This window comes from Phacochoerus africanus, chromosome 4 (genome assembly GCF_016906955.1).
Source record: "Phacochoerus africanus isolate WHEZ1 chromosome 4, ROS_Pafr_v1, whole genome shotgun sequence".
NCBI classification, from domain to species: domain Eukaryota; kingdom Metazoa; phylum Chordata; class Mammalia; order Artiodactyla; family Suidae; genus Phacochoerus; species Phacochoerus africanus.
Genome location: NC_062547.1, coordinates 90,679,038 through 90,823,216, shown reverse-complemented (window position 1 = coordinate 90,823,216; position 144,179 = coordinate 90,679,038). Strand labels below are relative to the sequence as shown.

Below are 144,179 nucleotides of genomic sequence, written 5' to 3'. Positions count from 1 at the left end.
AGAAACTTCAGCATCCTCAGAGTTTGACATCCACGGAGGGTCCTGGACCAAATTTCCACGCATACAAGGGACGACTATACTATCATAATTCAATACATGTTACTGGGAGTCTATTATATGCCTGTTGGGCAGTGAGGATGCTATGTGAACAAAACAGATGCAGCTGTTCCTAGCTTCTAGTCTGGTGAGGACAACAGGCTTCAAACAGGGACATTCACACCCTCTGGGGCGCATATAGCAACAAAAATGAACAGATAGAGGCTTAAAAATGAGTCCCTGTAGGAATACAAAAGCCATGGTGGGTGATTTTTCCACCAAAAGGAATAATGCCATTCACCTGAGACAGTTAAAGTAGTTTCCAAAAGCATATAGCAATGGGCCACATCAAAGGCAGTATATGAAAAGCCCTGTTCTGACAACAACATGAGCAAATAATTGTAATAAATGTGAACAATACTTTAAATACGAATAACCTTGTCTGAGAAGAGCTGCTGAATTATGGTCCTGATAGGCAAAGCTTTTACCTTCGTAAAAGAGACCACTCATGCAGGCACGGCCAATGCATGTCCTTTTTTATCCTTTTTCATAATCTTTTCCCAAACAGATTATCAGAATATATTGGGTAGAATTCCCTGTGCTATACAGCAGGTCCCCATTATCCAGTCTTTCCATATACCACAGTGTCCAACGCATAATCTTTTAAATAGCATTCTAGCAAGTTTGGCTATCTAGCATTGCTTTTGAATGTTTTTCACAACAGAGACCATAAAGATAATGACCATATTTCTACCACCTCCTGGGGTCAGCTGACAAGGCTGCATATAAAGGCAACTTCCCAAAGCTCTGGCTACCCAGACCCCTCCTGTGTGCCCCGAGGATCAGCTTCCCCGTACCGCACATGTGTGTAATTCACAGCACACCCAGGCTGCCTCTTTCTTTCTGTTTCCTTTACTACCATAGCCAGAGTCTTGCAAAGGTGGATGTTTTCACCATTCAACAAGAAGTTGCTTCATTTGTGTCAAAATCTGTAAACATCCTATTGCATTGGCATCTAGCAAGCAGAAAACAAAGATGCTGCCAAATATCCTGTGGTGCTCAGGACAGCCTCCTGCTTCTTGTTATGGCCTATAGTTTAGGTACCTTCCCCTCACTAGAGGGGTTTTTCCCTGGCTTATTACTATGCTTTTGTTTTAATTATAATTAATTCAAATCATGCTCAGTTTGATAGAGAGGATCTCAAACGAGTTGAAAAGGAGACTGCCACAAAGAAATGTACCTGGATGGGCAGTGTATGAGCCTAGCAGCCTCTACAAAACCTGGGGGGCGTGGGGGTGGGGGGAGCGAGAATACAGGAAAAAGAGAAGGGAAATGAAGGCAGGGACAAAGTATGAGGTATAACTAGTAGGAGATGAAATTTTCTCAAATAGGACAGGGATGCCTAACTTTGCTATGGAGACTATCAACTAGTCTAGCTGTACCATTGTCTCACCAATAATTTTCCAGCATTCTTTCAGTTCTCCAATATGCTTCCCTTACTCCTTCGCATCTTGGGGCTCTCTGCACATACTTCTTCCTCTGCATGGAACATTGCTTTTTTACCTCCACCAGCTGCTCTCACCCAAGGTAATTTTGCCCTGCAGGGGACAATGGAAACCATGGTGGTTGTCACAGCTGAAGCAGGTGCTTCTAGCATCTAGTTGCTAGAGACCAGGGATAATAGTAAATAGCCTATAGTGCAAGGGACAGACCCACAACAAAGAATCATCCTGTGCAAATGTCAGTAGTGTGGAGGCTGAGAAACCCTGCCCCTACCCTAGGACCCTAGGACCCTAGTTCACCTACCACCTAGTGGGAAAGCCTTTCTTCTTCTTTTTTTTTTTTTTTTTTTTGGTCTTTTTGTCTTTTTAGGGCCGAACCCACAGCATATGGAGGTTCCCAGGCTAGGGGTCTAATCGGAGCTGTTGCTGCCAGCCTACACCAGAGCCACGAAATGTCAGATCCGAGCTGCTTCTGAGACCTACACCACAGCTCATGGCAATGCTGGATCCTTAACCCACTGAGCGAGGCTAGGGATCGAACCTGCAACCACATGGTTCCTAGTCAGATTCGTTTCCACTGCGCCATGACGGGAACTCCGGGAAAGGCTTTCTGACTCCTCAGAGACAAGGTGCTCATCCCACCCTGGACTTTTTCTCGTGCATGTGTCACAAAAGTAATGAAAACCCATAGCTCGCTGTTTTATCTGTTCACTGCCAGACTGAGAGCTCCATGAGGAACAAGACTCATCTGTCTTGCATATCCAGTGCTTGGCACAGGTCCTAATATTTGTTGTACAAAAAAAAAAAAAAGAGTTCAGGGATCCCTCCTGGAGAGAAATCTTCAGAACAATTCAAAGGCTATAACCAGACCAGTCTCAACATTTAAGACTCATATATCATTTTTCACTAAAAGCAGTCCTTCCCAAAATAATTGTCCATCTTCACTAGACTGCCTCCCAAATGCCTTTGGCCATTTTAAAGATGAAATATATTCTCAAAGAACAAAGAGTTGCCACATTAAGGGCACTCAAGAGAATGGGACACAGGCACGTAGACAATATGTTGAGAATAGAAAGCACACATGCCATGATGAACACTTCAAAAGAGACACCATTCATGTGGATGTATAAGCTTTAACATACTTATTTAGATGTCAGTTTCATGACTTGATAGTCATAACACCATTCTTTGTATTTACCCTAAGGAAACACAAAAAAGCAGGATGCCAGACAGTTTTGTGAATGAAAAGACTAGAAAACAAAAGGACAGGAAATGAAGGGAATGCTTGAGAGGTTTCCACAGTATGCTGAAAAATACTTAAACTTTGGAAATCAGGTAGAGCTGGGTTCAAATCTTGACTCCGTCTCTTACTAAGTGTGTGACCTCAGGCAATTTTCTTAAATTATCTTAGAGTTGTTCTATAAATCTAAAATGGAAATGAAAAACACCCATCTCGTGAAATGCAGAAGGATCAGCGGAGTGATACATTTAAGTACTAGTACAATGCCCAACTCTATACTCAGAAGAAGCTGTATGTAAAAGGTCTACCTCCCATCAAAGAATTAGAATACTATTCTGATCCTGAGACTGATGTAAACTAAGAGGACAGGCTGAGAATACTCCTCTTTACATTCAGTACATACTTACTGAGCACTGGGTTCTCTACTAGGGGTATAACAGTGAATAAGAGTGAGGGTCTTGGAGTTCCCGTCGTGGCGCAGTGGTTAACGAATCCGACTAGGAACCATGAGGTTGCGGGTTCGGTCCCTGCCCTTGCTCAGTGGGTTGACGATCCGGCGTTGCCGTGAGCTGTGGTGTAGGTTGCAGACGCGGCTCGGATCCGGAGTTGCTGTGGCTCTGGCGTAGGCCGGTGGCTACAGCTCCGATTCAACCCCTAGCCTGGGAACCTCCATATGCCACGGGAGCGGCCCAAGAAATAGCAACAACAACAACAACAAAAGACAAAAAGACAAAAAAAAAAGAGTGAGGGTCTTACCACAATGAAATCCTCAAAATATTTGCAGCCTATGGGTACCAAGAGTTAGGAGAATAATGTAACAGCAGGTCCAAGAAATAATGTAACACAGCCGTTTTCTTGCCTTGAAAATTTGAATTTAATCATATTCATGTAATTAATATCTTTTACATTCTTTAGTTTCAAGAAACAGAACCCAATTCAGTAATTTGAGCAAAAGAGAATTCATTTCATGATGTGGTGTGGCTCAGAAAACCAAAGGCCTGAAGAAGCAGGCTCAGGAAGCGTAGGGACCAGAGCCACTTCAGAGTTTTCCCATATCAAGAGAACTGCCATGAGGATAAATCTTCTCCAGTTATTTTGTGTACTATAGCTTCCATTCTTGCATCTTCCCTCTCAGGCACCAAAGCCCCCAAAGAAAGTGTCTAATAGCCCATTTTAGGACAAATACCCATCAGCTAAAAGTCAAATCACCTTAAATTATAATCGCAGCATGACTGTCCACAACAGCAGAGAGGCCATTTGCCAAAAGGAAATCGCAGAAGTGTTCCCAAGAGAAAAAAAATGAATGATGATGGCTAAAATACAGCATGCAGTAATTGTAATAACAACAATAACAATAATAATAATACTAATAGGTGCTAGCTTTTAATGAGCACTTATGTAGTATTAGGTACCATGTTAAGCATCCCATTGAACTATGACCATAATCCTACAAGATAGAAAGTATTATTACTTTTAGAGAGTAACTAATTGATCTCCAATATGTTAAATAATATACCCTGGGTTACACAGCTAGAAAACTGAAGCATGTTCTGATACCAAAAATGTGCTTAACTGCTATGCTATTCTACTTCTTTTATTAACTCTGGGCAATAAATTAACCAAGTGCTCAAAACTCCAAAATTCAATATTAAAACCAAAAAAACTCCCATACTGTGATAAGTATATTTGGTGTTGGCTGCAGTGAATGATAACCTAGTTATAGAACAGGGAGCAACAACCACAGAGATAATAAATAAAACATGAAAACCCAGAATCATGTTTTGCAAAATGGGGCAAATGGTAATTTATTGACTATGAATACTTTCCTCATTTCTCTATAGTTTAGAAACTGTTAACCTTGGCAGCGAACAAGAGACTTACTGCAAATTGGATGGCAACCACCAGCACAAACAGGTTTTCAATCAAATGTCTCTGGATTAGTCAAATTCAGTGAAAAGTGAGAGTATACAAATATCATCTATCATGTTAGTTTTCCTTTAAGATGAATTCTCTGTTGCTGAATTGATAGAAGAGCTCCTCTACTTACCTGCAAAATCTTGAATAAACTAATAAGTATTTCCAACTATGTTGTACTTCTCAAAAATTTAAATAATCTTTATGCTGGAAAGATGTTACCAGAATACGGGTTCTTGTTCATGCAGTCAAAGAATCAACTCAGTGAACACACAGGCAGCAAGCAAGCAAAGTCTTCATTACAGGAAAGCAAATAGCTCCCAGGGCTGCTGGGAGAGGGGAGAAGAGCCCCCCCTCATTGTTTTTATCCCTTAACGATGGGGGGAGGGCACCAGTGTAGGGTCCAGAAAGATGTGGTTTTCTCCCATTAGCCTTGCCCAATTACCTATTTCAGTCCTTGTCCAATAAGGGTTTTAGGGGTGGAAATGTCCTGTAAGTTTCATGGTTTCTTTGTCCTTCTCTTCTTGTAAACTGAGTCACAGGGGGTTAGGGATTCATGTCCATCTGGGGGTAGGTACACTCCCTATAATAAACAAGGCCTGTGGGGATGTTACTCCCTGGAGCTCTTAAGCCACAAAGGTTAATCAACAGTCATATCAAAGAATGCATTGAAGCCCATGCTCCTACACTGCCTACCTGAGTTATTATTCTGACTCAATCTCATAAGTAACTTTAATAGTCCTAATAAATAACAGTCAATGTGCAGAACTGGGGAACAGGCCACCCTTCCTCAAGTGCCCATCCATCACCAGTGTGCCCACTGGTTCTGTCAGCCAGCCAGAGCCCCAAGCCTGGATGCACTGTGTATGATGGGGCAGAGACTTGGCACAGATCAGACTGCCTCCATGCGAATCTCAGGGAACCACTGTGTGACTTCACTGCTTGATGCCTGTTTCCTCATCAGTAAACTGCTATTCCAAGACTTGCTATCAAGCTGAGAGAAATAGACAATACTGTAAATTGCTTGGAACCAGGTTGTCTTAGGATGGTTTCCTAGAAGCAGAGCATGAGGTGGAGCTTCCTGCTGATTTGTCTTAGAGCCTGTGATGTAAGGCAGTGCAGGCATCACACACAGAGGTTCTGCAGGTGCAGCAACCTCTGCTTTGAGACCATTCTGCCTACCTACCTCCCCCCAACCCCCTTTTCCTGCACTAGGGGCCTGTGATGGGAGCGGTACCTCGGATTATCTCTGAATCACCTTCTGAGTCATTCTTCCATTGCTTTGGACAATAGCTCTGGCATCTATTGAGATGGCTGATCCTTACAAATCTCCTAAGTAGTCATTTGCCACATCTTCAGTGTTCTTATTTTTTGCAATATGGATAGCCTGAGAATTTACCAAATCTTTAAATTCTTTTTTGCTTAACAATTCCATCTTTAGGTCATTTCCCCCTTGAATTTTACTGTAAGCAGTCAGGAGGGGTCAAGACTCACCTACAACACTTTGTTTAGATATTTCTTCGGCATGTCATTGCATTCCAGTCCAAGGTAAGCAAAAGACAAACCCTGTTATCTCTAATTATGAGATCTTAAATTAATCCCTCAGTAAATGCATCAAGAAGAATAATGAAAAATCAAGAGGTGATACTTAATAAAAAGAGACTGCAAAAAGATAACTTCCTCCAGAAAAGTAATCTAGCAGTTAACTTATATAACAGGTCTGACATTTATCTATATCAGTTTGATCAAAGGGCCTACACAATATTATCGTCTTCTGAGAAAATGGATATTTTTCCAGAAGGTGGGGGGACAAATTCTCTGTTCCCCAAGATAACTTTGCCTATGAACCGGTACAAATCAGACAGACCAAAGAAGAAAATGACTGACCATTCCCACAGCCATCTAAAGAGTTACACAAACTTGCAGCTAATTTCTTCCACATTCTGTATAAGGAATTACCATGGACCCCAGAGCCACATAAGAAGAGGAACATTAAATATCCAAGTGGTCATGAGGATGGCTATATAAGTTTCAGACAGATGTTTCTTAAAGAAAAAAAAAAAGGAAAGAAAAAGAAAGAAGCCAGATGGGAGTATTAAAGGCAGGAACAAAATTAAGCCCAAGATTACCCAGAAAGATAAAAAGATGACTAGGAGAGTAACAGCCAGTGCTGACCAGAGTCGGAGTGAAGCCGGCCAGCCCGTGCTGACGGACGCAGCTCAGACTTGGCTCAAACCCAAAACAAGCACAATGTACCCATATCCAGAGCAACCGGGGAATGAACTGTGTGCTGAGCAACTGAATCATCACATGTTACAATAACGTCTACAGTCCATTCTGAGGAAGAATGTTTTAAGAATAGAAAGAAATCTCATATTGTTGGGCAGGATGAACCCTACATACTCTTGCCCAGAGGCAAGAGACAAGCCAGCAAGGAAGAAAATACAACTTTGACATGCATACCCTAGACTGTTTCCAATCAAATTTCAAAGGAAGTAAAATATGTAAAGAAAACACAAATTTAAATTTTCGCCCCCAAAAGAAACCAGATCAAAGGATTCCTATTTTATAGTTTCAAAAATGTTAGTCCCACTTAAATATTTTCTGGCCTGCACAAACCTTTCCCATAATAATCAGTATCCCAGAGGTCAAGCCTCTGATGTTTCAGTATGTGATCTACCAAAAACCCCTCAGCTGTGAATCTGAATTGTGTTTGTTTACAGCTTGTTTTCTCTTGGGGCTGAGACCTAAGAACAAGTGCTTATTTACCTAATTGGCTTGCTTGTTGTGTGCAATGCATAAAGACCCAATGTAGCCTCCATGCAATGCATAAAAGCACCACAGAATACCACAGGTCTTGCTAAACACATGAGGATCTGACTGTAACTGGTAGCTGCTATATTCTTCAGGAGTGAGCAAAGGGAGACCCCACTGGAAAGGATCCTTTGGGTCCCTGCGAGCTGCTCTCACCATGAATGTCTGTCTTTCTTCATCCCAGCTTACCTATCATCCTGCAAGTCTCTGGGAGTCTTGGGGACCTCCTTCCTTTGATTCAAACTCAAGTGAACCCAAAAAAGTTATGGTTAGCATGCCCCTGAATTCAGTGGAAAGATCAAAGCCTCAAAGAAGAACAGACGAGGGAGAAGAGATGGTAGTGGGAAGTGGGCTGCTTTAATTAAGAGCAGCTACCAGAGTTCTCACTGTGTCTCAGTGGGTTAAAGACCTGATGTAATCTCTATAAGGACACAGGTTCGATCCATGGCCTCGCTCAGTAGCTTAAGGATCCGGCATTGCGGCAGGCTGTGGCGTGGGTCAAAGATGTGGCTCAGATCTGGCATTGCTGTGGCTGTGGCATAGGCCAGCAGAGCACCCTAGACTGGCAACTTCCATATGCTGCAGGCGGGGCCTGAAAAGGAAAAGAAAAAAAGAGTAGCTACCTACTGTATAGCACAGGGAAGCCTACTCAATAGTTTGTAATAACATATATGAGAAAATAGAATGGATGTATATATTATCAGTTTTATATATATATATATATATATGATTTACTTTGCTGAACACCTAAACCAATACAACATGTCAACTATACACCAATAAAATAAAAAAAAAAAACATAGAGATGATGTTTATACAAAATGGTCCCCAGAGCAAATATAAGATCGCCTAGCCAAGTGCTTCTCAAATCACCTGGAGATCTTAACAAAATTTTATCTTCTGATTCAGTAGGAATGGGGGGGGGGGAAATCCAAGATTCTTCCTTTCTAATGTGTTCCCAGGTGATATCAATATTTTTGGCCACATTTGAATAGTAAATCCTTAGGGTCCTTGTTTAAAAATTCAGATATCTATAGAAAACAAGTTTACGAAAGAAGAAAGGAGGGAGGAATAAATTAGGAATGTGGGATAAAGAGATATAAATTAAGAGATATAGTAAGATAAATTAAGATATAAGAGATATAGTAAGATAAATTAAGAGATATAAATTAAGAGATATAAATTAAGATATAAATTAAGGTTCTCCTAAGAACCTTGAGGAGCAGTTTGATCCCTGGCCTCGCTCAATGGGTTAAGGATCCAGCTTTGCCGTGAGCTGTGGTGTAGTTTGCAGACGCAGCTGGGATCTGGCATTGTTGTGGCAGTGGGGTAGGCCAGCAGCTGTAGCTCTGAGTCCAGCCCTAGCCTGGGAACCTCCATATGCCACAGGTGTGGCCCATAAAAAGAAAAAAACAACAACAAGGGCCTACTGCATAGCATAAGGAACTATAAACTCAATATTTTGTAATAATCTATAAAAGAATAGAATCTGAAGAATATATATATACATACATACACACACACACACACACATATACATATACATACATATTCCTTTCTACATCAGTTAGTTACTCTGGTGACAGCTGCCTACCACAGCCAGAGCTGCGAGGGCCAGGTGGGAAGAATATTCCCCATCCAGGAATATCATGAGCTCAGGAATATTATGAACAAGTTTAGCTCAGCTACTTTCTTCTCTTAACTACTGATTCTTGCCCTGCCGCTAATCAATGATTTTTACTTGCTACTGGGAATAGAGGAGGGAGTTTATTTGGTACCTCAAGGAAAGAAGTGAAAATACTGGGAGTGGTAAGGTGCCACATACTAATTAGATTTGGAGTTTCTTTATACTTTTCTGTAATTTTCTAGTTTTCTAGAAGAGTGTCTGTTACTTTTATAATCTGAAAAACAAAATATTTTAAAGTCTTTAAACTGGGAGCTAATGCATGCTTAAGAAACTACCACAGCATTCAGTATTTCCTAAAACAGCAAACTGCCTAATAATATCTTTTCCTTGAAGTTTAGCTTTTACACACACACTAACTCAGTTATCTGATTCTCGAACTTTATCTCTGGATTTCACCTACTAGGACCCCTTGTTGGCTGTTTCCTCAGTCCTTGCCTATTAAACAGGCAGATTTCAGTCTTGTAAATGTTCCTGGTTTTTTTTCTTAAGAAAATTTTCAGACCTATCTACCATTGAATATATCTGATATTTTCTTTCCTCTGATTTTCAAGTGTCTGGTTTTACTAAACTCTACCATTTTAGCTAAAACAAATGGCCTGCACTGTCTATTCCCTAGAGTAAGCACCATGTTGATTTTGTTTTCTCTTTTGTTAACCTTTTTTTTAATTTATCAAAGATAAGCGTATAAAAGATGAACAGTTAGTTCACTCAATTCATCCCTCCTCACCTGCCCTGTATGTTGTTGCTGTTATTATTATTATGATTAATTATTCTGTCACATTTGAAATTTCTAAAATTTTTAAATCTCTATTTCTTTTTTTTCTTTTTTTTTTTTTTGTCTTTTTAGAGCCGCACCCACAGCATACGGAGGTTCCCAGGCTAGGGGTCAAATCAGAGCTACAGTTGTCGGCCTACCCCACAGCCACAACAACGCCAGATCCAAGCGATGTCTGTGACCATCGCAGCTCACGGCAACACCGGATCCTTAACCCACTGAGCGAGGTCAGGGATCGAACCTGCAACCTCGTAGTTCCTAGGCAGATCCATTTTCGCTGCACCACAGCAGGAACTCCTAAATCTCTCTTTCTTATTCTGTCAGCTTTTGACCTGATCTAGCAAATTTCCACTGTTTCAGGTGCTAAAGATATTAGTCCCCTGCCCTTTACTTCATTTTTCCTTCTTCCTTATCTAATTCCTGTTATCTAAAATTTTAATTGTATGATTTATATTCTGCACTGTATATTATGTACTGCATGGTTATACCCATAATGGTCTTTAACGGTTTGTGTATAGATTGTAAAAATTAAAAACCAATAAACAGTATCTGTCATTTTAATGAGTTTGGTAGTGAGAGGACTGTGGTCTTTGTCCTCCTTGGGGGAAGAATTGAGCAAGGAGACCAAGAGTGTGAAGCAGGTGCAGAGTTTATTAAAAGCACAGTATGTGTGAAAGAGCACACACGGGTGAGCTTGCAGAATGAACTGCATGCAGCAGAAGTGGCTTCGATTGCTTTCACGCAGATGGAGCAGTCCTCTGGGTTGGCAGGGGTGGGGGTGGGTGTCTCTAGCCAACTATCTTTTTTGTGCCCACATTTGGTCTCACTCAGGGTCCTTTCTGGTTGGCGAGTGCGTCTTTTAGCCAAGACAGATTTCAGTGTGAAGGTTTCTGGGAGATTGGCAGGATATGTTATGGGCAGGCATCCTTCTCTCCACAGGTCCCCTCCTTAGACTGAGGACCTTTACTGCACATTACTGACTGGAAGGTCCCTTTCAACCAAAGTAGGGTGAGAGGAAATTGTGGTCACTTTGTCTTTGACTGACCAGGGCCTAATGCACCTATAGGTGTTTCATCACAAAATCAGGAGACTGGCCACTCAGCCTGGGGCCCAGCTATCTCCTACCTCAGTAACTATCCAAATATTATTTACTACATGAACTCCCATTGTGGCTCAGCAGGTTAAGACCCCAACATAGTATCCATTAGGGCGCGGGTTCAATCCCTGGCTTCGCTCAGGTGTTAAGGATCTGGCATTGCTGCAAGCAGCAGTGTAGATCACAGATGCGGATCAGATCCCATGTTGCCATGGCTGTGGTGTAGGCTGTTGGCTGCAGCTCTGATTCGACCCCTAGCTCCAGGAACTTCCATATGCCACAGGTGCCACTGTTAAAAAATAATAATAATAAATAAAAAATAAATATTATTTCCTGAAGAGATAAGAAATATGCTAGTTTACTTTTACTTCTCAACAAGTCCCATGACCCTGCGCTGGGTGACCTCAAGGACAGCTCTCCTGCATCACAGTCAAATCAGTTCTTTTATGGTGTGGCCTCAATTGTGCCAAATCCTGGCACTTTTCTGTTTGCTCCATGTCTGGACCATGACTTTCTAGTATTTTTTGTATCTAATCTGGTTTGGTGCACAGAGAGGAGGAGATATTTAATTGTCCTCTTCCTGTAAATAGAAGAAATATATGCTTCTACCATATCCTAAAATTTATCTTGGGCTTTCCATCACTGCATATCTGGCTTAAATACCATGTCTTCTTTCTTGGTTCCCTCTCTCATTTGCTATTACCGAGAAATGTCTTCAAAAAGGACACAGAGTGGACAGATTTTCTGAATCCCTGCATGTCTAAAAATATCTTTATTCTACTTTAACTGATTCATAGATTAGTTATGGAACGTTTGCATCAAAATAACTTCTCCGCAGACCTTTGAAAACATAATTCTATTATATTCAAACACCTCATGACTGATGAGATGTCTGATTCTCCATCCTTTTAAGGGAAGGTTTTTTGTTTTTTTTTTTTTCTGAAAACCTCTCAGGATCTTATCTGCATCCCAAATGTTCTGAAATTCATAAAAATTTTATCTGTGTGGGGGTATTTTTAGTCATCTTTTACAGCACATGATGAATTCTCCTAGTCTTATTATGTTCAGCTCTGGGAAATTTCCTTTCATTATTTTGTTCATTTCTTCTTCACTCTTTTCTCTGCTTTCCATTTCTGGGACTGCTGCTCATCTCATTTTGAGCCTTCCAGATGTATCATATCTTGTTCTTCATATGTTGGTGGTTTTGTCTGGTTTTTGATTGATGGTCTTGGAGTTTTACTTTTAGGCAATAATTTGTAATTTATAAAAGTCATTTCTCATTTTGCTTATTCTTTTTTCATGGCATCCTGCTTTTGTTTTATGGATGTGATATCTTCTCAAATCTCAATGCCAATGCTTACAGAATAGAATTTTTAAAGTTATTGTCTGTTCCCTAAATTACCTCCAGTTCCTCCAGAGTCAATATATATATTATATATTTATAATATATTTTAATATATTTTCTTATCTTGATTTTTTTCATACTATTTTTTTTCTCTACTGCCTGGTAAGTTGGATTGCATTCATGATTAAGAATAAAAGTCTGAGTTTATTATTCTAGATAACTGACTGAAGTTTCCTCTGCACTGTGTTTAGTTATAGCCCTTCCCCTGAGTGGGAAGAATGACTAAAATTATGTGTTCATGGACTGTGAGGTTTTGAAGTGTTGAATGGGCAAGAAGGAAACCCAAGAAGTGATCAGAGTGAGGGCAGTGGTTTTTTAGAAGTTTTGGTTTTCTTTAAACAGTTTAATTCAGCAGTGTACTCTTTCACACCAACAAATGTATGGGAAGGGATGTATTTATTGGGGCACTTGGAATGCTTCCAGCCAGAGAAAATCCACCAGGAGTTTTAACTGCTCCATGCCCCTTAGATCTAGCAATTATATCCTTAGAGGTGGGAAGGATGCACCTGTTGTATTGCATTGGCCAATCTTCACACCATAACTTGGGTTTTCTGCACTCAATCTTCCAACTTGAGCCCAACCATGTTCCATTCCATTTTCCATATCCCCACCAGGCAGCTACTTCCTCCATTCTTTGTACCTCCTCACATTTCATTGTGTTCTATCTTCCAAAAATTTGTTAAGCTCTCATTTTATTATCTCTTCTGCCTCCCTTTTCTTGATTGTTATGAAGGCTAGCCTACGTTACTGTGGTATCAATTAGATTAAAGATGGAGCGTAAGTAAATAAACGTACTTGTTCTGCCATCTTGGAATCTTGAACCCAAATGCGCTATATTGCAGGCAACCAAAATAATTCTTCCTCTTCTGCTTTGTCCACGTTTTGTTTAATTTTAAAACAGATGTTATCATTTAGTTAACAGAGACTTAAATTGTGAAATAATCCTTAATTCCACCTTAACTTTGATCCCCACATCTAGTCAGTCATTGAATACTATCTATTAAGCCCTGGCAAAGGTTTCAAAATGTTTTCTGCTTAACATTCCCATTGTCCATGAGGAAAGTGTAGACTTATGAAAGGCTAATTAAGAACTTAATAGTAACTATGTGAAGTGAAATATATGTTAACTAACCTTATTGTAGTAATCATTCAGCAACATGTACATATATCAAATCACCTTAAACCTACACAATGTCATATGTCAATTATATTTATTAAAACTGGGAGGGAAAAAAAAGAGCTTAGTAGTTAGAACCCTCACAGACCCACCTGCACTGTTGTAACAGCTCCTAAAACATCTTCCTGCATGTAACTTCCCTTTCTAATTCATTCCACCCACTGTTCTCCTCCCCTAGCAATTCCCCCAAAGTGTACTTCTTATCATTCACCAGGTGTATAACAATCACCAGGACATGAAGCCCTGGAGGAGCTTATGAGAACTTAAAGACTCACCCTCTCCCCAAACATTTTTGGTTGATAAATAAAAGAGGAAGGAATAAAGTGCAAGGATCTAAGCTGGGCACTAAGGCCCCTCCATGCCCAGGCCCCATTCTGAATTTCTGCCCTTACCTCTTATTCCTCCTCCTTATGTTCTTTGGATTTTAGCCAAGCTAAATTACTTTCTAGGCCTTTAATTTGTTCTGCAATTTCCTAGTCCTGTGCTCTTGGTTTTCCTATTAAATTATGTTCCCCTAATGCAGAAAAAAGTGTTTTCAAAATTTCCTCCATCTTTTAAGGACCAACTGAAATGCCTAGTCTTTCCTCAAGTATTCCTGAATCCTCCCAGCTGGAAATGATTTCTCTTCCCCTGTTTAATCTTAACACCTTGGTTTACACTTCTCTTACTTCTCTTAACTCCTGTCATATTCTGACTTATTCAATAGTCATTGGTGTACATGTATTTTCTTCTATGTAGTAAGACTATCAACTGCTTGAGGGCAGAAGTTGTAATTGTTGATTTTTAAACTTCCTGTAACACTTAAGTGCCTCTTACAAAGGGCCAATGGCCAATAAATGTACTTTGAGTGAAGATAAACCTTCTGGTGAGAAATGACCATAGTAACTCTCAATAAGTTATCATTGTTCGAATTTATTACCCCAGCATTGAAAGTTCTCCATAATATAGTTCAGTTTACCTTCCTACTTTTCTTCTACAGGAATCTTAAATTCATGCCAAAAGATTCTATTCACAGACTCCCAGACTGCTCAGCACGGTGTACGCATCCCCTCTATCTGATCACACTGACGATCTTTATAAACTGGTTCAATGTACTTGTTTATAAAGCCTTTTGACACTATTCAACCTGCAAGGCTCTTTCCATCTGCTGACCTCATTTGGCAATATTTGCATCAACTGCAATTTTTTTTCTTGTTACTCAAAGTTAATTTTTATTAAATACTTTCTCTAGCTAAATTATGTTTCTTTTTATTTGCCATAGTACTTAGGACATATTTGATTTATTAAAGATGTTATCATTCATTCAAATTTAGCATCAGTAATATTATTCTAGTGTATCCAACAATATTAATTATAGGATTTAAAAATATGATTTGCTATTTTCAACTACAATTATTAACATGAACTATATTAATGAAGAACAATGCATAAATATATATGCTAACTAATGTATTTGTGATTTTTTTTTTTTTTGGTCTTTTTCTGCCATTTCTTGGGCCGCTTCCACGGCACATGAAGGTTCCCAGGCTAGGGGTTGAATCAGAGCCAGAGCCGCAGGCCTACACCAAAGCCACAGCAACTGGGGATCCAAGCCGCATCTGCAACCTACACCACAGCTCACGGCAACGCCAGATCCTTAACCCACTGAGCAAGGCCAGGGATCGAACCCACAACTTCATGGTTCCTAGTCTGATTCGTCAACCACTGAGCCACGACAAGAACTCCTATTTAATGTATTTGAAATGTTTTTTAAATAGGTTAAATTGTACATCATCATGTTTATATTATACATGTGCTTTGCACATATGCCGTAATTCATTGAAGATACGTATAAACTATCATCAACTTCAAATTACTAGGCTCTGATACATTAAATCTTGCTTGTAAAATAAGTAAGAGGGAAAAATCCTTTCCCTTTTCAATACATTTCTATAGATTTTTCTGGAGATAATTTTAAAGCTAATCTGAATGCATTCTCACAAAGATTTTATACAGAGAAACAAAACTTCACTAAAAAATTGAGATATGTTGCTGTGTATGTTTAGTATATGCAGGAGTCTTATCAGTGCATTAAAAACAAGCTACTTACTCTTGCTTTTTTATTTCCCAAATTTTACTTCCATCTTACAAATATATTCCTACCTTGTCTTAATTATCTTTGTTTTATATCTTCCTATAATATTTCTTTTTCAGTTTACCTGTAATTTGACAGCCTGATCTGGGTCTATTTTGTATTTTAGTGAACTTTGTTTCTGCCTCTATTGAATCTCAAGCCTATGGACTTGTCCCTCATCCATGTTTTGAATGGGTCACCAAATCCATGGTCATGTCTTTAAGTGGCTTAGGTCTACTAGGAAAATATATTCACACAGTCAGTTAAGGTATAATATTATAAAGCATGATATGGAATACTAATTGAGTGTTATAATTAGAGAATATAATTAAGATATTTGCATTGGAATTATCAGAAAGAGGTAGGTAGATATAATAGAATTGACCTTTAGTTATGTAGAACTTAATAAGGTAAAGAGGCAGCATGAATAGTAGAAATACTCTGAATTTGATGCTGGATAGAATTAAGTTCTGTCACACAGATCTTCTACTAACTAGCTGTGTAGTTTTAAGCTAATCACTTTACCTTTCTAAACTTTAGTTTTTTATAAAAAATCTATCAGTAGGAGTACTAATTCTTATGTCACAGGGTTGTCAGAAAAACAGAGAATGCAGAAAGCACCAAGCACATTACTTGACATAGTGAACATACAATAAATTGCTTTTTAATGGATAAGGCAATTCAGGGAGAAAAGATTCTGTTGGCATGTTTAAGGGACATCATAGTCTACATTCTAACAGAGTAGCTGATTACTGTTAAGTCTATAATGCTCAGTGGGGCAAATATTAAAGGATTTTTAATTATATCAGAATTAACTGTGTTGACCATGGCAAGTCATGGAGCAGTGGTGAGCTTGATTCTACAACATGGAGCCAGGTTTGGCAGAATATTCCTTTTGGCAACAATGTTTAGGATGGGTTAAAATCAAGGAAAAGATGGTCAGAGAGAAAGGCACCACATTTTTAGCAAGAGGACTGCCCTAAAAGGCACAGGGCCTGGCTTTAGCTTCCAATTCTACACGTGATCACACATTTGCAGTAGGGATTTTTGAAGGTATCATCCCAGCTCACAGCTTCCCTTCCCTGAGAACTCCTACCACAAAAGTGGCACCTTGCCGCCATGTTTCTTCAACATGACACTGTAGTAGATTGTCCCACAAGTGGACACCCAACCCTAACTAGCCGAAGACCATAAGAATTTTTTTTCTGCTGAGTTATTCTTTTTTTAATTTTATATTATTTTTATTAAAGTATATTGATTCACAATGTTATGTTAATTTCTGCTTGCAGCACAGTGACCCAGTCATACACATATATACATTCTTTTTCTCATACTATCTTCCATCATGTTCTATCCCAAGAGATTGGATATAGTTCCCTGTGCTGTATAATGGGACCTCATTGCTTATTCATTCTAAATATTGTCCTTTCCATCTATCAACCCCAATCTCCCCATCCAAACCACTTACTCTCCTCTCTCCCTTGGCAACTACAAGTCTGTTCTCTATGTCTGTGAGTCTGCTTCTGTTTTGTAGATAGGTTCATTTGTGCCATATTTTAGATGCCACCTATAACTGATATCATATGGTATTTGTCTTTCTCTTTCTGACTTTATTCAACATCACAAATTATTAGAGAAATGCAAATCAAAACTACACTAAGGTACCAAGTGGTCAGAATGGCCATCATTATCAACTCTACAAATAACAAATGCTGGAGAGGGTGTGTTGAAAAGGGAACCCTCCTACACTGTTGATGAGAATGTAAATTGGTACAATCATTCTGGAAAACACTAAGAAGTTTCCTCAGAAAACTAAATATAGAACTACCGTATGATCCAGCAATCCCATTCCTGGGCATATATCCAGACAAAGCTTTCATTCAAAAAGATACATGCATCCCCTATGTTCATTGCACTGTTCACAACAGCCAAGACAAGGAAGCAACCTAAATGTCCATCAACAGATGAATGGATTAAGATGTGGTACATATAGGTATATATACAACAGAATACTACTCAGCCACAAAAAAGAACAAAATAATGCTATTTGCAGCAACATGGATGCAACTAGAGATTTGCACACTAAGAATTTTGAGTTTGTTTCCTATTAAGTCTATTCAGACTTTGTTAATATTTCATCTGATAAAATAGAGCCTCTTAAAGCTGTCACGTTAAGTTCAATTGTATAGGAAAGCAGAGGGGAAAGAGTCTACAGACAGAGAAGTATAAAAGAGTTCATAGGAAAATAGAGATAGAAGACAGTGTGCAGAGTAACCTTGGTGTCTGATCCCATTCGGGGAAACATGGAGTTGTCACTCAGATCTCCCTGTCAGAACTTGCTGCCCAGCATCAAAGAACGTGATCAGCTGATAGTCTCCAACTATCAGCAACCTTGGAATGGCCCTCATTGTGCCACTGAGACCACATTCCTCTTGGGGTGTGGCCGACGGTCAGTGGATGGTAACCAAGATCACATTCCTTTAGATATAGCTCAACAAATGACCAAACAAAGGGATGGTACAAGGCCCTATCTATTTTCACCCAATGCAGGACTCCTCCAGCAGGCATACTGTGGTCCAGAATCCCGCCACCCCCCCCATGGACTGCAAAATCATCGTTCATATCCACATCATGGTTTGATATATGCCTGTGCAGTTCCATTGCCCAAATGTCAATGGTTCTGAAGTTGATAAACACAGATCTTTGTGTCTCTTCCTTGCCATTAAATGATCTCTAAGTCAGAAATAATCCTTTCAAAATTATTTGCGCTATGTTACAACAAAAGAGAAATATGCAGATGGATTATTAATACAAAGACCAAAAAAAAAGTCACACTGTTGAGACACAGTTTTGTAGAGAATAAACATAACAGAAACCTTAAGCTGAGGATATGTTACCACTAAGCCCTCAAAGTCTCTCTCAATGGCCAGGACAGAAAGGAAAATGCTGTGTGGTCTAAAGTTCTCATCATATGATAGAAGTTTTTCATAAAAGATTAGGTTTCTCAGTGAATCCTAGGAGATGGAGCATATCATGTAAGAAAAATTCTGAGATGGAGCATATCATGTAAGAAAAATTCTGAAATGGAACTTGGTTTTGAAGGTTAATGGCAGGGTCATTTCAGGTAAACCAATGTGAATGAATGCCAAGCAGAAGCACACAGATGGGAAATCTCTGGATATTCTGAGATTAACACTATTTTACTTATACTTCATTTATTTGCTCAGCATGTATATGACTCTCAGACATATCTTCACAGGGAGAATATAAGAGACCAGTTGTAGAACACAAGGTCCCTGTGTTTCTGAAGCTGGATTTAAAACTTTAAAAAACAAAACAAAACAAAATATATGTAGCCCAATTAAGCTACAGAAATGGAGATTTTTCTGGTTTTCTGAACAGAGTAAAAGCCCTTCTATAGTTCACATTCTCTGTGGCATCAAGCAGCAGAAAAAAGACAGAAAGAATGCCCAGGGCCCAGGCATATCAAGTTGGCCACTGTCCCAGAAACAGTGAGAAAGGAACAACTATCTATGGTCCCTCTGGTCAGGAGGGGACACTGCCTCTCAACCAAAGTTCTATCCATCCTCTCCCACTCTCCTCTACGTTCTCAAACAGAAGAGTTTCCTTCAGCCAGTTATAAACCCAGAAGCTAATCCACAGGTTAGATAACTTGGCCACATTTTTCTCTTGGACCAAAAAAAAGGGGGGGGGGGGGAAGATAGAAAGAAAAATAAGATGGCCCTGTTACTGCCCCAGACAACATTCTCAGGCAAAGAAACTGACTCACAGCCAGACAACTTCCCACAAGAAAAATTTCCACAAGACAGAAGTGATACCACAGAATAAAAAAAATGAGAAGGAGTTATGACCTGGGGTTCCATAACTATATCTCTACTGCCTAACGTCTCTGTGAACCTAATGACTCATCGTTTTACTGTCGGATCCATGTTTTAATCACTTCATGAAGGAGCACATGGAGGGCAGAAACTTGCCTGAAATGACGACTTTCCAAAGAGCCTCACTTGAACATAACCAGTGTTCTCAAGGCTTTGCCTGCCTCGGCCCAGCTAATGGGAACAGACGGGCTGGTCCACACCACCCTGGAGTGAGAAGCACAATCTGCAGAGGGATGGTTACCGTGTTGGACCCTCACGTCCAGCGCAAGCAGCGTCTCATAAATGTTACGGTTTAAGTTGCTTAACGTAGGCTGAGAAGAAGCAAGAAGAAACAGCCAAAAGTGACCCCAAAATTTCATGACCGATAAATGGAGGCCATAATAACAAAATACCCAATAGACATGCAAGCACAATTAGACGGCATGAGTTAGGTTGAAAGGATCCAGCTGGAAAAAGTCAAAAGTTAAGAGCCCTCAGTTTAGTGAGCATCGGCCACGTGGTAGCAAAGGGATCTTCCCAGAGAGGGGGGTCAGCACTAAGCTTGGCAGACTACAGGAGCTTTGAGGAAGCCATCAGGGACACCAAGGAAGAGTTCAGGGAAAGGAGGCTGGCCTGGGGGTGACCACACACTCAGAGCCAAGAGAACAAGAATGAGACCTGGTCCAAAACCCTGGATGCAGCCAGGGTGAGGCAGAGTCTGGAGCGTAACATGGATGAGGTGATGAGAGGAGCCGCCATTGAGGAAAAAAGAGTTTGAAAGATAAATGCAGTCAGAGAGGCAGATAACTTTTATAAGAGCATTCCAGAATGAGCAGATGAGAAAGGCAGTTCGAGCAAGGAGGGAAATATCTGTTTATTTTCTTGGGCAATTGTAGGCTTAAAAGGCAATGTTGGAGATTTTTAGCCTTAAATAGACAAATGGTATACTATTTTCTAGTCAACCACCAAATATAACCTGGTATCTGGAATACGATTTAACATGCAATTCCCAGAATAAATTATGTCGACTTAGCTATATATTTTCAGCCTCGTGAAAGGCTGTGTGTGTATTTTCCTCTCCCAGAAGTGCACCAAAAGTTTTACTAACTCACAGGCTCCTGCTCTCTCTTGCTGCCCAGTGTCACGTGACATCTCTGGAGTCCCCAGCATGGATCCCAAGCTCTGGTATGGGGACACCATCACTCTGTCCCATCATAAGTCTGCCTTCCCACAGACAGGGTGGAGTCTGGCTCTCATCCTGGGGGGACCATGGTGCACGACTAGTTTTCCTAGCACCTAAAGGAAACTAAACCATCCCAAAAGACAAACATAAGTGAGTGGGAATCACGTGTGCAGGCTTTACATATTTGCCACTTAGCAAACACAGAGAACATCTCCCACCTTCACAGTCTTCACTGGGTTTCACACTATTGTACACCTCAATTCTAACAGAAGAAAACATTTAATAAAAAAGTTCCTACTTCAAAAACCAACAAATTACTTTGATGCTACTTCAAACTCCGTGTTTGCAGCTCTCCCACATTTTTGCCTTGATCCCCAGATAAGAAACCAATACATCAGAATGAATACCTTGTTTGTGTTTATCATTATCTTTATGAGAAGGCATTAACCTTTGCCCTTTGAGATAGCGAATCAGTCGTCCTCAGATCAAACTAAGCTAAGAAATGTCCGAGACATGAGAAGTTCGCCTTGGCTGTGTGATGTTGATTTTCAGTGCCCTGATCCAGCTTTGGGAAAAGAACCACCCCACCCTCCCCCAAGGCATTCAGAAATAATTTTATTTGCTCTTATTCACCAGCAAAGGAAAAGTAGCAAACTCCAGAGCCAATGACTATTCATCCCACCCTATGATAACCCTGACCTTAGTAAAGCCAACATCTGTCTTGTGTTTGAGGTGGCTGACAGCCAACTGGAGATCAGAAAACAACAATTTCCCTGGTCAGATGTAAACCTTGCCTAGCATGTTGACATTATAAACCACCCTGCAAGCACAGTGAATTTAATTGGTAGATAGTGTTGTCTTTCCTTGGCTCATTTCCCACCAATTAATATTATTGCCGTGAGCACTCGTATGATCAGACATACACTAACAAGGCCCTGTCTAGACAGGCAGAGAAGGTTTTTCACCTTTTTGTTTTTTTCTCCCAGAATTAAGCATTAATACGCTATTTTCAAATGGGACAAATGTTTACATAAATCACACTGGGAAAATAAATACTGCTCTCGAAAACTTCCAGATGCTCTAGATGGGATTAGTTAGATATCGAAGCTACCATGTTAGTTTGTTCCCTGTGCACTTCAAAGATGTGCAAGTCAGCAAGAAGGGGGCGGGGGGCAGCCATGTGTAAGAAATGGAAGCAGCTGAGTTATGCACCAGTGACAGGCTGATCCATCTAGCTTTGCTTCAACCAATATTCCACCTTAATTTATGGTGGTGAGGAGGTATCGGGCATGGTTGATAGTGTTCCAAATAACACTGGCCATTCCTACAATGCGATGTGAAAAATTACAAAAGGCACTTTTCACAGTTGCTTTGAAAATCTAAAGTGGGGTATATCATGTAGGGAAATCTGTTGTCCAAAAGCAAGGATTCTTATTGTTTTCTAAAAGAAATTTTTGTAAACCAACTATAATGGAAAAAATAAAAGGCATTTTTAAAAAGCACCACCTCAAAACAAAAACAAAAACTTTTTAAAAAGGCCTAACATGGGAGTTCCCGTCGTGGCGCAGTGGTTAACGAATCCAACTAGGAACCATGAGGTTGCGGGTTCGGTCCCTGCCCTTGCTCAGTGGGTTAACGATCCAGTGTTGCCGTGAGTTGTGGTGTAGGTTGCAGACGCGGCTCGGATCCAGCGTTGCTGTGGCTCTGGCGTAGGCCGGTGGCTACAGCTCCAATTCAACCCCTAGCCTGGGAACCTCCATATGCCACGGGAGCGGCCCAAGAAATAGCAACAATAACAACAACAACAAAAAAGACAAAAGACCAAAAAAAAAAAAAAAAAGGCCTAACATGTAAATGAAACTGCTAATTCACTTTATCTTAACTACCCAGCCCATTCACAACCTCACCCATCCCTTTTTAATACTTTCTTATGCTGAGGAAGTTATGAAATGAAATTTGCAAAAGAACAAATTCATAAGTTTTCCCATAAGTAACCCCAAGACCATCATTGTTATTAATTTTATGAATCCATTTATTATCACAACTAATCAAACCAAGCCAATATTTAGCAAATTTTTAAAATTCTCCTGAGCAAGGGCAGAGGATACAGAAGTATTATGAAATATGATCCCAAGGAGTTTCTAATAGATTATCCAGTCCAGTTTAATTCCTAAGATTACTATTCTGGAAAACTAAAGACCAACAGCTAACTTTGAGAGTTTTCAGATTGAAATGAAAGATTTTCGTCAACTGACTAGACAGTAGCCACACTCCCCTTTTGAAGAGACAAACTTCTACTGACCCTAACATGATGCCCTAGTTGAAGCGGGGACTGCCAATTCCAGTATTCATTGCCTTCAGACCATAAAGGGGTAGGGGTGGGGGTAGAATGTGACACAAACTGGGTCAATCACAGTCCTGGCCTTAGATGGTTTTTATGTGGAAATAAAGGGGAGCTGCTTCTTCTCAGGTGGGAAAATTTGGGAATCACAGGCTGGAGCTATCAGTGGCTATTGTTGCTGCTCACAGAGAAAGTCAGCCTGAGAGAAGCAGAACAGAGAGACCAGATAGCACTGTGGGCTCCAATTCCAGGGCCTTGAGGTCGGCCATACTCTGCTCTTTCCATAGCTTGCTTGTATTTGCCAATAAATTCCCTTTTGGTAAGCTAGGCAGAGTTGGGCTTCTGTCACTTGCCATCAAAACATGTCTTAATTACTCCTTCTGCATTGTTCTCCATCTCCAGAACACCTAACAAGAAAAAAGGTCTAAGACTTCACCAAGAGTTACACAATGAATGTGACTTTTATTTTATATATAAATTTTGACTCTAAAGGAGTTTGAACACTTAACCTGCTATAAAGTGTAAAAGTGTATAACCTGCTAGATGGAAACTATTCCTCATCTTCAAAGTATCTTGGACAACTGTCTTGAAATTAACTTAACACAGAGAAACAGACTTAGACTGGAAGATTAGCTCCCAAACCATTTTGTTGTACAAATATGGGATCTGTTGCAAAGAGCCAAAGACCACCTACCCCTTTCAGTAGTGCAGCTTTCTGTTCCTGCCTTCTAATTTCAAATGCCCTCCACCTGCTACTATCCTGCTACTTCTGCACCTCCATACATACAAACACGTTCCAGTGTCTGCCTTTTCATAGCAGCCTAGGCGAACCCTCTTTTCCTCCTGGCCATCTGTGCAGCCACATCAGCTGGACCTCTACCACTTGCTTCTTAGGTTCCTCCCAACTAAGAGAATACCTGGCGTTGGCCATAAAAAAAGCACATTTTGAGAGCTGTTAGACAGGAGGACTTCCAATATTCCTATCAACATTGTTATCTCTGCATAATGGCATCATTTTTCTTTCTCTGCATTCTGTGTCTTTTTCGGTAACTAAAGGGGCATATTTTGGAAGTTGTCTCCCCTTCTGATCCTTCAGTTATATAAAACAAAACAGTACATGAACATCAACCAAGAATACTGTTTTTTCAGCTGCTTTTCCTTAACCTTGAGATTCCTGAATTGAAATGGGGAAGGGCGAATAATTAGATCTGATGCTTGAGAAATTGATTTCTAATAGTTTTGAGGTTGAGAGTATTTGTCATTTCACCCTCTAGTCAAGTGTTTCTTTATGCTTTGCTCTACAAAGACAACGGTTCTTGGGAGGCAAATCTGTTTGAAATTATTCAGCTCAGAGACTGACACTGTAAAATTAGAAAGAAAGAGGTCAAATAACCTTATGGCAAAAGTGTCAGTGGATTTCCAGAGTAAAGTGTGCTCCCAGCATCCTGTAGAGGTTTTAAGAGGGCCACACACATCAAAAAGACAAAAAGAACTTTAAAAAATGAACAGTAGGATTTTTCCTTGCAGTAGAAGACATCCAAGTCCCAATCATTTTCCCTCTCTCTCTCTCTCTCTCTCACTCTCTCTTTTGCCTTGACCTTCAGCTGCTAACATTGAAACTACTGCAGACTTGGTAGAGTTTAGAATCTCCATTAATATTTACATAGCTTGCCATCCAGCCTATAACCCACCCTGCTGCTACAGAATGATAAATTCGTTTGTCTCCACTGAGGCCTGAGAAGTATTATTTCACTGGGGAATAAGCTTAATTTTTGCCATACACATGATGTGATGATCATGTCTGGCTTATTAGTCTGCCTATCTCTTGAGGCTATTTTATGGTAAAAATGTATTCAATAAAACCTTGGAACGACCAGATTATATAGCTTTTTCCAAAAGTCTTATTTCCTTAGTAGCTGTTAATATCACTAAAGTGCAAGTAGGCACAGGGCCAACAAAGAACAAGAGGTAACCGTTCTGCAAATGTGCCATGAACACAGGGCCCCCTCTAAATAAAGAATGCACTCAGCAGCAGCTAGATGTAGAAAAGCATTTCCTCTTTGCAGCCATCCATGCCAATAAGTTTGTTTTGTCCTTCACTGGGGAAAAAAAATGAGTTAACACGGGTTGTTTTGATCATTTTGTTTAAAAATAAACAAATTGGAATCCACCTTGGTTTTAAGAACCAAAGTCTACATGGAAGTTAAACCAGATGATTTCTAAGGGCTCTTCCAGATTTAAAATTCAAAAGTAACACACAATGAAATGAAAATCTTCTATGTGCAATAGATGACTGCAACAGGAATCCAGAAAGGACAAGAAAAGTATGGCCAGGTGTCATCAAATTTCCATACTTTTCTTGTCCTTTTGGGATCTTTTTCCTTGTGATGAGAAATTTAATATTTACTCTCTCAGCAATTTGCAAATATACCATATAATATTATTAACTGTAGTCATCATACTGTACATTACATCCCCATGATTTATTTTGTAACTGGACTTTGTTCATCCATTTCACCCACTCCACCTCTAGCAACCACCAAACTGTCCTCTATAAATAGGAGTTTGGGTTTTTTTGGGGTTTTTTTTTTTTTTTGGTTTTTTAATATTCCACATATAAGTGAGACCAAACAGTATCTTCCTTTTTCTGATTTATTTCACTTAGCATAATGCCCTTAAGGTCTATCCATGTTGTCGCAAATGGCAATATTTCATTTTTTATGACTCAATAATATTCCATTGTATATATACACATCTCTATTCATCCATCAATAGACACATCATTTCCATGCCTTAGCTACTGTAAACAGTGATGCAGTGAACATGGAGATGCATATATCTTTTCAAGTTGGTGTTTTCATTTTCTTCAAGTAAATACTCAGAAGAGGAATTGCTAGATCATATGGTAGTCCCATTTTTTAATTTTTCAGTAATTTCCATACTGTTTTCCATAATGGCTGCTCTAATTTTCATTCTCACCAACAGTGAACAGGGGTTCCCTTTTGTTCACATCTCCAATGCTTGCAATTTGTTGTCTTTTTGATAATACCCATTGACAAGTGTGAGGTGATATCTCATTGTGGTTTTGATTTGCATTTTCCCTGAGGATGAGTGATGTTGAATATCTTTTCATGTGCTTGTTGGCCATTTGTCTTCTTTGGGAAAATGTCTACTCAGATCTTCTGTCCATTTGTTAACTGTGAATTGTTTGGTTTTACTGCTATTGAGTTGTATGAGTTCTTTTTATATTTTGGATATTACCCTCTTATCAGATAAATGATTTGTAAATATTTTCTCCCAGGTGATTTTAAAATGCATCCATAGTTGAAAACTACCAGTCTAAATGCTAAGGATGAAAGTAGACTAGGAGTAAATAAACAGAATATGAAGAAGGCATATGGAGCTTTTGCAAGTTTCAAAAATCCCAGATAGAGTTTCCAGATAACTTCAACAATGACAGAAAATATACTAGATAAAATCTTGTGCAACCAAAAGAAAAAAATTACATGATGTTCAGTTAATAGGTACAATGGCTATTTTTCTTTTATCACTTGTTATATGTTACAGAGCAAGTGTGGGGTTTTTTTTGTTTGTTTGTTTGTTTGTTTGTCTTTTTGCCTTTTTCTAGGGCCACTCCCGAGGCATATGGAGGTTCCCAGGCTAGGGGTCTAATCGGAGCTGTAGCCACCGGCCTACACCAGAGCCACAGCAACGCCAGATCCAAGCCTAGTCTGCAACCTACACCACAGCTCACGGCAACGCCAGAACCTTAACCTACTGAGCAAGGCCAGGGATCGAACACGCAACCCCATGGTTCCTAGTCAGATTTGTTAACCACTGAGCCATGATGGGAACTCCTAGTGCAGGATTTTTGAAACAATCTTTTTCTTTCAAAGAAAAAAGAAGAAAGTTCACCTCTAAATGACTCAAATGCCAGTCTTTCAGGTTCACATGTCCATGTATTATCCATAGCACTAATAAAACCATTACTAACAATATTAGTAGCTAATATTTATTGAGCATTTACTATGAGCTAGGCATTGTGCTGAGTAATATGTGATCATAACCTCACTTAGTCCCTACAGTAACTCTGTCAGATAGTTACTAATATTATCAACTTTCCGCAGAGGAGGAAAATGAAGCTCACAGAGATGAGGTCAACTTACCAAGAATATGCAAATATTGATGTATGTGCAAATTTGATATATTTGACAAATATATCAAAGAAATAGATCATCAAGAGGAACTTAGATTTTTTTGAGTCCAAAACCTACTATTTTGACTACTACACAAAAACCAACTCAGCAAAATTTCTTTCCATCTATCATTTTACTGAATAACTATAATAGAATAAAGAACCAGTTTTAATCTGAAGCAGAACTTATTTGATGGAAAAAATAAGTCTACTTATCAAGAAATGCTATTTCTTCATGGAAAATAAATATCATGTCCAAAGCATCACCACTGATATAAAAAGAATTTGCCAAGAGAGAGAGATTTTTCTTTCCCAACCCTCAACAGTGACAATAGAATATGTGTATAAGTTCACAATTAGCCCAACTCAGAGTCAACTATTGTTTACAACTTAGTGCCGCAAAAGTCAATTTATTGGCAATATTAGCCAGCTCTTCTGCACTTCAAGAGTAACTTCCAAAAAGAAAATTTTACATATTTAAATTTTTGGAATATTTGGAATTAAATAAAATTTGGAAATTTTTTATTCAACATAGGTAATCTCTTTGGGGGTAAATTGCCAAGTACCTCTTATATTAAAACAGCACTTGGTAAATTATAACACATATATCCAACATGTCTGTGGAGTGGTACACTTTTTTATTCATAGATAAAACTTGTGAGAAATCAGAATGTTGGAGTTCCCGTCATGGTGCAGCAGAAATGAATCCGACTAGGAACCATGAGGTGGTGGGTTCAATCCCTGGCCTCGCTCAGTGGGTTACAGATCAGGCATTGCCGTGAGCTGTGGTGTAGGCTGCAGACATGGCTCAGATCCTGCATTGCTGTGGCTGGCTGTGGTATAGTCCAGGAGCTATAGCTCTGGCTGGACCCCTAGCCGGGGACCCTCCATATGCCATGGGTGAGGTCCTAAAAAGAAAAAAAAAAATCGTAATGTTGCCAATAATCTTGCTGTGCCAAATTCCATGGAGAAACCTGAATTGTTGTGCCAGTAAAATTCCCATTTCCTTTTCCCAGGAGTGAACAGGCACAGTAGTGAACAGCATGGGCCCAGAAGATGAGTGAGAATATTTATAGATAGGTCAGTGATGGTGCTACTCCAGTTCAGACTCTCCACAGGTCTGTAATCAAATTTTATTCAATAGGCATATAACCTATAAAATCCAGGGGACCCATGTGGTTCAAGCTTAGAGTAACATTACATTCAAGAAAATAAAGTCCAAATACCAAAAGTGATGTTTAAAATAACAAATAATTTACTCTCATTTCTGGAAAACTCCATTCATAACCTGCAACAATAGACTTTAAATTTTATTCCTTCTCTTTCCCATTTCTCTAGGGCCTAGGACTATTCCCAGAGACTAAGAATCACTAAATTTTCCAAAACTCTCTATTGAAACTCAGTCATGAATGGTAGGTTGCATTGTTGATACACTTTTTTTCGTTTCTGATTCTTCCTCTGTGAGAAGTATATATTTCCTTTCCCATCCCATTAATGTTGGCTTTAGCCAAATGACTTGCTTTGACCAATGGAATGAGGGCAAACAATATATCCTACAAGCCCAAACAAAGCAGAGGCTTTAAATGTACTTGCAGGGTTTAACTTGGTTTCTTGGGCTCACCTCTGCCTGCCTTCTGTCAGGAGAAGAAAAAGTGCGAGTCATTCTGACAGGAGAGGTGCATGGAACATTCAGGAACTTGACCCCCAGCCAGAACAAAGCCACCAGAGCTGACCACAAACCTGTGAGTGAGAAATTCATTTTCTGGTTTTGTAAGATGCTGAGGCTTGGTGTTTTTGCAAAAACTAATACACAATGTGACTTTTCTCCTTTCCTTCTGCTATCCCTATAAGTAAATATTCCACCTCTTCAGAAAGGAGTAGGGTAGAGAAATCGGAATAAGCAATATAAGATTAATTTGACTGAGAGTAAGAAATGGTATTGCTCAGATAATGACTGGGACAATGACACCGTATAACATCAAAGAGGGCAGCCTCTAAGACAGACGTAAAATCGATACAGCCATCAGTAAACCTCATGGTCAGCAAAGGGAAAAGAGAGCCAGTATCACACAGTGTTTAACTAGAGGACTGTAATTGTCTCAAAGAAAAAATATAAGCCACCTTAGTTTACTTGCAAGGAAGAAGGCGTATATGGGGTTTGGTACGAGGAATTACGCTCGTAGGAATGTAAACTAGACAAACCTTGGACTACTGTCCCTATCTATTTGATTGTACTCTAGCCTGCACTGGCCAGAGAACCCTGTGTTGCCGTGGTCATGGCATTAAAAAGAAATGCTGATATTATCTCTTGCGTGAAACTAAATGCATAATTCAGAGATTGTTCCGTATTAACTAAGCCAATGTATTTGCACGCCAGCAGCCTTCACACTTCCTTCCAGCTCTGTGACAGACCAAGGACTTGGGTATTAATATAGATTTTGTTCCATGAGTAGTCTAGCCCTTAATACATGTGCTTCTTTTGGTAAATAATATTTTGGATATCATCTTGCTAATAACGTCTTTAACTGAATTACGAACTAGGATATTCTTAGAAATCACCTGGAGCTGAAAATGGGTCTCTACCTCCAGACAGATGGAGCATCATAAACCTTGATGAGTCAAGTAATCACCTGAAAGGCCCAAAGCATCCTCACTGATTGAAGTCAGATGAGTTCCAAGTCTAGACTGACCTTTGATCAGATACAGTGTGAATAAGCCTGAATATCTCTCAGGTTCCTAAAGGTCAGAGTAAATATGGGCCGAGGATAAAGAAGCCCTCGCTGTTGTTTCTTAAATTGATCAGTCTGAGAAAAGTATGAGCCTTCTCTTTGCTAGTGTGTCCCATGCTAATGCCACCAAAGAATTCAAAGCCATAACAAAAACTAAACCAAGCGCCTTTTTGCAAGCACCATATCCCCCCGCTGCTGTCTCGAGAAGTGAGAAGCTCTGTGTAATTGCTTCAGCTTTGTTTTTTTTTGTTTTTTGGGGTTTTTTTTTTTGTTGTTTTTTACTCATTTCTTCTTCAAAATACCCTGTTTTTCTAAAAAATTAATATAACAAGTCGTTTTTCATCCACGTAAAATCACCAATATGAGACAATGCTTTGTACAGAGCTGATGAGGCAATTGTAAGAGATGAGGGATGAATTCTAACATTTATGCCCTGCCCAGAATGACTAAGATTTATAACTGTAAACCTGCAAAGCTCTGGCTTAGGTATGCAAATATGGGGCCAATTAGTGATTCACCTGCAACTGCTAATTAAAAGGTCTGGGGTGATGGATTGCCACTAACTGGGTAGACTGGGGCCGGCTGTCCAGCATCATCTATTCTCGCACAAAGGACACCCCAAGGAGAGAATATCTGAAGATTAGCTCCCTAAAGAGCCATCCGAATTTTATATCTACTAATTTGGAAGAAAAAAAATAAGCTGTGTGGGAAAATGTAATTATAATGTAGCTAGAAAATAAAAACAGGCAAAGCAAACCAAGTATTGTTGCATCATTAAAAGAGAAAATAACCCTTCTGGGTAATTTTCCCATGGAATTCAGAACAACAGAAAAAAAAAATTGGAAAAAGGTTTGGAAGAAACCACATGTGATTCTTTCCCCTCCAATTACAACAAATTTCCACAGTTTTCAACTCAGCAAAATGCCTGAACCAAAGCTTGGCAAATAATAGAGAATAAAATTGTTAATAAAATAAAAAATTCAAGTCCAAGCCTTCCAGACAGCTAGGTTAAATAGGTTCTCATATTACTTAAACTAAGTTTGGAGATATTTATTCAATAGCTGACTTCCAGTTTCAGCTGAAACAATCTAATTAAAATTCAGATTAAAAAAGCGAAACAAAAAAAAAACCCACCCTGCTTCTCAGAGTCCACAAGCAGCTGGGTCTACAGACCTCCAGTTCCCTCTAGCATCAAGTGCTAGGATATCTCTTCCTTTGTCAGCCCTTTGGCTCAGTTACAGACCTACAGTACCAAACCATTGCTGTGGCCACAGTGCTTTATGATCTACTATGCCTCAAACCCACACCTCTTCATGATTCTCATGCCTTAACCCAAAGCACAACCACGGCATCAGCTACTTGGACCAAGGGCCAGGCCTGTGGCCACAAAGATCTTGCCTTCAAAGGGCTGCTGAATGCAGTGTCTTGTTTGGTTAGAGGCTTCTCTCCCACGCAGCCCTGGTGTGTTTGGGAAGTACCAAGGTTCCTGCTGAATGGCTTCCGGCACAGGGCATCCTGGAGACATGGGGAGCCTAATGAGGTGTCACATAAAAATATCCTCTAATGAAGTCACCTCAGAGGAGAAACAGCAGGTGGGCAATGTCAGTGCACTACTGGCAGGAAAATCTAGTGATGCTCATTAGGTTTACCTCATCAGTAAATATTACTGCCTTGGAGAAAGAAGAAATGAATACCCGTTAGCCAAGGTATGTTGAAATCCTGGACTTTCGGCTCACAGCTATACGACCCTGAGGTCCCTTCTTGCTCCACTTTGTTTATAGTCTCTTATGTTCAACTCATATGCTATTTACTTTTAGCCTCATTAAGTACTTGTATATATCTTAAAAATATGTCCTATCTTCCTGGAACACATATGTTTAAATATTTGCTGAGTGCCTACTATGTGTCAGGTGTTTCTTTCTGCATTACCTCCCTGAATCCTTCCACTAGCCAGAAGACACTGTGACCTGCACTAAGTCATTAAGTGATCAGGTAGTTGATCAGGCATTCAAGCTCCAGACCTAACTCTTTCCCTTCCATTGGAGCTGTCACCCACTATTTGGAGAGTCATCTTCTCCCCTGGCCTTGTCTTCTACTACTTTTCATTTGAATGTGCTCTCTATTCTTTTTGAAATTACCTTCTTGTGACTTTTACTGGTTTATCCCTGCATTCCTCACGCTTCTGTTTTCTCTATTTTCCCCAGTTCTCTACAATTCTTTCTCTATACTCTCTTTACCCTTTCACTTGCAACAGCTTTCCTCTTGATGTTAGGAACCCTAAACCCTCACCTTATCAATAATATTAGGCAAAGACATGTGGACTGCCCACACTGTCTGCCAACCCTGCCTATATTTAAAGAAACTGAGTAAGGGAGAAGTTAGGCAACAAATTCAAGGACCCACTGCTAGGAGGAAGTTAGATTCAGTCTAGAAACTAATCTTCATTCTTAGTGTTATTTCTAACTCTGAACTTTCCTCTCATGCTCCTTGATCATAATCACTTTTCATCAATGACTAATGTTCTTGTACTTCTCCAACCCTACTTCTGCCATATTGTCCAACATTTTCAACACAGATTCTTCACATGTGAGTCTATTAGACCAGAGACCTTGGTTTATTGTCTTTGTGTTTCTAGCACTTGGCACTGAGTTGGAGCTCCATAAGTGATTATTGAATAAGTGGATACTGTTTGTTCTAGCTTTCTTCACAGGTCCAAGCACACATCTTCCCCATTCTAACCTACATTATCTTAAAGTTCTCCCTGACTGGAATGCTTCTCCCCAACCCCGCCATTCTTATGGTATATTTTACCTGAGCTTAAAGGAAAAGCTCAAGACTGTTCCATCATGAAACATTCACTAAGCACTTTAATTTACCAGGATTTTCTCATCCCTGGTCCCCTATAGAAATTACCATCTCCACAAATAACCTTATTTAGAGTTTGATTATATATCATTTTGCTCCATTCATGTTATTTTTGTCACAAGATCTTTGAGAATTAGTACCAATTCCTGTGTTAAAATATCTGCTTATTTCTAGAGTTTTATAGCTCACAAAGTGCTTTGCTCACACAATGTTTTCTCTTTTTTAATCCTCTCAACAACCCTAGAATGCATCTGCCTAATGTGTGAGCCTGAGAATCAATCTCTTCCTTCATCTTGCTGCCACTCTGCCATTTGGTGATCAATACTAATGCACATATCCACGGACTGAAGAACTGATACATACATTTGGTAGCAGTTCACATTTTCTCTTTAACCGTATGCTTTTTGAAGGGTAACAGAATATGCCACCCCAAAATATGCCTCTTTGGCATGAGGATCATTTTGAGCTACAGACATAAGGGAAGCTCTGAAAACAGAGAAGTTACCCTTTTTTAAGGGGAATTTACACTAGAAAGGGAACCTGGGAGTTCCCGTCGTGGTGCAGTGGTTAACGAATCCGACTAGGAACCATGAGGTCGCAGGTTTGATCCCTGCCCTTGCTCAGTGGGTTAAAGATCCGGTGTTGCCGTGAGCTGTGGTGTGGGTTGCAGACACGGCTCGGATCCCACGTTGCTGTGGCTCTGGTGTAGGCCAGGGGCTGCAGCTCCAATTCGACCCCTAGCCCGGGAACCTCCATATGCTGTGGGAAAGGCCCAAAGAAATAGCAAAAAAGACAAAAAAAAAAAAAAAAGAAAGGGAACCTGGACCAAGAAGAGAACTATTACCAAAGGGACTATTCATCTGAGAGACTTATCTAAAGGGCACGGCAACTTTTTGTTTGTTTCTTGTTTTGCTTTTAATGAGATATAACTGACATATAACAGTATACCAGTTTTAGGTGTACCACATAATGATTCAATATCTGTATATATTGAGAAATAATAACCACAATAAGGCTAGTTAACATCCAACATCTCATATAGTTATTTTTTATTTTTTATTTTTTTTTCGCTTGTGATAACTTTGATCTACTCTAGGCAATCTCCTCATCTTCCTCAGATCCTATCCCTCTCCTTGGCTCAGGATGGTTTATGAGCCTCAATCTTTGCACTCCCTTTTGAGTCCCATATCTTTGTGGGGCTCCTATATGTACCTATGTCATTAAAATTATTGTTTGTTTGTTTCTCCTGTGAGTCTGTCTCTTTTAACAGGAGCTCCTAGAAAAGAATAATGAAGGGTAGGGGGAAAATTATTTTTCCTCCCCAACAATTTTGACATTTATGTCTCACCACTTTCCTAATCTGCATTTTTCACTTTTCATCCTTCATTTAATCTTAAATCTCTGTATCCTTTTATCCCTGTCACAGTAAATTAAGTGCATAGTAAGGGCTCTGAACTTCTATAACTTGGCCTTTAGATCATAAATTCACTACACAGTTAGAATTTTAGGGTGACTAAAGCTACATTACCATGTATCTACTGTCAAGTGGATTTAGCACTTGTCACATATGTTGCCTTAGATTATCCTAGGACCACTTGAGGAAGTTAAAGGTACTGGTGCTTGTTCTACCAAAAAGATAAACTAGTATGAAACAGATTGATGGGAATTCATTCCCAGGTCAGTATGTTTTTTCCTGTGTTTTGAAAGAGCTTGGGTGACAGAAGTTCAAAAGGAACTCAAAGGAGATTCTCCTAAAAAAGTTTTTGAAGACATTTTGCCTGTTGGCATCTACCAGAATCAATACCCAAAATGATCCTGAATTTAAGGAGCTCTTTTCTTGGGCTGACTAAATACACACCAACATCCTCATCCTGTCAGGGAATTACTGTTTGGGATAAGAGCTTTACATTTCAAAATTTTTACCCCATTATTCACTAAGTATATGCTCAGACAAAAAATTTTGGTCTACTTGTACTTTTTATAACATTTACTTCTATGACTATTGTAACATGTAGTCACCACAAGTATTTCTTGTTTTGGGACAGGTTCGGGCAGCTGAAGAGAACAAAAGCATTTAGGTTTTTTAAAAATGAAATCCTGAAGCTATTCTGAATAATACTATAATATAATAATGCATACATATCATTATACATTTGTCAAAAATCCATGGAACACACAATGACAAAGATAAACCCTCGTGTAAACTATGGACTTTGGGTGATTTAATGATGTATCATCATGTCATAGATAATAACATACCAATATAGGTTCATCAAGTGTAACAAATGTATCACCATGATGCAAAATGTTTAGCTGGGGAGGCTGTATGTATCTGGGGGTAGGGGTTATATGGAAATCTTTTACTTTCCATTCAATTTCTTTGTGAACCTAAAACTGCTCTAAAAAAGTACAGTCTATTAAAAAATGAAATCCAACTTCTTTTAATATACATATACACATGCACACATTCTAGAAAACTTTTCTTGTTTGCTGAGATGTCAGAAATATTCATCTTTGATTACAAAGTGATTTTACTTTGACATCATGACATTTCAATAAAAAGAAAACAATGAAAAGCAGGCTCCAAAAAAGACATCAAGAGATCCACTTAAAGAATTAAGCCTGATTCCCAATAACTATGGGAAAACCTCAACAGAAATTCAGCCAGCATGTTGTCAATTTTTAATTTAACAAATATATCTTCAAGATTTACTAGGTAGAAGAGATGAGTAGTAGGAATTGATACTTGCACAGCCTTTTTCAATCTTTGGCTGTAACCATCCTTTAGGAAAGAATGCTTTCTTTTATTTTCTGCCTTTGATCCATACAGGCCAGGCTTACAACCTGTCAGCAACCTCTTCCATGAAACCAGCAAGAAAAAAACTTCTGTCGATAAACAGCTCACACACTTGTCTACAGCATCAGGGCAGCTTCTTTCCCAGGTTCTTTGCAGACATAAAGGACCATGCTTTATCATGGGCAGTTCCAATAAAGTAGCTGCAACCAATTTATTAGAAGATAGCTAGACAGTAATCCAGACAGAACTGTTTCTCTGCTGTTATTATAGCTCCCTCAGCACTGGCTTTCTGAAGCTCCCAAAGGTCTCATTTTTCAAGATATTTGTCTACTTCCAACTAACCTCAGTAAAAGATTCTAGTGATAAATACATAATGACTGAACCAAGTCTTTCTTAACTTATTTATTCATACTGAATTAATTATTAATTTTCCAGACATACACTTCCTGGGACCTCATTACATATTCTTTCGGCTCCAGATGGTCAAGGGCTCAAATCTGCATTATCTTTGGAATTACCACCCATAAGAGAGAAAGTAGAATGGCCAGAAAGCAGAGAGAAGGAAACCTGCTATTCTAAGAAAAGGTCCAGAAGCTATCTCTTATCCCAAATCCCCAAAGAAAGTGAAAGTGGGAAAAAAAAAAAATACATAAGCCAAAATCCATCCCTGTAAGTACAATAAATCTCTTATAAGCTCTTATAAAAAGGCTCAATCTTGTTTCTCTCTCTCTCTTTTTTTTTTTTTTTAAATTTTAGGGCCGCACCCATGGCATATGGAGGTTATCAGCCTAGGGGTCGAATCGGAGTTACAGCTGCCAGCCTACACCACAGCCACAGCAATGCAGGATCGGAGTCATGTCTGCGACCTACACCACAGCTTCTGGCAATCCTGAATCCTTAACCCACTGAGTGAGGCTAGGAATCAAACCTATGTCCTCATGGATGCTAGTCAGATTCACTAACGGCTGAGGCACTACAGGAACACCTCTTGTTTCTATTTTCTATGGAAACAAGAACTCCTTTGCCCATCAAATGAGAGGAAAGATTTTCATCTTATTGTAGTGGTGACAAGCCTTGCTCTTAGGTTGGAAGATTATTTAGAATTTATGCTCAGAATTATTCTAATATTTTGCTCCTGTATATCTGAACAGAAGGAAAAAGCCTAGGGATAAGAACTATTTAGACAGCAAAGAGTATTGAGCTCCTTTTCTAGGAACCATCTAACTTTTCTCCTCTTTTCCCCTGATCACCACATCTTTGTTTCAGGAGTTAGACATAAAAAATCAGAATACAGTCTCATGTGATGCACTTCTTGTGACTTCTAATGATTCCTAGTAGATCCTAATACGTTAGGAAAAGTGATCATAGCTGCTGGGCCTTCATTCTGTCAAAAACCTTTCCCCCAGTCCTTAGTGAATTTGGCTTTTTTCTAGACCACATTCGACATTTATCCAATTAACTAAGTCTTCAAAATGTCTCAAATGCCCAGGGGGAAGTGAATGGGGGGGGGTAGATGAAATAAGATTGGCCATAAATTAAAAATTGTTGAATCTGAGTGATGAAAATTTATTACACTATTCACCCTACGTTTGTATTTTTGAAAATTTTCCTAGTAAATTTTCCATAATAAAAAGTTTTACCCTCTGTCATCTCAGTAAAGTGAAATATTTTAAATAAGTTCTGAAAAATATCTCTCAGAAAACACTAAATTCTGTCCCTAACCATTATACCAGAGTCCTTCCTTGTCCCTTACTGCAAGTAATTCAGTTTACATGGTTTCCTCATGTCCACTCTACTCTTCTCTTGCACTTAAAAAACATAATCAGTTGTTTTAACTAGTCTGTTGTAAAGTACAGAGTTCCCATTGTGGCTCAGCGGAAACGATTTGGACTAGGAACCATGAGGCTGCGGGTTCAATCCCTGGCCTCGCTCAGTGGGTTAAGGATCCGGCGTTGCCCTGGGCTGTGGTGTAGGTCACAGACATGGCTCAGATCTGCCGTTGCTGTGGCTCTGGTGTAGGCCAGCAGCAATAGCTCCAAGTAGACCCCTAGCCTGGGAACCTCTGTATGCTACAGGTGCAGCCCTAAAAAAAAGACATAAATAAATAAATAAAGTATTAGTTCTAAGCCTCCCAATACTGGGTGCGCTGTTAAAGAGGCTAGGAAAAGCAAACCCTAAAATAGTGGCTTGCCAACTGACAAATTAGTTGGGGAGATGATTTGTGGGCATGTCTTCTCTAACCCCTATGTCGCAGATGCTGTTGGTTCCCTGCCCAGAACCCCTTTGCCAGCCAGGACATCATCACTTAGCTGTTGAGAGTGATGGCCAGGGGAATTCTGGCAAATATTTAACAACTGGCTCTTGGTGAGGGGTATAAAGGTCTTGATTTCAAGATGCAAATGCTCCCATCAGGGCTGATTCCAAACCACAGGATGAGGTCACTGGGGAGTTGGGAAGCAATGCACTTGTGAGCTCTTGTGAGCTGCACTGCCTACACACATCTGTTCCTTTCTCTGGGGAATTGCCCCCATCTTTCCTTCCCACTCCCACTGAAGGTCACCTCTCAGGCTTCATGCAGGGATAGCCTGCAGACAATGACTTGCCTCTAGGGCAATCAATTCTGTGATTTATTCATCACTCCCATAAATCAGATTATGTTCCTTGAGTTCATGTCATTGTTCAGCTCTTTCCCTTTCCCTATCCTGTTCCCTCACTTATTAGCTGGATTTTGTTGTTGTTTGTTTGGGGTTTTTTTGGCTGCCCTGCAACACATGGAGCTCCTGGGCCAGGCATCAGACCTGAGCCAAGCTGCGAACTAAGCCACAGCTGCGGCAACACTGTTCCTTAAGCCACTGTGCTGGGTGGGCCAGAAATGGAATTTACGTGCCAGCACTCACAAGACACTGCTGATCTCATTGTGCCACGGCAGGGGGGGGGGGGGGGGGGACCCTCCAGCAAGATTTTTTCTTTAAAGAGCATGACCTCAGTAAATTATATACAGCAGAATACTTACCTCAGGCTCTGCTTCTAGGAAAGCCAACCTAAGGTACTTGCATAACATACTCCAAGGGTTAAGCTTTCCCAAGCTTTCCCTCCAATGCATCTTTAATGAAATGAGGAATAACTTTATTTCCAGGAGATCTAGAAGTGTAACCCAAAGCAGGCAACTACAAACCTCATATTTTTGAAATCTTCCATTTCACAATAAAAATATATGTAAAAATTTAAACTGTATTTCATAATATTTGTGTTTAACATTAAAAATGTCTTCCTTTTTTCCAGAATCCTTGAGTAGAATCGGTGCTCTAATGCTTCAAGGTAATGGTCCCATAGCTGTTCCCATCCCTGAAAGCATGCATGTCTTAATCTGGGAATTCAGAACAAAAGAGTGCAGGGAGTCTATTCAGACCCTGAATGCTCAGCCTCCAACTCTAGAATGTGCAGTGTGCTTTGCCAATCCTTTAAAGACTGTCTCTTCAGCACTACAAGCTCTTAACAGACCTGCCCAAACAGACTGTCAGTAGATCCCAGTTTCTTCTTCAGTTTAATCAGGAAGGAAAGAAGGGAGAGGGGAGAATGGCAGGAATCCAGTCATTGTTAGATGGATCTTCAAGCATTCCTTCTAGTCTTCTGTTTTATGGATGTGAAAACTGAGAATCGAGGCATGAAAGTAATTTGCTGAAGACAAGAAATCAGTAAAGGCTGGAAACAAATATGCTATGTCTCTGGATTCCCAGGCCAGAGATCTCTCTGCTTGCCCATGTGGCTGCCCAGATTTTGAGGACAACTTTAGTTGGTATCAGTAGAGGAACAGAAAAATCTGAAGTCTGTGGTCACTCAGTAAAATGTCTCCCGTGAGACCCCAGGGTGGGGTGGTGGTTTATTGAGCAAGGCAGCCTTCAGACTCCACGTGTTTCCAAGTGAGAGTTAGAAACTGCCTCTTCATCCAAAAGGAGATGTAAGTGAGAAGAGTCTGGTACTTCCCAGCTGGAGTCTCTTGATAATAGATGGTCTGAGAATGCCCTCTGGTGACTTTCTGCTGTGAGTTCAGGCAATTTAGAGAGGAGGTGGCTATGGAAAAGGGTGAAGAGAAGCTGGGCTCCTGGAAATGGTTTTATCCTCCAACAAATGTGGTGTGGGTGTTGTGTCAGCAAACTGTGGCAGGATCCAACCAGGAAGTAGGGTAAATACATAATACATGGTTACGCCTCTGTGGTGTTTGTCTTCTGTTCTCTAACAACGACTACAATTCTTTTTAATTGCACAATTACTTCAATACTTGCTGAACTTGTATTATATTAATACAAGGCATAGAAACAATAACAAATTGGTAGGCATAAAAATCTCTAGCACAATTTTAATTTAGGCATATCCTTCTCTGGTTCACTGTATAATATGATCACCATTTCTCAAGAAAATGAATAAAAGCCTACCCCTGGGTCTTCAGAATAGAGTCTGTCTTCTCAAGGCCACTGCCAATTCATTTTTGATGATATACATTTGAGAAAAAGAAGATTGATGCTTGTGCTCCAGGATATACCCCTGAAGATGTTGGAAGGAGCACTGAAGTGAAGTAATGGGAAGAAAGGAGACACAAATGCAATTAAAGTTTTTCGAAGACTATGACCTAGATGTGTTTGACTCTTTTAAACCTTATACAGATCCAAAATAAAAAAACGTTAGGGTTGGAAAGGAAAGCATCTATTTCAACATTCCCTCACACCAGGACTAGTAATAGCAATAACTGTCATTTGTCGAATATTTGCTAGGTACCAGGTAATGTGCTAAGCGCTTCACATACACTAATTTAAGTCCTCAAATCCACCATAAGAAAAAGAAACTATTATTTTATAGGTGAGAATGCTGATGCATGGAGATATTAAATAAATCGCCCATGTTCTCAAAACCACTAGCAAAATCAGTACTCAAACATTAACTAGATCATCAAGCCTCAAGCCCATACTTTTAGCCATCCTGGTGTATGACCTCTACGACTCTCTCCTAAACAGCTGTCCTGTTCTCTCTCCTTGAATTTAGTCAATAATGAGCACATAATTCCATTATCTATATAATAAGCTCTATATTGCTCTATATTGCTTAAAGGACCTCTGTTGCCCCATGATTTGTACCCTTCAGTCTTATTCTGTCTTTTGGAACTATATAAAAGGCTAATCCAAGTTCCACTTGACATGCCTTTAAATATTTAAAACCAAGTATTAGGTTACCAGCCCCATCTCCTAGCCTTCTTTCCTCCAACCTAGCCATCCCCAAGTCCTCCAACTCTTACTTGTATAAGTAGTTTTCCAGGCTTTTTGCTACTGGAGTTCACTCCAGCTTTTTATCACCTCTCCCTACAAAATAAAAATATAATGTCTAATGCTGAACACTCTAAATGCATTCTGACTATGGCAGAGCGTAGTGGGTCTATAACTTCCTTGCTGTTGAAGCTGTATTTCTAATTAAAGACAGCTGATTCTCACAGCAGGCTACACCCCATTGAGTCTCAGATAGAGCTCAGTCAGCCAGATTCCTCAGGCTTTCTCATCCAGAGAGTGAGAGCTCTCTCGGCCCACAAATTTGAAGAATTTATTTATTTTAAAATTCACATTGTCCTTTTTCTCATTTCTTAATGTTTCCTCTCTACTGAAATCATCCAAATCTCAGATTAAGATGTTGAAAAGATGAGGTCCACAAATAGAGCCCAGCAGCCTTCCTCCCAAATGCCCTTTGCATATCACCATCAACTGGGCACGAAGCCTCCTAGTTCAACTACTACCCAGCTCATATATCTTCATCTTTCCCATAAGAACATCACAAGGGACTCTATCAAAGGTCTTCCTGAAATCCAGACACATTTTGTCTGTGGCATTTCCCCTCCTCACCAGTCTCCCCACTCTATCGAAAAAGGAAATGAGGTTAGTTGGGCATATCTTATTTTTAAGCAAACCCACATTTACTGAATCCATATTTATATGTACCAACTGGCTCAATGGGATTTTTTTCACAAAATGGAAAATTCCTCCAAGAAATCGAATTTTGAACAGATCTGAAGAAAGAGTCTACATTTTAGCTATGTTTTTTTTAACCTTTAAAAGAACTTGACAAAAATATATTTTCAGGACCATCAAGGCCATCAGAGAGCTCAGCACTGATGAGAATGCAACCACTTAAATCCCACACTCCCAAACTACAACTGAACTTCAAAACTACATTAACTGGGATCAGAACATTTTCTGAATCATGCTGTCACCAGAGAAATGTCTCTCCAAAACAGTTTGATCCCTGGGTTGAGTTCTGCAATCAGTACATATTAAGTTCCACTTTCTAAGACTTGTAGAGCTGTCATTCTGGACAATGAAAGTTGTACTGGCACTGAAAGATTTCTATGTCATACACAAAGATTCCACTGAGGGTGAGAAATGTTGACAGATAAGCAAATTACTAAATGACGGAGTGAGCTTTGCCTGTTGTATGCATTGAAGCAATGGCTGGAAATGCTTCTGACCATGTCCAGAGAGCCAGGCAAACACTCACATTTAAAGAGTGTAAGGGAGGGGATGGAGAGAAAATCAGTCTATCATTTCCACTCCTCCATCACATGGTCTCTGAAATTGTCCTAGGCCCCTATTCCATGGAGTCATTAGAAAGCAAGAACAGAACAAAAATCTAAGAAAACAGAGGAACTGGGGCAAAGATAGGGGGTGACTATGAAACGAATAGGGCCAGAAGTCTTTTACAAGCGCGTGTGAATCCGAAATAATGTCACTTCTTTTCTTGGGTTTTATCCTTCCATGGCCTTCCTAATTAGTGAAAAACTAAAGCCAGTCACTTTTGGTGCTTGTATCAACCTTGTAAGACACACTAAATTCTCCCTGTAATGCATAAATGTCAGCCTCCCTCACTCATCTGGAGTGATTTTTCCAATTAACCACGACAGGCATTTCACTCAAGCCCCCTATTCTAACTCAGAGGCCAGGTCCTGAAGAATGAGACTTCAGGCAGCTGCTGACACTTCTTTTGTCATACAAGCTGCTCTAGACAAACAATATTGACTACAAATTTGTCAGGACTTTCTATGGCCATCAATCATTCTTGCCCTTTTGCCTTCTTGGGTGCCCCTGAATTTCCTCTCACTCCCATCCTTTAAAAAATAAATAAATAAAGCAAAAAATTAAAACCCCACAAAGTTTGAGTCAGTACATGTCCTGGAGTATCTGGAATTTGAAGGTTCATTTGCTACGACTAATGTATCCCTTACTTAGGAAATTAGAAGCTATAAAAAATGATACAATGCCTCAGAGAAATGCATGCCATAGCTTCATGTGAGAATGCTTTGGAGTTTTTTGTTTTTGTTTTCATTTTTTTCCTACTCTTAGACAAGGTCTCAGAAAATGCAAGGCAAGCAAAGATTTCATCCACAGGTCCCAAACCCCAACACCTCCAATGAACAGAATTATAAATTATAAAAACCTAGGTGTAAGAAAATCAGGACCAGAATTCCCACTGTGTTACAGTGGGTTAGGAGTCTGACCGCAGCAGCTCAGGTAGCTGTGGAGGTGAAGGTTCAATTTCCAGCCTACACAGTGAGTTAAAGGATTCAGCATTGCCATAGCTGTGGCGAAATTGCAGCCATGACTGGGACTCAGTCCCTGGCCCAGGAACTTTCATATGTTGAGTTGCAGCCATTTAGAAAAAAAGAAAGAGGAGCTCCCATCAGGGCTCAGCAGTAACAAACCCAACTAGTGTCCATGAGGACATGAGTTGGATCCCTGGGCTTGCTCAGTGGGTTAGAATCTGGCACTTCCATGAGCTGTGGTGTAGGTCACAGATGCAGCTTGGATCCTGCGTTGCTATGGCTGTGGTGTAGGCCGGCAGCTATAGCTCCAATTCAACCCCTTGCCTGGGAACTCCCATATGCCATGGGTGTGGCCCTAAAAAGACAAAGAAGGAGGAAGAAAGGAGAAAAAAGAAAAAGAAAATCAGGACCTATGAGAACTGGAGTGTGCATCCCCCACTCCGTTTTTCAAACACTATGCTAACCATACAAAGCATATCTGAGGGTCAAATTCATGGCATGAGCTGTGCTGCCAGTTTGCAACACCTGGTTTAGTGTACACACACACACACACACACACACACACACACACACAGAGTATTGACTCCTCCTTTCCTCCTCAGGACATAGGTGTATATATTTTTTTAGGTGAAGTCATGCTAAAAGAGAAAGAATAGAAAAAATAATACAGACTCTTAGCTTATATATAGTTCACACAGGCAGGATTCAGAGACCTTAGCTTCTCCTAAAAGAAAAAGACCTCCTACACCCATATTCCTTGGAAAATTAAGATTCTTACAGCAGCAAACACTCTTTAACTCCGCCTCCATCTCTACTCTGTGAGCACTCAAACAATTCCAGCATCTAGCATTGCAAACCTCCCCAGTCAGTCCTCAAGAACCAAAGAAGCAGTTAGTTACTCCTCCTGCTCAGAAAAGGCTATGGCCCTTTCCAAGAGCTCTGATGTGGAGCTGGAATTAGAACAAGGGCCCCGACTAGGGCAAGCTCGAAGGCCCACTGGTCCGGGTCTTGGGAAAAGATGGCTAATACCAGTACAGGAACTTTCAAAGTTTCGGTTTCTTTCTTTTGACTCTTAAATGAGAAGGTATTCGATTTTTTAATTAAAGTTTAAATTCTTCTCCTCTCTCCAAAGTCTTCTCAGCCAACATGCTGGCGATATGTCAACTCGGATGACAGAGATGAACAGGAATGCGACACAGGCATCCCTTTCCTTTCTGTTCTCCTCCTGAGCCTGTCACCTGAAGGCACAGACTGTTCTCATAGGATGAAACATCCGCTGCTTCCTCAACACGTTTGGGGGGGTTCACACACAATTATAATACTGTTGGCAGGTTTGGTTCACAATAAAATCTAAAGTCAAAATTATTAAATATAAAGCAGACATTTCAAAGCACATCTAGTTAACAGAGAAGCTAATTTCATCTTTTTTTCTTTGTCTTGACTTATGAAAATTGGTCACAAACTGATGTAGATTCAAAGCAGGGGGCAGAGGCAGGGAGCAGATCTCAGGATATGGCCCCTTTGGAGACAGTGTCTGAACCACAAGGAGAAAGGATCTGGCCTGAAGCCAGCGGCACAACGGACAATGCAACCAATTTTGCTTAATGGGGAAGAAGTTAGGCAACCTACTAAAAACCACAGGGCTAATCTACATTTTTTAAACTTATGACTGTGTCTAGCAAAGTGCTTAACTCTTCTGTGTTCTTTCAATTCTCAGTGTTCCATGAGACTTAACCTCTACCCCTCCTCTACTTTAGACATGAGTGAGGGTGCTCAAAGCTACACAACTCTCAGAATACCCTGGGAATAAAACCTTTTTTTAAAAAAATGAATATTCGGAGTTCCCGTCGTGGCGCAGTGGTTAACGAATCCGACTAGGAACCATGAGGTTGCGGGTTCAATCCTTGGCCTTGTTCAGTGGGTTAAAGATCCGGCGTTGCCGTGAGCTGTGGTATAGGTCGCAGACGAGGCTCAGATCCCGCATTGCTGTGGCTCTGGTGTAGGCCGGTGGCTACAGCTCCGATTAGACCCCTAGCCTGGGAACCTCCATATGCCGCAGGAGCGGCCCTAGAAAAGGCAAAAAGACAAAAAAATAAATTAAATTAAATAAAAAATGAATATTCATGGAGTTCCCATTGTGGCTCAGCAGGTTAAGAACTAGACTAGTATCCATGAAGATGCAGGTTCAATCCTTGGCCTCGCTCAGGGGGTTAAGGATCCAGTGTTGCTGCAAGCTGCAGCGTAGGTGGCAAGTGGCTCAGATCCCACATTGCTGTGGCTGCTGGAAAGGCTGGAAGCTGTATCTCTGATTCAACCCCTAGCCTGGGAACTTCCATATGGCACAGGTGCAGCCCTAAAAAGACCAGGAAAAAAAAAAAAAAAAAACAAGAACGAGAAGTTTCTCTGTCTTCACTCCGGGTCTCATCCATGCCCTACTAAATCAGAAATCTGCAGCTTGAGGCAGTTTTATGCAATTATCCAGATGACTCTAATAATCAACCAGATTTAGGAATCACTGGCCTAGACCAAAAAGGATAAACATATGGCACATGAGTCACTTCTTCTACTCCTTTGTCCATAGCAGACATTAATACTCTTTCCCACTGAGCCTTACCAAAGTCTCAGAATTCCTCACCATGTAGGGCTCCAAGTATCCACCACCAGTCAGTGAGAGCTGCCTCATGAACTGAAACCTGTCTGCCATCCCTGAGTGAGAATCAACTGGCCCAACAACATTTTGTGCTCAGTTGCACCTTGAGCCCAGCATCTAGAATAGCTCCATTGTACAGTAGTCCCCTCTTATCTGAGATTTTGCTTTCCAGTTTCAGTTACCTGTGGTCAACTGCAGTCTGAAAGTACTAATTGGAAAGTTCCAGAAATAAACAATTCATAAGTTTTAAATTGTGTGCTACTCTGAGTAGCGTTATGAAATCTCGACACATCCTGCTACATTCTGCCCTGGATGTAAGGCATCCCTTTGTCCAGTGTATCCCTCACATTAGTCACTTAGCAGCCATGTGTGTTATCAGATCCACTCTCATGGCATCATTAAGTAAAGGTTAAGTAACCCAAGCACACAAGCACTTGTTTTACTTAACCCCTATTTAATAATGGCCATAAAGCACAAGAGCAGTGATGCTGGCAATTCAGACATGCCAAAGAGAAGCTATAAAGTGCTTCCTATGTGAAAAGATAAAAGTATTTGATTTAATAAGAAAAGAAAAAAAATCATGTTTAGGTTGCTAATATTTACAGTAGGAGCAAATCTTTGACCAGAAAAATTGTGAAGGAGGAAAAGAAATTTGCACTAGTTCTGAACCTCGAAAAGCAAAAGTTAAGGTCACAGTGCATGATCAGTGCTTAAGATGGAAAAGGTATTAAATTTATAAGACTTTAAGAGAGAGAGAGATACCACATTCACATAAGTTTTATTACAATATATTGTGGTGGTTGTTCTATTTTATTATTATTATTGTTCATCTCGTACTGTGCCTAATTTATAGATTAAACATTATGATAGTTATGTATGATGAGAAACAACATAGTATACCCAGGGTTCAACATCTCCAGAGATAATGGGGGACTACTGCATAATCCTTTTAGGTTCACAAAATCTTTTCAAATACCTGATCTCTTTTGAGTCTCTCAAAAACCTTGTGAAGTAAGAAGGGTGGGTACATTAGAGATCTGACAGGTGAGGAAACTGCAGCTTTGCCCTGCCCAAGGTCAGAGAGCTGATGAAGAGTAAAGACAGAGTATCCATCCTGATCCCTCGCCTTCTAGATTGAGCTGGGCAGGAGCGTTAGGGCAACGTTACCATCTGAGCCTCGCAAGAAACAGGGACGAGACAAACAGTGCAGAAGAGAATAGGCATGAGGGAGAGGTACAGTAAGTTGACCAAGATCCCAAAGCTAGAGAGTCAGAACTCTAACCAGGTCTGACTCTGGGTCCTGTATTCTTTCATTTATTTTATTTTATTTATTTTGTGTTTTAGGGCCTCACCCATAGCATATGGAAGTTCCCAGGCTAGGGGTCGAATCAGAGCCGTAGCTGCCGGCCTGCACCACAGCCACAGCAACACAGGATCCAAGCCAGGTCTGAGAGCTCCACCACAGCTCACAGCAATACTGGATTCTCAACCCACTGAGCAAGGCCAGGGATTGAACCCGCATCCTCATGGATATGAGTTGGATTCATTTCTGCTGAGCCACAAAGGCAACTCCCTGTATTCTTTCTGTTTTGGATCACAGCCTCCCACACCAGCACAGATGAGGAAAGAGCCTTTCCTTTCTTGTCTCCCCATCATTCCCTGGTCCTCCTCCCTCCTCCTCTCAGCCTACTTCCCTTCCTTCCACTAGAATCATCCTCTCAGCCACGGAAATCTCACCACAGCCCACCCCTCTTCTTCCCCCTGTTACTCCCTTCCAAAAGCAGAAGGGAACCGCCCGACTTACTCAGAGCAGCTCCAGCCAACTGACTTAAGATAAGACAAGCACCTTGGCAGTGAGATGTGAATATAAAATTGCAAACAGCTTTTGAAGTTGCAGATCCATAATCTTCTAAGCCAAAGAAGAAGGGTTTGCGTCTTCTCCCTCTTGTCTAAATCAACACTCCAAAGGTCTGAAATGAGTCCAGCCAGCCTTCGGATGTGATCTCACAAGCCTGCCTGCCACACACATGCATTTCCAGCCTGTCGCCTGAGCACAGCCCCATGGGGCTTGTCATCGCTTGATACAGGGGATGTGTTTCTGCTGAAATCAAAGTGAAGGGATGTACTTTGTTGCCCTTTCATGTGCTCAAATACATCCTGACTGACGTGGTTAGGCATTTATCTCTTTAAGAAACTAAGCACTTTCATGTTTAGGAGAAGGATGTTTAGGGTTTCAGAACACAGGAGCTGGTCAGAATCCGACCTACCACTTACTGGTGTGTAACCTTGGTCAAATAACTTAATATATCTCATCTCAACTTTTCCACCTGTAAAGTGGAAACCTAATAATAGCATTTTTATTATAAACTTGTTATAAGTATTAAATTGCTGATCCATACAAAGAATTTAGTCCAAAGGTGGGTATGGGGTAAGTAATAATATTAACTCCACTGTTAAAACAGAAACAGAAGATTCAGGACACATATTCCATGTCCTCTGGATGTTTGATGGCATCTTAACAGGTCCCCATCATATTTTAGGGTCACAGTAAATAGGTTTGGTTGGTTAAGGATAAAAATAATGTTTATATTATTATTATTTTCAATAAAATGACTGTATGCATAGGAACTAATAAGAATAAAATTTCTTTTAGAATTAATTCAGCTTAAAATAACAATGCTTGCTAAGAATATGCACAATTTTTTAGCTTCTTTATACTTTACATTTGCAAATTTTCTACATAAACGTGCATTATTTTATGGTCAGAAAGTTAAAATAAAAATACATATATAATAAATTTAAGCAAAATATGTCTCACAGTATAGAAATAAATATAGCATCATTACAGGAAACTGCAATCAAAAATTAAATAAGTACAATATGATTGCATCATGGTTTCCCCTACTGGCCCAGTTGGACATGACTTTTGGAAAGTTTTATAGCCTTAAGTCTCCAAATCCAAATGGAAATGCGCCCCAGATAGTACTCAGATAAAACTGGCAATGGTTTCAGACAAGAGAAAGTCAAAACAAAGAATTTTCTGCAGTTGGAGGCCTCCACCTGAGCTAGTTTCATCTGTGTCTGCATGAAGCCTCAGCCACACAAGCCTGTTGATCTGCTGCCTATGTACAGATCACACACACACACACACACACACACACACACACACTTTCACATACGCAACCCAAACACTAAGCTCCATTTCCCCTGCTTTGTTCCTATGGAGGACCAAACAGATAGCAGCAGACCCTATGTCACTTTTTTCTTGGTGCACTGGGAATTTCAGCCTTTTTTTCCACTTTAAATAGTTAGAAATATCACCAATTAGGGTACTATTTCAACTAGCAAAATACTAATTTTCATGAGTCAAAAAGTGTTAGAGCTCTGTAAGTATGCAGAGAAAAGTTTTAAAAACTGATGTCGAAGACCCCACTTTGAGGTATTCATATAGGAAAATTCATGAGCTGTGGTGAATCTAATCTGTCCTTTGGATCTCCAGGCAGAGGAACCAGCTAGGTCATCTGGCATGGGACAAAGCCCAGGGGCCTCAAATGTTGGCCTCTGTTTGGTGGTAAATTAGGGGCCTCTCCAGAGGCTGAGAGAGGTCTGAGCCAATTCCAAATCTGGAAATTTAATGAATATATTTAAGAACGAATAAATGCTGAAACACTGTGACCAAAATTATATGCAATATGTTTACATTTAGCAAATGAACGCTTTTGACCCAAGAATAATGTTAATAACCACATATATATCTTCTTTTGAAGACAGCCTCAGAAGTCAAATTTTGAGACCTTCAGTAACTGTGAGACTGAAACCCAGTGGCCCCTTAATGGACCTGAGAAAATCCACACGGAAGCCAGAGTGAGGACAACATTCCCTCTAGTACGAATCTGAACTCACTGCCATCACTCTTGCTCCTTGCGATATCAGAGGTATGGGAAACAAAAGGCCTGGATGAAAGACCTCAAGTTGAGGGCTGTCCAGGCCTCTTGTGGCCCTTGAGCTCCTTTTCCTAAAACTTGCAGAGACATATGACATGCAAAGCAAGAAAACCTATCCTGAAATAACTTTCTCTGCTCTTAGGTTATCAAGTTGCCAATGGCCTCATTCTCTTCCTCCATCCCTCTCAAGACTTTGTCATCCAAGGGAGGCAAGAACATAAAATGGGAAAAAGAAAGTCTATTCAGCAAGCATTGCTGGGAAACCTGGACAGCTGCATGCAAAGCAATAAAACTAGAACACACCCTCACACCATGCACAAAAATAAACTCAAAATGGCTGAAAGACTTAAATATACGACAGGATACCATCAAACTCCTAGAAGTAAACATAGGCAAAACACTCTCCGACATCAACATCATGAATATTTTCTCAGGTCAGTCTCCCAAGGCAACAGAAATAAGAGCAAATATAAACCAATGAGGCCTCATCAAATTGAAAAGCTTTTGCACAGCAAAGGAAACCAAAATGAAAACAAAAAGACAACTTACAGAATGGGAGAAAATAGTTTCAAATGATGCAACCGACAAGGGCCTAATCTCTAGAATATATAAACAACTTATATAACCCAACAGCAAAAAAGCCAATCAATCAATGGAAAAATGGGCAAAAGACCTGAATAGACATTTCTCCAAAGAAGATATACAGATGGACAACAAACACATGAAAAAATGCTCAACATCGCTGATTATAAGAGAAATGCAAATCAAAACTACCATGAGATATCACCTCACACCAGTCAGAATGGCCATCATTCATAAATCCACAAATAACAAGTGCTGGAGAGGGTGTGGAGAAAAGGGAACCCTCCTGCACTGTTGGTGGGAATGTAAACTGGTACAGCCACTATGGAGAACAGTTTGGAGATACCTTAGAAATCTATACATATAACTTCCATGTGACCCCGCAATCCCACTCTTGGGCATCTATCCGGACAAAACTCTACTTAAAAGAGACACGTGCACCCGCATGTTCATTGCAGCACTATTCACAATAGCCAGGACATGGAAATAACCCAAATGTCCATCAACAGATGACTGGATTCGGAAGAGGTGGTATATATACACAATGGAATACTCCTCAGCCATAAAAAAGAATGACATCATGCCATTTGCAGCAACATGGATGGAACTAGAGAATCTCATCCTGAGTGAAATGAGCCAGAAAGACAAAGACAAATACCATATGATATCACTTATAACTGGGATCTAATATCCAGCACAAATGAACATCTCCTCAGAAAAGAAAATCATGGACTTGGAGAAGAGACTTGTTGCTGCCTGATGGGAGGGGGAGGGAGTGGGAGGGATCGGGAGCTTGGGCTTATCAGACACAACTTAGAATAGATTGACAAGGAGATCCTGCTGAATAGCATTGAGAACTTTGTCTAGATACTCATGTTGCAACAGAAGAAAGGCTGGGGGAAAAATGTAATTGTAATGTATACATGTAAGGATAACCTGACCCCCTTGCTGTACAGTGGGAAAATAAAAAAATGTATATATATATTAAAAAAAAAAGACTTTGTCATCTTCACACAAGACAGATTTGTTCTACAGACCCGGCATCCAAAGGCATCAAAGAGGGAAACAGGTTCCTCGAAGATAGTGATGAGCAGTCTTAGCCCCAAAGCCTGTCTGGGCCGGCGGGGGGCAGGGAACATGATGATGATAGCAACCAGCATAAATATACGTCCACAGAATGCAGAGATAATTACATGCTCTGGGCTTTATTGGGCATCCATGTGATTACTGCCTGACACAGGGTCCCTTGAAGCATAGAAGCAGAAAGACAAAGAAAAGGCCTTGGGGATTTCTAAGTTTTGAAAGAGAGACAGGGAGAATGATGTACAGGCCTTTCCCGGGTAACCTCTTGAAAACCTCATCCCTTCCTCTGCTCAGGGACATAGACTGTTAATCTCAAATTCCCACATTCTACATAATCTGCTCTCCCAATGCTTGGTACAAAATGCCTGTGGTAAATGTCAACTACCTACATTAGCCCTTTGAAGATAAGTTAGAGCTTAGATTCAAAAAACCTTTTTAATTCTTGGTTGGTGAGTTTCCCACTTAGGTTTTCATATATGTTCAGTTATTTAATAGCTTGCTCCACATGACATCAGAACATGCTAGTTATGCTTACCTAGTGCTCATCTCTTCCTCTCTTCCCCTTAAACACACACACACACACACACACACACACATCTTCTCAGTTGTAAGAAGCCTATTTCCTGTTGTTTCACTTTGTGGTTTGGAGGTTTGAAAAATAATTTTTTTTCCAGGAATAGTATCAGAGAAAGAAAATACAGAATGATAGATCTATGCAATTTAAGAGAGAACAAAAGTGATTCTCCAAAGGAAAAGGAGGGTCTAGCGTTCATAGACATTCATGCCTACCTAAAAGTAAAAAGCCAAATGGATTAGCTCATTATAAATAAATGTGTATTTCTACACAAGGCACAAAGAGGAGATGAAATTTTCTCTTCCTGCTTACACATGAGGAGAACTGAGTACAAATGCTACTTGGGTCAGAAATAAAATATGCCCATAGCAAATTGCAGGAAACTATCCTCAGCAGAAGAGACAGCCTCTGGAGAATACTTGATCCAAGGAGGTAGTGAGCTGCAACCCCACCTCTTCACTCCAAAAAGAGAGTTTACTCTCTTCCCTCTGTACATACACATTCCAAGTCTCAGACACTCACCTAATTGTTTTGTAAGCAAATCTCCAAAGGAAGATTAGGTTGATGAAAGATGGATGGCCACATTCCTTGGAAAATTGCAAAAGTGAAGAACAAATGCACTATATAACATCCGTCTCAGTAGGGAATTGTTTCTGTTCCAGCAGTACTGACCCATGGGTTTTAAGACACCCATTGTGAAAACATGAGCAGTCCTACTGGTCACTGACCTCCCTCGAATTAAATGAGAGGTCCTTCTGCAGAATGAGTTATACAAGCAGGACCTGGCCAGATTGCTTTTCATTCACTCTACCCTACGAGCCTATTGTTAGTGACTTTTAAAAAGCTAGAGCAATTAAAAAATTTATCAAAGGCATCACGATGAGTTATCGGAACACTAGTGCTCCCTGATAATAACAATATCAGCAATAACAACAATAATAGCAATAGATGGCTGCTTTCAAAAAAGCTGAGAAAAAGAACCTCACTTTTCTAAGTCATTTTTTCTTAGTTCCAAAGCACTTTGTATCTCCCTATTCATCATGCATTTATACATCATGCCTTTATATATCAGTCTCTCTCATTGGTTGGTGGACTTCAAAAACCCTGCCCTATTCTTAATCATCTTTTTATTCATAGAGCCTTCCGAGCAAGTAGAAAGTAACAGTCTCTCAATAAATGTTTGATGGGTGGATAAATATATGAAAAAAAAAACGGTGTATACCAGAGTGCACCAGTAAATAATATCCTAAATTTCTGAGATAAAAATGAGAGGGATCATCAAAGTAAAGTTTCCCATGTAAATCATCCACATAGTGAGAGGACTTCATTGTTCCCTAGATTTCATCAGTGATTCATTACAAATAATTACATAGGATTCTAGATAATGGAATGCTGAAATGTGCACTTGTCATCACCGACACTATCAGAAAGGTCCATCATACCCAAAATAGCTACAGTTTGTGTGACCAGAAAAAGAGACACACAGAGGACTCTAGAGGTGATAATGTTATTGTCCCCAGAAAGCCTGGAAGTCATGGTCTCAAACAGAAGGGGTAAGGAAGCCCAGGGCAGTTTGTTCTCTTGACCCCAGGGTTAGCACTTACCAAGGGGCAGGAAATGGGAAGAGGACCCAGGGTCAGACCTATGCAACGGTGTGAAGTAGATGAAATTTGTCTTTACTTCCTCTTTTCCTGCCTTCCTTCCTCACTCTCTTCACCAACCCGAATCTGTCTATCTTTAGTCATCACAACTGAAGACATTCCAAAAGAGTAACTCATACTAAGGTATAAATTACTTGTAATGATCATACAAATTAGTCCCCCATGGGCATTTGCCTTTTTAATAGGAAGCAGTGCTGTTACTCCAAGAAATAAGAGCGAAAGAATTTCTACCATGAATATAGCAAGGGCGATAGCTGAGGTAAGGAGGTCAGTGCCAGCTTGGAGTTGTATAGGTAGCTACCCACTGAATTAACCAGAAACATTTTTTAATCTTTAGCAATTTAAGATTCAGGCCCTGGATCTCCTGTGATTATGTAACTACTCCTGTTTGAAAAATAAACACTTCCACCTCCCAGAGTGGTTGATAACCAGGAGGTTATCAGGCTTCAAAAACTGATAAGTGATTCTCTAGAGACCCCAAGTGGTCAGAATAGGAACTCGTTTTTGTAATGAATAGAATGCAGCAAGATGAGGGAGTGTTAGTGAGACAAAGTTAAGACCTACAATTCAGTGATGTCTATTAAGGAAACATATAAAACTTTCATTAATGGACAGCTTGAGTTGCTTACTTTCCCACATGCTTTCATTTATCTATCCTTTCTCTTCTTGATCTGTGTATATAATCCTATTTGCTTTAAGTGCCTTTGAGGGCACTTACCCTTACTGGGCACTTGGGGTCAATTTCATTGCTTTACCTGGGCTGTCCACACAACAAAAACCACCTTGCCCTTCAAAGAATCCACTCGAGAGTATATTTCTCTCATGCATTCCAAAGGCTCCTACATCTTATTTCACCCTGACATTCACTTGGCTTTTTGTTACTTGATTCTTATACTTACTAGCATGTACTCTCATATAAGTACAAGGCTATGCTTTTGCTGCCTTTGGTTTTCAGCCTTCTCTGCCAGGAGAGTTTTTGATCAGGAGCACTGAATGAATTATCCCAGGGGATTCAATTTTAAGTGCTGTATTTTAGTTTCACAAAGCACTGGATATGTCATTTCATTGTGACACTCAGGAAATAGAAACAGCCAAGTTCTCTTTCAGGAATGATCCTTCCCAACAAATAAAAATAGTCCATAGATTTGTGGTAGAAGCATATAAGTATCTATTTTAACCTGAAGCTTTACTATCTATGTATTTTTGTTGGAGTTTTGTTTTCCTTTCCCAAATTTTCTTATCCAACTACTAAAATTATATATACATATGTCATATATTAAAGACATGTCTAGAAGGACGTTTCTCTAGAATAGACTATAATTCCTCCTGGTTTTGAACTAAACACATCTCAGTAATAGAAAGAGGTGGATCACATCAATAGGAATGGGGAGTGGGCTACAAGCATAGCATCCATAAATCTTACTGAGTTCCTGCCTTGCCTTGAAGTTCTAGCCCATGATCACAAACAGGTTTTCCTAAGTCATTTATAAAAATCCCCACATCAAATGAAGCTGAAACTTTCCACTTAATTCTGAGGGGTCTGGATTTGAGGCTGAGAGTAGGTCAGGCCAATGATAGAAGCAGCAGGCACAGAAGGACCTATGTAATCTGGACTCACCTTTGGCCAGTTTCCTGTCATTCACAGAAGCACAGGATTTCCCAGAAAACCTATCAATGTAATGGTTGTCCATAAAATAAATTTATTCACAGTTATAACTGGTTGAGTAATGGGGAGTCGTGTCCCAGACATTTATGGTGTCAGAGAGCTTTTTAATCAGAGGGTTAAGGAAAGGGAGGGGGAACAGGTAGACTGTTCCTCTGGTTTGTTTCCTTAGCTCAATTCAACAGGGAAATAGCAGAAACCACTGAACAACACCTGACAATATCTTTGTCGTGTTATCAAAACCCAGGCCCAATATCTTGGTGTGAAAGCAAGCTAATTTCTTGGTCAGTGAATTTTGTTCCCCCCAAATTCATATATTGAAGCCCTGACCCCTAAGTATGATGGTATTTGGAGAGGGAGCTTTGGAGCTCTGGGGAGATAATGGAGGTTTTGATGAGGTCATGAGGGTGGGGCCCTCAGGATGGGATTAAGACATTTACATGAAGAGATATCAGAGAGTCAGTCTCTCTCCCTCTCTCTCCCTCCCTCTCTTCCTCCCCACTCCACCACCCCCACCACCGTGTAAAAATATAGCAAGAAGGCAACTGTATGCAAGCCAGGAAGACAGTTCTCACCAGAAAGAGATAGCGCTGGCACCCTGATCTTGGATTTCCAGCTTGTAGAACTGTGAGAAAATAAATTTCTGTTGTTTAATCCACATAGTCTATGCTGTTTGATTTCGGCAGCGTGCGCAGACTAAGACACATTTTGGTACTGATAAGTGAGGTGCCGCTAACATACCTGAATGTGTGGAAGTAGCTTTGGAACTTGGAAATAGGTAGAGGTTGGACAAGTTTTGAAATGCAAACTAGAAATATAGATGTTAAAAGTGACTCTGGGAGTTCCCGTCGTGGCGCAGTGGTTAATGAATCCGACTTGGGACCATGAGGTTTCGGGTTCGATCCCTGGCCTTGCTCAGTGGGTTAAGGATCCGGCGTTGCCGTGACCTGTGGTGTGGGTCGCAGATGCGGCTCGGATCCCGCATTGCTGTGGCTCTAGCGTAGGCTGGCGGCTGCGGCTCCGTTTGGACCCTTAGCCTAGGAATCTCCATGTGCCGTGAAAGCTGCCCTAGAAAAGGCAAAAAGACCAAAAAAAAAAAAAAAACTGACTCTGGCGAGGTCTCAGACAGTAATGAGGAATAGGTTACTGGAAACCGGAGGAAAAGTAATCCTGGTTTTAAAGTGGTAAAGACCTTGGTGAACTCTGTTCCAGTGTTTTGTGGAATGTAGAACTTGCAAACAATGAACTTGGATATTTAAGTTTTCTAAGCAAAGTGTTGAAGAAGCAGCTTGGCTCCTCCTGACTGCTAACAGTAAAATGCAAAAGGAAAAAGATGGAAGGAATTACTAAGCAAAAAATGGAACTAGACCTACAAGATTTAGGAAATTCTCAGCCTATTCATATTACAAAAAATGAGAAAGCATGTTCTGTACAAAACATGAAGTATGTAGCTAGATTACCACACAATAAAGAGTTTATGAGATTTTTATGAGCAGAAACACTGTCAGTTTGAACTGAAGGGCGTGGAGACAGGATGAAGTTGAAGGAAGGTTGTTAGATTTCTTGCACTTGACAGGACTAGAAGATAGAGTTATTTCACATGTGCTATTCCTCAAGAAGAGGGGGGGATGACCACAAAGCAAATCAGAGATGATCAGAGCCCTTGCCTTAGTTTCAACAGACAGGTGGCCTACACCTGAGGCCTTAGGGGTGGGGCCTCCCAGAGCCTCTGGGACAGGACCCCAGCCTGACAAAGCCATGGGCTGGGACCCTGGCCTCTCACATGAGACGCCTACCTAGAACCCTGGGGTGACACTACTTCCCCAGTGGGCCTGGAAGGCAAGACATCAAGTCAAAGAGGATTATTCTCAAGTCTTAAGATCTAATGGAATTTGCTTTGCTAGGTTTTGGACATGATTGGAACCAATCACCCCTTTCTTCCTTCTAATTTCTCCTTTTTGGAATAGGAATGTCTATCCTATGCCTGACCCACCACTGTATTTTGGAAGCAATTGTATTTTGTCTGGTTTCACAGATTCACAGCTGGAGAGAATTTTGCCACAGGAATGAATCATACCTCAAGTCTCACCAATATCTCATTTAGATGATGTTTAGATGAGACTTTGGATTTTAGATTTCAGAATTGATGCTGGAATGAGTTAAGACTTTTGGAGCTGCTGGGGTGAACTGAGTTACTTTGCATGCTAGAAGGACATAAATTTTGGTGAACAAGAGGCAAAACGCAATGGACTAAAATATATTCTCCCACAGAGTTCCTGTTGTGGCTTAGCAACTAGTATCCATGAGAATGTGGGTTCAGTCCCTGGCCTCACTCAGTGGGTTAAGTATCCAGCATTGCCATGAGCTGTGATGTAGGCCACAGACCTAGTTGCTGTGGCTTGGTGTAGGCCTGGGAACTTCCATATGCCTCAGATGCAGCCCTAAAAAGCAAATAAATAAACAAACAAATAAATAAAATATACCTCCCCCCCCCAAACTTCATAGGTTGAAGCCTAACCTCCAACATGACAGCATTTGGAGTTTGGGTATTTGAGAGGTAACTAGGTTCAGAAGTCCTAACGGGTGGGGCCCTCATGATGGGATCAGCGCCTTATTAGAACAAACAACAGAGCTGGAACCCTCTCTCTCCTCCATGTGAGGACACAGTAAGAAGGTAAAGGAAGTCAGGAAAAGAATTTTCACCAGAAACTGGTCATGTTGGTACCTTGATCTCAGACCCCCAGCCTCCAGGCCTATAAGAAAGTTAGTGTTTGTTATCTAAGCTAGCCAGTCTAAGGTATTTTGTTATGGCAGCCCAAACAGACTAAGATCTCATATACAATGCCAGTTTCATACTCTGGGCATATACCACCAGTCTAAAAGTAATTCCACAAAGACCTGATTTCCACTAACCAGAGCACTGGTCTAGATCCCTTCTTCATGTAGGCACCTTCTCCCCTGGGGCATTTTGCTTTTGCTCCTAAAATTTAAGTAAACTAATCCTTCAATTTCCTTCATATGTATGCATTTTAATTGTGCAATATAAGACCTACTATCTGGTGTTCTCACCTTTTGTCCAAAGATCTTATAGCCTATTCCCACCCAGCTCCAGCTGCCACACTTGAGGATTCTGAGAAGTCAGGGAAGACTCTGGAAAAAATCCTCATTTGCTAGCAAATGCTTCTATGTCTATCCTAGTCTGATTCCCAATCCGCTGAGCTCATTTTACTCTTCCTTCCCTAAGATCTAGGATGAAGCAAAGTGAAGCAGTCTATTCTAAAAGTCCATCGCCTGCAACCCTGTCAAACTCTAAGACTTTAGAAGGGAGAAAAGAGAGAGCTATCACATTATTTCATTACAAAAACCAACTATTTGTTAATTCGTAAAATATTTATTGAGTGCCTAATATATGAAGGCTATCACACTGAATTCACACACACAAAAAAATTGGTTTTATTTTCCTTCAATTTTTCCCAAATCATATGGATGTATTTAGTGTGGAAAAAAATAATTAGCCGAAGAGTTGGCACCATGCCTACTCTTAGGGAAGAAATTGCTTTTCTTTTGGACAGTCTATTGTGGTAGAAGATGGACCCTGAAAGTGTGAGGGTCTTAGGAACAAAAGCAATAAAGGAGAGAGCTAAACTGACCTTCTTAGTGCTCCACAGGAGAAAATGAGAAGGATTTGGTGTTGCTCCAGATTGAGAGAGAAGAGGAGAGATGCAGAGCCAAACAAATGACATGGTAGGAGGATGGGAACTATGTAAGGCAAAGAAGCCAGTGAAGAGTCCACCCTGATGAGCTGACTTTCAAAAACAAGAATGGTAAAAAAGAAAAAAAAAAATTGGTTTGAAAACAACAATTGAGTAGTTGTCAGAAATACCTTGTATTTCGGCAGTGAGTCCTCATCTAAATCCCCACCCCTTTACACAGTGCACATGGCCACTGGTCAGTGGCACCCCCTGGAGTTCCCTGCATACCGCCTGCCTGCAGGGCTGTTTACAGAGACCATTGTTTCTGACTCCCCAGAGCCCTTTCAGGCTCTGCCAACCCAGCTCTTGCCAATTGCTCAAGTCTTTATAAATGCATAAAAGTAATTTGGGAAATTAGTAAATTCGGTAAATTCAGCAAATTGGTCCTTCAACAATTGGCAGATAGGACCGATTGTCTTAGTGCTGGTAGAATTAAAATCATTTCCAGGCTTTGGCAAGCCTGACCACCATTATATTCAATATAGTGCTTTGATGTTCGCTCCCTCTATTCCTCTACTTTCCCCAATAAATGCCGGAGTGTCTGAAATTCAAAACCCATCCCTCATTCTCTAAGAGGATCAACAGTTTAGACTTAGGCACAGAGAGATCATCTCTGAGAAAAGTTTACTTATACAGATCTCCTTTAAGCAAATAATTAAGAGAAAATTATTAACTAGGTTTACCCATAAGAAGAAATATCCTTAAATATTTGAGAGATATGTAAAGAGAGATGCTACTGTCAACCTGAGCAAGTAGATTACGTCAGAAGTAGGGCATAGGCATGCCCTATGTTACCCGTACCCAGGGTTAGAATTCATCCTGCAGAGCATGACTGCAAAGTTGACAGTACACAGGTCCAAGGAGGACTTGCCCTTCAGCTCCATCTCTCATCTTAGGCATATCGTTAGAGGATGAAGGGAAGGCACAAACTACAGAAAAATCAAGCTCATGTAAGTCTCCCTTTATTCCCTATAATTCACTCATTGCATCTTTCAGAAATTTACGCCCAGATGCCATGAAGGAGGCAGGGCTCAGACCCCTTTTTGTGACGGCATCCTCTGCCCTTCAGAGAGATCATCCCCTACTTTGCCACTGAGTGGGAGATGACATTGTTCCCCTGAGGGATGCTCTTCCCATGTGGTCTAGGGATGAGCTCTCATACAGATCCCGGGTGTACCCAGGGTGTACACAGGTTTGGGCTGCCCAGAGCAGAGCTAGGTCCTGCCAGGAAAAAAAAAAAAAAAGGCAGAAGGAATGTGGATGGTGGAGCAGAAAGGGAGAGAACATCTACTTTGCTTACCTTAAAACCATCTCTCTTCCTCACCAAGACAGAGAGAAGAGAGCTAAACATACACTGGAGAGAGGTCTAATTGCAATGAACAGGAAAATTCCAGCTGGAAACATTATAATCACACAAAAACATGCAGAGCATATGACACCCCCGTTGGCAGTCCCCAGAACTGGACTAGCCAACCCTTTGCATCTTAAGAGCCAAAGACACATCTGCAGAAATACACACCACTGAGCAGTCGCAGTACAGTCCAATGCTGGGGAAGAGGGCGAAGATAAGGGAATGAGTCTCCTCCATCACTCCAGCCACAGGTCCCAAGGGCTCACCTAGAACCAAGCCAAGGAGGAAGCTAGCAGCCTGTGTCCTTCCTGTGAAGGGATGGGCAGCAGGATGACCAGTGTGCCCAACCTCCAATCTGGGATCCTCCTGCTATGGGCCACCTGAGCAGTGAGAACAGTCACCTTATGACTGACATCCAAACACAGATTTGGGGTTGTGTGAATAAGTGTCCAGCAGTTCTTTGCTCAAGTTTATTGTTGAAGAATTATATTATTCTGAAGAAACAAGGGCTCTCTTGGGCCCTCTAATCTGATTTAGGGAAGGGGTATATTCGTACAAACGAAAAAATATGGAACTTAAAGCAAAGGCCCGAAGATTAGTGCATGGCTCCCTCCCTCCAGTAATCCTTAGAGAGACACGACCTCTTATTAATAATACTCTTTCATTTGCTTGGGAACTAGGCCAGCACACAGGCTACAGGACTGAGTGCTCAGCATGTAGCTGGGATGGATGCCCCCGGCATCATCTGCAGCTGCATGAGCACTTTTCAGAAACCACCAAATTCAATACCCCCAAACAACCAAGGTTGAATCCTTGGGGGGAGGCCAATTTGGCCTGTGGTCACTCGTGTTTGATGAGTTGCTCTGATTTTGAAAGGAGGGCTGACATTCCCGACACTAAGCCGGTTGGGGTCAGCCTGACAGGGGTCAGTAGAAAGTGGACCTTGGTTCTGTGGGAAGTCAGCATGAGCCTTCCAGAAACAGCTTGCGCCACTGTGCCCCCAGCCCTCAGCCCATGCCACTTCCTGGGCTTAGATGGGAATAAGGCGAGGAAACAGAAATGGTTCATATTTCATCCTCTGGCCCCTGAGCTACAAAAGCCCTCAGTCATGTGGCTTCCTCTCACAGTTCACAGAGCGGAACGGCCCCAGATGGGCATGAATTGCCCTCTGTCGTCCCTGGCCAGGCTCTGGTGTGGCGTGCCGTGAGGGTTCACACTGTCACCCTTGTTGTGCCGACAGCCCGGCACAGAGCGCTTCTATCCAGATGGCACATTCAATTACAACGGTTTCAAATCAAGTCACAAAAGGTGACGTGACCGCTTCCCCAGGAAACACGCGTGCGAGTTTGAGAGGGAATCAGCTCTCCACAGGGGCCTTATTGCTCTGCACTGGAAGAGACTTTCAAGTGCCTTCTAACAAAGATCATGAGCTAATGTTTCTTGGGGATTCCGTCTTTGACCACTACAGCCCCAAATATCCTTGCTATTCATCTGAGGCTTCCCTAGATTCCTGTCCCAGGCACCAAGGAATCTCCTGGGAGTAAGGCTACAGAGTTTATCAGAGAAAAGACAGTAACTGCGGCATTGAGAGTTCCCGAATGCCTTCACCTCTCCACTGTATACCCCTTTACAGAGCCCCAAAGACCAAAACCACAGAAAGAACACAGAGCCAGCTGTGGGTAATGCAGCTATTGCTCTCCACATGGCTGGGCAAGCAGCAAAAAGGCCAGGAGAATGGGAGTCTAAGATGGAAAGGAGATCATCTCAAACCACCCTTCTCCTCCTGGCCAAACAATGTCAGGTGGGGGCTAGGACTGAGGAGCAGGGCTCCTCCCAGAGGAAGGTAAGTACTTAACGGTGCCAGTGAATCGACCTGTACTTGTTGATCACCTCTACTGCTCCTCATTGAGTAAAGCCCCATGAAGAGGACAGAAGCACAAGATATGATCCTCAAACGGATGGATGCCATCCACCTGCACCCTAGTACAGGTGAGGCAGGTGGGCCAAGGGTGAGAGCATGGACTCAAGATCCAGTTGCTCGGGTTTAAATCTGGATTCCATCACTCATTAGCCAGAAGGTAGGGCAGGTTGTTTACGTCACTATTCTTTCATTTGCAAAATAAAGATGGCAATGGGACCAACTCACAAGAACTGTTGTGAGAATTAAATGAGCTGATGTGCACAGGGTACTAACTTATATCAGTGTCAGCTATCTATGGGATAAGAAAAAATACATGTCAAATATTACGCCAAAAAAATGATAATATGACAGACATAAACTTGGTCCACAAACCTAGGTAAGAGGGAACATGTCTTCCATATTCTTTAAATCAACCTGAGTCCAACTCAAGTCCCCAGGAAATATAACCCAGTCACTGCTGGGGCTCCCCACACAGCAACAGGACATCAGTAGTCCTCAGGTTGGACGTTGACTCAAAGAATGTGAAAAGTGTAGAATGACTCTCAAGTTTATACCTCCACACAGGGTCCACCATTGACTGAAAGAGGACGAGACACACAGGTCTAGAGAAGCAACCCCTTGGTTCACCTTGAATTTGAGGTTCTTAGTATGTCTGAGTAGAGATGCCCAGAGGCATTTCTATACACAATCTGAAAAGTAAGAAATATAGATTAATATTTTGAAGTCATCAGTATATGGGTAGCAAATAAAACTTTGAGAATGATTGTAATCTCCCAGGGAGACTTCTATAGTGCCTGGCACATAGATTGTTTCACTCCATCTTTGTGTATGTGACTTTAGCTAGCTAGCTAGCTAGCTATAGATATAGGTTTTTATATACAGAATTATTACCTTTATTCCCCCCCCCCAACACATCATGAAAACAAAATGGGCAAGATAACCACTGACCTCACAGTGGAACTTGGAATGGGAAGACATGAGATTGTCATCAAGCATGCTAATCTAATGCACATGCCCCTTTGGTTCATGGCTGAAGCTCAGGAGGCTGAGGACACATCTGTTGGCTTATTGCTGCGCACACATCTCCAGTTCTGTGCTCAGTACAGTGACTGGCACATCATAGGCGAGAGAATTATAGACTGAATGAAACAAGACGTCCTACCACCACATTTAACCATCACATGTATACCCTGCTGGACTTCACTGATGGACTTTACTGATGTACTTTGAGGTCTGGATTTAGGCATGGCTAATAAAGGGGAGATTTTTTTATTCAGAAAAATGCTCAGAGCATGAATAAATAATGTGGATTCCTTGGAAATGTGGCCAATTTTTTGGCAAGATATGACAGAAATTAATTCTGTATCTAAAAATCACAATATATAATGACAGAGTAAAAGAATATTTTACTTTGAGAATACAATGATCGTATTCCTAACAAATATAAGAGTCATGCTTGAATGAGTCAGATGAAATTCCCCTGCTGTGACTAAAACACATTCCCTTATACAAATACATGATTTCACAAAGGTGCCGTATTATATAATTTTAAAAACCATCAAAACGACTTATTCAAAAATGTCAAGACCTTAAAAAAAACTATGCTCACAGTGTTGTGAATAATAAACTGATTACATAATTTCAGTTACATGATTTCAATTTTTCATTTAAAATGAGCACATTAAAAACAGCAGATGCCTGAGACCATCTTGCATATTGTTTGATGTTAAAAGAATCATGCACAACTTTCTAACCTGGGTTCAAAATTGTTTTAGTTTGACATTTTAGACCTTTATATACATATAGAATGAGTCTAATCATATCTTATTGAGGGGATAATAAAGACTATTAGTTCTCAATGCTCTGTTACAGCGTCTAATTTATTCTAAAATACTTGCCCTCAAATAGGGCAAGTAAACCTTAACTAACCTGAACTTCCCAGAAGCGACTAGTTAGAATTTAAAAGACCTTAATCAGTTATAATCTGAGAAGTCTATTGCAATCAGCTTTCAATATGTCTTTTCCAAATGTGCAACAGAAGTTTAATTTGAATAAAGATGTTAGATAAATTTTCATTGGTAAAATAAGAGGTGTTCCCGATATGCAGTCAGATGAAAATTGTATGTAAGGCACCTCAACCTTTAAATGAACAAAGTATAAAAATTGACCAGAGTCACCTTCAGTGTGAGACCCATGGCCTGGTTCAGTCTTCTATGTTGCCTGTTCAAACTAAAAGACCTTTTTCCTTCCAAGAACACTGTTTTATCTGCCCTAAAGTAAGCATTCATGCAAAGCGTTTGGGCTGAGTACCTAAAGGGACAAAGACCTCATGAAACCAGTTGCATGAGTGCCTGCTAACAAATATGTGATCACGGTAGAATTCTGCCAGTGGCCAGAGTGTGGGGAAGGAGCTATCCAGTTCCTACCTACTTCTAACTGTTGGAGTCTACTAAAAATCAGCAGAAGAAGCTGGCATTATCAGCGGCTGAATGGGCTTACAGAGTTCTCAAAACTGTAGTAGAGAGACGAGTGAGGAGAACCAGAAATACACTCGATATGTCCCTCTCCCAAGTAACCTGAAGCCAAATCCCTTCTAAAGTCTGACTATGCTCAGAAAAAGGGCCACGTGAAATAAAAGGTAGGCTTATGACAAGATGTTCAACATCGCTAGTTATCTGGTAAATGCAAATCAAAATCCTAAAGAGACACAGATGGATCTAGAGATCTTCATACTAAGTGAAGTCAGACAGAGATAGACATATATGATATGATATCGCTTATATGTGGAATCTAATTTTTAAAATGATACAAATGAACTTATTTACAAAACAGACTCAAACTTTAAAGTTACAAAGGGGAAGTGTGGAGGAAGGGATAAATTAGGAGTTTGGGATTAATATATACTTACAGCTATATACAAAATAGATAACTAACAAGGACCTATTGTTTAACACAGGGATTCTCAATATCCTGTAATAATGACATGAGAAAAGAAGCAAAGAAATCTTTAAAAGAAGGGATATAGATATAGATTTATAATTGATTCACTTTGCTGGACACCTGACACTAACACAACATTGTAAATCAACACATACCCCAATAAAAAAAATTTTAAATGGAATTCCCTAGTAGCCTAGTGGTTAAGGATCTGGCATTGTCACTGCTGTGGCAAGGGTTTGATCCCTGGCCCTGGAATTTCCACATGCTGCAGGTGCAGCCAAAAAAAAAAACCCAAACAAAAACAAAAACAAAAAACCAAAATGAATTATCATCTCATACCTGTTAGAATGGATTTCATCAATAAGAGCATAACAAATGTTGGTCTGGATATGGAGAAAAGGGAACCCTCATACACTGTCGGTGGGAATGTAAATTGGTACAGTCACTATGGAAATCAGTATGGAGGTTTCTCAAAAAAAAAAATAACAGTAGAACTACCATACGACACAGCAATTCCACTTCTGGGTATATATCTGGGAAAAAAAACCCCAAAACACCAATTTATGTGTTGAAAAGATATGTGCACCCCAATGTTTATAGCATTATTTACAATTGTCAAGATATGGAAGAAACTTAAGTGTCCATCAACAGGTGAATGGATAAAGAAGACGTGGTATATATGATGGGAAAACTACTCAGCCATAAAAAAGAAGAAAATATTGTCATTTGCAACTGCATAGATGGACTTGGATGGTACTATGCTAAGTGAAATAAGTCAGAAAGAGAAAGACAAATACTGTATGATATCACTTATATATGGAATCTAAAAAATATAAAAAACTAATGAGTATAACAAAAAAGAAGCAGACTCACAGATACAGAGGACAAATTAGTGTTTACCAGTGAGGAAAGGGAAGGGGGGGCAAGAGAAGAGCAGAGTATTAAGAGGTACAAATTATTCAGTATATAATAAGCTACAAGGATATATTGAACAACACAGGAAATATAGCCAATATTTTATAATAACTATAAACAGAGTATAACCTTTAAAAATTGTGAGTCACTGTATTATACATCTGTAAAATATCACATTGTACATCAACAATATAATAAAAATTTTTTAATTTTATGTATTTATTTATTTTTGTCTTTTTAGGGTCACACCCATGGCATATGGAAGTTATCAGGCTAGGGGTTGAATAAGAGCTGCAGCTGCTGGCCTACACCGCAGCCACAGCAACACGGGATCTGAGCCTCATCTGTGACCTACACCATAGCTCACAGCAATACTGGACACTTAACCCACTGAGTAAGGCCAGGGATTGAACCCACATCCTCATGGATACTAGTCCTGTTCGTTACAGCTGAGCCACGACGGGAACTCCTTTTTTAAATTTTTAAATGAAAGCTATAGAATGACTGTACTACCCTAACCCTCCCACTACAGAGGTAAGAACTTCAACCCACAGAGAAGAGACCAGAATCTGACAAAAAGCAAATGAGGGTCCCACATTCTACCTCCACACAAGAACAAGCTAACTGACTAAGAAGGGTTAGCTGCATTCTGTCCTGAGAGTAGGACACTTCCTACTCTCCCTGCAGTGAATGGAGAGCGGTGGAAGGACTTCCACCATAAAGCAGTGTACCATAGGCTGCCATTAGTTGGTGTATTTCCACTGTGGATTTAAGGTTTGAAAAGGTGAGGCTACTAGAGGAAATATGAAAGACAAGAATATTTGTTGAGATTAGGTTAGCTGAAATTTCATGGTCAGATGCTCAGTCTTTTGAATTTAGCTTGAATGTCTCATATACAAAGATACTATATTTATTCAGTAAACATGACCTGGGTACCAAACTGTAAGCCAGGCACTGTATAAGACACCAGGGACACAGAAATAAAAGGGACAGAATCCTTGCCTCTCACCAGTCCTGGGAGAGTAGCATCTTCTCAGTAACAACTTCACGGGATTTAATTTATCCACGTTTTCCTAGATGACCGGAGGAAACTGGGACAGTTTCCAAGCAGTGATTAGTAAGGGGAAAAAGTTAAAGAAAAATGTCAAAAGAGAAAATGAAGGGAAGAGATACCAAAAGAGGTGCCCTCTGGTGGCAGCCGTCCCTATGTCATCCTACAACCAGCCCCAAACTAACCAAGAGAACAGAATTGTTAGTAAGATGAGGGACCTAAGACTGTTGACAAAACACAGATCCACCAGTGTCAGAGTAGTTTTAGTCTTGGAAAGAATGGAAATATAATACTTCTTCTCTGAGTATCATGCTCTTTAATACGTTTGCCCAAATCCTTGAATGAAGCGGGACTTCTTCCTATCCATTTCCATGGACCGGATGAACTCAGAATTATCTGGAGTTTGCCCTGCACAATGTATCCAATGAAGCAGAGGTAGATGAAAGTAAAATACATCCTGTTTCTCCTGCCAAGTTAGAAAACAGGCCCAGATCGGGGCCAGATGTGTAAATCAGGCCATATCCTATTTTGCCCTTCCAGAGCTCCCCTGCTCTAAGTTGCAAAGAAACAGGAGCAAGTAGGAACTCAGTTCTTCACTCAGGGAACTAAGGAACTTTTCCTGAAGATGGAAGCAAGGATTTTAGACCCAAGGAGAAAAGAGAAAATCTGAATTTTCTGGTCCTGGGTATTAGATATGCCCTTGGCAGAGCACTTAGAACTGCTTGGAAAAAGTCAAAAGACTTGTTAGACATCAAAAACTCAGAACAATGCTTTAATGATTTAAGTGTAAATGCATCTTTGACACATATGGATTAAATTTCCTTTACAAGGCACATGCTAAAGCACTGAAGAAAAATGTTTCTGACAAGTCACATATTCAGTTTACCAAAAGAGTGCAGACTATGTGACAGGTCGTCTGTGAGGCCTAACTGTGTGCCATTCCATGGGATCCATGCTGCCCACAGTGGATGCATCTCCTTTTCTCGGGGAAAACTGGATATCCACTTGCAAAAAAAGAAAATTGGACCTTTATTCTAAATCATACATAAATACACAAAAGTCAACTCAAAACAGACTAAAAATTTAAACATAAGAACTAAAGCTACAAAATTTGCTTGGTCTCGTTGATGATTTTTTGGACTTGACACCAAAATCACAACAACAAAAGCAAAAATAAACAAGAGAGACTACATCAAACTAAAAGCTTCTGCACAGCAAAAGAACCAACAAAATGAAAACAAAATCTATGCAATGGGAGAAAATATTTGCAAACCACATATCTGATAAGGGGTTAGTATCCAAAATATATAAGGCACACTCACAGATCAATAGCACAAAAACAAATAACCAGATTTTTTAAAATGGTCAAAGGACCTAAATAGATATTTTTCCAAAGAAGACATACAAATGGCCAACAGGTATATGAAAAGATGGTCAGAATCACTAATTATCAGGGAAATGCAGATTAAAACCATAGTGAGCTATCACCGCACACCTCTTGGGATGGTTATTATCAAAAAATCAAAAGATAAGTTTTGGCAAATCTGTGGGAAAAGAGAATCCTCTGATACTGTTGGCAGGAATGTAACTTTATATTGCCTTTCTGGAAAACAGCATGGAGGTTGCTCAAAAAATTAAGAATAGGAGTTCCCGTCATGGCACAGTGGTTAACGAATCCGACTAGGAACCAGAAGGTTGCAGGTTCGATCCCTGCCCTTGCTCAGTGGGTTAAGGATCCAGTGTTGCTGTGAGCTGTGGTGTGGGTTGCAGACGCGGCTTAGATCCCGCATTCCTGTGGCTCTGGCATAGGCTGGCAGCTACAGCTCGCATTAGACCCCTAGCCTGGGAATCTCCATGTGCTGCGGGAGCGGTCCAAAAAATGACAAAAAGACAAAAAAAAAATTAAGAATAGAACTAGCTTATGATCCTGCGATTCTACTTCCTGGTAACTATCAAAGAGATGGCTGCACTCCCGTATTCAAGTCAGCATTATTACAATAGGCAAGTTTGCTAGATTTCTAACAAATTTTAAACTGCCCACATTATTCCCAAACTATCTGATTTCATGTTTCATCATTTAGTGAGTTTAATCAGTTCCATAAAGGAAGTAACAAATGATGGCCAAGTGAAAATATAAACTTCAAGAGCTTGGGAATCATTAGTGAGGAGCCTTGCTTCTTCTCAGGAAGCCCGCTCTGCTGTGGGCTCTGGACAGAACGGGAATCTCCTCAGAACTTACATAACCTTAAGTTAAAGAATGAAACACAGCTAATAGGAGAGAATTAGCTAATTACTCAGCTAAAGTTTTATAGGAAATAGCAATAAAGGTTTCATGTCTTTCACACTTTTCCCTAGAATAGGTTTTACCAAATTTTAGTAAAAACACATGGAAAGATTTCTTTCTGAGCATTAAGTTAAATCTCATTTTCAATTCTTATTTTTAGACACTGAGTCCTGTGGCTGGCATTACAGAAGTGTTTCTGGAGGGTGGCCATGTTGCCGATGATTTTTAATGAACGCCAAAGAAGAAAAAATATTCTAACTTGGAAGAAATAATTCAGGCCAGAGAAGAAAGCATAAGGCAGTCTAAACGCAAACCATCTATGCTAAACAAATACAGCTATTCTGAAACAATATGATTTGTGTTTCAGACAAAAAAAATATTGTGATATTCTCATGGGTTACAGAAAATCATGCAAGAAATATAACAGAAATTATCCTTTTGATACTAGGGGAAATTACAGCATTTGCCTCAAACTTTGAGCTGTGGGTAGAGACCCATCCCTAGCCCCAAAGCATTTGTCTTGCCAAGCTAAAGCAGATACATGAGCTGGAGAAGGTGGGGGATCAGGCCTTGGATATTTGGGCATGTGGGCAGAGATGGGATGCAGTAATGAGAACATCAAACAAGAAAGTCCAAAGACCTGGGATCTAGTTCCATATCTGCCATTTGCTAAATAGGAATCATAAGTAGGCACCCATCCGAGCCTCTATTTCTTGTTAATAAAAAAAAAAAAAAAGATGATAATTCTTGATCTCTCAAAGTCTTTAGAAGGATCAAGTACCTTATCAATCACAAGGTAAGAGTAAATTTGGGGATTAATATTAAGCCCTTCTTGGAGTTCCCTGGTGGCTCAGTGGGTTAAGGATCTGGAGTTGTCACTGCTGTGGCTGCGATCACTGCTGTGGCATGGGTTTGATCCCTGGCCCAGTAACTTCCTCGTGCTGCATGTGTAGCCAGTAAGTAAATAAGTAAATAAATAGTAAATAAACATTCTTTTAAAAAACTTTAAAAATAAAATAAATAACTAATAATAATGATAAGCCCTTATAAGGTGAACCTTTTAAAAAGGAAATATGTCTTTCTGGCTTAAAAAATCAAGATGCAGCTTCAGCCTTCCAACAAATTGCAGCGGCACAAGCAGGAATGGTATTGGAGAGTACCAACTAGTGTTTAAAAACTGCAAGACGGTAAGAATGAAATTTTAATTTGATTGTTGGGCACAGTTAATGAACATTTCTCTGGTGCCCAAGGCACTGACAGGCAGTTGATTCAGCATGCAGGCATATCCACAAGCACTTTTAGTCTCATACAGCATCACTCAATGCCGTGTCACAGATGATATAGGGAGTCTTGCTAGACTCTCCATCAACCTGAGACTTTCTCAGACTCCATCCTTCTCAGTCTCACTCAGACAAAGTTCTCGAAAAAAAAAAATTCAGCTTATCTAAGCTCAGGGTGTTGAGTTTCTCGTGTCAGAGCTCTAGAAATAAGACACTATTCTTAGCTGGGTTTACTTGGGGAATGTTTAGCAGTGGTCGTTAGCTATTCTAGGAATGACACTGAGTTTGGATGGGATCAGGTCGGCGCCTCCACTAGAGGAATGTCTGCTTTGGTGAGGAAGGCAGCATGGGGATTGTAACTTCAATTTGAATGTTTTAAACCATTCCGTGGGTAAACAGAAGCCCCTGCAAACCCAATTTTTCAACCTAATTTACTCATGGGTCTGAGTTTTCTTATGACAGGTGAGGGGAACTTCCAGTTAGCATGCACCTAGCCATCATGTTAATTGGTTAAATTCACTACATCTTCCATCGATGAAAGACAGAAACTTTAGACACAAGAAGAATCATTGGACACCTCCCCCAAACATAGCCCATATAGCTCCCTAAACAGCCTACCATAATTCCTGCCATCCAACAACGGCATCAGTGTGTGGCCTAATCTAGTGTCTTAGGAGTCACAGGTAGATAAACTCAATCAAGAGTCAGAGAGAGAGAGACTTTATGAAGCAAGAAACAAATTGAGGGCTCAGTTCACATGTGAAGGCAGAATAATATGTAGGTAAATTTTGCTTCCTTGACAAATTCACAAATAGAGCACACTCTGGATGTGAAAAATACTAGATCAAAGTCCATTTTTTAGGCTTTCATAAGTTCACAGTGCATATCCAACCTCTTGTATTCCTCTGTTCAAGAAGACTTATCTATAAAAAGCTTATATAAATTCACTTCCAGTCACTGGGTCATTTAATCTAGAAGCTATAACTAATATCTATAAAGCATCCCCCCAAATCCATGACACATAATATTTTTATATAAATGTTTGTCAAATAAAAAATTTAAGAATTTTAGTACATCCATTTTTAAACAAGTTGACATAATTATAAACTCCTTGCGGCTTTTAAAAGAATTTTCTATAGTTTTATCAGAGTTCTAGGAACATACTAGATATGTAATAAACACTGCTTTATAACTTATTCATTTCAAATATTTATTAAACACCTGTAGGGTTATTCAAAATTAATTGAACACTTCTGAAATTTATTTTCATTGCCTAAGTTGTATGTGAAGTCAAATGAATTTACAAAGAAGTCTTCACAGGTATTTCTCTACTCTTGCAGATGCTCATTATACATCCTGCATGCCACCTGGCAAGCCTCAATCCTGCATCTAATTCATCCCAGACTCTGTGTTGCATCACATAATCAACAGTGAAAATGGCAGCCTCAATGTGATCCTTCCCATCCTCAGATCTGAGAGGATGAAGAGGTCAGAATACAAGGTTCTGGACACATCCCCAAAAGAAGTGACTCAGTGTACATCAGTGTACAATATGGGGGCAGGGGACCACTGCTCCTGAGATAGGTAAGGGCAAAGCTCTGTGCTCTAAACCACGTGCTGGATTCCTTGATCCCCGTCAGTGTTACCTAATACATGGTCTAAAATAGCGCTAGAACCGGACTCACAACATATGGACGTTCCTAGGCTAGGGGTCAAATTGGAGCTGCAGCCTCTGGCCTACACCACAGCCACAGCAATGCTGGATCTAAGCCACATCTGCAACCTACACCACAGCTCACAGCAATGCCAGATCTTTAACCCGCTGAGCAAGGACCACAGGGATTGAGCCCTCATCTTCATTGATCCTAGTAGGGATTGTTAACCACTGAGCCACAAACGGAACTCCCATCTGACTCTTAAAAGTTATTGCTCTTTTTTTTTGGTCTTTTTGCCATTTCTTGGGCCGCTCCTGCGGCATATGGGATGTTCCCAGGCTAGACAATTGGTCATTCTAAGTAGATCTTTTGCTTTTGTTTCAAGGTAAGTGAATGAAAATTGACTATAGAATTCAGAGACTCAGAGACTCCAGTAGTTAATAAATTATGGCCTCATAGTCCTATGTATTTAAATTCTCCTCTTGTTCTATCAAGGAAGTGAGACCTGAATCAGCTTATGTGGGCTTTTGCATTCTCCACCAAATATTTTAACTTGACAGTTTGGGGAGGAAGTGATTATACAAACAATGGTACAAAACGGAATTGTAAATTTCTCCTAGCCTCTTGTGAGCCCAATCTTAAAGTTCATAGCACTGAGAAAAAGAAGTTATTAAAATGCTAAGGGGCTTGGAGCTTCATAATAGGAAGGTTGACTAGTAAAAACATAAAGTCAGAAAACACATCAATAGAAATCAAAAATGTGACACAAATGGACTATCTATGAAACAGACACATACTAACAGACACAGAGAATAGGCTTGCGGTTGCTAAGAAGGGGGTAGAGGTGGGAGAGGGAAGGATTGGGAGGCCAAATATGATATATAGAATGGATAAACAATAAGGTCCTACTGTATAGCACAGGGAATCATATTCAATGTCCTACGATAAACTATATCAGAAAAGAATATGAAAAAGAGTGTGTATATATATGTGTGTGTGTGTATATATATATATATATATATGAATCACTTTGCTGTGCAGCAGAAATTAAGACAACATTGTAAATCAAATATACTTCAATAAAAATTTTTCTAAAAAATAAAAAAAAAAAGTTATTGCTCTTTCTCCTTCTCAGTGGTGGTGGGGAAATTATTTGTACATTTGTTATTGCTGTTTCTCCTTCTCCCTGGTGGGGGGAGAAGGAGAAAGAATTATTGTATATTTGTTATTGCTCTTTCTCCTTCTCCCTGGTGGGGGGGAATTATTTGTATATATTTGTAATATATATATAATAAACTGAACTAGACAATGAGTTCCTTACGCACACATCTTCACTCTCAATGCTTCTACTTACTTGTTTCTTTCAAACATTTCTCACTTTCCCCATTTGAACTGCTCATTTCTAGAACTTCTCACTGTCCGTCTGCTCTTCTTGCAAATCAAGGTTCATGTTAAAAAGAGTCATTTTCCCAGTATGTATAGTTTGCCATTCGTCAGCGTCCACATGAGCATCAGTTTTGTGTCCAGTTCATTAAATTTCAGCCTCTCTGTCCTCTTTCTCAGAGGAACTACACTTTCCAAAAATCTCCCCAAGCTTCAGACTTTTCTGGCTTCCCACGCTCACTGGCAATGGAAGTCTCTCCTAATACACCTCTCGAGCAAGGGCCAATTACTGCTTTCAGCAAAACATTTCTAAAGATGTTCAATAAGCCTGTGCCTCACAATCTCTTCATGCCCCAGACATCTAACACCTCACAATGTGATAGACATCTGTACAGTCTCAGACCTGGATTCTCATGGTCTGTTTTCACTCATGGTCAAAAAACCCATACAGTACAGCACATCCATATCTTGGTTCATAGGTCATATCTCATCAAATCCTAAAAAGAATGCTGCACTAACACCTAGTCAAATAATCTATTGTTACTCTGTTCAGTCCCGTAACAAATCTATTGTGTGAAGAACAGTACTCAGTGCGTCCAGGAGTTGTTCATTTAGAAACACGACTATGGGCAGGATTACTATCTCCACTCCATCAGTAGCAAGCCCAAGACATTCCAGAGACTAGAGAGGGGTTAACACATAAATTCCTTTCAGAAAAGTGACTTCCTTTAGTTCACTGGCCTCAAGGCATCTCTTTCACTTCTCATTCCATACATTAAAGATCTCAGAGGAAAAACATTCTTTGGGCAAGAGAAGAAATGGAAAGACCTCAAACCAAAAGACTCCAGAGGTGTTCTTCTGGTTTGCATATTTCCCAGGCTTACGCTGACTTTCTTTTAATTACTGAAAGACAAGGAGATCTGAACCTTGCTCTTCCTTAATCTGTCTTTTTTTTTTTTTTTGCCTTTTCTAGGGCCGCTTCCAGCAGCATATGGAGGTTCCCAGGCTAGGGGTCGAATCGGAGCTGTAGCCACCAGCCTACACCACAGCCACAGCAACACAGGATCCGAGCTCTGTCTGCGACCTACACCACAGCTCATGGCAATGCTGCATCCTTAACCCACAAGAAAGGCCAGGGATCAAACCCACAACCTCATGGTTCCTAGTCGGATTCGTTAACCACTGCGCCATGACGGGAACTCCTGCTCTTCCTTAATCTGAACATAATCATCAGCTTCAAAGTAACTTACAAACACATAGAGCTACCCTTGCCCTCCAACAAAAATAAACAGATCCCTACCATGCACTTCCCAAGGGTAGCCACCTGCTCTCCCACTAACATCCCACCATGTCACCTTTCCCAGACCTCTGCACTCCAAGTTGGAGGATGTGAGCAAGGACTAGGAAGGCTCTCACTCTTATGACTCAGAATCTCAGCAGGATTACCGACTCCATGACCTAATTGAATCGTTCTTAGAGTTGTAGAATGTCAGAATTCTAAAGGTCACTGTAGATTAGATATTCAATAAATGTTACCTTTTACACCATCAAACTCTAAGCAAGGTCTGTATTTGAATTTTCTCTCAGCACCTAACAGAGTATCTGGCTCAATATTTATTTGCTGAATAAATGAACAAATAAATGAGTAAATGAATGAATGAATAAATTAGAGATCACTTATTACAAATATCTATTATAAGAATGACAAATGCTACAGAACATTAATAATAGACACTTCATATTTGCTTTCTGTCTTATATCAGTCCTATCTTATAGCAATCTTACTTTCTGTCTTACTTGTAGTCTTAAATGACACAAAACTAATCTATATGACTTGTCCAATTTCTCACAATTCTAACACCAATGTTTTAGTCCTCCTAAACCAAAAGAAAAAAAAAAAGAAAAAAAAAATCCACAGTTGGAAAATCAGTGCCAGCAAGAAATTATTACATATAATAATAAGGCTATATGAATCCAAATGAGCTCATAGGCACAGGATCAGAAATCAAAAGTATGTGTGATAAGTATGTAGATATATTAATAAAATATATGAATATTAATAAAATAAGCGCTATAATTTACTTCCACTTATGCACCATAATTTAGATGGTATTATGTGGCTCAAGAATTTGATAATCCCTGAATACACAATTAATATCACTTTGATATTAATAAAATAATGCCAAACTGCTGACAATTTTGCTAGTTGCTCAATGTGCATACTGATCATTTGTTTCAAATTAGCTAAAAAGAAAGATGTCCTTTGGGAAAAGTACAAATAATGGGTATTTTTCAGAAATAAGGTGTTTTCAGTCATCAAAACAGCATGGTACTGGTATCAAAACAGACAGACAGACCAATGAAACAGAATAGAGAACCCAGAAATAAACTCTGACACCTATGGTCAATTAATCTTTGACAAGGGAGGCAAGAACATAAAATGGGAAAAAGAAAAGTCTATTCAGCAAGCATTGCTGGGAAACCTGGACAGCTGCATGCAAAGCAATGAAACTAGAACACACCCTCACACCATGCACAAAAATAAACTCAAAATGGCTGAATGACTTAAATATAAGACAGGACACCATCAAACTCCTAGAAGAAAACATAGGCAAAACACTTTCTGACATCAAAATCATGGATATTTTCTCAGGTCAGTCTCCCAAAGCAATAGAAATAAGAGCAAAAATAAACCCATGGGACCTAATCAAACTGAAAAGTTTTTGCACAGCAAAGGAAACCAAAATGAAAACAAAAAGACAACTTACAGAATGGGAGAAAATAGTTTCAAATGATGCAACCGACAAGGGCTTAATCTCTAGAATATATAAACAACTTATACAACTCAACAGCAAAAAAGCCAATCAATCAATGGAAAAATGGGCAAAAGACCTGAATAGACTGTTCTCCAAGGAAGATATACAGATGGCCAACAAACATATGAAAAAATGCTCAACATCCCTGATAATTAGAGAAATGCAAATCAAAACTACCATGAGATACCCCACCTCACACCAGTCAGAAAGGCCATCATTAATAAGTCCACAAATAACAAATGCTGGAGAGGGTGTGGAGAAAAGGGAACCCTCCTGCACTGTTGGTGGGAATGTAAACTGGTACAGCCACTATGGAGAACAGTTTGGAGATACCTTAGAAATCTATACATAGAACTTCCATATGACCCTGCAATCCCACTCTTGGGCATATATCCATACAAAACTCTACTTAAAAGAGACACATGCACCCACATGTTCACTGAAGCACTATTCACAATAGCCAGGACATGGAAATAACCCAAATGTCCATCAACAGATGACTGGATTCGGAAGATTGGTATATATACACAATGGAATACTACTCAGCCATAAAAAAGAATGACATCATGCCATTTGCAGCAACATGGATGGAACTAGAGAATCTCATCCTGAGTGAAATAAGCCAGAAAGACAAAGACAAATACCATATGATATCACTTATAACTGGAATCTAATATCCAGCACAAATGAACATCTCCTCAGAAAAGAAAATCATGGACTTGGAGAAGAGACTTGTGGCTGCCTGATGGGAGAGGGAGGGAGTGGGAGGGATCGGGAGCTTGGGCTTATCAGACACAACTTAGAATAGATTTACAAGGAGATCCTGCTGAATAGCATTGAGAACTATGTCTAGATACTCATATTGCAACAGAACAAAGGGTGTGGAAAAAAATGTATACATGTAAGGATAACTTGATCGCCTTGCTGTACAGTGGGAAAAAAATAAATTAAAAATAAAATAAAATATATCCAAGAGACAAAAAAAAGGGAATAAGGTGTTTTATATCAGTATGTGAAATACACGTCTCTATTTCAAAATTGCAGTATTCAATTACTCAATGCACTCAATTCAATGCAGAATTCAATATATTCGCTAAATAAAAAATGGAGGATTTCACCAATTATCCATCAAAACAAAATTCAAAAGAGAAAAGATATTTCACTTATTCCATTAGTATCTCATACAAAACCAAGGGATGGTTTTGTTTCAGATGATCTGAAAAATATTCTCAGTTTTATCCTAAAAAGCTGGTCATTATAAGTAATGAGTAACCTTTACTACATGGGAAAACTTTAGTGTGATTCACTGGTCACCTACGCATGATATTTATTACAAAATGTGTTACATTTTATTATATAACTAAAAATAAAGAACATATAAATGAATATGTTTATCTAGAGAGAGGAAATACCACCCAAATATTATATAAGCATCATTTTTTACTTTAATTACAAGTGAATGTGACTAGACACAAAATGCATTACTCCACTTTTTCCTGACTGACACATGGACTTTGAAAAGTCCATCATTTACATCATGAGAGATAAGGCCTACTTCATTCTGTTCTGAGTCAATTAGTAGCTGAAGGAAAAGCAATGAATCGTAAACTTAGGGTTCCATGAGTGCGGAAGAAAGAGACTGTATATGTTAATCTATCTACTTAAAAGGGAAACATTTTGAAGATTCTAAAAAGGAATCTTGGAAGTTCTGTAGTGGCCTATTGGTTAAGGATTCGGCATTGTCATTGTTGTGGCTCGGGTTAGATCTCTGGCCTGGGAACTTCCACATGCTGCAGGTGCAGCCTAAACAAATAAATAGGAAGCTTGAATACCAAAAACAAATAAATGTAGATTTGGGGGAATCATTTATAGTAAAATACATGTGTGTCTACATTTTCCATACTATGACTGCAACTGGTTAAGTATTTTAATCAGCAAAACCTGTTGGTAGGACAGAACTGGAAATAAATTTACTTATTCTGACACGTTTTCCATTAGAGATACCAAGGAACAAGTGCTGTCTCTTGAAAGTACCAAAGACAACACCCTCTTTGGCATTAGCTGTGTGTTTTCTTTGGTTTGATTCTCCCTGGTTTGCCTTGGAAAATAGAATTTGCTTACACACCTCCCTGATCTGCCTGGCTATTATCCACGGGAATCAGAGCTCCCCAATTGATGATGTCTGCTTTGCTCCAGCAAATGGAGCTGATACCCTGAGAACTATGAGGCCTGTTCCCCCAGGGCAAGGAGCCTACTGAATAGATGAACCATAGAAAGAGAAAATGTTTTCCATTACCCAAAGAAAATACAGAAAACCAGAAGGAAAGAGAAACCCTTGGTTCTGAGATTATAAAGCTTGGTTCATAGAACATTCGTTGCCTTCTACAGAATATATTATGGAAGACATAATCTCTTTGTCTCAATGGGCATTTCACAAGGTCTAGGTAGCAAAACCTTCCACAATCTGTGCGAAGACACAGCGCAGGGGCCTAATTCAGTTTCTATTTTGACATTCAAACAATGAAATGTGACTGTTTAGGAGAACTCTCCTGACTATAAAGGAACCATCTGGGACTAAACATGATATCCAGCCTTATTTTACTGGCATTTTTAGCAACATGAATGGACCTAAAAATTATCATGCTAAGTGAAGTCAGTCAGACAATGAGACACCATCATCAAATGCTTTCACTGACATGTGGAATCTGAAAAAAGGACACAATGAACTTCTTTGCAGAACAGATCCTGACTCACAGACTTTGAAAAACTTATGGTTTCCAAATGAGACAGTTCAGGGGGTGGGAGGATGCGCTGGAGTTGTGGGATGGAAATCCTATAAAACTGGATTGTGATGATCATTGTACAACTATAAATGTAACAAATTCATTGAGAAAATAAATAAGTAAATAAATAAAACCATCATTTCATTTTGTATTTTGAGTTTCTAATATATTTATTTAAGGTTTTCCCTATTCCGGCCATATCATAATCATATATACATATCATAATTATACAAATTTTATACACAACTATACATTTATTTATAATATATAATATATACAAAATATAATATACATACAGCCTTTGCAGAAATATGCAAAGATTACCTCTGTGAGTAGCAGAAAGTTACAAAACTCTCCAGGACCTTTAAAACTGGACGTCATTTTCTAAGTCTTCTTCAACAGATAACAATAATTGTTCCGGAACAAATAAGCGGTTTACATCATTGGAGCATTACATCTGGATACCACAACTGCAATGCACTCTTGTCTCTGCAAGTGCGTGAGTTTTCTGTATTCAGGAAACATTCCAGATCCAGAATACGTGTGCCCCTGCCCCTCTGGTCTATCGAAAACCTTTATGGGAGCCATGAGGCCATAGAATTTATACATTATCTTTCTTCCAAAGTATCAGAGACTGAACCAGATAAAATAAACCCTTTCTCTTGCAGGCTACTGGCTAGATGTAGAAGGCTCTGTGCTGGCATTCTTCCCTTCTGTTCAGCTGTATTTCAAAACTTCTCTTTTTGAGAGAATAGCTTCAGAGTTTTCGGAATGCTCTAAAAGCTTTTTGCTTCCTTTTCCAGTTACAAACTGAAGACTGAATTTGGAAAGGTGGTAACATGAGTTTTGGTGGACGATTAGCTCTTAAATCATAAGGAAAGACAAGATACCTCACTAAAGGAGCCAGAAGATTGTCCTGCTCTTTCACTATAGCATGGTTTCCTTTTCACACAAAAGAGCTGTAATCCACAAGTTGAGAAAAATCTAACAGTCACGATATTGCTAAGTCTTTTGACTCTCCCCTTCTTTCCTGCTGGTCATTTCTCTAACCCAAAGTCTGACTGAACCAGGGGAAGGAGGAAAAAGAGCAGCCTGACTACTTGTGGATCTCTGGCAGAAGGTACAGTATAGGACAAGGTTCAACCTAATTTCTAAAATAAATGTTTCAGATATTATTGCTACAAACTCAGTCTGTTCCCCATTACCGCAGATACCAGGAATTAACTGTAATTTTGCTTCCATTTGATTCCCCGTAGGGACAAAACCACAGTTTTGATGCCAACACATGCACGTTCTAACATTACAGTAAACGTTTTTCTGACGCATTTACAGATTCACAAAAAAAGAGAGATAAACTGAAACACTTGGCTAAGGCTTAGTTATTTTGCTGAGAATCAATAATATTTCAGAGAGTGGTACAATGTAGAAATTACCAAACCCGTTCTTTAAAAACCCTCAGGTTAGAGTTTGAATTACTAGAAAAAGAAATGCAAATTGTTTATTGTTTTCACATGTACAGTAAATTCAGAAAATTGTACTTCTTTCGAGAACCATATGGGAGAGACCTTCTTTTCATCAGTAGTGGTTATGCTTATTGTGCCAAGAGCTAAAAAGATGTTTTTAATAACCAGAGCCAGTTTGTTATACAATCTGTCTAGATCTTGCTTGCAAGAGAAATGAAGATCCCTTGGGTCGGAAATAGAGGGTGATGGGGGGGTTGTCTGAGATGATAGAAAAGTTGTACAAGAAGCACAATCCAAAGGGAAGTATCTTTAACTCGAAAAACTGGTTTGCATATTTCACTGAGGTACCACGAGAGGTTGCCGAAGCTCCGTTTGTAAATGTGACCTTGTTCATTGTAAGAGGGAATGGGACAATGACTTGGGTGCTACAAACATGTCCCCTAAAAACCCAAATTTAGTTCAAGCGAACAATTCACCCAACAACAGCCTGAGAGGGCCTCAGAGAAGATGACTGCCCTTTGAACCGAGGGAAGGCCAGAACCCTGCCTCAGAGGCATTCTTAGGAATGAGAGTGACCCTGAGAAGACCACACAGATGTTTCCCTAGACCTGCGTTGTTTTTTTTGTTTTTTTTTTTAAAAAGACCCATCAAAAACTAGTACCAGACCATTATAAAGAGTTCATGGTTCATGATGAAATAAGAAAATTAAGGAAAGTACATTTTCATAAAGTTAAATAAATTCATTATGAAAGGCCAGTCCTTTATTATAAGATTATATCCTTCCTATAGTTCTCTGGATCTTCAACATATTATGTGGAACCATAGGAAATTGCCAATATTCAACTATTTTTGACCTACAAAAATGGCAATTTCCTTGGTTTCAATCTAACATTAATGATGATGATTGGATAGAGGAGCTTGTAATGGCTTTGTGTGCAAAATATAGACCTGGTAACCATATGTCAGTACCCAGATTTATTTTTGAAAATCTTCTATTCCATAAAATCCATATTACTATAATTGCTACTACAGAGCGTCTCAATCAGCAGCCTTCCAGATTTTGACTACTGCAAAACAAAACAAAACAAAACAAAATTTAAAAAAAAAAAGGAAGGAAGACAGACCCAGGTGATGAATAGAATGTTATGGACTAGTTTTATATGAAGGGGAGGCTGGAACTCCTGAGTCCTGGGACACCAGGAGCATCCTAAAGGCATATGAGACCCTGGGCTAAGAGAGACTTTCCAAACCCTGTCCCAGCCTGATTAGGAAAGGAAATTGCAGATCATTCTTACTCACATTCTTCCAGTGGAAGGATGCATAAGTTGATCCTCCAGTCGAAAACAAAGTAAAAATCTATTCATAACTTGGTATTTAAAAAAAAAAAGAAGAAGAAGAAAAAGAAGGAGCTCCAAAAAGTAAGACACGGTTCCTGTCAGTAGCAGAGATTAAGAAGATTGAGGCAGGAGTTCCTGTTGTGGCTCAGAGAGTTAAGAACCCGACATAGTCTCTGTGAGGATGCATATTCAATCCCTGGCCTTGCTCAGTGAGTTAAGGATACAGAGTTGCCACAAGCTGCAGTGTAGGTCTTAGATGAGGCTCAGATTTGGTGGATTTGGTGTTGCTATAGCTGTGGCCTTGGTCTCAGATGCAGCTCTGATCTGACCCCTAGCCTGGAAATTTACATATTCCAAAGGTGCAGCCATAAAAAGGAAAGAGAAAAAAAGAAGAAGAAGAAGACAAAGAAGAAGATTGATGCAGTCTTCTGGTTCTCACAAAAGATACATGTTCAACATCCAAAAAAAGGGTATCTTTATTGGCCCTGCCAATCACTGCTCAAACACAGCTGACTGGACTGCAGTGGACCAAACTGAAAGGTGAGCTAGGACGTCCTGAGGACTTGAGTCTGAGGCTGCTATTTTGGAATGGGCACAATGAAGCTACGTGCAAGCAGAGAACCAAAGAGAGAAAAAGTAAAGCAAAGATACATAAGTGATGAGAAATCTAATACCAAAGAGAAAGAGGTGGAAAAACAAGGCAGAGAAAGCAGATTTGGTTCTAGACTACATTCCAGTTCCAGAGATGGTTGCGCATGAAGATTTAGGTGGGTCTTTGGATCCCAGATCCTTGGGATGGATGAGATATCCCTGAGACAATTTTTCTTACTTAAGCCAGTGTGGGGAGTTTCTGAGTCTTGAAAACAAGATCATTGAATTGTAAAGTGATTTATTTAGTGGGAGATGAAACTGGATTATAATCAGAACTGGCTAAGAGCAACATGACTATATTTTCTTCCTTTTATATCTCTTGTCTTCCATATATGGTTCATCTTTTGCTCTTTCATTCCTCTTATGTGGCAGGTGTGATTACTCAGAGATTGATGTAAATCATAATTTGGAAATGCTTCTAACCTTGATGACAAATCAGTAAGCTCTGGCTGCATAACAAACCGCTCCAAGACATAGAGGCTGAAAATAACCAATTTTTACCCAAGATTTTGCAGGTGGGCAATTAGGCTGATTTCAGCCTGGCAGTTCTTCAGGTCTCAGTTAGGCTCATTAGACATTTGTGGTCAGCTTCTGGGTCAGCTTGGTGCTGGCTAGTCTAGGATGGCCTCTGCTCAGATGGCTTCTCTCTCTTCCAGGTGGTCTCTCATCCTCTAGCAGTCTTTGCCCCATGATTATTTACTTGGCAGCTGAGCAGGTTTCCAGGCGAACAGGTGTATGCTTAGGCTCCAAATCAATCCAGTATCACTGCTGCTGCATTTCACTGACTAAAACAAATTATCAGGATACCCCAGATTCAAATGCTGGAGACATATATCTCACCTCTTAAGGGAAGCAACTGCACAGTTAGATCACAAGGGATATAGATAAAGAGTAGGATATAAAAGTGGCCATTTTTGCAACGAGCCCACCACAGGTGGCCACCAGGCTTTGGGTAGAGTCTATTCACAAAAGAGATGTGGAATAGTGCTTAGTCCATCTCTGCTCTAAGATGCCAAGAGAAAAGCTATTTTCCATGTCTTGACTGGTTTCCTCCTGTAATATACAAAGTCTAGGACACAAAGGATCAAATCCAGGACACAGGCTCACAAAGCATAACTGTGGACTGGGATGGCTGCAAAAATGGAGATTAGAAGCTGGAAAAACAGAGGCAGCTGGTTTTAATGGTCTAAGAGAAGAGTCTATCCAAATACTAGCATTGTAAACACTGTCAGGGTATGAGATGGTGCATTTTGACAACGGCAATTTAAAAGTATCTCTTTAACTATAAACTTCCAGTTATAAGATGAGTAATTTCTGGGGACCTAAGGTCTGTGTTTAGTATAACTAATAATACTGTATTATGTATTTGAAAATTGCTAGGTGATTGCCTCTTAAATGTTCTTGTCACAAAATATAGTAATTATGTGACATGATGGAGGAGTTAGCTAATGGTGGTGGTAATAATTTTGCAACATGTAAGTGTATCAAATCAACACTACAGTTTAAACTTAGAAAATGTTATATGTCTGATATAACTCAATAAAGCTTTCCTGATGTGGTACAACAGGATTGGCAGCATTTTGGGAATGCTAGGATGCAGTTTCAATCCCTGGCCTGGCACAGCAGGTTAAGGATCCAGCATTGTCACAGCCACGGCTTAGGTTGCAACTGCGGCTTGGATCTGATCCCTGGCCTGGGAACTCCATATGCTGCAGGGTGGCCAAAAAGACAATCAAAATATATTTTAAAAGTATCTCTTTGTACATTATTTCAGTTCACATTCCTTGGCTAGAAAGATGGAAGTGCATCTTTCTTAAGAATTTTTCCCATTCTTGCATGACTCATGTCTTTCCAGAGCCACTAACAAACTCTACTCATCCAGGCTATCAGTACCAAGGAGACCTGCCACAACAATTTTAGTGACCCGGAGGATGAAGCAGCAGAAAACGTCCTACTATCATGTCTAACAGAACCTGAGAGCAAAATAAACTAGACAAGATAAGAGATCTTAGATACTTCAATGAGCAGTGGGTCCCAAATAATACTCCAGACACGTTTGTACCTGAACAACAAAAACCTTTGAAAACATTATGATTTTCCCAATACAACAACAAGAAATACTAATGGACACTGGGGATAAGCAGGAAGGAGTAAGAAAACGCCCTGTGCACAGACTGACATTTACCTGATGTGATGTGAGAGACTCCAAACTTCCTGGGATTAGTCTGCCACCATATTGAAATGTTCACTATTAAAGTAACCCTTTCTGTGGATTAGACATAGTCTGCAAGAAGCCACTATAAAAGCATAAATGTGTTTCAAATATATTTGAAAGCAGAAGTCATAGATCCGTTAACAATTTGTCATTTTTCTATCAGAGAGAAAAATTAAAATGAAGGCTTGATGAAAAATGTTGATGGGGCAAAGGGATAACTCAGAAGCAACCTCAGGTATCTAGGGGTTTACATAAGGACACAGGGCATGAAGGGGTGGAAGAAGCATCTTGCAATGACTCTGTCCTTTCAATAGTTTGCATGGAGCCAGTTGTGGAGAATGATGGAGAGTGGGAAGGGGAAGAGGAAGGCACAAGGAAGGAGAAGACTCTGCACCAACATTTGTCATTTCCTTTTGGGTCTGGTTTCACATCAGGATTTCCTGCTGCCATTGTGACAAATCACCACCAACTAAGTGGTTCACAACAACACAAACTTATATAGTTCTGGAGGTCAGAAGTCCTCAAATCAAAGTGACAACAGGACCACTTTCCTTCTGGAGCCTCTAGAGAATTTATTGCCTTACCTTTTCCAATTCTAGAGGCCACCTGCATTCTTTGGTCCATGGTTCTTCCTGTATCACTCCAACCTCTACTGTTGTTACATCTACATCCCACTCTGATTGTATCTCTCCTGTCTCCCTCTTTTTCTAATAACTTTTGCAGCTACACTGGGTCCACCTGGATTTTAAGAAGAAATATTTGGATAAACATCTTTAAAAGGGCACTGAATGCAAAAAGTTTTGTGTCCCATTCCCACCAAAGCATGACTTCAACAAAGCAGGATTAATAGTTGAGTGAATAGGATGAGATGTTCTGTGGCTTTCAGTGAACTTCTCCATCAACTTCTACCACTGCCAAATGGGCCCAAATAAAGTGGCAGGGATACAGGCATGAACTTAGCAAAATGGACTTCTGCTCACCAAGGCTTATCAGGCTATAGCACGGCTAAGTACTCAAAGTGCTAGCAGCAGAGACCAACACTGAGCCCCTAAAATGGTACCATTCTCTAGGGATAATTAGCCAGATACCTGATGGGGTTGATCACATTAGTCGCTCCCATCATGGAAGGAGCAGTACATTATTCTCACTAGATAAGCACTTACCATAGGCATGGATTTCTCTTCCTTGCCCACAATGCTTCTGACCCTATCTGTGAACTTACAGAATGCCTTATCTACCATCATGGTATTTCATAGCATTGCTTCCAGCCAAGCATTTCACAGCAAAAGAAGTGTAGCCAATGGGCCCATGCCCATGGAATTCACTGGTCTTCCCCTGTTGCCATCATCCTGAAGCAGTTAATTGACAGAACAACTGAATGGCTTTTTACGGACTCAGTTATAGCGCCAGGTGGGTAGTGGTACCTTTCAAAGCTGTGGCAACATGGACCAGGAGGTAGTAGATAACTTAGCAATAAATGTACCATCCTGTTTCTCCCTAACCCAGGATTCATGCATCTGAGAATCAAGCAATACAAGTAGGAAGAGCAGCTCTCACTAACATCTCTAGTGATTCACTAACGAACATTTTTCTTTCCATCCTTGCAACTTTAGGCACAACTGATACAAAGGTCTTAGTTTCCAAGAAAGGAATGTTTTCACAAAGAGACAAAACAATGATTCTATTGAACTAGAAACTGAGACCATCACATAGCTTCTCTGGGGTCCTTACGCCTATGAACTGACTGAACAAAGAAAGGGGTTACTTTAGTGGTTCCCCATGGGGGCAATTTTGTCAGGAGGACATCTGCAATGTCTGGAGACATTTTTTGCTGTCGCAACTGCAGGAGAATGTACTAGCACCTGGGAGGTAGAGGTCAAGGATGCTGCTAAACATCCTACATGGCACAGGATAGGCCACTACAAGGAAGACTTAACCTACCCCAAAACGCCAATAGTATGGAAATCCTGGACTGTTCAAATGATCCTAGTGATTGAACCTCACTATCAAGGGGAAATTGGATTGCCATTACACAATGTGGGCAGAGAGGAACCTTGGGTACTTTTTTAATATTCCCATGTTCTGTGATTAAAGGCAATGAAAAACTACAAGTCAATTCATGCAAAACTTCTAATGGTCCAGAATTTCAAGAATAAATGTTTATATTATCCCACCAGGCAAAGAACTCCAACTAGCAGAAGAAGGCAATTATAAACACCAGCTAGACCATGTGACTAAATGCAGAAATGAGAAGTATAGTAGTTGCATGTCTTCCTTATTCTGACGTGAACAATTCTCTCTCTGTGTGTGTGTATCCGTGTGTGTGTGTGTATGTATATATGAAATTCTTTGTATATATACCTATGTATATGTATGTATGTGTGTGTGTATATATAGAAAATACTTTTATTTTCCTACTCCCAATTCCTGATCCTCTAGCACAGTATGTGTGGATAGTTGTTAACCGTTAGGTTACAGGATAACAAAGGGGGAGTTAGAATAACTTATAAGAAGAATGAACATGACCAAAAACACAAAAGGAAATAAGCCTCCACTTAGGGGGAAATGGTTGTACACAAGGGTAGTTGTATCAGGTTAAGCAGAAGTATAGTTGTTACTGTATCTATTTTTAAAATAATTATAGTTTACAGAGATGTATGGGAGTGCTAAATTGACCAGACTGTGGTGGTTTTATAATCTATCACTACAGCTAGGCTGAACCATGTTTTCTACAATTCACTTCTCTGTATGTTTCTGATTAAGATGGACCATATCTGAGAGCCTATTTGCAGGAGATTTAGGAAGTAGAAGTGAAGCAGCAGCCATTTGTTCTTAACCTTCAAAAAGCAGAGTCAGGTGCATTTGAAGCTCAGGCACATTATCATTTATTTGCTGGTTTACCTTGTTGGCACAGGACAGCACCCAGGTCTGGAGCTCCTCCACTTTTTCCTGGAATCCTCCCTCAGTATCTTCAATTCATGGAACATTTATTTAGTTCTGTAACAAAGGGAACTATTTTATCAATGATGGAGGCAGTGAAAACTGACACAGGTTTCATTCTCATGATCCCAGCTCCTCTTCATGGATTCTAGCTTGTCCTTGCTCTCCCCCACTTTACATCCATTTTTGCTTCCCAGTTGTTTGCTATGCAGACTTCAAGTTTTAGCATCTGACAGTAAGACAAGAGGCCAGTCCATGGAGACTATTTATCCAGTATCCACAGTTGTGTATAAAGTCAAATCTCTGTGAAAATCTCTCTCCTTCAAATCCCTCTCTCTCTCTCTCTCTCTCTCTCTCTCTCTCACACACACACACACACACACACACACACACACACACACACGCACACACACATTTATACAGGTCTCTTCCATGGCTCTGGAAGAGTCCCTAGTATTATGTGCTCATGATAATATGTTTTGGGAAAAGCTGTAAAAATAAACTATTTCAAACTCAGTCTAATTTTAAAATTTTTAATTATTTTTTCCTTTTTTTGGTCGTTTTTTTTTTTTTTTATTTTTTAGGTCCACACCCATGGCATATGGAGGTTTCCAGACTAGGGGTCTAATCAGAGCTACAGCTGCTGGCCTACATCACAGCCACAGCAATGCCAGATCCTTAACCCACTGAGCGAGGCCAGGGATCAAACCCACAATCTCATGGTTCCTGGTTGGATTCACTTCCACTGCACTACGATGGGAACTCCTGTTTTCTCTTTCTAAATAGATGATCACCTTCATGCCTAATTTATATTTATAATTTTATATTCATTTTCTTAAAGAGGGTCTTCTAAACAGTGGTTCAAAATCGGCATCTGTACCTGCAGAGGTCTCCCTGCATTTGAAGTCAGTTCAGAGTTGACCTTCCTGAAAATACATCAGAAAACCCTTTTGCAGCTGCAGGATGAAATAAATGCTGACTGCAAACAAATGGAGAAGGTTGGTGAGTCCTGACTTCTGACCACAAGGCATTTAAACATGAAGCGAATTGACTGCAGTTTGCATTAAGGAAACTGTAAGAAGGAGGGCTGTACTGGAAAATCAGGTTCAGTCTTGAAACATGCACTTCCTCAACAAGAAGAGGAATGGAATCAAGGGCACAGGAGATGCAGAGAGGAGGCCTAATTAAGGTTAGAACATTTGTCCAAATCTCCACAAATATAATCTCCTGGACCTTGGATCCTCCCAAAAAGCAGAATGATTTGTAACACATAAAGAGATTTTCAGATATTACTGGAATGATTCATCAAAGAAGGAAAAAGAATACGCCTTGTTTAGGGGAAGAATTTGAGACTACTGGATAGGTTTCTAAATCCAACGCCTCATGTAAATGTGACAACAAACTCTCAAGGTCAGAGATGAGTTTTGCTCAGAATGATGCCACTGCTGGATAAAAATGAATGTTGTGGGAAACACTTTATCACTGTAATAGAGTTGAAAATAAAATTTAGCTTCTTAAAAAATGTGATAGCATAACACTCTATAGTTAAATATTACCGTCATGACGTAGTGATTAACGAATCTGATTAGGAACCATGAGGTTACAGGTTCGATCCCTGGCCTTGCTCAGTGGGTTAAGGATCCGGCGTTGCCGTGAGCTGTGGTGTAGGTCACAGACGTGCCTCGGATCCTGTGTTGCTGTGGCTCTGGTGTAGGCCAGGGGCTGCAGCTCCAATTCGACCCCTAGCCTGGGAACCTCCATGTGCTTTGGGAGCAGCCCTAGAAAAGGCAAAAAGACCAAAAAAAAAAAAAGACAAAAAGATTCTTGGCTTCATATTTATTTCTAAGCTTTTCCATGATAATTTTTGAAGAGCTAGTATGCATCTTTTAAGACCTAACCAAATAGATTTTTAAAACATCTTTTAAGTTTTTAAACATTCCACTGATCTTTCATATGTAACATGATGGATGGATAAAGGAGAAAGAGATGGCTCCATAGACAAAGAGCTGTTATTTTAAATCTGACTGTAGTCTGACCTGGATGGATTAAAAAGAAATAATTCTGAAGAGGAAGAAAGGCTCTTTTCTTTAAGATCAACACCATAAATTATTTCCTAACTTTCAGTAAAAGTCTGTGACATTCGTATCGATGTCAGACCTCAACTCTGAGAACTGAGGAGTAAGAAGGTGAGGCCACCAGAGGTGGTTTGAAAATCAACAGAGGCAGGAAATCAGAACTAGAAGAAACAAGAAGAACATAAATCACTACTGTTCCTGCCACCAATCCACCCTCCTGTTGAATTCTCAGGTGTCACGGGGAACAGACATACCTCTCACATTAAGGGGATTCAAGCCACTTGACCAGGAGAGCAAACTAAAGTATGACTCCAGAGGATTTGGGGACATCCAGGGGGCCACTGTCAGGGTTACATGTGTTATAAAACAATAACCATTAGAACAACTAAATTTGACTACCATCATTTGTCCTATTTTTCCTTTATAAAATATCAGAAGGTCCAAACCACCTTTTAAATTCCATTTATTTGGAACTAGAGGGTTTTGCTCTAGCGCCATTTGGTTCTTTTAAAATGTTGTTGAACTCATCTCAGCAACTGAAAATATCAGTAAACACTGCAAGTTCTATCATAGAGAAGGAAATCTGAAATACATAAACTATCCCAAAGAGTCATGGAAAAACTTGATCTGTTCACTTTATTATCTTTTTATTATGGTGTGAAGGCATGAAAAGCATAAGCAGTGGACACAGGCAGGATGGACAGCCATTCAGTATTCTCCCCAGGTTATGTCCCGTCTACGTGCCTCCACTGAAGAAGGGAAGTGGCTTCTCCACCCTGTTCCCTAGAAGGAAATCTGTAACACTAAGGTTTCTCTGAGGACCTTGTTCCACTTATTTTCTCCCCTCTGGAATATTTTTAACCTTTTTCTATACACTGGTTCCTCCTAGCCTGGGGGCTTCCAACTGCAGAAGCCATCACCTTGGTAGGATTCCCAAAGTGGCTTCTTAGCAATGATTGCTTTGTAATAATTTATTTGCATAAATGAGAGACTATCCGAGGGCTACCTTATAACACCACACCCACATCCCAATATGTTTTGAGTAAGAAGGCCTCAGTTTGTTACCTGGGAATTATCTGCAGCCTGAAGCTGCCTATTTCAGCTACCCATGGAGCTTCATGTGGCAGGGATCTATCTTAAAAGACTACCAGGCTGTAGGGCCCTAAAAATTGGGACACAGAATGACAATACGTGGGCATGTCTATAGGAGTATATGACACACGTGAACATCATTGTTCACAATGTCACAGCAGGGGAAAAAAAAAATACACAACCTCAGAAGGGCTGCCTTACCCTAGAGCATCTTATTGGTTGTTTTAAATTCTTTCTAAAAAAGCCTACTAGATATAAAACAAAGTAACAAATTTTAATTTGTCTAAATCTCTGTGCAAGTCTGATTCTCAACAGGAAGTAGGCACCCTAGGCACCCCCAAATAGGATAACCTAAGGAGAATTTATTTACAAAGGTCCCAGTAGGGCACAGGAGACCCACAAGGGACATGCAGTAACCTGAGGCTGTCACGGGAGCTGTTACCATCTCTGAGCCCAAAGGGACAAGGGAATAAGAAATTACTAAGAGCCAGGAGAGAGTCAAGTGTAGGAGGCCATCTTAAAAGAAGCAGGAACCTTCAGAGAAGGGATATACCCAGTCCAAGGCACTCCCTCTGAGAAAACACTGTGGGAATAAATCCTCTGAGCTAATGCTGGTCGCTTTTTTCCCATGGAGTATGATGTTCATCAGTGACCTCCTATGGACCAAATCCTAAGAATAAACATTTCTTAGTTCTTTTCTGACTTGGTATCTCTCCAGCATTTGACATAATTGACTATTTCCCTCACCCTGAAAACATTTTTTCCTTTGATTTCTGAGACACTATTCTTTTCTTGGTTTGTCTTTTCTCTTTCTTGCTTCTAGTCCAGCTCCTTTACAGACTTCTCTTGCTCATCCCACTCCATAAATAACGGCATTGCCTAGAGATCTACTGTCAAACCGCCTTTCTCCTTGATCGATCTCATTCCTTTCTCTATCACCACTACCAAGTTTTCAACTTTCTCCCTCTGGCCTTTACTGCTTGTCTTTCCAGAGAAGCAGATCCTGCGAAGGATTTGAATACAAGCAATTTATTTTGAAGGTGATGCCAGGAAACATTATTAGGGGAGTAAGGAAGGAAGACAGGGCAAAAGAGAGAGTTAATGAAGTGAACATTATACAGTGAAGATGCATCAACAGGCAAACGAGTCTTACTGAGGAGCTCCAGGAAATGGTATAAAACACACCCCAAAATCATTTGAATCAAGGGGAAAATGCACTGTGGTATTTACACACAACTCCTGAGAGTTACTGCATGAAGGCCACTCCCAGTGCGTATTAGTTCCTCAGCACGTCCAACCTGCCAGGAACACAGGTAGAGCAGCCTCTGAGGGCCGTTCTTGGCAAAGAAGAGATGGGCCAATATGCACGGAAACGGTCAGGTCCAAAGAATGTGGGTGGACACTGACAGCATCTGCTACATTTCCAAATTTCTATTTCTAGTCCAGATCTCTTCCTTTGCCCCATATTCATACATCCAACCACGTACTTGGACCTCTCCTACAGGAAGTGCCTGCAGGAATCTCCCCTCTCCCAAACCCACTCTTATCCTCACCTGTTTTTCCCTGATGGCAGACACTGATATCGCCTCCCACCAGCACCCAAAATAAGACATCTGCCAGTCATTTGCAACTTGCCAATTGGTTGCTTTCTTATTGAACCAACCTCTGAATCATCCCAAATCCTCTCAAGGTCTCCATTATCTCCAGTCAATATTCTAAGTCTACAGTTGAGCACAATGGTTCCCTCTCTTCATTTCCAGCTGCACCTTTCTCATTCCTCCGAATACACTGCATGTGCCTACCCACACACACAGTTCTTCACACCTAACAAAGCCCAGTCTTTGCATATGTGTTTCATTCTGCCATATGTCCTTCTCAACATTACCTGTCTGCTCAACTCCTGCTCATGTTCTTTGCTATATTTTCCCAGACTTTCCAGGAAGACAGACATCTCTTTAGGTTATACTCCTGCAGTACTAACAATTAAAGGACAATAATCACATACCTATTGGGTTACCAATAAAAGTATCCATGGGAATAGCATAAATTATTTACCTAAATATCAGAACATACCAGAAGTGATGCAAAAAGACAGATAACTGATGGACGAGCATAAAATTGTTCGTTATAATGCTCAACATTAGATAGGAAGACCAAAGACCCTCTTTTAAGAGGTCTCTTCTTCAGTCAAGAGTGCTCTTCTGGAGTCACAAACAGACTCAGCTCCATAAGTCCACTGTGATGGCTCAAGAAAGGTCTTTTTACACCAGAACTGGATGATGATGATGATGATTTAGATGAACAAGTATTTCAGAGGACTGCCTAGCCACATCTATCATAGAACACTTTACCATTAATAATCTAATCTAATTAACACTCTTCCCTTTCTTCCCCTTAAGGTTCCTGTGCTGTTATTTCACCCCTGATACTCCAGGATCCCAGCATCCCAAATGAGACCAAGTTCTCCAGTTCAAGAATAGCATCTCCTATCTTCATCCATAGCCTAACAGAGGACAGTCAGTAGAGCACTTTTCAAAAATTCTAATACTGTATCCCCAATGTATATCTATGACAAAAGAAGTGTCTTCTGATCCTTCACAGAGGAACAGTTATGAGGATGGAGAACAGGTCATTAATGATATGTAAATTTTAATATCTCAATTTTCTAAGTTTAAATTTCTTTTTTTTTTCTATAGTATACTAAGAAATTTCTGGCCTATTTCATTTGTGTTTCTCACTGTTAATTTCACAGTGTAAGCAATCAACTGAGAAAACTGTTAGAAACACTCCTGGCTGCTCAAACCAGCACAACTCATACAAAATCTGGTAAGAGAACCTATCTCAAGGGATTGAGCCCGATGTGAAATTATACACCTCACTCTCTAGAACCCATTTACATAGATATTCCCAAGTCTTATGCTGCATAAATTAGCAAAACCTTGAATTTTATTCTCCCATATATGATTTTGATGCTAGAATATGACGCTGTCTGTCCAGAGGCATATAACTGTCTCTGGTGAGATCATCACAGGACCATCAAGAAAGGCAAGGATGGTTTCATCCCAGAGAGGATGCTGCTGCTAGCAAGAAGAGCTTAATGGAGTTTAGGAATTCGATTCTTTAAGTTGTCTAAATTCTCCCCAAAGTTACCATTCCTACTTCAAGGTTCTTCTCTTTTGAAATCAATGTTCTCATGTACATATACAAGACCTGGCAAGGCTGTGAATTCCACCCGTAATACAGTTTACCAATTTGCAGATCAGACCTGTGTCTGATTTTCAATGATGTCAGCCCATTGTCAAGCAGTAAGATTCTTGTAGATCAGTTATAAAAACTCCCTGGGGGAGTTTCCTTGTGGCTCAGTGGGTTAAGAATCTAGCATTGTCACTGCTACAGCTCGGGTCACTGCTATGGTGCAGGTTTGATCCCTGGCTGGGGAATTTCCACATGCCTTAGGTGTGGCCAAAAAAAAAAAAAAAAAGCCTCTCTGGATTTTTTTTTTTTAACACCATGCCTTGAGCTGTGAATTTAAACTCTTGAGTCATTGTTTTCTTTCTGTAAGCCCTCCAGCACAGATAGAAAGAGCTAGCCTACCTTACAGGGTATGCAGTATTACCCTTACATAAGGATCACCATAGGTAAGGATGTATTCCAGTGATCACCATACGTAAGGATATATTCCAATTTGCCTGGCACCATCTTGTTTATGTCTGTTCTCTTAGAATTGTTACTGACACTCGCTTTCACTTTCAAAAGTGTCCCAGCTTGAACAATAGGTTTTGTTGGCCCTTCATGTACTTAGAGGCTATCACATCAGCCTGCCATTTATACCACCAATGGACACTCAAAGCAACCACAGTGAAAATTTCTTTACGGAACGGCATGGCCTATCAGTTTCCCATCCTCTACTGCTAACAAAGTCCTCTTCTGGTTTTAAGCTAAAGAGAGGCAGATAATCAGTCCTAGCCCCCCATTTTCTTGAGGTTGCATTCCCTGCAATCATCTTTGGTAGAAATAAGTACATAAATTAAGATTCTTAGCTGCAGGCCACAGAATCTACTCCAGGAGTTCTCGATATGGCTCAGTGGGTTAAGAACCCAACATAGTGTCCATGAGGATGTGGGTTCAATCCTTGGCCTTACTCAGTGGGTTAAGGATCTGCTGTTGCCACAAGCTGAGGCATAGGTCATGAATGCAGCTCGGATCTGGTACTGTTGTGGCTGTAATGCAGGCTCCAGCTACAGCTCTGATGTGACCCTTAGCCCAGGAACTTCCATATAAGGAGGCAGGTGTGGCCCCAAAATTGAAAAAAAAAAAAATCTACTCCAGCTAGTAAAAGAGAAAGGATGTAAATTAACTATAGACTATAGTTCAATTTTTTTTAAAAATTGAAAGGAATTCACTATGGAATATTAGGAGTTTACAGAATTCTGGGAGGGCTGAACCAAACCTATATTCAAAGCCAATAATAATGCAGTCAAAAGAAATATCCAGGGAGTTCCTGTGATGGTGCAGCAGAAACGAATCCAACTAGTATCCATGAGGATGTTAGTTTGATCCCTGGCTTTGCTCAGTGGGCTGGGGATCCCGTGTTGCTGCAGCTGTGGTGTAGGCCTGGCCGGTATAGCTCTGATTTGACCCCTAGCCTGGGAACTTCCACATGACATGGGTACAGCCCTAAAAAGAAAAAAAAAAAATGGCCAACATGACACATTTTTATCAGAAATTCCACAGTCATTAACATTCATAATTGGCATCAAAGATGAGACTAGACTATAGACCAGTCACCACAGCTGCTCAAGAGGATTCAATTTCTTTGCACATGAACCCCTACACCACATCATTCTCAATTACTTTCTAAGTTTTGTACAGAGTATCTTAGAAGAACCTAGGTCATCTGTGAAACCCTAGTTAGGGAACTACAGTGTAGTTTTTACAAATAAGGTTTCTTTAACATGGAAGGCATAGTAGAAAAGCTTTGGTGAGGAAGCAGTGTGAGCCATTCTTAGGTAGCTACCAAGAACTGAAAGGATTATTGGGAAATCCACATGGATGAAAATGGTTATATGAATACCAGTGGTGGCTCCAGATTTTTTTTTTTTTGGTCTTTTGTCTTTTTAGGGCCGCACCCAAGGCACATGGAGTTTTCCAGGCTGGCCTAAGCCAAGCCACAGCAATGCCAGATCCAAGCCTTGCCTGCAACCTACACCGCAGCTCACAACAATGCTGGATCCTTAACCCACCGAGCAAGGCCAGAGATTGAACCCGAAACCCCATCATTCCTAGTTGGATTCGTTTCCGCTGCACCATGATGGGAACTCCCCAGAATTTCTATTAATGAAGAATTTAGGGGACACTACCTCATTGGAAAGGGGGGTAGAACTGTTTGCACACTGTTTTTACTTAGCTTAGTTGTTTATTTCAAGTCCTAGGGGGGCTGATGAGGTCTAAATGAGGCAAGCCTTGGCACCAAAAAACCAAATTAGAAAGGTAAGAGACTGCCAAGACTAGTATCACTCCTTCAGAGACTGAACTCAGCTGTCTCCAAACAGCAAAGTAAATGATAAGAATGCCCTTGAATAAGTGTTCCACCATATTGACAGGAGTCTTCCCTAAACAGTTCAGTGAAAGAGAAAAAAAAAAAAAAGACTATTTTTAAAAACAAAATTGGGGCATAACTTCTGAGAAATGCAAATTATGCTACAAAATATTTTAAATTCTGAACTTTCAGATAACCTTGTATTTATTATTTCTATATTTATCATATTCAAACTGGCAGAGGCAAGGAGGACCAAATGTGTTTTCCCTTCTCTATGGTGCATTGTTCTTTTTTTTTTTTTGAAGGGGGGAGTCTCCCTAACTTGAAATATTCTTTTACTTTCAAGGCAGCTTTGAGGCATCAATCATATTTACCTCTGCAGGATTCCTGAAACACCTTTTTCATTGCTCCAAGTCTATCTAGGAAGGCCAATGGATGCTCCAAAATGTATTCCTTGCGTGTATTTCCTTTAAAGTAAAAATCAAGCCTCTTGGCAGAAAAACTTCCCTCACAAGTCAAACAGCATAGAACATGAACAACTGCTTTTGGAGCCTATTGTGGACTCCTTGGGGGAGAGAGACCTGGGCTATTAAACATAAATTTTGCAGATCTGTTGGCTTCTCAGTTCATAGCATTCAACTCCTTGGCTCCTCAGCAGCTCCTTCTCATCTGCTGCATCTCCAGCTTTCAAATGGGGGAAGTGGGCTGGAGAGGCAATGAAATCGTAGTGCCGGTCCAGATATCGCAGGTAGGTGAGCATATGCAGGGCGTACGCCAACACCAGCAGCAGGATCAGAGACATTGCCAGGCCGATCAGGATGGCTGGCGAGAAGGAGGAGGCGCAGTCTCGGGCCTTGGCAAACTGTCCCCCCTTAATAGTAAAGGCTTGGATCTGTCAGGAGAAAGAAAAGAGCTGGAGTGACTGATTCTTTTCTCCTAAGATCTACTTCCCAGTTGGGCTAGGGTTCCTGGATCCCTAATTAGTCATGTTTAAATACTGGGGGCATATTTGAATAATTTAAACATATTATCTAACAAATGTGAGTGTGCTTTTGGGGACAGTGAAACTTAATTCAAAACCAAGACGGACTCTTGGGCATCTATCCGGACAAAACTCTACTTAAAAGAGACACGTGCACCCGCATGTTCATTGCAGCACTATTCACAATAGCCAGGACATGGAAATAACCCAAATGTCCATCGACAGATGACTGGATTCGGAGGATGTGGTATATATACACAATGGAATACTACTCAGCCATAAAAAAGAATGACATCATGCCATTTGCAGCAACATGGATGGAACTAGAGAATCTCATCCTGAGTGAAATGAGTCAGAAAGACAAAGACAAATACCCTATGATATCACTTATAACTGGCATCTAATATCCAGCACAAATGAACATCTCCTCAGAAAAGAAAATCATGGACTTGGAGAAGAGACTTGTGGCTGCCTGATGGGAGGGGGAGAGAGTAGGAGGGATTGGGAGCTTGGGCTTATCAGACACAACTTAGAATAGATTGACAAGGAGATCCTGCTGAATAGCATTGAGAACTTTGTCTAGATACTCATGTTGCAACAGAAGAAAGGGTGGGGGAAAAAATGTAATTGTAATGTATACATGTAAGGATAACTTGATCCCCTTGCTGTACAGTGGGAAAATAAAAAAAATTATAAAAAAAAAATCAAGACGGACCCAGAAACTCTGGGATATATGTTTATCATAATTTAGAGAGCAGTGAAATTCAAGGCTCTGAAATAAAACCTCTTTTAACTTGATCCTTTAGTTCATCAAAAAACACAATGTCTGGTGTCTCTAAAGCTTAAAGCCTACTCAAAATTTTTAAGGGATCATATAAATTTCACAAAGATTAATTCTCAGTTCCTCTGCCTTTGATTCTGTTGACAGGAAGTAGACAGGAAGAGTCCTTCAAGGGAAGATATCATGATTCCCAATGAGGTAAAAAATAGATAATAAAAGCTAACACTTAATGGAAGATCTTTTATGTACTAAGCACTGCCTTAACTCATTTAACTTACAAGAGCCTATGAATAAGTTACTATTTTATCCCAATTTATGGATGAGGAAACTGAGGCACAGAAAAGTAACTTCCCCAGAGTCACACAGCATTAAGTGCAGTGAAGATGTAATTCAAATTCAAGCAATCTAGCTTCAGAGTCACTTCTCAGTTTATAACTCCTGTTATATTGTATCTCTTCTTCTTCCCAGCACTGTCTTTATAGGTTGTACCATGAAGACTTGGTACTATTTTTGGAAAAGCTGTATAGTCCTTGCAATCTGCCCAGAGAATAGAAAGAGAAGCTTTCTCTTATGTGTAAATGAAGCAGTTTAATTACTCGGAACTAAGAGAGGTTCAAATAGACAAACAAATGGCTCCAATATATAAAGACCATTACAATGAAAGAAATAGGGGAGTTCCCTCTGTGGTATAGTAGAAACGAATCCGACTAGTATCCATGAGGATGCAGGTTTGATACCTGGCCTCACTCAGTGGGGCATAGATCCGGCATTGCCATGAGTTGCGGGGTAGGTTGCAGAAGCAGCTCGGATCCTGCATTGCTGTGGCTGTGGTGCAGGCTGGCAGCTGTAGCTCCAGTTCAACCCCTAGGCTGGAAATGTCAATATGCTGCAGGTGTGGCCCTAAAAAGTATTAAAAAAAAAAAAAGACAGCAAGCAAGAAAGAAATAGGGGCTACAGAGAAACTTTTCTAAATGAGAGGAATAATTTTGGGAAGGGAGCTCTCTCACATTTATCTGGCTTTTAGAATATAACCCTACATAGCATCAGTCACCTAATTAGTTTTAAAAATTAAATTATCCATGAGTGCTTTACTTAGAATTCGTATTTATGACTTAGGTGGGCACATTAGCATTTTTCCATGCTAAATGATTGAAGCCACCCATCATACCATAGACCTTAGGAGCTTTGCTCACCCAACTATCTATGCTTAGACTGAACCAAAACAGCTCCTGAAGGAGACTCTTGGCCTGGCTTCTGGGAAACTTGGCCTGCACGCTGTATGAAGAAGAAAAGTAGCCTTCCTTTCAGGTACTAAAAGCTTCTTAATGACAAAAGATGGTCTCATTTGATGCTACAACTGCAGCCAAAGAGAATGTCCTCATGTTGACTACAACTTAATTCTTAAGACTTGATTCAGATCAGTACCTGTAAAGGATGCCTGAAGAATATACTGTCTATCCATTTTCTGGGCTAGAGATTGCAAGCGCTCTGTATGCCACCCACAGGTAAGTTTTGTTTGGCCCAGAGTTACGAACATCCTAAAAACCTCCTGGCATTTAGATTTCTATCTTTAACTGAAAAGTTAGAAGACCCAGTAATATTGGATCTACAACCCTACAAAGCAAAAATTAGAGTTGAATCAACATTCTCCTGTGATGCCAGCTATGCTTTGCCACAGTCCCCAGCTGGCCCACCTGAGGCATGTCAGTTTTTACCTGAGGCCTCTGAGTTTCACCATTTATGCAACATCACTCTATACTTTATTCCTAGAAAAAGCCAGGTCAGCAACGCTGCGTATGTGGAATGCAGTCTTTTGCATACATACCATAACCCAAATCACCACCACTTCTTCCCTGGACTGGGCTTGCATTCTGCATCTGCCTACATGAAGGATGTTTTACAAGTTCCACCTCCAACACCCAATGCTCTTCCACCATGAGGCTGCTTTGAGGATGCTGGCATACATTGCACAACACCAAAGATGGATGCGCTCCTCACAAGTGCATTTTCAGTGGTCTTGTGAACTCCATGGACACACAATGAATGGGTGATTCTTTCTTAGGCTAGCTGCTCAAAAGCTTCAGAGACAAATTACTGTGCTGCTTCCAGCCGGGGCAGACAGATGATCATACAATTTTGTGTACCACCTTCACCAGTGGCTTTAACTGATCTTTCATTCATTCATTTTTCTTAATCCTCTATCTTTGCTCATCTTTTTTTTGCTTTACATTTTTTACAGCAAAACATACATAAAATCTACCATCTTAACCATTTTTAGTGTACAGTTCAGTGACGTTAAGTACATTCACATTATCATGCAACCATCACCACCATCCATCTCCAGAATTCTTTTCATCTTGTAAAACTGAAACTCTGTTCCCATTAAATACCACTTTCTATTCCCCTCTTCCTCCACCTCCTAACAACCACCATTCTACCTTCTATCTTCAAATGTGACTACTCTAGTATCTCATAAGCAGAATCATACAAATGTCTGTCCTCTGTGTCTGGTTTATTTCACTTGGCATAACATCCTCGAAGTTCACTCATATAGTTGCATGTATCTGAATTTCCTTCCTTCTTAAGGCTAAGTAATATTCCATTGTGTGAATTTTTAAAATTATAGTCAATTTACAGTTGTGTCAATATCTGTTGTACAGTAAAGTAATATATATATATATATATATACACACATATATATCATTTTTCTATATTATTTTCCATCATGGTTTATCCCAGGAGATGGGATATAGTTCCCTGTGCGATACAGTAGGACCTTGTCATTTATCCATTCTAAGTGTAATAGCTTGCATCTACTTCCATTGCGGGTATATGCTAGATTTTATTTTTCATTCATCCATTGATAGACGTTTGGTTTATACCCATCTTTTGCCTCTTATCACTAATGCTGCTATGAACATGGCTGCAAGTCTCTGTTTTCAATTCTTTTAGGTATATACTCAGAAGTGGAATTGCTGAATCACATGGTAATTCTATGTTTAATTTTTTAAGGAATTGTCATACTGTTTTCCACAGCGGCTGTACCATTTTACCCCACCAGAAATACAGATGGGTTCTACTTTCTCTACATTCCTGCCAACAGCTGTTATTTTTGGTTTGGGGGATTGTTTTATAATAAACACCCTAATGGGTATGAAGTTTGCCCATTTTCCAGTTATTCTTCTTAAAGTATTTCTGTAAGTCATCATAAGTCATTTCTGGAACAACGGAGGTATAAATCAGTCAATTCACCTGTTCTCATTAGGTGAGAATTATTCCTTGCTTTCATTATCACCTCCTCATTGCCCTTTCTGCCTACAGTCCACAATTCGAATTCTGCCTCTACCACTTACAAGGTATATCTCTTTGAACAGTTACATGATCGCCAGAGTTTTAGTAATCTCATTTGTAAAACAAAGAGAATAACAGCTATCTTGCAGCTTTATGATTAGTTCTGAAGACAAAGAATGTAAAATAACCATGAAAGTGCTGACGAACAAAGAGGATTAAGTATTAGTTATTGTTAATCTGTAAATGACATGGTCGGGGTGTTGTACATACATCAGGCCATGAATTCTTTATATCCATAAAAATAGGTCAGAAATTGAGAGAGTAGAGTAACATGGCTAAGTGGCTGAGAGGTAATTTGAAACGATGTCTTTCAAACTCCAAAATGAAACCTCCTTCCCCACCCCAATCTACCTTACCACACTTCTCCAAGCTGAGGGGAAGGGGAGTAAATATATACTCACATGTGGAAAAGATCAAAAGCCTATACAAGGGACATGTAAAACCCCGCCTATTTCAGCAAATGGGAAGAACAAGGCAAGCTTTTTTCACAGGTAAACAGGGCAGTGGAAGTTGACATGTTTCTCAGTCAGAAATTCTAGTGGTGAAAAGGAACCTTTAATGCCTCCATGCCTTTCCACAAATACTTTAAGAGGACCTCTGGGATATTTTTGACTCCCTGGCTGACAGTTCCATTCCTATGCTAACTGCCAAAGCTGTCATTCCAGCTGCAGATGTACTTCTTATCTGCCCTGATAGGATCACTGCTCCTCTCCAGGAAGGAAATAAAATAACTGTCCGACAATTCTTCTCCCCAGAAGGGCCTCTCACTTCAGGAAGTGTCAGTCACTGGGCTTCATGCTACAGCTTCACTCCAACTTAGATTGCTGGCATTCCTCACTGATAATTATTAGTGACTGGATAAACCTGAATGTAAAAGCCAGTCCACGGGAAGGAGTGGGGAGGGGTGTCACTGTGCAGAAAGAGGAAATAGTTGATCCTATTCTATTTCATACCTTAGAAGATAAAGGAAAAAACACCAATATTATTTTAAAGCTATCCACTCCTCTTTTTCCCTTAAATATCACTTTTTAGACACTGAGTTTCTTTAGCACCAAATACACAGGTGCGCTAAACATATGTTTTAGTTTATTACCTGGAAATCAACAAAAGTGACCTCCCACAGGCTTGACATATCGGTGTCACTGGGCAACAAAAGGCTGTCATACCGCTGCAGGCTGCTGACGCGGTGGCAGTGGTAGGAGTAACTTGACGTTGCATATATGCCAGTTGCATTAAAAGATGCTTGAACTGAATTATTGAAAATAATCTCAACTCGGTGCAAACTAAACCAGCTCTGGATGGAGAACTTGTTGTAATTGGTAAGGGTGAATCTGAAAGTGATTATAAAACAGTATTACCCCCAAAGCACATTCACAGTTGCTGACAGAGGACATCATCTACCAATGGTACAATGGCGCCCTCTTTTGTCAGGTAGTAGAACTGGCTCAGAGAGAGGCTTTTGCTTTTCTAGTTCTGAACAAGAACCTCCTGATGAGGGGGAATGAAGCAAATAACAAGGCAGCCTCCCAAAGGGAGCAATACAAATTACTACAAAAGGAAAAACACAAAGGCTTGGGTTTTTTTTTTTTTCGTTTTTAAAATTAAAATAATTTTATTCTTGCAAAAAATTTGAGAGAAATTACATGGACAATAATGTAGAATTAACAAAACAGATAATGGTTAAATAATAGTAATAGCTTTTACTATGAGGCAAGCATCTTTTTACGGTCTTTATGTGTATTTTATTTAATCTTCGCTACAACACGATGAGATAAATACTATTATCTTCATTTTGCAGATGCAGAATCTAAGACACTAAGGGATTAAATAACTAACTTGTGCAAGTTTATTCAGTAAGCATTGGAGCTGGGCTTAGACTCCAAACTGAGACCAGAGCCCTTACTCTTGGCCATTTGGAATGGAGCATTCTCTAGTAATAAAAAAGTTATAACATCCGTATGTCATGATCAATTTTCTCATTAAAAACTGTGTGACTACCTAGAAAAAAATTCTGGAAGGATAGACATCAAAATGTTAATGTGATTACCCACTTTGCTGTACACCTGAAACTAACACAACATTGTAAATCAATGTACAGTTTAATTTTAAAAAATGGGGAAAAAAATCAGCTGAGACCATTATAGCTCAGGGTGAAAGCTTGGGTTTTGATCCTGGCTCTGCCCACTGCAGGCTGTGTTCCTGCTCCCTCTGGAAACAGCATCTTGGTGTGTATAGGGCTGACCCTCTTCCCTCAGTGAAATCTCTCAGGTCCTGTCAATCAGTATATTGCAGCCCTTTAACTATAGTGACTGGTTTAGAGAAAGGCATATGCCCCAGGCTGGATCAGTAAGATGCAATCCTGGTGCTTCTGCTATAGCTAGCTAAAGGCAACAGGGCTCTTTTAAGTGGATACTGTCAGCTCAGCGTTTTCTTCCTGGCCACCATCTTCCCTGCCTGAGAATGAAGCTGACACAAAACAAGGTCAGCAGAGCCAGAAGATGGAGAAAGATGCTGCCCTGGTGAGGTCAGTTAATCATATTCATTCCCATTAATCAATCAGTTCCCTTTAGGCTTTAAGCAGCCAAAGAGTTCTTGCAAACACAGCTTTTATTAGTGGTATGATAAGGTTTGCATATAACCTCTGTGGGACTTGGTTTTCTCATCTGTAAAATGGATTGTGCTTATCTAAGCTGAAAGGGGGCATGCATGGCTAGTATCCTGTACTGTGCCTAGTGTTATAAAACATCTGAAGTTATCTAGGACACCCCCAGTTCACCCTGGCCTCCTGAGTTACACATGGGAAGGCTTTTTGAGGGAAGCAGTTGTGCCCAGCCATCCCTGCCCACTACAACAATCCACCAAGAACAGTCAGGGAAGGAAGGATGGAGGGAGTGGACATCTCTTGCCTAATCTCTGGAGTCAGAGGTTCCAGGGTGGGCAGTGGGAAAGAGGAGCCACTCCCAGAAAGGGTTTCCCAGGAAGTGACTGCTCCTGAGCTTGGGGCTCGGGTGGAGCCTGCCACATTGTCTGCAGCCCTGTTTCAGATAACAGCCTGAGACTGAAGCTATTATGATAATCTTGATGAGATGGAAGCATCAGTGCACCAGTAGACCTGCCTGAAAAATCCTTCCTTGTAAAAACACCAGGTCATCTTGCCAAATAGCTGTTCAGCACGTGGGGCTGGCTTCTGGAGCAGAGCCTAAGACAGGGACTTAGGGGTGAGTGATTTTTTTTAAAGAAAATCCTGGGAGGACAGGGGAGATGTAAAATGCGTGGAGGGAGGGAAGAACAAGTAAGGGCATGCATTGAACAGAGTGCCAGGGCTGGGGGCAGGGGGCAACTCCGGCTCCATCCTGCTGGGAGATCTGGAATTGTCTCATGTAATTAGTCAGGGCTGCCATGTGGGATGTCTGGCCCTCTGATGGGCATGCAGGCAAAGGGTGCTCCAGCAGCTGGCAATAACACAGGTACCTATTGTTAAACAGGGAGAAGGATGGAGGGGTGTGGACAGAGCAGCACAGTGCCTACTTCTGTTCCTGCTCTTTCCTAGTTGCTCTTTTAAAAGTATATATTGAAGAAGCCAGACATAAAGGTCATATGTTACATGATCCCATTTATATGAAATGTCCAGAACAGACAAAGCCATGGAGACAGAAAGCAGACTGGTAACTGCAGGTGGCCGGGAAGGGGAATGGGGAGTGACTGCTAATGGTAAGAAGTTTCATTTGAGACTGATACAGAAGGGTGATGGTGTGAATATACTGAATGCTATGGAATTGAACACTTTAAAATGGTAACTTTTACCAAAGTAAAAAAAAAAGGTGTAAGAAAAACAAATGTTAATAGTGATTATCAATGGTAGTTGGATTATTAATGATTTTCATTTTTTTCACAGCTCGATATTTTCTCATTTTTCTATTTTCTTTTTTCTTTTTTTTCATTTTTCTATTTTCAGTGGACATGTATAACCTTGTCTGACTTTGAGCTCCTACCGAAGGAGACCCCAAGACAAAGACGTGAATACGGGTATTTTGTGGAGGTGATCCCAAATTTATTTGGGAATTTAGTCATTCAAAATATGTAGAATGGAGAGAAGAGAAATGACAGAAGAAAGGAAGGTGGCCCAAAAGGACACAGATAAGAGTTTTTGCTGTGGGCAACTGGGGTTTAATGCCCACGGGGAACCCTGGGACAGAGGAGAACATGAGGCTCTGAGTGATCTCATCTGAGGAGGAGGGAGCTGGGGTAACTATAGACTTCTTTCAGTCCCTGCTGCAGTAGGGATGGGAGGCAATGTGCCCCTTTGGCCAGAGAAAGCTTTCAGGCAAAGAAAGGCTGGCAGTTGAAAGATGAGCTGGTGGACTATAGGGCTGTCAAATGCAAATGCCCAAGAGGATACAGACAGGAAACACTGACAGTGTCTGCCATATATAGCCTTATCATAAGAAAACTAATACTCATAAAGTTACTTTCCTTTAGGTTAAAAAAAAAAAAGGTGCTGTTTTTACACAATGGACTATTACTCAGGCATTAAAAGGAAAGAAAAAACGGCATTTGCAGCAATATGGATGGACCTAGAAATGATCATGCTAAGTGAAGTCAGTCAGACAGCGAGACACCAACATCAGATGCTATCACTTACATGTGGAATCTAAAAAACAGGACACAATGAACTTCTTTGTAGAACAGATACTGACTCACAGGATTTGAAAAACTTATGGTCTTCAAATGAGACTGGTTGGGGGGGTGGGGGGATGAGTTTGGGATGGAAATGCTATAAAATTTGGTTGTGAAGATTGTTGTACACCTATAAATGCAATGAAATTCATTAAGTAATTTAAAAAAAGTGTTGTGTGAATCAAATATATTCCCCATTCCAATATCAAACAGATATGTATATGTGTTTGGTCATTTTATAGAATTCTATTTTCCTTATAAAGTTTCTTCAAAAGACAATGGTCTGTGTGTTTTAAATTATGACCAGTGAAATACTGGTGTCCCATGATATGTAGGCAAATGTTCTGAGGAAAGAGCTTACTAAGGTTAAGCATAGGAAATGCTAGGTTTATCAAAGCCACCAAGCATAGCAATCTTCCTTAAGAGCACATTTCCACAGAAACTTCAATACACAAATTTCCACAGTGAATCTCTAAGAGGACACTGTGTGCCTCTTTCTCAAATATGTTTGACCACAGGACCCCTTTTCTGGGATTATAAACTCTTACACAGAGCAGAAGTGTTTCATACAACACAGCTTAGGAAAGACTGCCCTAGCACATCCTGCTGGTTTCTCAAGTAATGTTAAAGACACAGCTGTTTATCACCACTAAAAGGTTGGTCCTATAGGAAGGGAAAGATTATATTTTTATGAGAATAAAAATCTCTAATGCCTTCAAAGTGCTCCTTCCCCCTAACTACTTGGATAAGCCACTGTTGGCAGAAGCATTATTCTATACATAAACAGAGAAAAATGTAGGCCTGGGTGACTGTCTGCTGGGGAATGCAGCTAACAGAGTTAAGTGATAACTGTGATTCAGTTGTAAGGAGCTATACAGAAAATAATTTCAAACTAGATCCTCAGCTTTGGAGCTTTAAATATATTTTATTCTCAGCTCAGAGGAAAAGGGCTATCACATTCTCAGGTTCATATGTTTTCTAGGTAGATGCTTTGATAGAAACTAAAGAAAGTATTACGATAGAGTCCCACCATAATACCACTGACTTTCCAGTACAATTAGGTAAACATGGCATTTCATGCATCACAATGTTTGGCTCACAGTGGCCCCTAACACTTAAATCCTGAATGAATTATATGGAGCTAATCTGAAGTGTGAACCTCTGACATCCCAAAGAAGAATCCATACCTACCTTATATCAAGACCTCTGGGATTTTCAGCATCACCAAACTTCAGAGACAGCCTAAGAAGACAGAAACACAGTTCATCAAAATAGGAATAACTCTTACTCCACACTATACTCAAAAATTACCTCCAAATGGATCACAGGCCTAAATGTAACAACTAAAACTATAAAACACAGGGGAAACAAAAAAGAAATTTTTGCAATCTGGGGGTAAGAAACAGTTTCTTGAAAAAATACAAAAGTATTACTTTATAAAAGAAAAAAGCTGATAAATTGACTTAATTAAAAGAACTTTTGTTCTTCAAAAGGTACTGTTAAGAAAATAAAAAACTAGGAGTTCCCGTCGAGGCGCAGGGATTAACGAATCTGACTAGGAACCGTGAGGTTGCGGGTTCGGTCCCTGCCCTTGCTCAGTGGGTTAACGATCCGGTGTTGCTGTGAGCTGTGGCGTAGGTCGCAGACACGGCTCGGATCCTGAGTTGCTGTGGCTCTGGCGTAGGCCGGCAGCTACAGCTCCGATTCGACCCCTAGCCTGGGAATCTCCATATGCTGCGGGAGCGGCCCAAGAAATAGCAAAAAGACAAAAAAAAAAAGAAAATAAAAAACTAGCCACAGACTTGGAGAATATATCCACAACACATATTCATAAAGAACTTGTATCTGAAATATAACAAAGAACATGAAAAACTCAATAATAAGGAGGCAATGCAACTTTAAAGTGTTCAAAAGACAAGTGCTTCACAAGATATACAAATAACCAATAGGTACATGAAAATATGTCAACATCATTAGTCATCAGGAAAACATAAAATCACAATAAGATACTATAGTACAGTAATCAGAATGGTTAAAACTTTAAAAAAAACTAATCTTAAGCTTTTTACATCTATATTTATTCACATTTTTCTGAACATTAAAACAGGATTGCTTTTGTCAAAGCAAAAGCCACAAATAGTTCCCCTTTTACCCCAATTCTTCCCTCCTGAAAGCCAGATGTCATCCTGCACACAGGGGGACTCATAACACAGGTGAGGAACACTCAACTTATGAATCTGGGAGTTTATACAGAAGAGAGATGGTGATCCCCCTTCACCTTCTAAGAGAGGAAGAGAAACATTTGCTTTCTTAGTGTCAAAAATTTTCCTTGGGAAAATAAAAGTGTACAAGTTTTATTAACCTTTGCATGGGAGCAAACAGCTCACCATAATGGAGACAAATGGCTGCATGTCTAATACCCATGTAAACAGACGTCTCCACGGAGAAGATAAAAAGCTCTCTGGGTTTCCGAGCCCTGAATATCTCGATGGTTCTGAGCTTCCTTGCTCCTTGACATGCAATCACATTCCTCTGAGGAGGTACATCTCTTAGGAACACCAAGACGTATCTTTTAATCCAAGTCCAAAGAAAATGTGTTCAGAAATCGCTGACCATAGAGAAATATAAAAATATTTTCTCTATGGTCCCATATTGACCATACCAAGTGTTGGTAAGGATGTGAAGCAGCTGCAACTCTCACACGATGCTGGTGGAAAGGTAAATGCTACAATCACTTTTTTTAAAAGTTTGGCTTTCTCTAAAAACTAAACATACATATAGCATATGATCCAGCCATTCCACTCCTAGGTATTCACCTAAGAGAACTGAAAATACATGCTCCTACAAGGACTTGCACATAAGTTCATAGCAACTTTATTTGGAAACATCTACAAACTGGAGGAAAAAAACAAATGTCCATCAAGAGGTAGATGGATAAATAAACTGTTGTATATCCATACAAAGGAGTATTTACCACTCAGCAATAAAAAGGAACATTACTTTGATACATGCAACTATGTGAAATACCAAAATCATTATGTTAAGTGAAGGAAGCCAGACCGGAAAAGAGTGAACACTATATGATCATAGTTATATAAAACTGTAGGAAATGCAAATTGAGCTATAATGATAGAAGGAAGAATGGTGGCTACCTGGAAAGGTGGGAATGGCAGAAAGATGGATTACCAAGGGGCACAAGGAAACTTCTGAGTTTGATGAAGTGTTTGCTGTCTTGATGGTGGTGATGGTTTCATGGGTATAAACATGCCAAAACTGACCAAACTGGGAGTTCCCGTTATGGCTCAGCAGGTTATGAACCTGACTAGTATCCATGAGGACACAAGTTTGATCCCTGGCCTCACTCAGTGGGTAAGGATCCAGCACTACTGTGAGCTGTGGTGTAGGTCACAGACATGGCTCAGATCTGGCATCACTGTGGCTGTGGTGTAGGCTGGCAGCTACAGCTCCAATTCAATCCCTAGCCTGGGAACTTTCATATGCCAGAAAAAAAAAAAAAAAAAAAGCTAAATAAACAATTAAAAGTGGGAAAGTGTGAGAAATTAAACATATAAAGGATGATGCTATGTGACATTATTTCTAGAAGTTATAACACCTCAATATTATAAAACCAAAAAAGCAAAAGCAGATAGTTATAAAATGTCCAATTACAAATTTGAAAAAAAAATGACACAAACATAATTTAGTCCCACGTATCAAGAAACAGAAACATCAGTGACTGAGCTGAAGTTTATCTTCATACTACTTATGGAAAAAAGGGTTTATTTATAAAATAAACCATGCTAAATACAATTACTAAGAGAAACATCTTTTTTTTTCTAACATAACATAAGATACCTTAGAAGTACTAATTTACAAACACTTTATAAGCTAATTTACTTGGTAAAGTAAGTCTTTAAGAGAGTTTTTTTAGAGTTCCCATCGTGGCGCAGTGGTTAACGAATCCAACTAGGAACCATGAGGTTGCAGGTTCGATCCCTGGCCTCACTCAGTGGGTTAAGGATCCAGTGTTACCGTGAGCTGTGGTGTAGGTCATAGATGTGGATCAGATCTGGCATGGCTGTGGCTGTGGCATAGGCCGCCAGCTGTATCTCCGACTCAACCCCTAGTGTGGAAACCTCCATATGCCTCAGGCGCGGGCCTAAAATGACCAAAGGAAAAAAAAAAAGAGTTTTTCTTTAACAATACTCTGATAATCTGTTACTAATAACTGAAAACACTTTAAAGAAATGAAATGCACTCCTTGGATGGTACTTTATAAATCTGCCTGGTCACTTTTTCTAGTTCTTCCAAGGAATCAGAATAGCTTAGTTACCCACAAACGGGCTCCCCGACTAAAGCTCAAAGCACAGCCATGCTGAGCCCACCCCTTCTCTGTGGAGCAGCTCAACACCCTCCACACTTCTGATGCCCCAAGAGCTTTCTCCAGCAGTCCTGGTTTCAATGAAAGCTTGTTAATGTGCTCTGCTGCAGAATAAAAAACATGAGGCCCAATTTCAACAAAGCAAATTTAGCAATCATTCATTCTTTCATGTGCTAAGCACTGCACCATAACCTGGGAACACAAATGGGAAATACAACATAGAGAGTCACTCAGAAAAGAGGGTTTTTTTGCTCATTCAAGTGCCCTCCTCTCCCATATTTAAAACAGATTCTGAACTGTTCAGACTATAATTGCCTAAATTCAAAATACACAGATGCTGGATTATGCTCTATTGGTAGGGCTTTCACTGTTTGAAAAGACTTCTGCAGCAGATCTGTCTGCCAACAATTTGCCTTTCCCTGAACACTTTGTTTCCAAGCACTAAAGTGTGGTCATGTTTTCTTAATTTGTGCTTTTGACCTTACATGGTTATGTCTTTGCTTCGGTTTGTTCTTTCCACAACTCCCTTTCTGGTTCCTGAATATAACATTTCCTTGCCAACACAGCAAAGACATCTCCCTAATCTATACAATTCACAGGAATCAGGGACAGTTTCAGCAGCTAGTCCTTGAGGGCCTCACGTCCTGGGAAGCCTCCCACTCATGCTCTTGGGTGGGCTCTCCAGGATGTCTGCACACTCTCCTGAGCAGGACTCCAAGGGGTGGGTGATGCAGACTTAGAATTCACCCACAAGGATGAGTGGGCAGTGATAAAGCAGAAAAAAAAAGATAATAATTTGCATGTTGTGAAAACCAAAGGTTTCCTAGGCCTCTCGACCAGGTAAAGAGATACTATTTTACCCTAGTTATCATTAGTATCTTAGGAAAATGATACTAATACTTTGAGTAGCGCTTGACAAAGTTCTCATACATACATTTCCTCATTTGATTTTTTCATCCCTATGAGAGAGGACCAAGAGATAAGAAAGAAAATGGCATTGGTAAGGATATTTCAGACCCCAGCTCTATTACCATACAAGTTGTCTCATCTCAGGACGTTTCCTACCTCAAGAACTTTCTCCGATTTCCTCACCTGAAACACAGATGACAACTACCTGTGACTCAAGGGCTTATTTGCAATAGCATTGTGAGGAATAACAGATAATTGTACCTGTGAAGTCCTCACCAGGTGCCCGGTCAATGCCAAGTGCTCAAGTCCTGTTAGTTACTATTAACAGATGCCATCATGTCCCTCTCACAGGTTTATAAAGGCACAGAGCTCACTGGCAGAGCGGGGTCTAAAAGCTAAATTTCCATTCTTTCTAGGTTCCCAGGGATAATTAAGGTTTCTAAGACCCAGCGAAAAGCTGTGGTGCTCTGATCTTCCCCACAAATACCCTGGGATCAGGATAAATGGAACCAAGGAGGGCCAGTCAGCCAGGGACAGGCAAGATGATCCCCACCCAATGATCCTCTCTTCCCACCGCTGACCACACATAAAGAGCAGTGTAGGGAACTAATTAGAGCCTGAGGAAAAAGCCCTGAGTTCTTGGAGTCTCTGAGATAGTCATACTGTAACAAAATAAACAATCCGGGAGGAATCTGGATGCTTACGCTTACAATTCCCTAGCTCCCTAATAATAAAAGATAGTCATTCTGAATAGCAAGATACTAAGACTCCTAATATAACCTCTAAGTGTATGTTTGTATAATCCATTTTTACCCATCATTAAGAATTTTTAAATGAGAAATCAAGTCCAGGAATAAAAAGGTGTTTCTGCCAAGATATGTAGGAAGAATACAGACAGACAGACAGACAGATAGACACACACACACACACCAGAGTATGCTACAGTTTATACAAAGCATCCTGCCCATATAAACCAGGCCAGAACAAATGCACAGATTCTTCCAAAAGCCTTCATTATGGCAACAAATGTTGAAAGCTAGCAGACTTCCTACGCCTGGACCAAAACAAATATAACCAAAAAATATTTGCTTGGATGACTGAGAAGCAGAGAAAGGTACTGGAAACTGAATTCCTCTTCGAAAGGAATATGTGTTTAATCTGCTTATCTTAAATCAAAAGTAATTATTGTAATCACTTTTAAATGTCCTGAAGAACTCTCTGAAATTTAGCCATTCAAAGGCAACCTTGCATATTTGCAAACCTTCTACGTTCCACAACCTCAGACGCTTCCTAGAGTCAAACATCTGCCCTGGCTAGAGTCAGCTTTCCCTGTTTCCCCCACTACAATATGTACGACTCTGCTCAGTGATATGTCATCTCTTCCCTGTTGGGATAAAAGTAGTTGGACACTTAACACTTGGAGTGATACAGAGCCCCAAATCCTTTCTCTTTTGCAGAGTGAGTTTGGGAGCCCTCCTTTTCAGAATCCTCATTTCCACAAAATATTGTAACAATTAGCTTAAGTGTTCAGAAAAAAATTACTGGGAAAAAATAAGAAATTTTTAAAAACTAACTTCTGACTTGTTCTTTCATTTTAAACATTAGACATTTCCTCAGAAATGTATGTCAGGGTCATGTGCTAAGGAACCTACTTTATTTCCTAAAATGATGGAAAACTGGACCACCCAGGTAACAGTCTAAGCTTGCCCTAAGGACTTACTCCAATCAACTTACGTGGCATTTTCTTCACTACAATTTGAGTTGCCAGCATCCACTGTTGCCTCCTGGCCAAAAGCTTCATCTGTAAGGTCCAGCCAGGTCTGATTCTTAAATTTAATTGTTATCCTCTTGGTCCAAAAAAGAATGCAGGGAATTCCATCCATGGAGACATTAACTGGGCTATGATGGCTGAATGCATTCCAAGGTTCTTTTTCTAAAAGTCTTTGTCTGCTCAGATTGTAGTTGAGAGCCTAATTAATGAAATAAATGAAATTTAAGCTATGAATTTATTTCCATGGTACAAATAGCTTCTTGGAAGTAAAAGAGCCAATTCAAAACCAGGTGAAATTCTGATAGCTCCAGAGTCCGTGCTATCGTAGGGAAAACGAGATGGGTGGACAAGATCCTAACAAGCCTAAAAATGACAGATAAACCTGAAAAGTACATGAACTCAGTTCCAGAAAGCACCAAAAATGGAAAGGATTAAATTACAAAAACAAACCAATCAACCAAAAACCAATTATGAAAGTAATAATATTAGCAAATAGTGACTTTCAAAAGTCACCAGTGACCATTCTGGGGGAGAGAGAGGATAAGCAGGTGGAGCATAGCAAATCTTTAGAGCCATATAACTACTATAACAATGAAATAGTAGATAGATATTATTATACATTTGCTAAAACCAAAAAATGTACCGCACAAAGAGTGAACCTTAATGTAAACTATGGACTATAGTTAATTATGTATCAGTAGTGGATTTTCACTTTTAAAAAATGTTCCACACTAATGCAAACAATATGAGGAAATTAGGGAGGGGGATAGATTGAGGAGATATAAGGGAACATTATGTACTTTTGTTCAATTTTTTCTGTAAACCTAAAACTACTTTAAAAAGAGTCTAGGTGGGAGTTCCCTTCATGGCTCAGTGGTTAACGAACCCAACTAGGACCCATGAGGATGCAGGTTCGGTACCTGGCCTCACTCAGTGGGTTAAGGATTTGGTGTTGCTATGAGCTGTGGTGTAGATCACAGACGTGGCTTGGATCCTGTGTTGCCGTGGCTATGGCATAGACCAGTAGTTCTGATTAGACATCTAACCTGGGAACTTCCATATGGCATGGGTGTGGCCCTAAAAAGCAAAAAAAAAAAAAGTCTAGGCGTTCCCATTGTGCCTCAGCAGGTTACAAACCTGACTAGCATGCATGAGGATGTGTGTTTGATCACTGGCCTCACTCAGTGGTTTAAGGATCAGGTGTTGCCACAAGCTATGGTACAAGTTGCAGATGCAGCTTGAATCCCGAGTTGCTACAATTGTGGCATAAGCCAGCAGCTGTAGCTCCGATTGGACCCCTAGCCTGGGAACTTCCATTTGCCCCAGGTGTGGCCCTAAAAAGAAAATAAAAAAGAAAGAAATTAATATGTTAAACAAAGAAAACAAGAAGTTTCTAGAAATCAAGCACACTTCTCCAGACCATTAATGTCAAACAGGACAGGCTGTGATATTGGCCATTATGCACTAGAAATGTAGTCAGTGCAACTGAGGAGCTTAATTTTTAATTGTACTTAACATTATTTAATTTGAATTTAAATTCAAAGAGCCACATGTGGCTAGTATCTACTATCTTGGACAGCACAGTTCCAGATCACTTAATATACATAAACTAGCAAGGTATTCTATGAAACCTTTGCCCATTTCTATGAAGCCCAGGACAATGAACTTCAGCATGTCACTCTGGAGATCATAAAGGCAGATCTTTACCTGAAAGAAAATCTGCTTATCTAGATCAGTTATTCCATATCAATTCCTCCAGTGTAAATACAGATAAAAGGGAAATTAAACTGGCAGCAGCAACTCAAGTTTACCAGTAACTGAAGATAAACTGTTACTATAGTGGTCCTGTCTGAAAAGCAACAAAAGCAAAAGTGAATACTGTAATGCCAGTGAAACTTCATAGTGTTTTCTCAACTCTAACACATTTCCCCAAGTTCAAGTAAGAATGTTAGTTGTTAACAGAATTATTATTTACATTTTCACAGTGGCTCTGACCCGACTGAAATGCGTTTACATTTTTTTTTAAAGATACAATCTAGTTTCCTAACACGTCCATACCTGTGTGATTGGCATTGTTGTGACATTCTGCACTGGCTTCATATTTTCATTATCCTGTTGATCTGTCAAATAAAACGATACATGTACAAAGGCTAAATGTCATTGATTCAGTAATGTAACTGAGTGACAATAATACACTAAGCACTATGAAATGTACCAGGCTTGAGTATATTTTGGCTCATAATTTAGAATATACTAGTTTAAGAGATCTTAACATCAAAGACTCTTGCTGCAAGCACTGGTGTTCAGAGAAGCCCATCACAGACAGAATCCTTCCTCACCCCCGCCCCCGAGGAATCATAAAGGCAATTACAGGTCTTACCATTGTTTATAACCACTTCTTTATTTGAAGATGTTTGAGAGCTGAAACCAGGAAAGACAAAAATAAAAAGATGTGAACAGATATCTATATTGTAGATTTTATATAAAATTTTAAGGAGGATATTTTGTTTCACTACATCTCAGAGGAGAGAAGAGAAGCTTAGCCTGTCCAAAGTGTATACTTTTGAATAGTGAATTTTTTTTACAGCTGCACCTGTGGAATGCAGACACTCCCAGGCTAGGGATCAAACCTGCACTATCACACTGACCTGAGCCATAACAGCGACAATGCCAGATCCTTAACCTGCTGCACCAAAAGAGAACTCTCTGAATAGTGAATTTATCATTTAAAAAGGAACACTATACATGTTCTTCAAATAAAATAAGGAAAAGGTTAAAAATTTTAAAATATTAACTTTGGGAGTTCCCACTGTAGCTCAGTGGAAATGAACCCAACTAGTATCCGAGAGGATACAGGTTCAATCCCTGGCATTGCTCAGTGGGTTAAGGATCAAGCATTGTTGTGAGCTGTGTTGTAGGTCACAGACGTGGCTTGGATCCTTCGTTGCTGTGGCTGAGAAGCAGGCCAGCAGCTGTTGCTCCAATTTGACCCCTAGCTTGGAAATTTCCATATGCCATACCTGCAGCCCTAAAAAGCAAAAGAACAAAAAAAGTAGTAACAAAATAAAATATTAACTGTAATCTTTATTCTTTGAATAAACAGTCTACTCTGAGAGTCTACCATGTGCCAAGCAGTGTGCTAGACATTGAGGTTTAACCAAAATTAAATAACCAAATAACAAATCAAATAAAGTATAAAACATAATAAAATACTTTTAAAGTGAAATTTTATACTACCTTGTACTGTTAACATATTGGAGTGAAAATATCATTTTTATCCCTTTTAAAAAGACAGACTCTACTGCCAAAAAGGTATTTCTGAAAATTATGAGGAAATCAATTATAATAGATATCTTGTCAGCATTTCACTCTACATACACAGACACACCCTACACACATATAATTTATTTTTTAAATAATTTAAGAACAGATTTTTGTAAATATCATATTTTAAAGCCTGTAATTTTTTTCACTTAAAATAGATCACAAATATTTTCCCGTGTTATCACATATTTTTTCTGACCTAATTTTTAATTCTATGTGGTATTAAATCATACAAATGTATCAATTTATTTAACCAAATCCCTATTAAGTATTTAAATTTTCTCCAATTAATAAGCAAAACTACATTGACCATTACTGTGGATTATTTGTTTCTACCCCTGAGAAGTTCCTAAGATAAATTCCTAGAAGTGAAATGGCCAAGTTGTAAGATAAATATAACTTTTTCTCATGGAATACTGCAAACACAAAAAAACTTTTTTTTTTCTCTTTTTTTAAGGGCCACACCTGGGGAATATGGAAGTTCCTGGGCTAGGGGTCGAATCGGAGCTGTAGCTGCTGTCCTACACCACAGCAACACAGGATCCAAGTCGCACCTTTGACCTACACCATAGCTTGTGGCAACACCACATCCTTAACCCACTGAGCAAGGCCAGGGATCGAACCCGCATCCTCACAGACACTATGTCGGGCTCTTACCCACTGAGCCGCAATGGGAACTCCAAACATACATAAATTTAAACAGAAAAATATAAGCTCCCTCATCCTCCATCCATATACCTGTACTCATCAGCCGGCTTTCATAATTATCAACTCATAAACAGTCTTGTTTTACCTACTTGTCCACCTACTTCCCCTCTCTGGAATTATTTTGAAGAAAATATCAGAAACTATATCATTTAAGTATATATTTCTAAAATATAATGACTTTTAAAAATAACAGCCCAAGTATACTTAGAAAATATTAACATTAAATATCACATCAGTTTAAATCCCCACTTGTGTCCTGTCATAAAAATTTTGTTTATTTCATACTTTAAATTTTTCGTAAGTTGAACCCATAATATATGAGAACGCAGATTCAACTATATATAGATTACTATCCAAGATCTCTCTATATATAATATCACATAAATTTTGTACATTTTTACAGTTAGACAATATATACATTATTCATCATTATATATATACAAAACATAATATTAGCTACAGTGTTACTAAATCTATGTTTTAATGGGGAGTTCCTGTTGTGGCTCAGTGGGTTACGAACCCAACTAGCATCCATGAGAATGCGAGTTCAATTCCTGGCCTGGCTCAATGGGTTAAAATCCAGCTTTGCTGTGAGCTGCAGTGTAGGTTGCAGATGCAGCTCAACTCCCACGTTGCTGTGGCTATGGCATAGGCCGGCAGCTGTAGCTCCAATTTGACCGCCAGCCTGGGGACTTACATATGCTGCAGATGCGGCCCCCAAAAAGCAATAAATATATAAGTACATAAATCTGTTACAGTGAAGTGCTTCAGAATTATATGGAACCAGTTACAAATTAAATTAAATGCACCATTCTTCTTTTTTTGTCTTTTAGGGCTGCACCCAAAGCATATGGAGGTTCCCAGGCTAGGAATCAAATCAGAGCGGTAGGTGCCGGCCTACTCCACAGCCACAGCAACACGGGATCCAAGCCGCCTCTGTGACCTACACCACAGCTCACGGCAACGCTAGATCCTTAACTCACTGAGTGAGGCCAGGGATAGAACCTGCATCCTTATGGGTGTTAGTCAGATTCGTTTCCACTGAGCCACGACGGGAACTCCTTAAATGCACCATTCTCTTTGTAATAACAATCTCTACTATCTAATAAAAATTTCTGAAGATGATAAACTGTCAACTATAATGTCTACTAGATGCTATTAACAATTTCATGTATGCATGTGATTATTTTTTCACTTTATCAACTCTACTGAGGTTTAACTTAGGTACAATAAATTACATTAATTCATTAAATGGGTACAGTTTGATGGGTTTGGGTATATGCATACATCCGACACTGCCGTACTAAAGACAGAATATTTACATTCCACAGAAGTTTCCCCATACACTTCTGCTGTGAAGAGATATTTCCTTCCCCTCAGCCACAGACAACTACAGACTTACTTTTTGTCACTTTAGTTTGCATTTTCTCAAATTATAACCATATAACATATATCCTATAGTGCTTGGCTTCTTTCAGTCTTATAATGACTGAAATTCACTCATGTTGTTACATGTATATTTCATTCCTTTTTATTACAGAAAAATATTTCATTGTATGGGTATACCACATTTTGTCTATATACACACACTGATGGGTGTTTATGGTGTTTCTAGTTTGAGGCAACTACAAATAAAGATATAAGAATATTTATATACAGGGTTTTTTGTGGAATATATTTTTGTTTTCTTGAATAAAAACCCAAAGTAGAATGGCTGAGGCATAAAGTTTAATTTTTAATCAATTTCAGTGTATGAGCTCCACATTCTTATAAAATTTGGTATTGTCAGTCTGTTTAATTTTAGCCCTTCTAATGGGTGTGGGTTGCTGTAGTTTCAATTTTCATTTCCCTGATGACTAATGATATTGAGCATCTTTTCTTGTCTCTATTGACCATTCATGTATTTTCTTTTGTGATGCGTGTGTCTAAAACTTTTGCCAATTTTTAAAAGTTGCCCTCTTATTACTGAGATGAAAGAATTCCTTGTATGTTCTGGATACAAGTCCTTTGTCAGACACATGCTTTAAAAACCATTTTTTCAGGAAAAAAACACATTTTTTTCCATTTTATGTCTTGCTTTTTCATTTTCTTAATGGTGACTTTCAAAATGCAAAAGTTTTCAAAAGTCGAGTGTATTTGGTTTCTTCACTGTCCATTTTTTACACACTCCAACCAAGTAAGGGAGAAAATCAGGGAAGAAAGCATAGGCTCTAAAAAAAGTGGATCAAACACAGAAGTGTGACAGAGAAATCTAAGGATGACTACTGTACATTACACTTAAGAGAGTCAGTCCAGATTGGTGCAAGAGGACAAAAGGGCTCTAAAGAAGCAAGACCTAGAAGGAGAGCTCTAGGTAAAAGGAGGCTTTGAGAGACTATGTACAGGTAAGTTGTTACACAAAGTCTAACATGTATAAGTTGATAAATCACCTCTGCATATCATTTAAATATTGTGGCAGTGTGGTGGATTGTTTATTCCCTAGGAGCAATCCCAGAGATGTGTATATCCCTGCCTTTGGCCACATTCCTTGCAGTACCTCACTGTGAGTGGAGAGTTTTTCCTGCACCATCATCAGGCTGGGTAATATGTTTTGGAATGTGGGCCAATGGAATATGAGTGGAAGTGGTAACATGCTAGTTTCACAGAAACTTGAAGGGGCGTTACATATGTCTACCACCCCTTGCTTTTTTCCCTCTGACACGGCAATGGTATGTCCCTATAAATACTCTTTCAGTCTGGGTCGTGAAATGAGAAGTCACGGGAAACAGCTGGAATAGGTCCACCCTAGCCACGGACAGATACCAGTAGCTGTCACAGGTAATACGATCCATGACTGAGAAACAAATGTTTGAGATCATAACATTCTGGAATATTGGAGTTGTTTGTTATAAAAGAAAAGCTGACAAAATAGGGGATATGTTTTTAATAATTTATTATGGGAGTTCCCATCTTGGTTTAGCAGTAACAAACCTGACTAGCATCCATGAGGACACAAGTTCAATCCCTGGCCTCACTCAGTGGGTTAAGGATCCAGTGTTGCTGTGAGCTGTGGTGTAGATCACAGATATGGCTTGGATCCTGTCGCTGTGGCTGTGCTCTAGGCCAGCAGCTGCAGTTCTGAATGGACCCCTAGCCTGGGAACTTCCATATGCAGCTGGTGCGACTGTAAAAAGACAAAAAAAAAATGTATTATGTGTCTTGGTACCATTTGATTTTTTTTAACCAAATATGCATTACTTTGATAAATTTTTCTAATTTATTTTATTAAAAGATGGCTTCCTAGAGTTCCTGTCTTGGCTCAGTGATTAACGAATCCGACTAGGAACCATGAGGTTGAGGGTTCAATTCCTGGCCTTGCTCAGTGGGTTAAGAATCCGGCGTTGCCGTGAGCTGTGGTGTAGGTCACAGACGTGGCTCGGATTCCGCATTGCTGTGGCTCTGGTGTAGGCCGGCGGCTACAGCTCCGATTTGACCCCTAGCCTGGGAACCTCCATATGCCACGGGAGCGGCCCAAGGATATGGCAAAGAGACCAAAAAAAAAAAAAAAAAAGGTGGCTTCCTTTAAAAATGTATAAATAGCATTCTGATTTATACTATGTCTCTTGTGAGTAGGATTAGCAAGAATCAGTCCTCTGAACCAAATCACATCTAGGAGCACCATGAAATTTTCTGAGCAGCAAACATGAAGCTCCCATCAAAATAATTATGTAAGCACAATAGAGAAATGCTTTAGACAAAAAGAAAATTCTACCTAAACTCCAAACTGTATTGTGCAAATTAAAAAGTAACTGAATATATGAAAGACACACTAATACCCAGAAATAACTTCTCAAAGAGTTTCAGGCTTTCTAATAATATCACTATACACAAATTGATTTTTACTTTCTTTAATGTGAACTTTATCCAAAAGTCATAATTCATGATAAAGGGTTAAGTATTCAACTTTAAAATGTCTTAATGAACAAAAACATAAAATTATGAGATATATTTTACCTAAATAAAAATACATCAAGTCATTTGAAAATATCTAGTTCGGAGGTCCTGTCCTCACGCAGCAGAAATGAATCCGACTAGGAACCATGAGGTTGCCAGGTTTGATCTCTGGCCTCACTCAGTGGGTTAAGGATCCAGCGTTGCCATGAGCTGTGGTGTAGGTCGCAGATGCAGCTCGGATCCCGAGTTGCTGCGGTTGTGGCGTAGGCCGGGGGCAACAGCTCCAATTAGACCCCTAGCCTGCGAACTTCCAAATGCTGCAGGTGCAGAACTCAAAGGACAAAAGACGAAAAAAAATATCTAGTTAGCGGAAAGTTATGGAATAAAACTACATCTAGTTAGCAGAGAGTTATGAATAAGTGAATGAGTTATGTCATTATTATGCTTGGCTTGACACTCTGCTAATGAAAATTTTCCATTATGTTCATTAATGAAATGCTATTGGCAGACAACATAGACTTATTTTCATTTCAAGGAAATCTATGGACATACAATGATGCTGCTATACTCTTTTTTATTTTATTTATTTATTTATTTATTTATTTATTTATTTATTTATTTATTTATATTTTTGGTCTTACCCACTACATGCAGAAGTTTCAGAATCAGGGATAAACCTGCGTCACAGCAGTGAACCAAGCCATAGCAGTGACAATGCCAGATCCTTGCCCCATTGAGCCATCAAGGAATGCCTATACTTCTTAAAATAAATTCTAATTTAAACAGGCCTTGCCCATATCCATAAGCCTAAACTAATGAAGTTTTAAGGGAAGCCATAATCACAACCAAAGACAAAATACTGTATATATGCATTTTCACATCACTACATAATCTCTGAACTAAAGGAGAACTAAGAAATGCTAATTTTTAATTTATGAAAAAAAAGTAGACCTATGGAGTTCCTGCTGTGGTACAATGGGTTAAGGATCTGGCATCACCACAGCTGTGGCATAGGTCACAGCTATGGCTCAGATGTGATCACTGGCCTGGGAACTTCCATATGCTGTGGATACAGCCAAAAAAAAAAAAGAGTAAACACTAAAATATTCAGACTCTTTTCAAGTAAAGGGGATCTCTGCAATGTATGAAAAGTAATCAAGAGTCCTAGGTTTGCCGTGTCTGGGACCATATTTTTGATTTACCAAGTATTCCATCATGAGTCTTCCAACGATGCTTTCATGAAGGTGAAGTAGCTCCTTCACGGCTTCATGGTTCTGCTCAGGATGAAGACCACATCCCACTATGAAACCCCCAAAGGACCTTGGCCTGTCAGCTGTGCTCAATTCATTTCACCTCCTCTCCCTCACAGCCACACTAGCATTTTTTTTTTAAATTTTATTGGAATATAGTTGACTTACAAATTTGTGTTAATTTCAGGCACACAGCAAAGTAAATCAGTTATACATATACATAGACCCATTCCTTTTCACATTCTTTCCCACATAGATTATTACACAGTACACTAGGTATTTTTTTAGTTCAGTTCCCTGTGTGCTTCAAGTTCGCTTTTTCCCTCATAAGAGTCTTGGCACCTGCTATTCCTGCCATCTGGAATATTTTCCATCCTTCCCTTCCCCCTACCTCCTTGTCATGTCTTTCATATCCTCAGATGACAGCTCAAATATCAGTTCCTCAGGAACACTGTCCCTAACTTCTCAGACTAGCTCAGATCGCCCTAGTACATGTGTTCAGAGTCCACCACACTTTTCTTTCAAAGCACATTTCATAGTTTATTTGTAATAATAGCATTCATTTGATTAATGACCACCTCCATTCTAGACTTAAAGCTCCATGAGTACAGGGACTATATCTGTTTTGCTCACCATCATATACCCAGCATCTAGCACAGTGTCTATTTAAAACTACTAAGTTTTAAAAACATATGTGTTACATGCATAAATGAACAATTAATGAACAAATTCTGACAAAGAGGTGGGAAATGGGAGATCATAGGGGATGCTGTGTGAGAGGAAAACGATTTTTTTTGTTTGATCATAAACACAATATTCATGTAAAGGAAGAGTGATGACCTGTACTTTCTCTAAGCTTAGGAAACATATACCAGGCTTAAAATACAGTCATCCTTCTAGAGACGTAAGAATTCTGAATTGCCCATGAGTTGAAATATATTTTAAATTTCAGACCTATAATTTGAAAGAACATTCATAAAACAGCAACTCTTGTTGCCTTCATAATGAATTGATATGCCATATTATTAGATTCAAATCATCATTGATTTCTGTGATTTCTAAGGTCTCTTCTGAAGCTAAAATTATTCAAACCCACTAATCTTGCTTGAAAAATAGAACTGGGATTTTTACAGTTCTTGGTGTACATTTTACTAGATTAATACACAAATCAGTCATTTCTGTATAAACCAGGTGAGGAAACAGTACTAAGCTTTAACTGCTTAAAGAGTGTAAATCACTTGTTACTTGCAAGTCAATCTGAAGGAAAGCACTAACTGATTTGGAAACAGTTGGGAAAAACAAATAAATAACTGAACTTAGGGTTTTTATCAGATGGTGACTTAAGAATTCCTTATCACAAGTTTTGGCAGATCATCCTGTTTGCCACCATCTTTTGTGCTCAAACTAAATCCCCTGATGGGTTTGCTATAATAGCACTTAACGAGTAAATGGGAGATAAGACCTAAGTTAATTGCTATTCAGATTTTGAATGTTCTTCCTCATAGAGAAATCTCTGTATGTTCCTTTACGTGATACTGGAAAGAAACCAAAACGACAAAGGAAATAGAAATTGAAATTTTGCTTGGTAGTTTTAAATAATATACACTCCACATAATTACTGTCTCCTGCCAATTAAAATGATTTAACACCTTTCCTTTGGGGGAAAGGTTATATGTTTCTGAGGTTTTAAATTTTTTCCTTACTCTCTTCTCATATAATAACGGAGGGAAAAACTGAAATTAACACTTGTAAACATGAAAGAAACATGAACACTGATTTGGGTCATTTTCTCATAGAGATATACTTTGATACATAATACAAATATTTCTTGGATATTTTGAACAAATAAATAATTCTTCCCACTCATAATAAAGATTATATCTTTATCTCTTCTTTATGAACTCCAGTTCAATGACTTTAGTAGCTACTGAATAATCTAATCTAGTATATCTGTTTTGAATTGTTAACAAATGTAGCTGTGCAACATATAAAGAAATGACAAAATCACCTAATTTCACACTTGCACTGAAGTTGACAGATGCATTAAAAGATGTGCAATTACTCACCTTACATTCTTCCTGGCACGTATCTGGTCCAAAGTTAGTGAAAATCCCATACATAAAAAAATAAGTGAAAAAATAAACAAGATTTTTCTTCCCATCAAGAAATGAATTGGTTTCTTCAAACCAGGCACATCTGTTAATTCATAAATGCAAAGAGAGCAGAGGCAGCACTTTTTATGCCTTGTGACTGACAATCTATTCAACCAATAAAAAGACAGCTTTCCCAGAATGTATTATGCAGGAGGAGGGGGGAAGTTGTAGGGAGGGGCCTGATACTGCTTAATTTAGAGCACAGAGTAAAACCAAGGGGTCTATTTAGGTTTTTAGATTATTCACCTCAATGAAAAATTATTAGGGCACAGATTTTTAGAGAAATTCTCCCAATTAAGCTCTGTTTAGAAATTGGCAGGGGATCAAGATGGCAGAAGAGTAAGATGTGGTGCTCACCTTCTCCCACAAACAAATCAAAAAAACCCTTCTACGTGTAGAACAATTTGCACAGAACATCTCTTGAACACTGGCAGAAGACCTCAGATCTTCAAAAAGGGCAAGAAACCCTCCACATAACTGGGTAGAAAACAAGGAGGAGAAAAAGAGAGAGAGGAGAAAAAAAGGAATCAGGATGGGACCAGCACTCCCGAGAGGGAGCTGTAAAAGAGGAAAGGAATCTGCACCCCAGGAGGCCACCTAACTGAAATCAGCCAGGATGGAAGGGGAACATTAAAGCCTCAGAGAAAACCTGCAGCCAGCAGCCAATCAGAGGAGGGCAAGGTAGAGAGAGAGTTGAAGAGACCACAGGTACCACTGCCCAGGAAACCACAGCCTGAGACACTTGCGAGGGAGCGGGGGGCTGAAACTGGGGCTACAGAGATCAGTTCTGGAAAGAGGACTAGGGCTGGCTGTGTGCAAACTGCCTGAGGGGGCTAGGCAGTGGTGCACCACAGCCAAGAGAGCACAGGAGGAGGCCTGGGACCACCACAGGAACATCTTTCTCTCTGCTTGCGCAGGCTCTTGGGTGGCGGGGCACTCTTGCACAAGCTACAGGGATGGACCACAGCCATCTCAGACTCCTGAGGTGGGCATGGCTTGCCACCACTAAAGCTCCCATGAGTAAGTTCTGCATATGGCCCCAGTCACCTCAAGGTCACTGCCAGGGAGGGCCTTACAACTGATCACCACCACTTGTCCTCAACCCACAGCAATGCACACACCTTGCTGCCATTACTGCTGCCAAAGGCTCTGGGTGTCCCCCCACACACACCTCCCCGAGGGTCACTGCCCATGGCCCTGCAACCTGTCACCCCTGCCTCCCATGGGTCCTCACCACTGCAAAGGCCCTACCCATTTCTCCCACTTCCCCAGAGTCATGTGCAGACTGTACACCTGCACACCCCCTATCAAGGGGATGATGGCCTGCATACACTGAGGAAAAGAGACAGCAAGCATCCAAACCAAAAGCAGCCCTCCCATCAATTAAAAAATAATAATAAATACAAAATAAAAAAGGAAAGCAATGTAAGAGATCTATGGAATAATATAAAGCATGCCAATCTATGCATAACAGAGATTCCAGGATAAGAAGAAAAGGAAAAGGGGATTGAAAATATACCTGAAGAAATTATGGCTGAAAATGTTCCACATTAAAGAAGGGAACAGATATCCAGATACAGGAAGCACAGAGAGCTCCAAACAAGCTGAACCCAAAGAGACCTACACCAAGACATATTATAATAAAAATGGCAAAAGTTAAGGATATGGCGAGGATTCTAAAGACAGCAAGAGAAAAACAAAGAGTTAATTATAAGGGAAACTTCATAAGGTTATCAGCTGATTTCGCTACAGAAATGCTATATTCAAAGTTCTAAAAGGGAGAAATCTGGAACCTAGAATACTCTACCCAGCAAGATTATCATTCATAATAGAAGAAATAAAGAACTTCTCAGAATTTGGCATCATTTTGGTACTCTCTTAAGAATCTCATAATGTGGAGTTCCCAACTGTAGTTCAGTGGGTTAAGAACCTGACATAGTATCCATGAGGATGTGGGTTTGATCTTCAGCCTCACTTAGTGGGTTAAGGATCCAACATTGCTGCGAGCTGCAACACAGGTCACAGATGTGGCTCACATCCTGCATTGCTGTGGCTGTGGCATAGGCCAGCAGGTGCAGCTCCAATTGGACCCCTAGCCTGGGAACTTCCATGTGCTACAGGTACAGCCCTAAAAAATGGAAAAAAAAAAAAAAAGGAAGAAGAATCTCATAATGCTTTTTGGCAATACCTTCATGACATTGGTCTTGGCAATGATTTTATGGATATGCTACCAAAGCACAGACAATAAAGGCAAAAACAGACACAGGACTATATCAAACTAAAAAGCTTCTATACATCAAAAGAAATAATCAACAGAGTGAAAAGGTAACCTATTGAATGAGAGAAAATACTGGCAAAACATGCACCTGTTACAGGATTAATTTTTCAAAATATAAAAGGAACTCCTACAACTTGATAGCAAAAAACAACTCAATTTTAAAATGGGCTAATGACTTAAATAGTAATTTCTCCAAAGAAGACACACAAATGGCCAACATGTATATGAAAATGTACTAACCATCAGAAAAATAAAAATCAAAACCACAAAAAGATCTCACCTCACACCTGTCAGGATGGCTACTATAAGACAAGTGTTGGCAAGGATGTGGAGAAACTGGAACCCCTGTACACTGCTGATGGGAATACAAAACGGTGCGGTTGCTGTGGAAAATAATATGCAGATTCCTCAAAAAGTTAAAGATAGAACTATCATATGATCCAGCAATTGCAGTATGGATAATTATCCAAAGAATCAAAATCAGGATCTCAAAGAGGTATCAGCACCCCATGTTCACTGCAGCAGTATCCACTACAGCCAAGATGTAGAAACAACCTTACAGTGTGCTGATGAATAAATGCATGCATATACATACAATGAAATATTATTCAGCCTTAAAGAAAAGAGGAAATTCTGTAATATGGGATGACATGGATGAAACCATGAGAACATTATGCTAAGTGAAATAAGCCAGTCACAAATACTACTGATTCCATTTATATGGGGTATCTAACATAGCCAAATTCATAATATCAAAGAGTGGAATGGTGGTTTCCAGAGGATGGGGGAGGAGGAAATGGGAGTTGAAAATCAACTGGCATAAAGTTTCATTTAAGCAAAATTAATAAACTTTAGAAATATGCTGTAAAAGATTTTATCTATAATTAACAATACTGTAGTGTACACTTCAAAATTTGTTAAGAGAATGGATCTCATGTTAAATTTTCTACCACAATAAAAAGAACTTTAGGGAGTTCCCATCATGGCTCAGTGGTTAACTAGTCTGACTAGCATCCATGAGGACGCAGGTTTGATCCCTGGCCTTGCTCAATGGGTTAAGGATCCAGCATTGCTGTGAGCTGTGGTGTAGATCACAGACAGGACTTGGATCCTGTGTTGCTGTGGCTGTAGTAAGCCAGCAGCTGTAGCTCCGATTAGACTCCTAAGCCTGGGAATTTCCATATGCCGCGGGTGTAGCCCTAAAGAGCAAAAAATAAAAATAAAACAAAAGTAAAAAGAATTTTAAATAAATAAATAACCTGAAATGAAAGCCTTTTCTTACTTCAATGCCCAGATAACTAAAGAATATCTATTGTTTCCCATCTTTGCCTGCCTCCACTCCCACCCCCCACCTAAAAAGCTTATAACAAACAACGAAATTCCTGAGTTTTATATAAAAAACATACAATTAAAATGCCACAATAAATCCTCCAAAATGCAACTGTCAGCATTTTTGACACTTAAGAACCTTGATCTCTTTAATGGTAAAGCACTTGTGGTTGAAAGGGGCTATTTCTAAGCAGCATTTCAGAGATAACAGATTATAGGAAGGCTGGGGACTTGACCCTGATGAGACACTCCCTTCCTCAATGTCCACTTTGCACATATACCGTCTTCTAACATGCCACGAGGGAGCTCCAAAGAAAATCAAGAGATTAAATAAAGCACAATGACTGGGAGAAGTGGGAGCAAAGAAAAATAAGGAGGAAAGCTGCTAATAAAAATTATAAAATAGAAAAGGTTTATCCATGTGCTATATTTTTCCTATTTCTCAACATATATTTCTTTTTTCCCTCTGTTCTTTCATTTCACCCAGCTTGCATTCTTCACCTCTCCTTTTACCTTTCTGTCCTTTTTCTGATTCCATGGAATTTCAAGTAGCGAGACAGGTTTGGACAGGAGGACTTTGGTCTGAAGCAATATTGCCAAATAGAATTCAGGACACTCAGTTAAATCTGAACTTTAGATAAACAACAAATAGTTTTATTAGTAAGTATGTCCCATGCAATAATTGGGACATACTATCCTAATCAATTCTTTGTTGTTTATTTGAAAACTAAATTCCACTGGACACCCTGTATTTTTATTTGCTAAATCTGGCAAGCCTAGTCTTAGGCACTCTCTCTCTGCTACTCAGATTTTAAGAGGCATACAAATCACATGAGATTTTCTTAAGATGCAAATTCTGATTCAGCAGGTCTAAGGCAGGACATGGGCTTGTTTCTAATGAACTTCCAGATGCTGATGCTGCTTGCCTGAGGACTGCCCTGTGAGTAGCAAGGATCTAAAACAGCACTGTTCATAAATTAGGAGATTGAGATTAAAATACACACTTTATACAAAATACATAACCAACAAGGACCTACTGTATAGCATAGGGAACTATACTGAGTATCTTATAATAATCTATAATGGAAGAGAGTGTAAAAAAAGAATACACTTATATGTATGTGTGTGTTTGTGTATACCTAAATCATTTACTGTACCTCTGAAGCTAACATAACATTGTAAATCAACCATATTTCAATAAAATATTTTAAAACCATAAAAAGAGTATTGTTTAATAGAAATAAGAGCTACATATGTAATTTAAAACTGTCTAGTAGCCACTTTGAAAGAATTAAAAATAAACAGGTTGAAATTAGTTTTAATAATATATTTTATTTAACCTAATACATCAATAATACCATTGCAAGCATAAGTAATTTAAAAATTATTAAGGAGATATTTTACCTACTTTTCTGCCCTAAACCTGAAATCTGGAGTATAAATACACTTATACGCATCTCAACTCAAACTAACCAAAACTTCAAGTGCTCAATACCCACATGTGGCCAGTGGCTACCTCACTGGACAGTATAAATAGAGACCATCTCCTCCAGCTGCCAGAGCAATACGTTATAGTCTCCCATGGCAGCAGAAGGAGAATCTGATCACATTGATCCTCAAATTCCTGGTCAGGAGGAGGTGAGAGCCCAGGCCCATGATGCTACTGTACTGTGATAATAATGGTTCGTGAACACTCGGAAACCACAGTCTTGGTCCCTTAGCACTTACCATGTACACAATCTTTCTTGGAAATATGCTTCAGCTATATTTTCAGCTACACACATGTACACAAAATGTTTTATTTAAATCAAGTATCATTTTAATATGTAAGATGTGATGATCCTAAAATTCTAATATAGCATTCTTCCGTCAAAATTTTCTCTCACTTGGTTAAGAATATTTAAGGCAGAATAATTAATAGCTACGAGGTTTCACACATGTGTTTTAGAATAGAAGTCACACTTAAGATGTGATTTTCTGAGAACAGCTGATCTTGTGACTTTGGAGGAGAAAAGCAGACAAAAAAATGTTAATATGATAGCTTGCAGACTGCAAAGCACAAGGGTATCACCTCCCTGGCATTGTACCTGCCTGCTCAGATGGCTGAGATCTCTGTCCCAAACTGTGAAGGTGTGAGATTTCACCCAGCTAGTAAACTAACAAGTTAGCCTGCTATGGCTTCATGGATGCTAGCGGAAGACAGGACTCATGGATGCTGGCAGAAGCAGTATGAGCATCATTCTATTTGTATCAGTCCCCCTTGCCTATAGAGCAACATGGAGGGGCCCAGATGGATGCTTGTACACAGGGTTTCACTTCAGGAGGGAAACCCTCAGTTTCAAGGCTATAAACATACCTGCCCCTTTGCTAGAGAGGAAGGAACTATCCTTTCATAGCTGTTCGCTATATATATATCCTAAAGATATTCCAGAACAAAGAGGAATTAGTGACTTAGTCACAAGATAAACAGAAAATGCAGAGATACATGGAAAATATCACCCCAGCAGTCTCCATGACAGAAGAGAAAGCTGTACATCCATGCTGCCTTCTTTTCAACTGAAAATACTTGGACTTGCTTCATTTTCTGATTTACTATATACTACTAAATGAAATGTTACCTGAAAATGTGAATATCAAAAACCATCTCCCATAGTCATATATTACCATATGGAATTGAGTTCTCACAGGCAAAAATAGGTCTATCTTAATTTTAACATCTACCTGAAGGAGGAGCATATAGCATTAGTCAGACCACAGTATCTATTCATCCAAATGCTCTCAGACTGAAAACTGCATTAGTCATATGTTCAAACCAGTGACAATGGTCTTTGCACACTGATTCAAAACCCAACTCTATACACCTCCTACAAAACCTGAACGACCTGGCCCTCACTGATCTCTCTCCTCACTTATGGCCACCCCTTCTTACCACCACACCCCAGCACCCTGGCTCACACTCAGCTGCTCCACACCCTCCACATGACAAGCTTTTTTGCACCTCAGTGACTCTGCACAGATTGTTCTCTCTCTCTGCAGGGATCACCTCATGCCCCTCTAGCTCTCCCTGCCTTCTGTTTACTCCCATCATAATATATATCAATATTTGTACTGAGACATAGATTTTCTTGTTATTTACGGTGTGTTTCCTCACCAGAGGGCCTGTTCCATGAGGGAAGGGACCGTGTCTAATTAACTGATGTTAATTAGAGCCCAAGTTCAAGTTGGTTTCAAATAAAATACATAGCATTAATGAATAAACCTATCAAAATCATCGCATAGGCGTTCCTGTTGTGGCTCAGTGGTAATGAATCCAACTAGCATCCATGAGGACGCAGGTTCAATCCTTGGCCTTGCTCAGTGGGTTAAGGATCTGGCATTGCCTTGAGCTGTAGTGTAGGTTGCAGATGTGGCTCAGATACCGCACTGCTGTGCTGTGGTGTAAGCCGGCAGCTACAGCTCTGATTCAACCCCTAGCCTGGGAACTTCCACATGCTACAGGTGCAGCCCTAAAAAAAAAAAAAAAAAAAAAAAAGTCACATAACTAACTCCCATGTCATGCCACATGGTTGCAATTCCCAGGGCCTGAATACTTAGGCAACCATAGTTAGAAAATCAACTAACTCAAATACTCCATCAAATTCAGTAGCTTGAATATGCACACAGAAAAACCCAAATTACATCAGTTCATTAATAAAATACCATAGTACTTATGTACTTCTTGCTTTTGGCAGGGTATGACTCTCTGATGGTTGATGTGTTATCAACCTGACTGGACTATGAAGTGCTCAGAGTTATATCTCTCAAGATGTTCCCGAATGAGATGAAACATTTTAATCAGTGGATTGAGCAAAGCAGATTGCCCTTTCCAATGTGAGTGGTCCTCATCCAAACCACCAGAGGTCCAAGTAGAAACAAGGTGGAACTAGGGAGATTTCACTTTCTCTACCCGTCTTACAGCAAGGACATCAGTCTTTACCTGCCTTCCAACTCAGACAACAATTGGAACTATAACATCAGCCCTCTAGGGTCTCCAGCTTGCTTACTGCTTCTCAGTCTCTGTAACTGCATGAACCAACTCCTATAATAAATCATATATTCAGGAGTTCCCACTGTGGCACAGTGGGTGAAGGATCTGGGATAATCTCTGTTATAGCTCCAGCTGTCGCTGAGGCATGGGTTCAATCCCTGGCCTGGCACAATGGGTTATGGATCTGGTGTCGCCACAGCTGCAGTGTAGGTCACAGCTGCAGCTCAGATTCAATCTCTGACCCAGGAACTTCCATACGCTGTGGTTGTGGCCAAAAAATAAATAAATCATATCTTCATATTCATATGTGTATTTATCTCCTATTTGTTTTCTCTAGAGAATCCAGACTACTAAAGACTCTTTATCAAGTTCAGAGACTAATTGCTGCCATGATTTCAACCAATTTTCATCAAATTAATTTTTGAGTTGATTAAAATCAGGTTAGCAAATTAAATACTCATAAGTGCCTTTGATTTAAATGTTAATGTTTCTTACTTTAGATTCCCCTTTGACTTTGTGGAACAATGATAATGTATCAAATTAGTGGCATATTTTTACATTCTTACAGCAGGGCTGCTTTCATAAATCTGTCCATTAGATAAACACTGACTGTCATGTGCTAGATGTCAAAATACAAAGTAAAAAAGATCAAGTCTTCACCTCCAAGAAGATCCCAGTTGAGTCACATGATTGGTGAGGTAATAAAAACCTTTGGGATATTTAACCTAGTAAACCAGTGACCTTTGAAGGCCCCAACTCCACTCCATGCAATGGCTGATTAGACGAGGGGTAGAGAGAGGCGGGTATATAACAGATGAGGAGGTAAGAGATGAGTTATAACTATCTCCTTTGAAGAGCTGAAGCAGCCTTCCTAGGAAAAGGCCTCCAACTACTCTCAAAAATGCACAATTCTCACCTCAACAGAGAGAGGAATCAGAGTTTTAATTCACTAAAATAAAACTCACATTGAGAATATGTGCTATTTCTCATTGCCCTATACCTAAGGCCACCATTTAGAATAAGAGCAAAGTGGATTCTTTAGACAAAAATTAATGCTTCAAAGACAGCATTGTGTACAAGCACTTGGTAAAAATCCAAGGTGTTGTTTGCTAAAAAATTAACACAAACTTGGAAATTTTAACTGAAAACTTATCTAAGTAATTTCAAAATTCACTGGTACACAGTATGAAAAATTGCCTTATATATGAACTGATTACAGATTCATTGATTTGGGTTATCTTCATAAACAGCAATGACTGCTAGAACCAAGAAGACCAAAAAGTAATATTTTAGATCAATGGAAAAATTACTTTGTGTAGCTATAAAAACCCAGAACCCCTCACTTCTTCTTTTCTCCCTCTCTTCCTCTGTTTCTTCACTCCTGCTTTTTCTCTCTTGCTCTCTTTTTTTTCACTTTACGGGGGAAAAAAAAATCTTGTATTATCTTATTTAAAGTCCTTTAGGCAATAAAATCTTAACAATATAAAATGCTCAAAATTTTGTATATTTACTTTATAAGAGTTTTATATTTATATATTATAATATTATTGCATTTAAATAATCTGAAATAGTCCTGGTGAATCTTCATTTTACTGTGGAATGCAGAAGCTGAAAGAATGACCCCAGCCATTCCCTATCACAAAGATCAACTGGTCCACACTGAACTCAAAGAGCACAAATCTGGCCCATCTACCATATTCTTAAATATCTCCAGGGAATTAGATTCTAAAACTTCATGTTCCATTGAGTGAATAAAATCATCTCTTTTCCTAGTGTGAAAAATTATCTTTCATATCCTATAATTCAAAGGTCCCTGCTGAAATAGAGTGTGTTTTCTTTTGTTTGGTTCTCAGTCAAGTTAGAGAACACCTGGACAATAAATTTTAGTATGCACATTAAAATGATAACTCCCTTCCAGAAACTTCACAAAGACTACTGCTGTCAATTCCCCCCCTAGATCCTACATAGAGGTTTAATTAAATAACAAGATTTTAAGATCAGACTTGAAGGTTGGTAAGATTATATGGCAATATACATATTTCTTTAGTTCCACAGAAACTATGGAAAGATAGAAAAGATATGAAAAGAAATAACTACACCAAAAAGTAGCTAGAATGAGATGATAAGAAATCTCCTTCATTTTAGATAAGTTGGATAAATAATCACCTTTATTTAATCATGTAAAATGGAGCACTCAACATTCATCAACAGCAGTTATACAGGACATGCAAGCATTGGTCTTAGTTTCATTGCTTCTTTTTCCCGACATAAAGGTGCTATTTAACTTGTCACATTTCCACAGCAACTAACACCTTAATTTTTATAGCTAAAACACCATGCATCATTTCTAACCACTCTAAATGCTCCGTTATCAATTGCCAACATTGTCAAAAACCTTGGCCATTCTTCCCCAAAAGCTAACTTCTCTCTCATAGAGTACAAAGCATCAGCATCACCCTTGACCTAGTCTCCTCATCAACTGACCTAATTTTTGAAGATGACTCTTTCTTCTTAAAAGTTAGGGGGCTCTGAGACAAGTCAAATAATAACACTCTTCTGCCCCGAGTGCTAAACTAACTGAGAAATAAAAAAGGGGGTAAGACAGGTAGAGGCCCAAATACCACCTTTAACACTACTATGAGAAGCTAGGACAAAGTTAGGGCAGGAGCAAAAGGAGTGTGACCAAACCCCTTCCTACAGAAGACCAGGCAGCCTATCACAGCAGCACATTGGGCTCTCAACAGGGAAGGGAGCCCTGCCCCACAAGAAACTGGAGGAGCCATGTGCTCTGTGGGTAGACTGGGTTCCAAAAAGGAAAAAAGGAAGAGCTGAACATGCTCAGGCTACTCTTCTTAAATTTACCATAGATGTCACCTCTCTTCACCTGGCATGGAAGGAGGAAATTGGAAGAGAAATAAGGAGTTACAATAATTTAACTCCTTCTACTTGGAATGAAATAATGGGGAAGAAGGAAATTTGTTCTCCTTTCTGCCCCAACTCTCCCAACATTTCAATAACTACCAAATAGGATCTGTTGTGACACAGTGTCTATCGGTTTTCATGTACCTCTAGTAACCCATGGATATGGTTACAATTTATAGTAATAATACTTTAATCTTCACAACTATACTCCTTAGTTTTCCTAGTGTTTTGCTGGCCAAAAAAACATTTCCCATCAATTTTGCAACTTATTTACTTAACATCCATCAAAATTTTTTCTAAATGTAAAAATCAAAATTCTGTCTTATAATTAACCTGGAAAGCAACAAACATGTTCTGGTTAAGAAAGTTTACTTCTTTAAGTTTAAATTTACTCTCTGTAAAATGGGTCTAATAATAGCACCTACCACATAGGAGTTGTTTTGAGGATTAAAAGAAATTGTAGCACGTGAAGGCCCGAGCCAGCCACTTAAACAGCACGCGGTACCTGTTAGAGATGGTCATGGTGGTGGTGGTGACGATGATGTCAATGGTTTCGCCCTCTCCAACATGATCCAGCTCCAAATTATATCCTGAATCTTATGACATCTCTCTGCCTCCAACGCTACCACCTGCAATCTCTGAACTATACATACTATTGCAAGAGCCCCCCCTCCTTAGATAACCGGAGTCCTCTCTTGTCCCTCTGTGGCCTTCTATAGCAAGCACAGGGATATTTTTTAAATGTAGATCGGATCTTGTCACTCCTTCGCTTGAAGCCTGCAATGCTTCCCGTCATACAGAGAATGAAACCCAAACTCCTTATCCTGGCCTACAGGTTGGACATGAACTGGTCCTGCCCACCCCTCGAACGTCACCTTCCTCAATTCTCCCACTGGCTTACTACCCTTTAACCATGGCAAATTTCTTTTCCTCTAATTCCTCAAGTTGATTCTTGTATGGGGACCCTTTGAGAAAATTTAGGGCTCAAAGTGAAAGGAAATTCTGTCTCCTTTCAGAATCCAAATTAAGTAATAAGTTCTTTAGCAGGAAGTAAAAACTTTGAAGCTCCAAAAACAAAAATTAAATCCTTTAAAAAATGTTTCATAGCTACAGTAATCAAAATCCTTGACTCATAATACATTCTGACTGTTCCTGTTTGATTGGTTTGTTTTTAATAATAATATAACAATTAAACTCACTACCTAAAGTAAACCATAACCCCACTCTCTCCACAGAATGTACTATCACACTGAATACAGGACACAGAAGATCTGAATAGCACTATCAGTCACCCCGGACCAATTAACATTTATACTACATTATTCCTAACTTTAGCAAAACATACCTTCTTTTCAAGTGTACATGGAGAATTCACCAAGACTGACTGTATTCTTTGCCACAGAACAAATCTCAACACATTTTGAAAAAAATAAAATCAAAAAAGGTTCTTCTTCGACCATAATGGAATTAAACTAGAAATTAATAACATAGATATCTGTAAAATAAATACCATAATTCTAAATAATCCATACACCAGAAAGGAAAACAAAAGGGAAATTAGCAAATGTTTTGAAGTGAATGAAAACTAAAATATACCATGGCATGGCTCATGGCATGTACTTAGACGGAAGTCATACCACTAAATACATTAAAAAAGAACAAGGATCTCAGATCAATGATTTAATAAGCTACCATTCAAATACAAAACAAGCAGAAGAAAGTAAATAATAAGAGACCAGAAATCAACAACAATGAAAACAGAAAAACAAGAGGAAATCAGTGAAATCAGCTGAGCTGGTCCTCTGAACAAACCAGTAACACTTCCAAACTTCTAGCTGACCAAGGGAAAAAAAGAGAAGACACAACTTGACAATATCAGGAATGGAAGATGAGACATCACTATAAATCTATGATATTAAAAAGATTATAAAGGAATCTTACAAACAATTTCATGCCCATAAATCTGACAACTTAGACGAAATGAACAAATTCCTTAAAAGGCATACAGTACCAGAGCTCACTCAAAAATAAATAATCTTTATCGTCCTATATTTACTAAAGAAACTGAACTCATTGTTAAAAACCTTTCAGCAAATATATATAGATATGTTCATGCATGACATGTCATAACAGCTTTAAAAAGCATATTTGAAAAATTAGATGAAATAGACAAACTTTAAAAAAAAAAAATGACTTACCAGATCTGCCTCAAGAAGAAACCACAGTTCTCTGAATGGTTCTGTAAGAAATTAAAGAGATTTACTCTGTGATTAATAATCTTCCCACAAAGAAAACACCAGGTCCACGTAGTTCTACAGGAAGTTTCACTAAACTTTCAAAGAACAAATGACCCCAACTTTATATGAACACTTTCCTGTGAATATCAACTCACTTTATAAACTGTTTTTGCTTTCTTTCAGTTTGTTGTTGTTGTTGAACAGAGATTCTAAATATGGACAAATTTATTATTCTTTTCTTCTTGTTCAGAGATATTTTCCTTTCTTAAGTTCAAGGAGATTGTCACCTTTGTTTTCTATTAAGAATGTCATTGTTGACATTCAGGCCCTCAATCCCTCTAGAGTTGGTTTTTTAGCCTAAGATGGTGATGGAATTAAATCTGAGTAATCACTTTTTGTGGCCTCCATCTGTTTGACCTTTCCTTTACACATTGATCTGACATCTAATTCTGTCATTTAATAATAGTCTGTACTCATTGTACATTAGTCTCTTGCTGAGCTATTCTATTCATTAGTCAGTTTATCTACTTCTGTACCAATACTGCACTGTTACTTAGCCTCAGAGAAATTGCTCAGAATAGGTGAGGCCAGGCCTTCAGAGGTGTTTGACTATCCCTGACTCTACTCCTCCAGCTTCAATCTCATAGTTTATTGTAATGCTTTCCTTGTAATCCAGTCCCAACTCCCTTGCTATTCCTCCATCACTTTCATCTAAACTCCCCCTGCCACCAGGACTCTCTATCTTAGTCACTACTACACGGAATGAACCTGAGGAATACACAAAATCATGCTAATTGATGTAACTTTATAACTACAGTTTCAAATGGAATCTCAGAACTGTTCGACAATCCCACATCCTCTTGCTAATCTGAATTAGAAGGCAAAATTCATGCTGAGACCTAATCTCGAATGTGATGGCACTGGTTGATGGGAGTCTTTGGGAGAAGAGTAGGTTATGACGGTGGAGCCTTCATGTATGGGATTAGTACTCTTATAAAGAGACCTCAACATGCAATTATATCTCAGTAAACCTGGAAAAACAAACGAACAAAAAACCCCAAAACCAAATATAAATAAAGGTAACCACAGAGCTGCCCTGGCCCTTCTGCCTTTTGAGGTTAGCAAAAGACTTTACAAATCAGGAAATGGGCTCTTACCAGACACCAAATCTGCCTGCACCTTGATCTTGGAACTATGAAAAATCAACTTCAGTTGCTTATAAGCCACTAGTCTTCAGTATTTTGTTACAGCAGCCTGAATGGACTAAGACACTATCCCTCAGTAAAATAAAGGTAATAAAAATATTTACCTATTAATAGTAAAAGAATTAAATGAGTTAATAACTGTAGGTCAACTAAAAAAGAATGTGGTATTAAAGTAATAGTGAAGTATAATACTGTTTAACACAAGCATTGTTTTCCTACATAATTTCACATCTTACCTTCTCAAACTTCTTTCCCCTACGCTTTCTCTTCATTGATGACCCTGCTTATTTTGAGATAAGAGTAGTCAAAGAGAAATTCCACATAATCAACAGATGTTCCAATTTACCTGCAGTTGTACCCCTATACTCCGCCTTCTCTATAACTATAGATAAACTGTTATTATTTCTAAGGTCAAGTCCTCCACTTGGGCACCCCTCTAGTCTATTCAAGGATTGCTCGTGCAATTACCTATCTTCTCTGCTGGAATAATTCCATCAGCATACGAAAGTCATAAAATTTGCCGTCTTAAACAAACCCAACCTGACCCTACATTCCTCTCCAGATACATCCCCTTTTCTCTGCATATTATAGAAAAATTTCTTGCAAAAATGGTCTATAATTGCTGTTTACACTTCTTTCACTTCCACATTTTCTTGACTCCAATCAATCAGGCTTAGATCTTCTTGACAAAGTCACCAATAACCTGCACATTGCCAAATCCAAACGACAATTCTCAGTCCTCACCTTATCCTTCTTTCACACTTGCTCAGTTCCACCTTTGTCACTTGGCTTTGATTATACAGCAGCATTAGCCACTCCTTCTTCTTCCTTTTTTTTTTTTTTAACTTATTTTTTATTTTTTTTCATTTGTGGCTGCCCCGAGGAACATGGAGATCCTGGGCCAGAGATCAGCTGCGGCCATGCCAGATCCTTAACCCACTGTGCCAGGCCAGGGATCAAACACAAGTCTCAGGTCTCCCAAGACGCTGCTGATCCTGTTGTGCCACAGTGGGCCAATTCTTTTTGATCTGTTTTACTTCAATTGCTTCTCTTTCATTTCACTAAGTTTCCACGTGCCCAGGGCTCAGGCCTCCAACCTTTCTCTGTGCTACCCACAATCATCCCCTGAATGACCTTATTCAGAGCCATGGCTTTCAATGCGGTCTATTCACAGATGACTCTACTGAACGCCACACCTCACATAGCTACCTGGATGTCTCACAAGCATCTCAAACTTAACACACTTAACAGCACTCTTGATAGCCCCTTCTAAATTCTGCTCCTTTCCCAGTATTTCCCACTCGATAAATAACACAAGTTATCCAATCTGAGCAGGCTGAAGATCATAATTAACTTTTCTTTCACATCCTACGTTTCTGAGTAAATCCTGTTGGCTCTACCATCAAACTACATCCAATTCAACGTTTCTTACCACCTTGGACTGAGTCCAAGCCATCATCACCTCTCAAGTGAACTGTCAAAACACCCTCCCAACTGGACTCAAAGATTCATCTCTTAGTTTTTTCCTCCTCACAAAAGCCAGAGTAAGCCTAGAAAAATATAAATCCTATCTTGTTACTCCCCAGCTGAAAACTTTCCAAAGTTTTCAAACTTTCCAAAATCACAGGATGAGTAAACAAAGTCTTTACCATGGTCTACAGGCTCCATGTCTCCAGGCATCCCTCAGACCTCATCTAATGCCACACTACTCCTCATGCAGCTCCTTCTCCACCCCTATCCTTCAGTTCAGCCCATGCTACTTATGAGAACACCTCTTCTTGGAAGGCTTTACCCATATGCTTGTCTGAGTGGCTCCCTCTCTTTAGGATCTCAGCTCAAATATAATCTCTCCAGAGACACCTTCTTTTTTAAAAAAAAATTTGTATTTTTTCCATTATAGCTGGATTACAATGTTCGGTCAATTTTCTACTCTACAGCAAAGTGAGCCAGTCACACATATATACATTCTTTTTCTCACATTATCCGCCATCATGTTCCATCATTAATTGACTAAATACAGATCTCAGCGCTCTACAGCAAAATACTTTCTAACGCCACCCTCTCCAGAGTAGCCACCCCCCAACTCCAAGTCACTAACACCAAACCAACTGTGTTTTCTCAGGAGCTTGTCAGTACTTAAAATTATCTTTTGATGTTTAAATACTTTTATTTTCTACTTTCTCGTACCTAAAATATAGATTTTATAAAAACAGAAACCTTCACTCTTGAAAATTGTATCCCCTGTTGTAGCCCTAGTGCCTAGAACAGAGCCCAGAACAGGGAAGACATTTTTAAAAAGTAATTATGAAATGAACTAACATCCCAGAAAACTTATCTATTTAATTTTCCAGGAGAAACTGGGGTTTAAAGAATTAAATGAATCACCCAAGGTCGCACAAAGTAGCAGCTTTGGAATTTAAGGCGCGATCTCGCATTAAAGCGTGGGTCTATATACAGTACGGCATGTTGCTTTACTAAAGTTTTTTTTTCAATGTATTGTGTTTCTTGTCAGTAGCAGTTAAGGCTCCGAAGTCTAATTTTACACAACATAAACACAATGCCCCACTCCACCACACGTACACACAGGAGCAAGATTTCTTCGTCCGACTTCAGCTCCACTGAACCTGCAGCGGAGGGGTTTGCCCAGAGCGCCTGCGCCGTGGGAGGGGCTCGGGCAAAGGCTTCTGGGATTGGTAGTCCTCGTCCCTTCTGCCCGCCGCATTCACGTTAAAAAGAAATAAACCACGGTGAAAATTGGATACATCTGAATTGCACACAAATTAAATAAGACGCAGATTCTGGAAAGTGGTGCAGGCTTGTAGATTTCTACCGAGAGGCGCCTACCGGACCAGGCTCTGCGCAGACAGCCGCAGGGTCCTCAGCTGGGCGGGGCTTGATCGCGGGGGTTTGTGGTTCCTTCCTGTCTTACTTCTCTCTTTTGCTCAGGCCCGTGGCGCCGGCAGGATGGGTGAGCTGTCCGGGGCTGTGCTGAGGGCGGCCGCACGTGGAACTTAGGGTTTCGGGGGGACAAGTGGGCAGATAGGAGCAGAGGGGCGAGGGAAAGCCACGGGGACGACCGATGATGAGAGCCGGGGTAGCGCGACTGCCGCTGGCACATGGCCCGGCGGGAACGGGCCCATGCGGCGCGGAGGCCGCGGAGCCAGAATCGCTGAGGGACGCAGGGGGCCCGCCGCCGCTTCCCCTGAGAATTGCCGAGGGTTCTCATTCTTTGGGGAAAGCAGAGCCGTTGGAGCGCTTGTGTCCCTGGTGCAAGGGGGACCTTGAGGCTCGGGCCATGAGCGTGATGTCAGAGTCTATCGGTCTGTAGTCAAGGTGAGACTAGGATCTGAAAAGATGTAAAATGTGGTTGGGTGTATATTGTGCAGAACTAAGGTGATTTCGATTTTTAGGCAAGTGTCGCGGTCTTCGTACTGCCAGGAAGCTCCGTAGCCACCGACGGGACCAGAAGTGGCACGATAAACAGTACAAGAAAGCCCATTTGGGCACAGCCCTGAAGGCCAACCCTTTCGGAGGCGCTTCTCATGCCAAGGGAATTGTGCTTGAAAAAGTGTAAGTACATTGTTGCGTCTTTCAGGATTTGAGTAGGGTAACTCGAGAAAAATGCCCTTAAGGTTGGCTGTAAACCCTTGGTCTTTATGTAGCCGCAGTTGTTGGAAAGTTAAATAATCTCCAGAGGTTTCCAAACTTTAACATTGTTTCGAAGGAATTGTGGCATTGGAGTGGAAAAAGTAACAGTAATGAAATAATGGACATTAAAAGAGCTTATGTGTGTGGAAACTGTTCTAAGAAATTCGCACCCATCAACTATTTCATCTTTGCAGTCAATCACGTCTTTGCTCTTGAGAAAACAAATGTAGAGTATGCTGCATTTATTTACCACTACTCAATTGTTTTTTGATTTTATAAAATGGCAATTGTAATTTTGTGGGTGTCTCAAGTTTAGTGGCAGTGAGGATCTGAATCCAGGCTTTATATTTATAGCTCTAGTTCTTCGTTCATATTTTACAGCTATAAAGAGGCCAGAAGTTTCTCCCATTGGTCTCATTAAACTAACACTGAGAAAAGCTTGCTGGAAATTTAGCAATTTAGAATTAGGTCAAAAAGGTAGGAATATTGTGGGTTTATTTTTAATGAATTAAAATATGTGCCTTTTCAGAAAGCCAGCTCACTCCATTAATGCTGTTTATGTTTCAGAGGGGTTGAAGCCAAACAGCCAAATTCTGCCATCAGGAAGTGTGTCAGGGTTCAGCTAATCAAGAATGGGAAAAAAATTACAGCCTTTGTACCCAATGATGGTTGTTTGAACTTCATTGAGGTGAGTGTTGTCCTCTGTTAGCTTCTATTCCTGGGGTGCCTCCCCCCAGTTGCTTATAGGAGTGGGTGTCTTTGGTGATTGCCACTTTTACCTGAAGTAAACTGTTGGTTTTATTTCAGGAAAATGATGAAGTTCTGGTTGCTGGATTTGGTCGCAAAGGTCATGCTGTTGGTGACATTCCTGGAGTCCGCTTTAAGGTTGTCAAAGTAGCCAATGTCTCTCTTTTGGCCTTATACAAAGGCAAGAAGGAGAGACCAAGATCATAAGTTTTGATGGTAAAAGCAGGATAGTAATAAATTTTCATATGCCAAAAATCCTTTCTGTGTTTTCTTTTCCTTACCATAAGTGTGTTGTGTATATATTACCCGTTTTAAGAAATTGGGAAGGTGTTCCTGTTGTGGCTTAGTGGTAACGAACCCAACTAGTTAGTGTCCATGAGGACGTGGGTTCCATCCCTGGCCTCGCTCAATGGCTGAAGGATCTGGCATTGGGGGAGCTGTGTGGTAGGTCGAAGTCAAGGCTCGGATCCTGTGTTCCTGTGGCTGTGGCTGGCGGCTACAGCTCTAGTTCAACCCCTAGCCCGGGAGCCTCATATGTTGTGGATATGGCCTTTAAAAAGACCCCAAAAAATGGGGAAACAATTAAGAATTTTTTAGAATAAATAGTATTCATAATTTTTTTCCTTCTACTTGGAATAAGCAA

General features: G+C 39.8%; 2 protein-coding genes across 4 annotated transcripts; one reads left to right on the top strand and one right to left on the bottom strand.

Annotated features, from left to right (window-relative positions):
* Positions 1–83,283: 83,283 nt before the first annotated feature.
* Positions 83,284–141,781, bottom strand: LOC125126146 (V-type proton ATPase subunit S1-like protein). Of its 3 annotated transcripts, XM_047778225.1 has the most exons (10): positions 125,057–125,322; positions 121,490–121,495; positions 116,156–116,196; positions 115,834–115,895; positions 113,739–113,974; positions 107,906–107,956; positions 103,131–103,368; positions 97,298–97,815; positions 88,179–88,274; positions 83,284–83,847 (listed from the first exon to the last, which is right to left on the bottom strand). In XM_047778225.1, exons 1-8 carry the CDS (start codon positions 125,149–125,151, stop codon positions 97,513–97,515), a joined length of 1,032 nt encoding a protein of 343 aa, XP_047634181.1. In that variant the 5' UTR covers positions 125,152–125,322; the 3' UTR covers positions 83,284–83,847; positions 88,179–88,274; positions 97,298–97,512. The 3 variants fall into 3 exon arrangements, with proteins under 3 accessions (XP_047634181.1, XP_047634178.1, XP_047634179.1); XM_047778222.1 differs by lacking the exons at positions 83,284–83,847; positions 88,179–88,274; positions 121,490–121,495; positions 125,057–125,322 and adding exons at positions 137,898–137,938; positions 139,378–139,421; positions 141,726–141,781 and having other exon boundaries at positions 97,172–97,815; XM_047778223.1 differs by lacking the exons at positions 83,284–83,847; positions 88,179–88,274; positions 121,490–121,495 and adding exons at positions 137,898–137,938; positions 139,378–139,424 and having other exon boundaries at positions 97,172–97,815; positions 125,057–125,079.
* Positions 141,782–142,015: 234 nt separating this feature from the next.
* RPS23 (ribosomal protein S23) lies at positions 142,016–143,793 on the top strand. The gene is made up of 4 exons (XM_047778221.1): positions 142,016–142,109; positions 142,552–142,711; positions 143,357–143,477; positions 143,597–143,793. Exons 1-4 carry the CDS (start codon positions 142,106–142,108, stop codon positions 143,741–143,743), a joined length of 432 nt encoding a protein of 143 aa, XP_047634177.1. The 5' UTR covers positions 142,016–142,105; the 3' UTR covers positions 143,744–143,793.
* The last annotated feature ends 386 nt before the right edge of the window (positions 143,794–144,179 follow it).

Excerpts from the sequence above, each read along its gene's own strand:
- RPS23 (XM_047778221.1), top strand. Across the intron at positions 142,712-143,356 it reads GGAATTGTGCTTGAAAAAGT|AGGGGTTGAAGCCAAACAGC; the intron begins GTAAGTACATTG and ends TTTATGTTTCAG. Across the intron at positions 143,478-143,596 it reads GTTGTTTGAACTTCATTGAG|GAAAATGATGAAGTTCTGGT; the intron begins GTGAGTGTTGTC and ends GTTTTATTTCAG.
- LOC125126146 (XM_047778225.1), bottom strand. The coding sequence starts at position 125,151 with ATGGGAAGAAAAATCTTGTTTATTTTTTCACTTATTTTTTTATGTATG. Across the intron at positions 115,896-116,155 it reads AGAAGTGGTTATAAACAATG|ATCAACAGGATAATGAAAAT; the intron begins GTAAGACCTGTA and ends TTTATTTGACAG. Across the intron at positions 97,816-103,130 it reads TCACTTTTGTTGATTTCCAG|ATCCAAGCCTTTACTATTAA; the intron begins GTAATAAACTAA and ends TTCTCCTGACAG.